We start from the raw sequence: 144,179 nt of genomic DNA on the forward strand, positions 1-144,179 counted from the left end.
AAGGCTCAGGAGGAACTCATTTGCATAATAGGCCACACCCTCTGACCACCATTGTTTTGCACAGGGCTTTTTTTGTTGAAAAATCCCAGCAGGAACTCATTTACCACACCCCCTGACTCCAGGCCAGTCGGAACTGTGTTCCTGCTCACAATGGCCCTGCTTATATCCAGAATGAAATTTTGTTGGTCTTAAACAGGGGTGGCCAAACTGTGGCTCAGGAGCCACATGTGGCTCTTTCACACGTATAATGTGGCTCTCGAAGCCCCCACTGCCCCATCAGCCAGCTTGGAGAGAAAGGCAGTTGTCTCTTTAAATCACTTCTCCAAGGCAAGCCAGATGGCAGCGGGGATAACGATCTTAAATTAAAGTTGTTTTCTTTCCACTTCTCCCTCCCCCATTTATTTTACTTCCTTCCTACCTACCTACACCTGACATTCATGTCTTATGGCTCTCAAACATCTGACGTTTATTCGATGTGGTTCTTATGTTAAGCAAGTTTGGCCACCCCTGGTCCTAAAGGAGCCGTCTGGACTCAAACTTTATTCTGTTGTAGGACAAAACAGGAGTCAAGTGGCACCTTTAAGACCAACTTAAAGGTGCCACTTGACTCCTATTTTGTTCTACTACTTCAGACCAACAGGGCTGACTATTTGGAGGGGGGTGGGATTATTCAAAAGCTCCAGGTCCCCAGTCCCCGAGCAACTGCGCCTGGATGAGCTCTCCCGCCCCGTTTGGGTCCCTCCCTGCGCCGCGTCCCGATCGACACAGGCCACGCCGACCCCAGCCCAGCGGCTCCTCCGGGTCCTTCCTTCCTCCGGCCGGCTTTCGCCTCCGCGCTCCGCTCCTCCAGCCTTCGCTCCGCCTCGGGGCGCGGCGCCGCTTCCCTCCGCCCCGGGGCCCGGCTCTTTCCCCGCCCCCGTTCCCAACCAGGACCCGTCCCGGGGAAGCGGAGAACAAAACAAAAAAGGAAGCGCACGGCTCGGCCGGGGAGCCTCGGGCCGAGGCGCAGCAAGCAGGCAGCGCCGTCTCCTTCCCCTCCTGCGCCGCAGCCCCAAGCCCCCGGGAGGAGAGCGCGGCAGGCATGGCTTTGGCGCGCTTGCTGGGCTGGTTGGTCTGCGTCGGCCGCCTCCTGCCGCCGGGCAGCGCCTTCAATCTGGACGCGGACGGCCCCACTGTTTACTCCGGCGCGCGGGGGAGTTACTTCGGCTTCGCCGTGGATTTCTTCGCCCCCGAGGCTTCCTCGTGAGTAACAGGCAGGGACGGGAGGGCGCCGCTGTTCCCCCCCCCCCCCCTCTTAAGGTTTCGCGCCGGTTGCGAAAAGTTCATTGTTCAGACTCTCTTAAGGGCGGCTGGAGAAAGTCCCAGGGAAGTCCTGGAAGAGAAACTGGGAAAACGCGCCTCCTGTTCTGATCTCCATTCTGAGCACGGCTCAGCTTGGGAAGCCAGTTCTCTTGAAATGAATGGAGGTCGACTTCCGAGCAGATATGTGGCTGGAATGGGGATGGAGGGAGGCCTTTTCTCCATCCACTCCCGTCTTAAAGCCAGGTCCGTACTTAACTCCGAAATCTCATTGATTGCACAGACTTCTGTCGTAGGGACACGGAGAATCTGATCTTGGGCACGTTTCGAAAGTAAGCTCAGCCGAGTTCACTGGGACTTGCTTCCAAGCGGAGGAGTTCAGGTTTTTGTTTAGGTTGGAAATCTCAGATCACTGGAAGAAAATTCACGGATCCTGTATTCAGGATTTGGCTAAAATTCTCCTCCTCCTAACTGGGTTGTGGATGGAAGCTTGACTAACACTCTTCTATGCTACCTGCTCCCATTGAAAGTTTTTATTTCTTAGCCTGACTGTACAGATGGGGTGGGGGGGGCAAACTTTCTTAACATAGGAGCCACATAGAATAAACTTCAGATGTCTGAGAGTCACAAGACATGAACATCAGATGTTTGAAGGAAGGAAGGAGAATAGATGGGAAGGAGAGGAAAGGTGGAGAGAGAAAGCAACTTTAAACACGTTCTCCAGGCTGCAGGCTGGCTTGGCTTGGAAAGTGATTTTAAGAGAGAAACGCCTTCTCCAAGTTGACTGATGGGGCATCGAGAGCCACACAATATGTGTGAAAGAGCCACATGTGGCTCCCGAGCCACAGTTCAGCCACCCCTGCTACACATCCGCAGGATCACTTTGTTGTCAGGGGAAGGTCGTCCTGATTTGCTTTTCCAAGGCTGTAAAATACAGCAGCAGAAGAGGGGCCAAACACGGATGGGTAGGCAGGATTGGTACAAGTCACTGGGGGTGCACTTTACCAATGGGCACGCTGCTTTGAAGCCGAGACTCTCCAATGCTACTCAGATACTCCAGCTGGTGTTTGTATTTGTGTCTCTCCTTTCAGAGAGAGCCCAGAGTTTATTATATAAGTAAAATATTTCTTTGCAAATGCAGTACAGAATAGAATCATCGAATAATAGATAAAACTGGGAAAGCTCCTGAATTTAAACATGATAGATATACTCCACCCTCAGTACTGAAATATTGATTTATTGACCAGAGTTATGTACCTTCTGTTCTCTTGTTGTGCAAAGTGTCCTGCAATAAAGAAGCTCAACAGCTTCCTGTTTCATTTTATAAGCACCTTCCAAAACTCTGGTTTCTGCCTCTGGCAGCAATATTCCCTGTTACTATATCAACCAGAGGTATCTGATGAAGTGTGCCTGCGTACAAACGTTTGTATCCAGAATTAAACTTTGTTGGTCTTAAAGGGGCCACTGGACCCAAACTTTGTGCTGTTGCTTCAGACCGACACGGCTACCCTTTTGAATCTTTATCAACCTGTGTTAAAAATCAGGCCTTCAGAGGTTAGATGAGAGTGTGTGGCTACGAAATGAAGGACCTTTCCTGTGTTGGCTCTCTGGATGTGGAACTCACTTCCCAGTCAGACATGCCTGGTGTCTACTTTTATCTTTTTAAGAGCTAGATATCATTGTGGTTTACTGGTTGGATTTGATAGATCTTTTATCCTTTTATCTTAGTCAGAAAGTGGGAGGGTTAATGTAAAGAATGCTTGTGAGGATGCAAAAGTGTACTGGTGTTCTTGATATTTAATTTAAGAAGAAGAAGATATTGGATTTATATCCCGCCCTTCACTCCGAAGAGTCTCAGAGCGGCTCACAATCTCCTTTACCTTCCTCCCCCACAACAGTCACCCTGTGAGGTGGGTGGGGCTGGAGAGGGCTCTCACAGCAGCTGCCCTTTCAAGGACAACCTCTGCCAGAGCTATGGCTGACCCAAGGCCATGCTAGCAGGTGCAAGTGCAGGAGTGGGGAATCAAACCTGGTTCTCCCAGATAAGAGCCCGCACACTTAACCACTACACCAAACCGGCTCCCCATGATTGCTTATTTTTTTAAAAAAAATGTGTATTATTTTATATTGGGGTTTTCCTATTTTAAATGTGATGTTCTTGTTTATGTTGGGTTTAGATGTAAAAGCCATCTGAGGAGCTTTTTCTAAAATCAGAAATACTCCTTCAAGTGGCAATTGACCTATGGTGACCCCAGCAGGGCGCTTTTTTTTGAAGAAAAAAGCTCTGCAGGAGCTCATTTGCATATTAGGCCACACCCCCGATGTCACCGTTGCTTTGCACAGGGCTTTTATGTAGAAAAGGACCAGCAGGAACTCATTTGCATATTAGGCTACACCACCTGACACCAAGCCAGCTGGAACTGCGTTCCTGTGCGTTCCTGCTCAAAATAAGCCCTGGACCCCAGTAAGGGGAAGGAGAAGTGGTTTGCCACTATCTGTCCTCTGCAGAGTCTTTCTTGGTGTTCTCCCTTCCAAGTCCTGACCCTGCTTAGCTTCTGAGATTGGACAAGGCTGGCCTATACTGTGCCACCTTCCTTCCCGTCAGAAAGACAGAAATGCTTAAAAAAAGGAAGAATCAAGAGTCTCGTAAACCACAAGTACATTCTGAAACAGAGCCCTGAGCTGAACTATCTGCTTAAACACCTGACTCTTTCTCAGAAGTGATATCAACTATGTCTGAGAATATTTTCCGCATATGTATGATTCAGGGGTTAGCAGCGGTCCGCTCTTGGTTTAAAAGTCCAGCTTGGCTCTGACGCATCTTTGTTTTCCCTATGGAGAAAATGATCAGGGTTGCACGATCTTGGAGTTAAGCATCACAGGGGGGTTGGTGGTTTCCTAAGTGATTGGGCTTATGACTTTGAAGGGCATCATGCTGATTTCATTGTTGCTAAGTGTTTTGAGATCAAGAGTGTGATATGGCTGGGGCTACATTTTAAACGAAATGTTTGCAGTGTGAGGCAGTGGCTGTGTAGGCTAATCGGGTCATAGCGAGGGTCGGAACGATATAATGAGCGGAATTTTGGGTTAAAGCCAGGATTCAAATCCCCGCTCGGTTGTGAAACTAACTAGGGGATGTTGAGCCAGATGCTTGTTCTCTCTACTTAGCCTGCCTTGGAGGTTGGTTGTGATAATGAAAGAGGTGAGAAACTCCAGTTGCTGTAGAGCGTGGATGGCTGTGGAGTGGAATGGCTGTAGCATTCATTCTCCTTCTGGGTTTCTTCTACTCTGATGTGCCATTGCTATCAACTGTAACAGTCTTGGGCAGGGGTGGCCAAACTTGCTTAACATATCAGCCACACAGAATAAACATCAGATGTTTGAGAGCTGGTAGGAGAGAAGGGAAGGAGAGAGAAAGGAAGGAAAACATATAGATGGGAGAGAGGTAGAAACAAAGCAACTTTAACTTTAAATGCATTCTCCAAGCTGCCAGCTGGCTTGGCTTGGAGAAGTGATTTAAAGAGAGAAATGCCTTCAAGTCAGCTGATGGGGCAGTGGGGGCTTCGAGAGCCACACAAATATGTGACAGAGCCACATGTGGGGAGAGCCAGTTTGGTGTAGTGGTTAAGTGGGCGGACTCTTATCTGGGAGAACTGGGTTTGATCCCCCACTCCTCCACTTACAGCTGCTGGAATGGCCTTGGGTTAGCCATAGCTCTTGCAGGAGTTGTCCTTGACAAGGCAGCTGCTGTGAGAGCCCTCTCCAGCCCCACCCACCTCACAGGGTGTCTGTTGTGGGGGGGAGAAGATATAGGCGATTGTAAGCCGCTTTGAGTCTCTGATTCAGAGAGAAGGGCAGGGTATAAATCTGCAGTCTTCTTCTTCCCAAGCCAGTTTGGCCACCCCTGGACTAGATGGCTTCTACCTCTCTGGATTGTCGCTTCATTAAACAGATTGTAGCTGATTAATCATATGGGCGTATCCCATTAATTAAAGTAGCACAGACATCTCACAGACAGGACAGCAGCATGATTTTCAGACCTTGTTTTCATACCCAGAATCGCGTTTGAAGCCCTGTCCCATCAATTGTTGGAAGTTCTTCACCACCTGAATATCTGCTGAATCCATTGGATACTGGAGTCAAGAAAATGATTGTTCTTTTGGTTAAACATAATCCGGGCAAACCCCCCCCCCCCCCCACCACCACCATTGTCCTATGATCTATTATCATTACCTTCAGATATTACCTCAGCAGCTACTGTGTGAAATGGCTGTGTGGTCAGAGGGACAGAGAACAAATTTCACTGCGGTTCAGTTAAAATGCATACGATCCCTGCTGGTTGCTGGGCTCTTTATACATGCCTCATTTCTCCCTTCCTTTCTTACAGGGAGCGTGATAAAGCAATCCTGGTTAAAAACTAACTCTGGTGATCAATGATGTATGAATGCAGGCATGCATAATAAGTATGTCTCTCCCCCCCCACTCCCCCCATCTGCAACACTTGGAATTCTAAACTAGAGTTTAGTCCGAACTGAGAATTCCAATATGTGTGTGTGTGTGTTGGGGGTGAAGCTAACTCCAGAAATAACGCTTTGGACCTGGGTGAAGGCCAAGCTTATGGATCTCTCTGCCCAAACACGGGCACAAGGGAATACTACCCTGCTTGGCACTGACTCTTTACTTTGTAGTCTGCAAAGGAAATCCTACATGGGAAATCATTATAGCGATTTGCACAAGCTTCGCCTTTTCTTCAGGTGTTTGATTCATTATGCGTGTTCATGCTAGGAAGGTCCCGGCTTCTCAGTATGATGCACGTATGGTGATGCAGGGTGCTTTGTGAGGTTCGGGATGTTAGGTGTAGGATGCTCTGTGAGATCAGTGCTGATTCCAATTAGAAGTGACTCCATGAACGAATTTCATCAGGCAGGGCCTTTTTTGTAGCAGGAACTCCTTTGCATTTTAGGCCACACACCCCTGATGTAGCCAATCCTCCAAGAGCTTACAGGGCTTTTAATACAGGGCCTACTGTAAGCTTGGTAGGGTTGCCAACAATGTTCCCTCTAAGCTGCAGAGTTTTGTGAGCAAAAATTCAACTTTGTGAACTACTGGTATCAAAGTTGTTGGCTACCGGCATTGAAGTTGTGAGCTACTACATAAATTATTGTTCTCTGGAGTGATCCTTCCTAAGCTAAGACAAAAATATGTGAGCTGGAGGCTAAAAATCTGTGAGCTAGCTCATGCTAACTCAGCTTAGAGGGAACCCTGGTTGCCAGATCCCCTCATTGCTCCAGCAGGGGGATTTGGGGGCATCCCAGGGGTGGGTGGGGCTCTTCATACAGGGCCTACTGTAAGCTCCAGGAGGATTGGCTACATCAGGGGTGTGTAGCTTAATTTGTAAAGGAGTTCCTGCTACAAAAAAAGCCCTGTAAGTATGACCTGGATGGCCCAGGCTAGCCCATTCTTGTCAGATCTCGGAAGCTAAGCAGGGTCAGTCCTGGTTGGTACTTGGATGGGAGACCATTGAGGAATACCAGGCAGGCAATGGCAACCCACCTGTGAATGTCTCTTGCCTTGAGAACTCTGTGGGGGTCACCATAAATCAGTTATGACTTAATTACACTTTCCACTGCCATACCAATGGACTAAAAGGTAAAGGTAGTAGTCCCCTGTGCAAGCACTGAGCCGTTACCGACCCATGGGGTGACATGACATCACAATATTTTCTTGGCAGACTTTTTATGGGGTGGTTTGTCTTCACCTGCCCCAGTCATCTACACTTTACCCCCCAGCAAGTTTACCGACGGAAGGATGGAAGGCTGAGTCTACCTTGAGCCTGCTACCTGAACCCAGCTTCTGCCAGGATTGAACTCAGGTCGTGAGCAGAGCTTGGAGTACAGTACTGCAGCTCACCACTCTGCACCATGGGTCTCCCTGCTAATGGTCTACCTAGATACAAGTGGTCTGTTCTTGTCAGGTGTTTTGGAATTGATTTTTTTTTCATTGGTGGAAAAACCTCATAAAACTCACGTACTGTATTTATTATAAGAGTTGCAATAGTATAGAACGCTGTGGTAGCATTCTATATAATTCCTAATGGAGTGCTGCAAATGTTGGCAAAAGACTACATTTTAGTTCTCACTCCCCCCTTTCCTCGACTGCCATGTTATGTCTAAATCCTGATAGAACAATAATGTATGTTTTTCTATCTCCGGAGTACCATCTGTATCCAAAACTCTACACAATTGGTTTCAGTAGCACTTTGGGTTATAGATGTTAAACAGCAAGCTTGTTGATGGCAAGCTTCTTTTGAAACTGAGGGGAATTCCTAAAGCACTTTCCAGACCTTGCTGGGCAGGTCTGTGCAGCTTACAACTCACTGACCGAGTCTTAACCCACTTGCCGTGTATCATTGAGGCCTTGTGTCATGAACCCAGTGGGGTGTTGCCTTACGCTGCCACCACTCTGGATTGATGGTCCCTTGGGAAGGCCCAGAGTACCCTCCCAAGCCCAACAAAAATGCCCCTTTAATAATAATAATAATAATAATAATATTTTATTTTTATATCCCGCCCTCCCCGCCGGGGCGGGCTCAGGGCGGCTGACAGACATGGGAATCCCATGAATCATAAAACAACATAAACAATTTTAAATATCAGTTACAGTAAAAATTATTTAAAAGTTAAATATATAATAAAATAGGTGCTAAATGCTGTAGTCGTGATATCCACAAGATGACTAGTTGTCCATTCATCAAATTAGTCGGGTTCCATCTCAAAGGCCAGCTGAAAGAGACATGTTTTGCAAGCCCTGCGGAATTGGTTCAAGTCCCGCAGGGCTCGCACCATCTCCGGAAGGTCGTTCCACCAGCGAGGGGCTATCACCGAGAAGGCCTGCTCCCTAGTGGCCCTCAGCCTGGCTGAGAAACCGAGAAACACAGGCGTGATGACCAGGCAGAAAACATTAGAAAGATAAAGGTTTATTAATACAGGGATGCGTATTCGAACAAGGCAAGGTGCTTAATAGATATAACAGTGGATAAAGGAAAATGAAAATAAGCCCTAACACGGCTACCTGTACTCCCCCTAGCTTGTTAGTCATCAGGGCCCACAGCCCTTTCCCCCAGGCCGACTGCCTGTGACTCACTCTGCCTTCTGAGTGAGGGATCCTTCTCTCAGCCACAGACCGTCCTCCCAGCCTGACTGCGAGAGAAAAGAACACAGTTCCACAGCCCACAAAGTTTATGTATCAATCTCCTCACACAATCCCTGGACACTGATGAAGCAGGCGCCAAGCATTGTGGGGATTGTAGACTGTGTCTGCTTTCTGCTCGCACTCTGGTCTCTAGGCCTAGGCCTCCCTAGGCTTTGTCTCCCAGTCCTGCACAGATCATGACACCTTGTGAAATGTATGACAGTCCCCTGTTCTGGCAATTCCAAGCAGGAACAAAAAACAGGTGGCTTATTGAGCCCCCCCCCCTCCAGTGAGTCGCCATATGTGGCGTGAAGGAAAGAGAGATGATGAGCTAGAGAAAAACCAAGTTGTAAGAACATAAGAGAAGCCATGTTGAATCAGGCCAATGGACTATACACACACACACACACACACACACTGTGACTAATAGCCACTGATGGACCTCTGCTCTATATTTTTATCCAATCCCCTCTTGAAGCTGGCTATGCTTGTAGTCGCCGCCACCTCCTGTGGCAGTGAATTCCACATGTTAATCACCCTTTGGGTGAAGAAAGACTTCCTTTTATCCATTTTAACCTGACTGCTCAGCAATTTCATTGAATGCCCACGAGTTCTTGTATTGTGAGAAAGGGAGAAAAGTACTTCTTTCTCTACTTTCTTCATCCCATGCATAATCTTGTAAACCTCTATCATGTCACCCTGCAGTCAACGTTTCTCCAAGCTAAAGAGCCTCAAGCGTTTTAACCTTTCTTCATAGGAAAAGTGTTCCAAACCTTTAATCATTCTAGTCGCCCCTTTCTGGACTTTTTCCAGTGCTATAATATCCTTTTTGAGGTGCAGTGACCAGAATTGTACACAGTATTCCAAATGAGACCGCATCATCGATTTATACAGGGGCATTATGATACTGGCTGATTTGTTTTCAATTCCCTTCCTAATAATTCCCAGCATGGCGTTGGCCTTTTTTATTGCAATCGCACACTGTCTTGACATTTTCAGTGAGTTATCTACCACAACCCCAAGATCTCTGGTCAGTCTCTGTCAGTTCACAACCCATCGACTTGTATTTGTAGCTGGGATTCTTGGCCCCAATGTGCATTACTTTGCACTTGTCCACATTGAATCTCATCTGCCACATTGACACCCACTCACCTAGCCTCAACAGATCCCTTTGGAGTGCCTCACAATCCTCTCTGGTTCTCACCACCCTGAACAATTTAGTGTCATCTGCAAACTTGGCCACTTCACTTCACTGCTTACTCCCAACTCCAAATCATTAATGAACAAGTTAAAGAGCATGGGGCCCAGTACTGAGCCCTGCGGCACCACATTGCTTACCATCCTCCAATGCAAAGACTGCCCATTTACACTCACTCTCTGCTTCCTGGTAAGGATGTTCTTTGTATAATGGAGCCAGTCAGAGCCAGTTTGGTGCAGTGGTTAAGTGCGTGGATACTTATCTGGGAGAACTGGATTTGATTCCCCGCTTCTCCACATGCACCTGCTGATGTGATCTTGAGTCAGTCACAAATTTTCACAGAGCTGTTCCTCTCAAGAGCAGTGGCTGTCAGAGCTCTCTCAGCGCCAGCTACCTCACAGGCAGTGTTCCCTCTAAGCTAAGTTAGTGTGAGCTAGCTCATAATTTTTTAGCCTCCAGCTCACACATTTTTGTCTCAGCTCAGGAAAAATAGCCCCAGAGCAAACCTTAAGTTATGCAGTAGCTCACAACTTTAATACCAGTAGCTCAAAAAGTAGAATTTTTGCTTACAAGACTCCACAGCTTAGAGGGAATATTGCACACAGGGTGTCTGTTGTGGGCAGGGGAAGGGAAAAGGAGATTGTAAGCCACTCTGAGACTTCTTTGGTAGTGGAGAACAGGGTATAAATCCATTCCTTTTTTTCTTCATTACATATAATACCTCTTTAGGATGATCTTTGGGTTTCCTCAGGCTGCTGTATAGGCAAGGTGGGTTCACTGCCCAAGTGACCAAAGTGGCTGTTTTGATTGCCAGTCTACAAAGAGTGGCAGTGTGTGAGAGGCAGTGGACATGGCTTTTGCCAGTTGCCACATCCCAGAAGCCATGCCACGGCAGCCTGATCTGGCTAGGGTACCACAGAAGCGGTGTGCTTCTGTGCCACCTGGGGGTGCTGCCTCTGTGCCTCTTATACAGGGTTGCCAAGTGGTCTTCAGGACCTACAACTGATCTCCACATTACAGAGATCAGTTCCCCTGGAGAAAATGACTACTTTGGAAGGTAGTAGCGTTGCTCCCTCATTGCTCCAGCAGGGAGATATGGGGGTGTTTTGGGGGCAAGCGGGGATATTGTGTGATGAGCTGACATCATGTAAGAATGACGTCACCATGTCAGTACCACTGGAGGTGACATTCTGGTTTTGGGGCAAAACTTTATGCTGAATTCGCCCTCAAATCATAGAGTTTTGCCCAAAAACCAATGTTCCCCGTACAGTGTCCTTGACATGATCTCACTTCTGGGTAATGTGTAATGTCCCTGTTTAGGGGCAGAGTTTCCCCCACTGGCTGGCTGGTCCATGGCGGTTAGAAGCCCTAAACCTGAAGAATCCCACTCTCGGAACTGGGGACTGGCACCATTAGAGAGTGGACTCGGTGGCTCAGTGGTAGAGCATCTGCTTGGGAAGCAGAAGGTCCCAGGTTCAATCCTTGTTATCTCCACTAAAAAAGGGCCCAGGCAAATAGGCGTGAAAAACCTTAGCTGGAGACCCTGGAGAGCCGCTGCCAGTCTGAGTAGACAATACTGTCTTTGATGGACCGAGGGTCTGATTCAGTATAAGGCAGCTTCATATGTTCATGTTCATATGTTCATTATTCATCCCTGAGGGCCCTCCCTCAGGTCTCCAGGAATTTCCCAACCTGGAGTTGGCAACCTTGTGACAGTGTCATGGAAAGAAGCGTGTAGCTTCTATCCTTGCCAATGTCATCATCGCCTGGATCCAATGTAGAACAAAAGGCGGGTGCTGCATAGAATTGCCAACTATCTGGAGGAGAAGTGCTCTGTGACTGTAGTCCAGGGGTGGCCAAACTGTGGCTTGGGAGCCATATGTGGCTCTTTCACAAATATTGTGTGGCTCTCAAAGCTCTTACTGCCCAGTTGGCTTGCTTGGAGAAAGCACTTCTCTCTTTAAATCTCTTTTCCAAGCCAAGCCAGCCATATGCTTGGATAATATATCTAAAGTTGCTTTCTTTCCACCTCTCTCCTCCCTCCTTGCAGCTCTCAAACATCTGACGGTTATTCTGTGTGACTCTTACATCAAGCACATTTGGCCACCCCTGCTCTAGTCCCTTTAAAGTAGGCTTAATTGTATATTTAACAGGTGATGTATATATCTTTATTTCAGTTGCCCATTTCCACCCATTAAGCCTCTGCTAAAGAGGTGGAATATTTTTTTCTAGTGCTCCTAGGTGTTAAATTCCTGCAAGATTCCTCAGAACGCATGAAGCTGCCTTGGTCCATCAAGATCAATATTATCTGCTCAAACTGGCCACAGCTCTCCAGGGTCTCAGGTAGATGTCTTTTGCATCATCTATTACTTGATCCTTTCCACTGGAGATGCCAGGGATGGAACCTGGGACCCTTGGCATGCCAAGCAGAGGGGCTCATAACCTTTCCCCAAACATGGCTGATACAAATTGTGGGGACTTGCTTCACCTGTGATCTCCACAACTCCCTTTTTGGTGCAGTAGCCTGCCTTACCTGCTGTCAAGCTAATTTTCAGGGTCTTATAAAACTTTGGGGATCATTCTACTTGGGCTTTGGAGGCCTGGCTTCCACATCCTATCAATCCTTTGGCCTCGCTTGTCAAATTTTCCACTGTTGTCCGTTTTGCTTCTGTAGCTAGCAGCTCCCTTTTAAGTTGCGGATGGTCTTCCAATTAATTATGCTCTAGGCAAAGTCAGATCAATGCTCTTAGAGCCGTTGAAGCCTCTTTTTATTTTTAGGCCGTGACTCATTTCATATACTGTTTCTCTTGATGCTCCAGTATTGATTCTGAAGCCAAGAAACTAAGTGTGTTCACTGTAAGCCAACAATTTTGTTCAGTGGGTTCTGTTGAAGTAAATGGGAGCCATTTTGAAGGAAATGTTCGTGGGATTGCAGTGCTTGTGGGTAGAATTTACATTAGCAGCTACAGGTAGAGGAAGGCATTACGGTGTCTGGACTTGAAATCCCAAATGCCTCTCTCCATGGCTTTTTTTGAGCAGGAACACAGTTCTGGCTGGCTTGGTAAGGGCTCTGGCTCAAAAAAGGTCTCTGGCAGACGGGAGGAACAAGGCAGCCACGTGCTCCCAGACGGCGCGCTCTGTCCTCTCTGCCATCTCCAGCCTCCAGTGGGCTTGTAAGGAGAGTGAGAGATGCAGAGCCACCCACAAACACCCCCTCCCAGGAGAAGCTGGATCTGCTTTCTGCTTCTGCCTGCTCCACCACACATGACTCTCTCTCTCTCTGGCCATGTTGGGGGGGGGGCGAAATAAGGTCTGTCATTGGGCTATGCGAGAACGCACATCCATGGATTGCAGCCAATGGCACTGTACTGTTCCGTGTCAATATGTGGAAAGTAACCTATTGAACGCATGGCATCACTTCCGGTGATGGCAGGGTGTGTGGCCTAATGTGCAGATGAGTTCCTGCTGGGCTTTTTTTGGTAGAAAACAGAATTTGAAAAAGCAAGAGAGAAGTCACTCTAGACTGTGCAACAATAAACAACCTAAAGTGACCAAAAATTACTAAGGAATACTGTACTACAATTCCCAGCTTTTATAGGTAAAACATAGTTCATAAATACACATACATATATGGAACAATCTCAGTACAAAATATATTCCCACAAGCGATTTACAATACGAAGTAGAGTTCCAAGGTACTGGAGGTCGACTTGATATCCTGCTTCGAAGTCTCTTCCAGCAAAGGTATACTCCACACTCCCCTCTTCAATGGAGACAACCCTGGTAAATTTAAGAACACTCCAAATGGAAGGCAACTCCAAATTCTTCCTCCTCCAACTATCTATAATAACATCTCATACAGTACATTCACAAGTGGACACAAAGCCTCAACTCTGTATTTGGAAACCTGCAAACTGGCAACAGCTTGAGCCGTTTTTTGAGCTGTTGCTGGTTTGCGAATATAGAGTTGAGACGGGTTGTCAACCCTTATGAGTGCCGTCCAAAGGAACGAGCGTGCTTATAGCTGAAATGCTGTTGGACAGAGGAGGAAGGAGGCTGTAGAATCTTCAGTTGCTAAAGAGACCACATTCTGTGAATTCTGAGGAGTAAATGTGTCTGCGTTGGAAGTGTGTGAATGTCATTGTTTGTTCTGGGACATTGTTTGTTCTGGGACATGCATTGTCCTAAGACACGCCTTTCTAGGTCTGTAAAGACAATGGGCTTTGAAGAGTGTAGCTCTTTTAGAATTGCACTGTGAGAAACAAAAGGAAATCTGACAGAGCCATTCATGCAGATGCTAGTTTCCAAGAGGTCTTTTTTTGCCATCCATCCCAGATTGTGTTGTTGGGGTTTTTTTTTTTTGGTTTTTTTTTAAAAGCTGTACTTATGGGAACCTCCAAAGCTTTCTGGGAAAGACAAAGGTCTTATTTCTTTTGGAATATGTTGGCACCCATCCTATTTTGTGGCTTACCAGTGCAGCAGTTTGTATCTGTAGGATCAGTGTGTAACACTTCGGGTCTAAATATTTGTGTTGGCCAGCATTCATGTCTTTGGCAAACAGGGTGTGAGACATCAGGTTAGTATAGCAGCTCATGGGCCGTATGTTTTGCATTTAGTCGCTGGCTTAGAAGGTATCAGAATCAAGATATTGCTGCAGGAATATGTTGACTGTCTCTCTTCCTTGCTATTAAAAGTTTCATTTAAATCCTCTGGGGATCAGGGTAGTCCTGATCAGTGTTCCCTCTAAGATGAGTCAGAGTAAGTTAGCTCACAGATTTTTAGCCTCCAGCTCACATATTTTTGTCTTAGCTCAGGAAGGTTGACTCCAGAGCACAATAATTTATGCAGCAGCTCACAAAATGAATGCTAGTAGCTAACAACTTTAATACCAATTGCTCACAAAGTAGAATTTTTGCTCACAATACTCTGCAGCTTAGAGGGAACATTCGTCCTGATGGCCTTGGCTAGCTTGACTTGTCAGATCTTGGAAGCTAAGTGCTGTGTATGCGTGACTCTGTGTCTCATGTGGATTGTTAGTTCCTGTGTGGCTCATTGGAACCTTTAGAATTGAGCTTGGGGACTTGGGAACAATGGGAAGCAGGATTCAAACCCCTGCTTCCCTGGTCCAATCACCAGCCCCCTGCTGGTTCAAATGACCCATTGATATTCTAGCGCAGGAACTTGGGAGTGTATATAGTTGGCCCCGTTTAGGAGTCTTAGTTAACCGTTGAAATGCTATAATCACAATAAAGAGCCTGATTCACCGCAACTAAGTCTCCTCATGCATCGAACCCACTATTTAACACTAAGAAAGGACAGTCCTTACTACCCCGTGGCGCAGAGTGGTAAAGTTGCAGTACTGCAGTCCTAAGCCCTGCTCATGTCATGACCTGAGTTCGTGAGTTCGATCCCGGCAGAAGCTGGGTTCAGGTAGCCAGCTCAAGGTTGACTCAGCCTTCCATCCTTCCGAGGTCGGTAAAATGAGCTTGCTGGGCGGAAAGTGTAGATGACTGGGGAAGGCAATGGCAAACCACCCCATAAAAAGTCTGCCGTGAAAACGTTGTGAAAGCAACATCACCCCAGAGTCGGAAACGACTGGTGCTTGCACAAGGGACTACCTTTACCTTTTTTTAAGGTTGGTCCTGGCTGGCATCTGGATGGGAGACCACCAAGGAAATTGTCATTTCTCCAAACTAAAGAGCCCCAACCTCTTTAACCTTTCTTCACGGGGATGTCAGATCAAAACTTTTTAGTGGGGCCAACAATAGACCCATTTCAGTCTGGAGAGCCAGTTTGGTGTAGTGGTTAAGTGTGTGGACTCTTATCTGGGAGAACCGGGTTTGATTCCGCACCTCCACTTGCACCTGCTAGCATGGCCTTGGGTCAGCCATAGCTCTGGCAGAGGTTGTCCTTGAAAGGGCAGCTGCTGTGAGAGCCCTCTCAGCCCCACCCACCTCACAGGGTGTCTGTTGTGGAGGAGGAAGATAAAAGAGATTGTGAGCCGCTCTGAGACTCTTCGGAGTGGAGGGCGGGATATAAATCCAATATCATCATCTTCTTCTTTTGCCCGGGACATGGGACGGAGACAGTTCTGGTCGCCCTCTTTGATGATCTCCTAAGACATCTGGACCAAGGCGGATTGGCAGTGTTGCTGTTATTAGATCTGTTGGCTGCCTTTGATACGGTCGACCACCAGCTGCTGTCGCACCGCCTTGCCAACACGGGGATTCAAGGGTCTGCCCTTTAATGGCTTATCTCCTTTCTCCAAGGTCGGGGACAGAGGATGCCAGTGGTGGAGGGGTTGTCTCAGAGACACCCACTAGTGTGTGGGGTGCCTCAGGGGGCGGTTCTCTCCCCAGCATTATTTAACATCTACATGCGCCCCCCCCTCCCCGCCCAGATTGTCCGGAGCTATGGGCTGGGATGTCACCAGTATGCAGATGACACCCAGCTCTACCTCCTGATGGGCGGCCAGGCCGACTACGCCTCAGAAAACCTGGAGCAGGCATTACAAGCCACTGTGAAATGACTCAGACAAAGTCGACTGAAATTGAATCCAGCAAAGATGGAGGTTCTGTGCCTAAGCCGGGGTGGCCTGGGAAGAGAGATCCCTTTGCCATTCTTCAATGGGACGCATTTAGCGCCAGCTTTGAGGATCAAGAGTTTAGGGGTTCTCCTGGAGCCTTCATTAACTCCTGGAGCCTTCACTGCCAGATCTGCATTTTATCATCTTAGGCAGATAAGGCAGTTGGCTCCATACCTGGAACGCAGCAGCTTGACTACAGTAATCCATGCAATGGTCACCTCGAGAATAGACTACTGTAACATCCTCTACATGGGGCTGCCCTTGACTTGGACCCGAAAACTGCAGCTGGTGCAGAATGCTGCAGCCAGGTTGGTATTGGAGCTGCCTTTATGGGTGCACATCCAACCAGCACTGGAGGCACTGCACTGGTTGCCTATAGCGTTCCGAGCCCAATTCAAAGTGCTGGTTATGACCTTTAAAACCCTATATGACTTGGGACCTGTCTACCTTTGAGACCGCCTTTCCCCACACGAGCCCCAGAGAGCACTATGATCAAGCTCGTTAAATCTGCTAAAGATCCCCGGGCTAAAGGAAGCCTGTTTGACCACTACAAGGGCAAGAGCCTTTTCCGTGACTGTGCCTGCCCTCTGCAATGCTCTCCCTGAGGAGACTAGGGCCCTGCGGGACTTGTCACAATTCCGCCTGAAAGGGCCTGTAAGACATATCTGTTCAGGCAGGCTTTTGAGACCTAAAAGAAGGTACTTTTAACATCTATGGGGATGTACCATCTGCCCCACAGTATCATGACAAATTGATTTGACATAGACAGAACGCCATCTGAGTTGAAATTGAGCTGTGTTTTAAATTGTTTTAATATTTTAATGTTTTATTGTCACAATGTGAATTTATCATCGAATTGTGACTGTTGTTAGCCGCCCTGAGCCCGTTTGGGGAGGGCGGGATATAAGTGCAATAAATAAATAGTCAGTTTTATAGAGCAGGGGTGGCCAACGGTAGCTCTCCAGATGTTTTTTTCCTACAACTCCCATCAGCCCCAGCCATTGGCCATGCTGGCTGGGGCTGTCGGGAGTTGTAGGCAAAAAAACATCTGGAAAGCTACCATTGGCCGCCCCTGTTATAGAGTTATTATGTGAACAATGGGAACTGTGTACAGTGTTGAGTGGATCTGAGGGAAGAGTTTGCCCCTTATGTAAGGATTGGCAGATGCTATTTTATTTTTGGAGTAGATTTGTTTTTTCCCCAGGCATTCGGGAGGTGAGACACTGAAGGTTGGAATTGGTTTATAGTATGTTGTATGAAACAGAATTTAAAGAATAATTTTCCACAAGGCTGGGGAATTACTAATTCTCACATGTTGCTTTAAAAATATATATATTGAACATTCTGCTGGTTACTCAAGCCCAGCTGATGGAAACATCTGAGTTTCCAGAAGACGCTGCTATCAGAGTTCATCTCTCTTTTTGGTTTTCAGCCTGGCTGCAGTTGAGGGGGGGGAGTTCAATGGGTTTTGCCATTCCAGCTGAATTAGATTCTTGGCTTGGCAAGAGAAAGAGAAGTGTTGGGAAGAGTCATGAAAGACAGCCAAACCTCAGTCATCCAGAGCCAGTTCTGCGGTGCTTCCCGGGCAGCTGCAGGGATGCGTTGGCTTCTGTACCTCTTATGCGACTAAAAAGGACCAAGCGACAGGACTGTGTCACTGTAGCCTTGTACTGTGGTCAAGCAGGAACTTGATACCCCTCCTTTCCACTTCCACAGTGTCTGGCGAGCATCAAAACCACAAGGCTTTTTGAAGCCTCTAGTGCAGGGGTGGCCAAACTGTGGCTCAGGAGCCACATGTGGCTCTTTCAAAGTTTTGGCTGGCTTGGAGAAGGTATTTCTCTCTTTAACTCACTTCTCTAAGCAAAGACAGCTTGGAGAATGCATTTAAAGTTGCTTTCTTCCCACCTCTCTCGTCTATTTGCCTTCCCTCCCCTCCTCCCTCCTTCCTTCCTTCCTTCCTTTTTGTCTTGCGGCTCTCAAACATCTGACGTTTATTCTATGTGGCTCTTAGGTTGAGCGAGTTTCGCCACACCTGCTCTCATGTCTGGTGGATTGGGAGGAAAGGCATCATGGTGCGACCCAGACTTGTCAGATCTCAGAAGCTAAGCAGGGTTGGTATTTGGGTGGGAGACCACTGAGAAAGGCTCTGCAGAGGAAGGCAATGGCAAACCAGCTCTGCTTCTTGCTTGCCTTGGAAGCCCCTTCATGGGAGGGCATAAGTTGGTTGCAGCTTGGGGGCTATTATGTATGTATTTGGTGGGTCATGTGTTGTGCAAGTCTTCAGGAGCAAGTCTTAACTGTAGGAAAGATAGCTCCTTCATGAATCCCACCTCCAGGAACCAAGTCTCATTTTCTTAGCCATTATGCAAGCACTCCTTCTGCTGTTCAATTTTTCTGTGCACCATTTTGACTTATACTCAGTTTTGTAGTTTGGGTGCTTTAGCAGTTGCCTTCTGTGAAACCACGAGCAGTCTTGAACTGTCTTTTTTTGCTTGTTTCTTTTCTTGCAGGACGTTTCTTCTTGTGGGTGCGCCGAAGGCAAATACAAGTCAGCCTGGAATCGTACAAGGAGGCCAAGTTCTCAAGTGCAGTTGGAATTCCAACAGAAACTGCATCCCTATTATATTTGATTCTACAGGTAATGGCCGATACTGTAGCAGCATTTGCTTTTCCATGGCACAGGAGCTGTAGAAGTGAAAACAAGTCAATACCTGTGAAAGATTTTAAATGGAGGACCATAACAAGCAAAGCACGTTGTGTTGTCATAAATGTTCATGATGGCCAAAGATGTGTTGGCCCTGTATTATAATATCTAGACCAGTACTCCCTCTAAGCTGTGGAGTCTTGTGAGCAAAAGTTCTACTTTGTTAGCTACTGGCATTAAAGTTGTGAGCTACTGCGTAAATTAGTTTGCTCTGGGGCTGTTTGTCCTGAACTAAGACAAAAATGTGTGAGCCAGGGGTTAAAAAGCTGTGAGCTAGCTCACACTAACTCAGCTTAGAGGGAACACTGAGACCAATTTCGCACGAGACCTTTAACCCTGGTTTAATTCTGCCCCCAAACTGACATTCTACACTAGAATCATAGAATCAGATAAACCAACTCTATGATTCTATGATTTTAGTGTAGAATGTCATCTTAGGGACAGGGCTAAACCAGGATTAAAGGTCTAGTGTGAAATTGGTCTGGTTGTGACACTTTATGTTGTGGGCCTGCAGATCTACAAGGAATCTAAGTGAGAAATTCTGAATGGTTCTGACATGTGAGTAGCGTCAGGCAGCTAACCAAAACACATGAAAGGTCAGTGACTGCCATGGCCAAATGGGGCGTGGTGTGACAGTCAGCAAAAAGCATAAGAATAGAAGCAGAGCTTCCTGGATCAGACCAGTGGTGCATCTAGTCCAGCATCCTGTTTCACACAATGGCCGGCCAGTTGCCTTGGAGGGCCAACAACAAGACGCAGAGACCTTCTCCTAGAATTGCTGGTTCTGTGTTGGGAAATACCTGGAGATTTTGAGGGTGGAGTGTGAGGAGGGTGGGGTTTGGGGAGGGGAGGGGGCTTCAATGGGGTATAAAGCCATAGAGTCCACTTTCCAAAGTGACTGTTTTCCTGGTCTATGTCACCTGGAGATCAGTTGTAATCAGGGGTGGAATTCTAGCAGGAGCTCCTTTGCATATTAGGCCATGCCCCCTGATGTAGCCAATCCTCCAAGAGTTTACAAAAAAGAGCCTTGTCAGCTCTTGGAGGATTGGTTACCTCAGGGGGGTGGCCTAATATGCAAAGGAGCTGCTAGAATTCCACTCCTGGTTGTAATAGCAAGAGAACTCTGGTGTTGCCTCCCATCACTGGTATTCAGAGTTTTGCAGCCTCTGTGCTTGGAGTTTATGCGTGTAGAAGTGGAATGGCATGGTTTTGATGTATAATGGTTGAAACCTGGCCTTGTTGTTACTATATCTTCTGATCCGGGGCTTTGTTTCTGGCAGCCCCTTGCAAAAACCTGTAATCTCATTAGATAAAGATGGAGAAATCACCCAGGGCTACATAAGGCAGGGCATCAGGCCTCCTGTGAGTGATTAGATAAGGTCTGGGAATGGCTCGTGCTTAACTCTTCCTAGGCCCCTTTGAACACTGTCACTACAGTTTCCTGCAGCAAATACAGATGATTGTCATCTACCCTTTTATATCTTTAAACCCCTGCATACCTGGATTTGGGAAGCCTGGTTGGTCAAAGTGGCCCAGTATGAATACCTGGACTTTAAAGAGGATGTACATAATCCACACTTTATGGTTGCTGTGGGAAACATTGGCCTTGCGCATGGTAACTGTGGCAGATGGGTAGCCTTGTTAGTCTGATGCAGTCAGACTAAACAGGAGTCTTGGGGCTCCTTAAGTATAAATGCGGTACATAAATACATTTATTTTTGCATAAGCTTTTGTGGACTAGAAGCTACTCTGTCAGATATGTGTGCACAACAACTAGGCTTGCCAGGCCTCCTGCTTGGTGGGAAGCCTTCCGCTGGCGAGCTTCATGGCCTGCTCCCATGCAATTCCAAAAAAGCTACATCATTGATTTTACCCAGTTTGGTGTAGTGCAGGGGTGGCCAATGGTAGCTCTTCAGATGTTTTGCCTACAACTCCCATCAGCCCCAGCCATTGGCCATGCTGGCTGGGGCTGATGGGAGTTGTAGGCAAAAAGATCTGGAGAGCTACCGTTGGCCACCCCTGGTGTAGTGGTTAAGTGCATGGACTCCGTGGACTCTTGTCTGATAGAGAACCAGGTTTGATTCCCCACTCCTCCACTTGCAGCTGCTGGAATGGCTTGGGTCAGCCATAGCTCTCGCAGGGATTGTCTTTGAAAGGGCAGCTGCTGTGAGAGCCCTCTCAGCCTCACCCACCTCACAGGGTGTCTGTTGTGCGGGGAGAAGATATAGGAGATAGTAAGCTGCTCTGAGTCTCTGATTCAGGGATAAGGGCGGGGTATAAATTTGCAATTCTTCTTCTCCTCCTATCAGAAACTCTGCAGTGGGGCCCAAAGCAATTTTTATGCTTGTCCTTTGTTTTATTCTCAGAACACCCCTGTAAGATAGGTTAGGCTTAGTGTCAGGGACGGCTCCGCCTCAGGCAAACTAGGTGATTGCCTAGGGCGCCATCCTCCTGGGGGCACCCAATTGGGTGCCCCCATGTAATTTGGTGATGTTATTCGTGTGTGTGTGAGGGGAGAAGTTAGCCTCACCTAAGGTGTGTGTGATGGACCACTGAGCCAGCTTCCATGGCAAAGTGAGGATTCGAACCTGGGACTTCCAGCTCATGTAGTTCCTTCTTCTCCAGGCCTCACAAGCCAGTGCAAGAGAGCCTGTGACCCATTTTTGAGTCCTGACCCACCAGTCGAAAACCACAGTCTTTAAAATAGCTGTGGCCCATCAGGCATAGCACTGCTAATAACAAACACAGAACATAAAAATCACGCATGTCAGTGTTTATGTACATATTCAATAGCATTGCTGCCCTTCATTCAAGCTCGGTTGGATTTAATTAGCATTCTTTAGCTTTACAAAGTACTGCGGTCGCTCGGCGTAACCTGCTGCATATGTCTCCACTCTGAGTTGCCATGATGGGGCTGAATTTTCTCCCCCCCCCCCCCAGCTTTTTATAAGTGAGCACGTGGTAAAGGCTTACGTGTCATGGGAGAGGATTATCGTAGCGAGGTCTTAGTGAGTTCAGCCTTTGGCAGCGGCTGGTTATGTGCGTGATTGTGTTGTGTGTGTATAAACATTAATATACTTTGATAAAATGTCGGTAAGATAATAGCAGCATTACAAGCTGTGCAAAATAATCCAAGCAGCTGACAAAGTTTGGGTTGAGTGTCCAGGATCCAAAATCTTCTGTGCTTCAAGTGTTTCCATATGTCTGCAGGAATTTGCTTAATGTTGTTTGTGTGGCTGAAGCCAGTAGAGCAGGGGTGTCAAACATGCAGCCTGGGGGCCGAATCAGGCCCCTGGAGGGCTCCTGTCAGGCCCCCAAGCAACTGGCTGTCATTTGCTTCCTTCTCCCTCTCTCTTCCTTCCTTCTGCATCACAGCTTGCTTTGCAAGGCTTGCTCAATCATACAGGAGTTACAGAGCTGAGGCTCCTCCCTTGGGGAGACAGAGCTTGCTTTGCCAGGCTCACTCAATCACACAGCAGAGTTACTGAGCCAAGCCTCTTTTCCTTCTATTGGCTGAAGCTTCTCCCCATCCTGGTCCCCTGGGGAAAGGAGGAAAGAGCCAGAGCTTCCTTTGCCCAGTTTCCTGTATCCCATACAAGGAATGTGCCTTTAAGACCAATGAGTGCAAATGTTTTAACTTAAATGTTTTAAGTTAAAAAAAACCCCTCCGTGTTTGTCTGTGTCCTTTATAAAGTTTATATTTCTGCTACCTAATCTAAAATAGGAACACGCATGGCCCGGCCTGACATGCCCAGTCCAACAAGGTCTCATTTCTGTCAGATCTGGCCCTCATAACAAATGGGTTCGACACCCCTGTTTTAATGTATTGCTAGACTTTGTAAAAGTCTCCAGAGAGGCTGACTATGCAGGGTAGCAAGACCTTTCACTGTAGCTCTAGTGCAGGGGTGCAGGAGATTAGTACTTCACCTGTGAGTTGGTTACCATTAGTAAGGAACTCAGCCTGCTTTGATCTGTGTTATTCGTGTGTGTGTGAGGGGAGAAGTTAGCCTCACCTAAGGTGTGTGTGATGGACCACTGAGCCAGCTTCCATGGCAAAGTGAGGAGAGCCAGTTTGGTGTAGTGGTTAAGTGTGCGGACTCTTATCTGGGAGAACCGGGTTTGATTCCCCACTCCTCCACTTGCACCTGCTGGAATGGCCTTGGGTCAGCCATAGCTCTGGCAGAAGTTGTCCTTGAAAGGGCAGCTGCTGTGAGAGCCCTCTCCAGCCCCACCCACCTCACAGGGTGTTTGTTGTGGGGGAGGAAGGTAAAAGAGATTGTGAGCCGCTCTGAGACTCTTCGGAGTGGAGGGCGGGATATAAATCCAATATCTTCTTCTTCTTCTTCTACCTGCTAGCTCTTGCGTTGGAGTCTAAATGGAGTCATGTGAGTGCTCAATTTGCAGGTGCCCTTTTATGTATCGAGAGTTTTGCAAAGTGTGTCGTTCTGGTTCCTTGTCAGTTGTTTAAGTTTTCTGACAAAAGGCAGAAGATTTTTAGTGTATCTTGAAAAGCAAAATATGCCTATAAAGCTAGGGTTGAATTCCTCTGCTGTGAGTTACAGTTTGCCCTAGCAAGGTTCCAGTCCAAAGCAATGTGCAGGGAACAGTCGTCTTCTGAGAAACTGCAAAATGTCTTCTGAAAAGCTGAGCAGATTTTTTTTATATATATACCACCATGGTGTTGTTGCAAGAATAACATGGAGGAAGGAAAACGATGATATAGCTGCTTTTAGTCCTCACTTAGGAGAAAAGTGGGGTACAGATACCTAATTAAACACACAAAAGTGAAGTTATCTTAGATTTAGTACCTAGCTGTAACAGGGAATGAACAATAAAATATTAAAGATATCCTGACAGCAAGAGATAATTTTTATTCATTTGAATTATCATTGTATCTAATTCTGTACTAGTGGATAAAAAAATCTGTACAATGTGGCCAGGATTGTGGGGGGGGGGCGGTGTCTACAAAGGTGAGGTAAGCTCAACTTTTACAGAAAAAAATTTGAAATCTTTAAAAAAAATACAATGTGGGGTTATGCTTCCCACCAAGTAATAGAAGCTATGTCTGTTGCTTTAAGAAGTGAATGCCCACTGACATCTCATGAGACCATGTTCAGAGACTTTGGTGGCCATTTTGGGGGTTGCTAGGACACCCACAAGTAAGTTACTGAAGTTTCCAAGCCTTGGTTTCTCTCAATCAAAGGTGGGGGGAGGAGAATCAAAATGCTGCAAGAGGGAGCAAGAAAAGATGGGAGGAGATGAAGACGCCGAAGGAAGAGGGAAAAGACAAATGGCTGCCAGGGGGAAGGGAAGGAGGGGAAACTGAAGACTGGGAGCAACACACAGCAGTAGATTGGGTGGGTGAGAAAGGGGGAGGCTGTGAGGAGCTGCCAGGGGAAGAAGATACAATGCAGGATGGGGGAATATAGGGGGCCAGTGAGAACCTCCCCGCCAGTCCTCGTGAATCTTTTGCTTGTAAAGCATCTATATCTGTAGAAATTATCTCAAAAATACATCTGTAGAGGTTTTAACAGTATATTTTACATGTATTTCTGTCCATTGTTTTAAATAACGATGGCTAATCAAATTAAGATTCTTCAAGTGGACGACAGATGTGTATGTGTATATGTGTGTGTGTGGTGAAGACAAACAGCTTCTTTAATTTAAGAGTGAGATGTGTTGGCCTTCTTTTCTTTGAATGGGAGAGACCCAACTGCTTCATAAACTGCCATTGAAATTCCTCACAGTTTCCCAAGAAGCTTCCTTTGTGGCCGCTGCTGTTGGAGAAGGATAAACCCAGGGTTCCCTTGGGAAAGCACCAGTAGTTGGGCCCTCTTAAGATGTTGTATCAACATGTAGTGAGTCAGCTCACATGTTTCTTTAGAGCTTGGGTTCAGGAATCTAGTCTTCATTCCTTATTAACTGTTAATAAGACTGTGGATGCCTGGTTCAGATATAGGGCTGCCAACCTCCAGACGAGGACTGGAGATCTCCTGGAATTATAACTGGCTTACACAGACCGGTTTCCCCTGAAGAAAATGGATGCTGTCAGGGTGAACTCTACGATATACCACCTCCCCTCCCCAAACCCTGCCTCACCCCCAAATCTCCACGAATTTCTCAACTGGGAGTTGGCAACTCTGTTCGAATCCTCCTTTTGACCTGAACTCACTGGGACATTTTTAACTTCAGATTATCACATCTCACAGGTTGTTGTGAAAATTAACAGGGAGTGGAAGGTATGTATGCCCTGAGCTCCTTCAGAAAATGGTGGTGGGGGGAATATGTGTGCAGGCCCGGCACTGAGGTTTCTAGCAGCCCAGGATGAGAGCATGCGCAGCCCGACAACATCATGATGATGTCCCCCCTGTTCTCAGCCCTCTCCCGCTTTGAAGCAAGAGAGATCCGGGCACCCCCCCCACACACACCTTGCTGAGGCTTGCAAAACCTCTGCAAGAGTGGGAAGACAGCGGGCGCCCTCAGAGCCATTCGCTCTCCACCTTCCCTATTTCTGAGGCTTGCAAAGCCTCCGTCGCCCACCCCCCCAGGCTGATCCTTACCCCCCTGCCAGGCCGCACCCACGTCGCTGCCCTCCTCCCTCCCTCCCTTGCCTCACCCCCGCCACCACCACTGAACCTAGGCTGGTCACATTGAAGCAGGTAAGGACCAGCCTAGGTTTGGTAGGAGTGGGAAGCGAGGCGAGCGGAGCACGGCGCTGGCTTCCAGTGCTACGAAGGGAGGGAAGGGAGGAGGGCGGTGGGGGGAGGCGCCCCAGTGGGAGCCGGCACCCTAGGCCGTTGCCTAGTTCACCAACTCCCATGTGCCGGCCCTGTATGTGTGTACCGGTATAATTATGTGCTTTTCTTTCAAATAAATATATAATTCTAAGTTTTAGCGTTTGATTTCATTCCAGTGGATAGCTGTGTTGGTCTGAAGTAACAGAACAATATTTGAGTCCAGTAGCACCTTTAAGACCAACAAGTTTAATTCTGGGTATAAGCTTTTGTGTAAATGCATGTGAAATCTTATACTCGTAATTAAACTTATTGGTCTTAAAGGTGCCACTAGTTTTGTTCACTTGATTTAATGTTAGGCTTCTGTGCCTTTTGCCTTTAAGGGAACAGTTCGTTCAGCCTTCCCCTGAAAATCGGGCAAAACAAGCAGAAAGGGATCAAAATTGAGATTCCCTCCCCCCTCCTGCTAGGGTGAGCTGTCTAAAACCATTATGTAGGCTTAGATTTACTGGATGCAGTGTGCCAGAAACCCAGTTAGTTCCACATCCCTTCATCTAAGCGCTGATATGCACAGAAATACACTTTTAACATTCGTTTATGACTTGGGTTCTGTTACTGTGTTAATAGGGGACCACAGCTTTAAAAATAATAAACATTTCTTCATCACCCGGCAGCATAGCCGCATTCCATGGTAAGAGAGTGACCACCATGCTCACAACAGAAAGCTTTGTTAAGAGCTGATGCCGTCACACTGGCATGGCCATTTCTGTGACCCATTTAGCGTACGATGATGTGGTTTAAGAGAACTGGGCCACTGCCTCCTTTCGACTTCCTCGGCAGAAAAAATGTATTTCAGGGGTCTAAAAAAGGGGGAATTTGTGAGGAGCCGTGCTCAGTCTTCCCTCCTCAAATAAGCTGGTGAAGTGAAATGGAGAAAATTCAAGTGTGTCAGTGTTGAAAGGCTGCGTTTGGAGGTCACGTGAAGGTCCTGTTCCTATTTGTAGTTTATTTTGATTTTTTAAAAACCTTGCCCACAGCCAGCTGTGACAGCCAACGGCAAATTTAAAATATCAAAACGCAGTACAAACATTGACAACACTGAAGCCAGCCTAACAAAATAGCAGCAGCGGCAGCAGTTGCTGAAACAATTCAACCCCTTTTTCTGCTTTAGAGGACCTTTTCTATATGTCTTTGTTCCTGAAGTGAAGTGGGTGGGTGGGTGGGTGGCCGGAAAAATTTGGCGTCAGTCAACAATTTGTAATGACTTATGAAATCTTTGGGGTTCTTTTTTGCTGTTCTTCACTGTGGGGTTTTTAAAAGTCTTTTTAGGATTTAACATTTTAACATGCTTGTCAGTGTTTGGTAATTGAAATGTTTATGGCTTTTGCACTATGGATGGATTGTTTTTGTCTCAAGAATTCTGTCCTGCCTGTTTTGTCATTGTGGCTTGCCTAGGGAATCTTGGTTGAGAGGTGTTCTGTAAATCAGATAAATAAACAAAATGCCTAAAAGCCTTGCTGAAGGGCTCCAAGGGAACTAGCCAGATGGGAATCCCTGAGTACAGAATTTCAAGTGAAGGGTGCTCAGAAGGAGTAGGACTTACTCCTCAGCAGGGCTTTTTTTGTAGCAGGAGCTCCTTTGCATATTAGGCCACACACCCCTGATGTAGCCAATCCTCCAAGAGCTTACAGTACGCCCTGTAAGAAGAGCCCTGTAAGTTCTTAGAGGAGTGGCGATATCAAAGGGGTGTAGCCTAATATGCAAAGGAGTTCCTGCTACAAAAAAAGCCGTGCTCCTCAGTGCAAAGTGGTCTAGATGGTAGCAGCACCCAGAGTGGAACTCACTCTGAAGATCAGAAAGCCTGAAGTTCAATTCTATGAGCCCTCAAAGAAGGTGCCCCCATCCTCCATTATTTCCAGTGAAGGGAAGGCATTTGAAAGGAGCGCGGTCCTTTTAAATGTGATGGCCAGAACTGCCTTTGGAGTTCAGTTGTGCTTGTCACAACATTACTCCTGGCTCCACCCCCAAAGTCCCCAGAAATTTCCTGAATCAGATCTGGCAGCCCTACTTAGATTTCTGTTTATGTAATGGAGACAGATGAAATGTGCAATTGGTGCAATGTTAATCAATAGTCTACGGTCAAATACTATCTAAAAGAATAATAAAAGAATGAATAATGAGAAGAACTGAGAGAGTAGATGGTGGACAAAAGACAATAATGGGAAGAACTGAGAGAAAAGATGGTGGACAAAATGTAGTGTGGTTAGGTACTGTGATGCACTTAAAGAGAAATATGACTATAGGGATGATTGTATCATTCCCACTCAGGAAATACTGCCTGTCTTCTTAGTAACAGGCCCTTAAATAGCCAAGCTTGAATGTAAAGCAAATGATTGATGATGTCAACTAGGGTTCCCAAATCCCCCGCTAGGCCTGGAGACTCCAGATTTGGAGCCTCCTCCCCCCGCTGGCCATAAAAGGGAAAGCGGGGGGAGGGGAGGGAGGAGAACGGCAGCCAGAGCTCTTCCGTTTTCTCAGGCTGCTTCCCGCCCCCAGTCAGCTGGCCGGTGAAGGGAGGGGAGCCCAGCCACGCCCCCAAAGGACCATGTGCCTTTGCACCTCCGGAGATGAGTGAGTTCTGTCCCCTGCATCAGATTTCCCAGAAACGGGGGGGGGGGGGGTGGTGGAGGGGGGGGGTGGAGAGGGAAACGTCTTCTCATAGGGTATAATGGGGAATTGATCTGCAGGTTTCGGGGGCTCTGGGGGAGCTGTTTTTTGAGGTAGAGGCACCAAATTTTCAATATAGTATCTAGTGCCTCTCCCCAAAGTATCCCCCAAATTTCAAAACGATTGGACCAGGGGGTCCAATTCTATGAGCCCCAAAAGAAGGTGCCCTTATCCTTCATTATTTCCTATGGAAGGAAGACATTTAAAAAGGTGTGCTGTCCCTTTAAATGTGATGGCCAGAACTCTCTTGGAGTTCAGTTATGCTTGTCACACTCTTGTTCCTGGCTCCGCCCCAATGTCTCCTGGTCCACCCCCAAAGTCTCCTGGCTCCACCCCCAAAGTCCCCAGATATTTCTTGAATTGGACTTGGCAACCCTAATGTCAACCATTTTAAATTAAATTGTTTTAAAATTCTAGCATATATTTATTATATATCCCTAGCTTTCCTTTAAATGATGCTTCCAGTGGTCTCCCATCCGGACACTGCTAGATGTTTAACTGCTCATGTTGCGATATCAGGTGCTCCCAGATTTTTCACTGTCTTTGCTTTGTTTTTTTGCCTGATGGTGATAAGAATATGAATAACTTCTCACTTTGGCTGGATCTGTCATTATTTCTGAATAAAAATGAAGGGTATTACCTATTCCATATAATGCTCTGAATGTTAGGTAGTAGATATTTGGGTTTGTTGAGAATAGTTTATTATGTCATTTGAAGTTGATGGATGAAGAATGGGATCTCATGGAATCATTCCACTAAAAATTGCACCTTCATCAGTGCAGAGAGCCTCCCCTTCTTACAAGAGGCTTTTCTGTAGAAGGAATAGCTTCTTGTGTTGGGAAAGGCTGCTCACCCTGGGACAAAATGCTGCTACTATATCAGGGGCGGCCACACTTGCTTAATGTAAGAGCCACATAGAATAAATGTTGTATCTTTGAGAACCACAATACATGAGCATCTGATGTTTGAGATCCAGAAGCAAATAGATGGGGGGAGAGAGGGAGGGGAGGGAGGGAGGTACAAATAAAGCAACTTTAAATGCATTATCCAAGCTACTGGCTAGCTTGGCTTGGAGAAGTGATTTAAAGAGAGAAATGCCTTCCCCAAGCCAACCAGCGGGACAGTGGGAGCTTCGAGAGCCACACAATATGTATGAAAGAGCCACACGTGGCTCCCGAACTGCAGTTTGGCCACCCCTGTACTATAGGAACAGGTCCACAGCACCCTCATCAAGTAAGGTTGCAGACTTCCAACTGGTGGCTGGAGATCTCCCTCTATTACACCTGATCCCCAGGTGACAGAGATCAGTTCACCTGGAGAAGCACGGCCACTTTGGAAGTCGGACTCTATGGCATTATGCTCTCATTTTTTCTGGCAGCCGTGTAGCAAGGGTGTTAGTTTTTAAAAAACCTCATTGTTTATTTTGGCTCAAAGAAGCTATGACTTATACTGATGCATTTAGAGTTTATGCTGACCAGCAGATCAGGCCCCGATTCAGTCCTGGATGCCAAAGGCACAGTTGGGAGGGTGGGCAGTCTGCCCCGTTGGCAGTATGCAGCTCTTGGCATGAATAACGATAGGCATTGTGCGTGTGGTAAAGTAGATTCCTGTCTGGATTTAACTGGATTTGTTTGGGCTGTAACTAGAAGAGGGGAATGCGCTGTGCTGCTCATGCTGTATTAATAAAATAAACTCCTTTTGCCTGATGAAGTTAGAGTTCTTTGCTCATCTGTGACAAACGGGCGCTTTCTGTATCTGAAAGAGAGCTGAGGGAATACACGGAAGCACTTTGTCAGCCGGGAGATATCTTCTGCATTTTTGTTTTAAAATTTTCTTTTAGTAGCATATTCTTTCACATATACTTGGTTACAATTTTTCAGAATATACAAACTGATCCCTCATCGGCAACCAATGTATCTTCTATACTTGGTTATGATTGTTTTTCAGAATTTACACAGGTGATATTTATTCCTTCCTTTACCCGCTGTGGTGACGAAGCTTCCTAAATAGTTTTTGTTACACCAGCACAACGCTCAGTCTCCATTCATTTTGGCTCAAGGCCTGGAGGTGGGCAACCCCTAACAGTTTTACAAATAATTGGATCAGTGTCAGGCATACCCATTCATTCCCTCTGAACAATCTTAAGGCCTATAAGACATATCCAAATGTTAATAAATTGTTCAGCCTTAAAAGTAATATTTACATACCAGTTAAAAAATAAATCCACATTTAGCCATATTCTATAACTCAGGCGTGGCCAAACTGTGGCTTGGGAGCCACAGGTGGCTCTTTCACACATATTGATGATATTGGATTGATATCCCACCCTCCACTCCGAATCTCAGAGTCTCAGAGTGGCTCAAAATCTCCTTTATCTTCCTCCCCCATAACAGACACCCTGTGAGGTGGGTGGGGCTGAGAGGGCTCTCACAGCAGCTGCCCTTTCAAGGACAACCTCTGCCAGAGCTATGGCTGACCCAAGGCCATTCGAGCAAGTGCAAGTGGAGGAGTGGGGAATCAAACCCGGTTCTCCCAGATAAGATTCCAGACACTTAACCACTACACCAAACTGGCATATTGTGTGGCTCTTGAAGCCCCCACTGCCCTGTTGGCCAGCTCGGAGAAGGCATTTCTCTCTTTAAACCACTTCTGTTTAAACCACCAAGGTAGCTGGTGACTTGGAGAATGCATCGAAAGTTGCTTTCTTTCCACCTTTCACTCCCTCCTCATCTCCCAGCTTCCTTCCTTGTGATTCTCAAACATCTGATGTTCATGTCTTGTGGCTCTCAAACATCTGACGTTTATTCTGTGTGGCTCTTACGTTAAGCAAGTTTGGCCACCCCTATTCTATAACTTATCTATAACTTATCAAAGAAGTGCCCTAGTAGTTTCATTCTAGAGACTTTATACAAAGAATAGCATCTGGCCTAATGTGCTGGATCTTCAGGTATCCCTCTGTCTCATGAGCGTGGAAGCAATATAGAATTTAAAGCCAGCTGTTCTTTATTTTGGCTTCCTGTAGAGACAGGAATATAGTTCTCCAGTAATTTCCAACAGGATGTCATAAAGTGCCTAAAGAGATAAAGATTTCCTTACAAATCTATAGCATACAAATATGTTGGGATGAGTCATATTCAGCTTCTGACTCACAAGAAAGCAAAAAATAGTCTGTTTGTGCTTGATGTTGGGGCATGTTTACCTCCATGCATCATATCATCTGGGGGGGGGGGGGATTGTAACCAGCTTGCACTTTTGAGGGGCAGAATGCACACAGAAGCAGCTGTTTGTAGCGTCATCAGCTACATTGACACCAGTGTATTTGTTTTAAAAAAATATACACCACCACAGTGTTTCTGTTTTGTTGTTGTTTTCCAAGCAACTGCAGCTTAAAACAATCAGAAAATCCAGCTGGAGTTGGGCTTGACTAGGGTTTGCCCCCAGGGCTTTTTTTGGTAGCAAGAATGCATTTGCATATTAAGCCACACACCCTGATGTAGCCAGTCCCTAAGTGTTTACAGGGCACTTATTGCAGGGCCTACTGTAAGTTCCAGGAGGATTGGCTACATTAGGGGTTGTGGCCTAATATGCAAAGGAGTCCCAGCTACAAAAAAAGCCCTGGTTTTCCCACATTCTCATTTTCCTTGCTTGTAAATTCCTCTTTCTTCGGGAGAGGCTGTTCCACACACAATTTCCCCCTATAGTGGTCAATTAGATATTACCCTGGTTTGTGTCCAGCATAAAAACTCGCTGTTTAAATCTGCAGGGAGATATTCTGGTAATAAACCGGAGTAATATCAAATAAATCACTAGAAGGAGCAAAACCCATGTGGAACAGACCCTCCCCTCCTGGAAAAACAGGAAGTTTTAAGCAAGAAAAATGACCGCAGAGACATTCGTAGTACATATGTGTAAGTTTTTTATGCTTCTGTCAGTATCTGTACTTTTATGCTCTGTAAATGTATCCTTAGTTCTTCCATGAAATGAAAAAGAATATTTGTGGATGTGTGTGTGTGTGAGGGAGAAATTTGCCAGGATGACTGGTGTAATGGTTAAGCAAGTGGACTCTTATCTGGGAGAACCGGGTTTGATTCCTCACAACCCCACCCCACGTACACCTGCTGATGTGACCTTGGATCAGCCACAACTTCTCTCAAGGCTGTTCTGCTCAAGCGCAGTTTTGGGAGAGCTCTTTCAGCCCCACCTACCCCACAAGGTGCTGTGGGAAGGGGAAGGAGATTTGTAAGCCGCTCTGAGACTCCTTTGGTCAGCGAAGGATGGGGTATAAATCAAATCTCTTCTCTCCTTATTATTTGTCTATTTCATTTATGGTCTGCTTTTCTCAAAGAGAATCAAGGCAGATTAAAAATAAACTATGTCATTTAAATGCACAGGAGGGATGTTGGGTAATTATGCCATGTGGCTTTCTCTCTCTAGAAACCTATCTTCTTTGAACTTGTCCCAGATCAAATATTAGAGAGAGAACCCTCATGCCATCTTATATCCCAGTGTTCTTTCTGTAGAATCAGCTTGTGGGTCATCAAACATGTAGTACATGTAGAGAGCCAGTTTGGTGTAGTGGTTAAGTGTGGACTCTTATCTGGGAGAACCGGGTTTGATTCCCCACTCCTTCACTTGCAGCTGCTGGAATGGCCTTGGGTCAGCCATAGCTCTCGCAGAGCTGTCCTTGAAAGGGCAGCTTCTGGGAGAGCTCTCTCAGCCCCACCTACCTCATAGGGTGTCTGTTGTGGGGGAAGAAGATAAAAGAGATTGTAAGCTGCTCTGAGACTCTGATTCAGAGAGAAGGGTGGGGTATAAATCCAATATCATCATCATCTTCTACTCAAGTAAAAGGAAAACAGAATGACCCATGCATGACTCATAAAGCAGCCCTAGGTCTTTTTCTTTGGAGAGATCATCACTCATTGAGTTGTTCAGATATGGCAGCATTTCAGGATCACTTCTCACCCCCCCACACTTTTTTTAACCAGTCCCCTGACTGAATTGTTTTGTGTTCTGCAGGCAACAGAAATTTTGCTGTGAACGATCCATTGGAATTCAAGTCAAATCAATGGTTTGGAGCATCGGTGAGATCTAAAAATGATAAAATTCTGGTAAGGCTTCATGCTTAAGACTTTTCATGTGTTGCTGTGTTTAGATCCCATGGGGATTCTGACTGTAAAAGTGGGGGGGGCCCTCTTGTGGGTAAGAACATAAAAGAAGCCATGTTGGATCAGGCCAGTGGCCCATCCAGTCCAACACTCTGTGTCACATAAGAAAATAAGAGAAGCCATGATGGATCAGGCCAGTGGCCCATCCAGTCCAACGCTCTGTGTCACATAAGAACATAAGAGAAGCCATGATGGATCAGGCCAGTGGCCCATCCAGTCAACACTCTGTGTCACATAAGAACATAAGAGAAGCCATGATGGATCAGGTCAATGGCCCATCCAGTCAAACCCTCTGTGTCACGTAAGAACATAAGAGAAGCCATGTTGGATCAGGCCAGTGGCCCATGCAGTCCAACACTCTGTGTCACACAGTGGCCAAAAAAATCTAAATGCCATCAGGAGGTCCATCACTGGGGCAGTATTGCTTCTTTCCCTAGTCCTCCTTCAAATATATACCTACATCAGTTTTTGCCATGCTGTCATGAACTGGCAAACTGTTCTCATGCTATTGCAAAACTCTTTTCTCTAGAATTCTTTTGCCACAGCAAAATGTTAGAGAAAGTCAAGCGGAAGTGCAAAGTCTGTGGAGAGCTTATATTATTCAGAAGATAAGAGAGTAGGAATCAGCACAATCCCAAATCCAAGTAGTTGAGGGAGTACCATTTGTTGCTCTCCTTCAGTCTGCTAGAGAAGTGTGTGAAGGCAATTGTGGCTGATAGAACCAGGCCTTCTTTTGTAGCAGAAGCTCCTTTGTATATTAGGCCACACAGCCCTAATGTAGCTAATCCTCCAAGAGCTTACAGGGCACTTATTACAGGACCTACTGTAAGTTCCAGGAGGATTGGCTACATCAGGGGTGTGTGGCCTAATATGCAAAGGAGCTCCTGCTACAAAAAAAGCCCTGGATAGAAATATGTTGGGCCTTGCCCCACTAACCTGTCTCCCTAGAGCTTTGAGGCCCAACTGGGCAACCAATGGAAGACCGGATCTCACATACTTAGAAGACTTGATGCAAATCGATATTTTGTAGGCCCAGATGTAATCGAGGCTTTTATTTTAAAAAAGAAAGAAAAAGCCCAGCAGGAACTCATTTGCATATTAGGCCACACCCCCTATGCCACGCCAGCCAGAACTACAGAGAGCTTGGAACTTTCCAGTGCTGAGATGCAGCAGATGTCCAGTAAACTGCCAAGCAAAATAGATGCTGATTCTGCCTCCTGGTTAGGCGGCGCCGGCAAATTAATGTCTACGGCTCGCTGAAAGTCAGCAGACGTTATTTCATTTGGGCCTCCCAACCTGTTTCCAAGCAGATAATTCACAGGTGCTTTCAAGTGCGGTAACATTTCTCAGATTGCAAACGAGGCAGAGCTTGTCTTCTGACACCCTGCGTTGCTGCCCAATACATGGGTGAGGGGGAGCCGAAGTGGCCTTGTTAAATGCTGTCAGGTCTTCCTGGCCGAGTTTTCTGTGGCTGACAACACTTGCCCTCCCCTCTTCACACCTTCAGCGGCTATTTCTAAACAGCTGTCATTTTTGCTTCGTCCACAGGCATGCGCACCGCTGTATCACTGGAGGACGGAGCAGAAAGCAGAGCGGGAACCTGTGGGAACTTGTTATCTTCACGACGGGTCTAAAATCGTTGAATATGCTCCCTGCAGGTCATGTATGTGGAGAATGTCTTGCTGTTGTAGTTACCGCCCTGAGCCTCTTCTTTTCTGTGCTGTCACATTTAATGTACAAGAAGGAGGGATATATCATTTTCTCTCTGGCTGCTTTCATCATTGGATAAATGTACTCTCAGTGCGCTTAAGCAGTCATTTGTAAAGGAGCTGCAACTATGTGAATCGTGGTGAAACATAGGGGAGGGACGGTGGCTCAGTGATAGAGCACCTGCGTGGTATGCAGAAGGTCCCAGGTTCAATCTCCGGCATCTCCAACTAAAAAGGGCCCAGGCAAATAGGCGTGGAAAACCTCAGCTTGAGACCCTGGAGAGCCGCTGCCAGTCTGAGCAGACAATACTGACTTGGATGGACCCAGGGTCTGATTCAGTATAAGGCAGCTTCAGATGTTCATAAGGTTGCCAGGTTCAAACAATGAGTAGACAGGGGGATTTACTGGGATGCTCCAGGAGAGGGAAGGGAAGAAGCACGTTGGTGATGTTGGGGGTGATGCTCTGGTTTTTGGGCAAAACTCTATGGTTTGAAGCTAATTCTACCATATAATTTTGCCCCAAAGCCAGTGTGTCGCCTCCTGATGTCACTGATGTGCTATGTCACTTCCAAGTAGCATAGGCAGGCCTTTTGTTGAGCAGGAACGCACAGGAATGCAGTTCTGGCTGGCGTGGTGTCAGAGGGTGTGGCCTAATATGCAAATGAGTTCCTGCTGTAGAAAAAGCCCTGTGTGAAACAATGTAGCTGTCAGTGATAACGATCAAGGTGTATTAGCATTTCTGTCCTAAAGCGCTGTCTTCAGAGGGCTAGCCGTATTATTCAGAGTCTTCTTGGTCTTGCTTCTGGCATGTGAGACATCAGCTCTGGAATGCTCTCTTTTCCTGTTGCAAGACAAGCGCTATCTTAAAAAGCTTTCTGTGGCTTACTGATCTGTAAATAGAGGCAAAATGGAAAGGAACATTTTAGCTTTTCTACTAAGCCTCAATACTGGTAGTACCGGCACCAGTTCTTACAGGACTGCCTGACATAATTGACAAATGCAAACAAAGCCCACTGGCTTTGCAGGTCAGTTCCCCACCTCCAGGTCCTGTTGCCCAGGAGAAAAATTAAAGGGTAACTCTAGGAATTATTGGAACTTCTATTTCAGGGGTGGCCAAACTGCAGCTTGGGAGCTACATGTGGCCTTTTCAGACATATTGTGTGGCTCTTGAAGCCCCCACAGCCCCATCAACTGGCTTGGAGAAGGTATTTCTCTCTTTAAATCACTTCTCCGAGCCAAGCCAGCCAGCATCTTTGAGAATGCAATAAAGTTGCTTACTTTCCCTCTCCTGTCCCCTCCATTCCTTCCTTCCTTCCTTCCTTCCTTCCTTCCTTCCTTCCTTCCTTCCTTCCTTCCTTCCTTCCTTCCTTCCTTCCTTCCTTCCTTCCTTCCTTCCTACCTACCTACCTACCTACCTACATCTGACATTCATGTCTTGTAGCTCTCAAACATCTGATGTTTATTCTGTGTGGCTCTTTTGTTAAGCAAGTTTGACTCCCCCTGTTCTATTTAAGAATTTCTGCTTTTAATATAGAATTTCCAGTGATTCCTGGAGCTACCCTTTTGCAATTCTGGGTAATGGGGAAGGATTTATTTCCCCATTTTTGCTGCTCCAAATGCACAGCAAAATCAGAAAAAATCACTCCTCAGACCTTTTCTGGCATGGGAAAACAATTGGGGTGGCGGGAGTTCTTCTTTTTCCAGTAGCAATATTTCAAGCTCAAACAGGGCTCTGCTTTATTTTTAATAGCCATCGCTCCACAGCCACTGTTTGGCTGCAGGGAACCTGGGCCCAGCTCTTTAAAAAACCTGAACATCTGGTTTGGCCCATAGCTCCTACAAAAGAAGAGGCAGAGCTCTGCACCTCTTCAAATTAGGTTAAGTGTGAGGGACAGTTGAATGCCTGAAGTCACTGCCCTGTGGGGTGAGCAAGGGCTGAGGAATTTGTCGGCTGTTTTCCTTGGAAGACACTGTTCTGACATGAAGCGGTTTCAGGTCCTGGGGGTGGGAACACAACCAGCCTTGCTCTCTGACTCCTGCTTGTATCAACAATCATCTCTTCATACTGAGAATGTTGAGGTTCTGGGGTGAAGGTACCAGACTCAGCTGGCAACATTAGCTGGGCTCAAAGGCGTCCATAATCATTTTTCTCACATTGACCCCAGGGAACTGGACACAGCCAAGAAGAATCCTAAAGGGTTGCCAGCTCTGGGTTGGGAAGCGCCCAGAGATTTTGGGGAGGGCAGGGGCCTCACCAGGGTATATTGCCATAGACTCCCTCTTCCAAATCAACCATTTTCTCCAGGGAAACTGATCTTGGTCATATGAAGATAGTTGTAATAGTGGGAGATCTCCAGGTGCCAGTTGGAGGTTGGTAACCACCAGGGGTGGAATTCTAGCAGCAGCTCCTTTGCATATTAGGCCACACACCCCTGATGATGTAGCCAATCCTCCAAGAGCTTACAAAAAAGAGCCTTGTGAGCTCTTGGAGGATTGGCTGTATCAGGGGTGTGTGGCCTAATATGCAAAGGAGCTCCTGCTAGAATTCCACCCCTGGTAACCACTCTTTCTAGCCTAGAAGCAGCACATGCCGAAATGTGTCCTTCTAAATTATTTTTCTCTTGTTTTGTAGCAAACATAGATGCCGAAGGACAAGGCTTTTGTCAAGGGGGATTCAGCATTGACTTTACGCAGGTACAAAAGTCTGTTATAGTGTCTCTTTCTTCCATTCATGTCCTTTAACAAAAAAGGAGAGAGCTAGCAATTCATTTGAGGAACGCCTCTTTGTCACCGTACCTTTGCCAGGGACTTCTTACCACTTCATTTCTGTTGTCTAATATTTACATTTCTGGATGTAGCTGCTAGACTGGATGCTCGGAATTTAATAGGCTTTGTAAGGAAACGTTAGGAAGAAAAGAAATTAATGAAAAGGAGATAGCTTGCCTGTTTTGTTAATCTCACTATAGCAGATAAAAACCCTGCTTAAGAATTTCCTTTTTTCTTTTTGTCTCATAACAACCCTGCTTAATCTAAACTTGTAGTTTTAAAATACAGCCAGGAAATGTATGGGTCATGGTAATTCAACTGTGGCAACAAGATTAAAAAAAAGAGAAAGAGGTAAAGGTAGTCCCCTGTGCAAGCACCAGTCGTTTTTGACTCTGGGGTGACGCTGCTTTCACAACGTTTTCATGGCAGACTTTTTACGGGGTGGTTTGTCATTGCCTTCCCCAGTCATCTACGCTTTCCCCCCAGCAAGCTGGGTACTCATTTTACCGACCTTGGAAGGATGGAAGGCTGAGTCAACTTCGAGCCGGCTACCTGAACCCAGCTTCCGCCGGGATCGAACTCAGGTCGTGAGCAGAGCTTTGAACTGCAGTACTGCAGCTTTAACACTTTGCGCCACAGGGCTCTTAAGAGGTGTGCAACAAGATAGGCAGGTGAAAATAGAACCTCCATGTTCAGAGGTAACATGCCTCTGATCATGTGAGGGGAATTTTTAGTGCAACCCTAGTAACACTTTCCTGGGGTTATAGAGTTGCCAGACTTCCTACTATTCCAAAAAAGAAATGCTGGGAAATACTGTTTAGCCTGAAAATTTATCACAAAAGGTTATTAAAAAGTCAACAGTTCATTACAAACATCCACAGTAAATCACAAAGTGCCCGCAGGCACAATAAACATACAAGGGTGTCCACAGAATGACTCTTACAAAACTTGCTCACACTGGCATTTCTTAAAGGTGCCACAAAGAACTTTACAGAATCCTTAAAGCAAATATTTAACAAGTCAGTCCTCCAATGTGGCATTGATGTGTGAGAAGAAAAGTCTATTCATATAAATCCAGTTCATATAAAAGCAGTGTGATACGTTTTGTTGCCTTGGTCAAGACCTGTGGCTTAAAGTGGAACCAATCCTTCCTGTCAGTTTCACACAAGGCACAAGCTCATACTTCGTGTAAACAAGAAGAGGTTCTGCAGCGTTTCTTTTTTGGAATTCTACTTCTACGCAGGGAATTCCCCTTTTTCTCATATTGTATATATAGACTTCCTACTATAGCATCTAGGAATTGTCAGAAACTCATTCCTCAGAGAATAAGTGAAAAACATACAGGGATGCTTTGGTACTGAAAGATCTGCCCTGGCTGTGCAACTGTTTCTGGACACAACTCAAAGTGCTGGATCTTATCTCTAAGGTTCAAAATGTCTTGGGGCCGTGGTAACTGAAAGAGCTCCTCTTCTCATACTGTCCTGCTCCCGGATAAAATCTTTTTCACAAGCCCTGCTCTGTGTATCCCTGCCTTCAGAGGCAAGACAGGAAGCAACTGGCAACAGGGCCTTTTCAGTGGTGGCACCTTGCCTGTGGAGTGCCCTTCCCTTTATGGTTGCCCGGTAACTGGCAGCGATAGGTTGGGAACTTACCAGCAGCAAACTGAGGCCTAGGCCTCTGTTGTGGCAACATGTCAGCATAATCTCTGGCGTGCAGTGCTCTGATATTTGGGCAAAAACTCTATGGTAGAAGCTGGTTTTGCTGTAGAGTTTTTGCCCAAATACCAGAGCATCCATGTGCCACCAGCACTGATGATATCACTTTAGGGTTGCAAGGTCTGACTCAAGAAATATTTGGGGACTTTGGGGGTGGAGCAAGGATGTGACAAACATGATTGACCTCTGAAGGGAGTTCTGGCTACTACGTGCCTTTTCAATGTCTTCCCTCCATTTGAAAATAAAGAAGGATAGGGGCACCTTCTTTTGGGGCTCATAGAATTGAACTTCCAGGTCCAATCTTTTTGAAACTTGGGGGGTGTTTTGAGGAGAGGTACTGTATGCTATGCTGAAAATTTGGTACCTCTACCTCAAAAAAAACAAACATCCCCCCAGGGCCCAAGATACGCCTAGATCAATTCTCCATTATACCCTATTGGAATCAATCTACGAAGGGTATAATGGAGTGTCCAGCAGACATAAAAAAAAATAAAAATAAATATTATTATTATTATTTCCCTCCCCCCCCCCCCGCTTTCTGATAATCCTGAAGCGGGGGGAGGACCTGCCAACCAGGGGATCCCTTGCCCCCAACTGAGGATTGGCAACCCTATATCACTTCCAGTGCAGACAGAGGCCTAGGCCTCAGTTTGCTGCTAGTGGGCCCCCCTCCCCCGCCAGCTGAATGGTGCGGGGGAGGGGCTCTAAAGCGAGAGATCCTCCACATCTAGTGGGGGTTTGGGAATCCTACTTCCATCTGAGGCTCATCTTGTGGCTATGTCACTCTCTTCTCAGAGAGCCAGTTTGGTGTGGTTAAGTGTGCAGACTCTTATCTGGGAGAACCAGGTTTGATTCCCCACTCCTCCACTTGCACCTGCTGGAATGGCCTTGGGTCAGCCATAGCTCTCGCAGAGTTGTCCTTGAAAGGGCAGCTTCTGGGAGAGCTCTCTCAGCCCCAGCTACATCACAGGGTTTGATTCCCCACTCCTCCACTTGCAGCTGCTAGAATGGCCTTGGGTCAGTCATAGCTCTCGCAGAGTTGTTCTTGAAAAGGCAGCTTCTGGGAGAGCTCTCTCAGCCCCATCTACCTCACAGGGCGTCTGTTGGGGGGGGGGGAGGTAAAGGAGATTGTGAGCCGCTCTGAGATTGAGTATAGGGTGGGATATAAATCCAATATCTTCTTCTTCTTCTCCTTCTTCTCATCCTTTTCCTCCTCCGCCTTCTTCTGGATGCTAGCCCCCCCCCAATGTTTTTTTAAAGGTTTTTAAACTTTGAAAAATGTTATAGTCTGTTTTTAGGCTGAGGAATGTTTAAGATTCATTTCAGGCTTTTATGTTGTGCTGTGGCTGGGCTTTTAATGCCAGGGTTTTATGATGTAAAAGACAGGCTGCTTGGAGTGGCAGCTTAGAAATGTTCAAAATAAATAAAAGTTGCTCATTGAAGTACATTTATTTATATATCACTTTTATGCCATCGTTGCACTCAAGGCAGCGTACACAGGATTATCAGGGAACCTTCCCCTCAGGCACCAACCAAACACTGACCTGCTCTGGCCTTCCATTCATACCTCGGAGCTAATAACAACAGTACATTTATATAGCACTTTAGGTAATTCAAGGGGCTACTCCTCAGACATTTTTGCTCCAACTCTTGAAGATAGTGTGCCCCTATTGCAGATGTTACAGCGCAGGGCTTTTTTTGTAGCAGGAACTCCTTTGCATATTAGGCTACACCCCACTGATCTAGCCAATTCTCCAAGAGCTTATAGTAGGCCCTGCAAGAAGAATTCTATAAGCTCTTGAAGAAGAAGATGAAGATATTGGATTTATATCCCGCCCTCCACTCCTAAGAGTCTCAGAGAGGCTCATGGAGGATTGGCCACATCATGGGGGTGTAGCCTAATATGCAAAGGAGTGCCTGCTACAAAAAAAGCCCTGGGGATGAGAACTGAGGCTGGTAGGGCATTTTCTGCTTTGCAGTGTAGTCTCTTTGTTCGACACTATGCCACCCATGCCAAAGTTGTGTTTTTTAAAAAATCAGGGTTTTCCTAAAATCAGAATCATGATAACTTCCAGATCAAATAACACAAAAATGTAGCAAAAAATCTCTGGCAAACACAATTGAAACAGGAATACAATACAATCTGGTTTAGCTGACTTTGAAAAAAATTGCTAGTTGTTTAGACTGGAGAAATTCTGTGTTAGAGAGAATTCTGCCAAGCTGCAGTAAGTTACTGTGCCATAGCAGTGCTACTACAGCAAAGGTGCTTACCTGATTTCCTTTTTCATGGCAGGAAGACAGAGTACTTCTTGGAGGACCTGGAAGCTTTTACTGGCAAGGTGAGACAAGGCCCTTTAGCTGCCAAAACGATGGTCTTTAAAACCACCTACGTACACATAGCCCTGACCTGGGTGGCCCAGGCTAACCAGATCCAAGGCTTCTTTAGCACGAACGCACAGGAACGCAGTTCTGGCTGGCTCAGCACCAGGGGGCGTGGCTTAATATGCAAATTCATTCCTGCTGGACTTTTTCTACAAAAAGCCCTGTGTGAAACAATGGTGATGTCAGGGGTGTGGCCTATTATGCAAATGAGTTCCTGCTGGCTTCTTTAGGCTTCCAAGGCTTCTTTAGCACGAACGCACAGGAACGCAGTTCTGGCTGGCTCAGCACCAGGGGGCGTGGCTTAATATGCAAATTCATTCCTGCTGGACTTTTTCTACAAAAAGCCCTGTGCAAATTCATTTGCAGTTCTTTTTCTACAAAAGAAAAGGCACAGGCCAATCTTGTTAAATGTTGGATGCTAAGCAGAGTCCATCCTGGTTCGTACTTGGACGAGAGACCACCAGGGAATACCAGGGTCACTACACAAAGGCAGGCAACTGCAAACCATCTCTTGAACATCTCTTGCCTTGAGAACCCTGCAGGATTGCTGTAAGTCGGCTGTGACTTGACTTTCCACCAGCGTGTCTGCCTGATGAAGAAATGTGTATAAACAGATCTCAGTGGCCTCTTTATCCTGGAAAGCTGTTTTGGGAGGGGAAGATTTAGACTGAAGAATTGGCAGAGCGGCTCGTTTTCCTATGCATGGGTTTCTTTGTTTTTATGAAGCTTTGCTTTCATTGTAGCCCGAGTAATCTAAATCAATTTAAAATTTGGGATAATAAGAAGCTAAATCCGATAGTTTGGTTTTTTTCCCCCACATGGTTTTCTCCTACTTTTTGATGAATGGAGACTAAAAACATTCCTTCAGAACCGTGTCTGTGTTATTCTCTCTGCCCTCTATTTTCATCCTTCCTTCCTCTCCCTTTCCTCCAGGCCAACTCATCTCCGATCAGGTGACTGAGATTGTGTCAAAATACAACGCCAACGTCTACACCACCAAGTATGACAACCAGCTAGCCACCCGGGCGGCAAGCGCTACTTTCGACGACAGCTATTTGGGTGGGTCGCTCAGAAGTAAAACAATAGGTGCTTGTATTGATGATGGGACCAAGTTTGGGGCTGTTCCTCCGTTTTGCATGGACATTGATGGAGGCATGATTGTTTTCAGTGGTTTCAGTTAGAAGACAGAACCTTCACTGACACATTCATACCAGTACCCAGAGCAGCTCTCCGGCCAGCCAGAACAGAAAGGATAGAAGTTATTCTTTAAGAGAGGATGATGTAGTGCAGGCTGGATTTCCTGAGCTGATGGGCCCTTTGGTTTGCAAGTGAAATTGATTTATTTCCTTACGTTTATTCACAGCCTGCCTTTCTCACTGAGATTCAAAGCGGATTGTGCAGGGTAAAACAATGCTGTCAAATAACACAAGCAGGGCTCTTTTTCTAGCTCCTCTGCATATTAGGCTATGCCCCCTGATGTAGCCAATCCTCCTGGAGCATCCAGTTGGCCCTGTACTAAGAGCCCTCTAAGCTTTTGGAGGATTGGCTACATCAGGAGGGTGTGGCCTAATATGTAGAGGAGCTCCTGCTAGAAAAAGAGCCCTGAACACAAGTAATCTAATAAACAGTGGATATGACTTATATCCTTGTGAAGTTGTTCTCCCCCAGTTGAATTCTAACAGGTGATAGCCATATAACTAAGCTTATTCTTCATTTAATCTGTTAAAAATGTCTTCATTATTCTGTGTGCTGATTTACTATCCACCCACTATATGTAAGATATGCCATTGGGCTCTCTAACTTTGTTTTGTTGCTTCAGACCAACATGACTACCCACCTGAATTGGTCAAGGGTGGGCGTTGTAGAGAATGCTGGTAAAAGGGTGCAAAGGTGCCACGCATATTCTTCCCCAAACATTTCCCCTTTGCTCTAATCAAGGCGGAAAACTCTTGTTGGGCTCTAAGCTTCTGCTAGACTCGAATCTAAATACTCCTAAAGCAGTTCTCCTTTAGTACTGCGTGTCCGACTGTGCTATATATTTTATATTGGACATTCTGCTTAACTTGCGATCCCCTTCTAGATGGACAATGGGGCATGAAAAGTATTGAGATAACTGGATATTTTTGTCAGCCCCTCTTTCTTGCTTTTCTGCCCACGATGTGTGGGAGAGAAAAGTCTAAGCTCATTACCACGCATTCCAGTTGATTTCCCACTGCTAGGGAGAGACCGAACCCCCTGCTGGTCGGGAACAGACTGTGCAACCCCCCCCCACCCCTCCTTCCCCCATCAGTGGAGAAAATGAGGTGATTAGTTAATTAGAACAGCCTAAATAGCCACCTCCAGAAGAACAAACCCAAACAGATGTTGAAGCATTCCAGCAGATTAAGGTTATATTAGTAGTCACGCAACAATGGAGAAAAAGAAATATTTTAATCATGATTTTTTTCCACCCCCATGTTTGACTGACAGGTTATTCAGTGGCTGTGGGAGATTTCAATGGTGACGGCATAGACGGTAGGCTCATTAGTATTTGTGTGGAATGTGCAGAGACGGCAAATTCTCGTTCTCAGGGAGTAGACTGTAAAGACTTGTATAATCAGGAATGCCGAAGGTAGAATCCAATATGCAGTGTTATATATGTCCCCCCCCCTCCCGCTGATTTCAAGAGAGCTGAGTGTTTCATGCGGATGAAGGATTGCTGTCTTAGTGTGAAGCCATACAATTTAAATTGTTCTGACGGTACAATTGTACACCCTGTCAGGGTTATTAAAGAGTGCTTTGGTTTTTGTTTTGTTAGTTTTTATGCTTGTGGGGGAAGATTAAAATTATAAACTAAAAAACAAAAGAGTAATAGGTAAAAAATTTCTCCATCAGATGAATTTGTTTCAAAGAAAAAATGTTTGCATAGAAGCAAAGCCGCGCTGAGTTTCATGACATGTATTCCCCGGTAGATACAGTTTGGATCTCAGGATTAGGTTATCTTCTTCTGTAATGGGTATCGTGGCAACATTAATTCCTGATACTGTCATTTTGACACAGCTTTAAATACATAAGCTACATTTTTATGAGACTCCAGTGATATGTTGCTTCCTGTGATAGCACGTTCATCTCCCTTCCAATAAAAGAGTGAGTGTGGAGTGTGGCCTAATGTGCCAATGAGTTCCTGCTGGGCTTTTTCTACAAAAAAAGCCCAGTGTGAAACAATGGTGATATCAGGGGGTGTGGCCTAATATGCAAATGAGTTTCTGCTGGGCTTTTTCAACAACAAAGCCCTGCCTAAAACTCCCTGAGGCACCAAGATTTGCCTTATTTTTCTTGCTTGCTTGTTCCCCTGCTGACAAAATTCCCCCTTATATATTTTGACAGTTGATTGGCAATATCTCACCTCTTCCATCAATCTTGTGTTCTGTGTGTGTCTTGCAAATAATGAAGCCTGGTTGGGAAGGTGGGGCTCTTGTAGGGCATCTGTCTGTCTGTCTGTCTCAGTTTTTAGCCCGCCCTTCCCATAAGACAGGCTCAGGGCAGATTACATCATAAAAACAGTCAACAATAAAAACAATAAAAGACCAATTTAAAATACCGTATTTTTGGACCATAAGACGCACTCCCCCCCCCCCCCAAAAAAAAGTGGGGGGGAAAGTGTGTGCGTCTTATGGTCCGAAGGTACGTACCTTCGGGGGGCGAGGGGGCGATCTGCTGCCTCTTCCTCCGATCCGGCGCTTCCCCGGCGCCTGCTTGCCTGGCTCCATCTTCAGGCAAGCATGGGATCGCTCCACGTGGCCCCAGCGCTTCGCAAGCGCGGGCCGCGGAGGGGGCAGCGTGCTTCCTACTTCCCTGTGTTCCTGCCTTCAGCTGTGACGTTTAAAGCAAGCGCTGGGATCGGAGGGGGGAGGGAGCGATCTTATCCTCCGGTGGGAAGGTGCGACTTATCCTCCGGTGCATTTAATCGTCCGAAAAATACGGGTATATAAAATCTAAAACTGCAAAGTGACAGTAGAGACTAAAATGGCGGTTCTGCCTCACAGACATGGCCTATTGTCCAGGTCCAGCACTGGGATGGAATGAAGCGGGGGGGGCCAGTAACAAGCAACGTCCAGTGCCTCAGCTGAAAGCCTGGCGAAAGAGCTCTGTTTTACAGGCCCTGCAGAATCGGAGTAGATCCCACAGGTGCCAGATCTCCAGGGGGAGCTCATTCCACCAGGCAGGGGCCAGGGCTGAAAAGGTCCTGACCCTCGTCAAGGTCAGACGGACGTCTCGGGCTGGGTATTACCAAAAGTTGTTGGGTTGTTGATCGTAAAGACCCACGGGGCTCATACAGGGAGAGGCGGTTCCGAAGGTATGCTGGCCCCTGGCCATATACTGTTACAGTTAGGTCAGGGTTTCAGTCTTTCTGGCTGATTAGTGGGGTAAATCCCACCAAAAGCCAATGGAATACAAGCCATGAGTAACAAATGGCAATATTGCTCCCTAAATTGTCAAGCTATTTGAAGGGCCTTTGTTTCTCCCGCACAGATCGCAGAAGAACGTATCTTCTCTTTTATTTTCAGACTTTGTCTCTGGTGTCCCGAGAGCAGCAAGAACATTGGGCTTGGTAGGAAATTTAAATAAGTCATACAAAGCAATACATTTTCACCAGCAGCCACTAGCATAGTGTAATTCTGGATTTTTGTCTTGTGTATAGGTGTCCATTTATGATGGAAGAACCATGGCATCTTTGTATAATTTTACCGGAGAACAGGTATGGTTTTTGTCTATATCAAAGGACAGTGTTGTGATGTGCACTTCTGTCTTTGACCGGTGGTGGTGGTGGTGGGGGGAATACAAGATTTATAATTTCAAAAAAAAAAATCTGGAACAGATTGGGAGAGGTGGATTTAGGTTTTTCAGGATCAGAACCTCACTGATTTGGACTAGAGAGGTGCGTTATTGTTATTTGGCCAAATATATTTAGCGTCGGCAGCTCCCATGGAGCCTATAGGTCTACCATTAGAGAGATTTTCTTTTCTGTGGATTATAAACAGCAGTGCTCAAACCTCTTAGAACAGGACTTGGGAAAAAAAAATTGACTCTAGGAGCCAGCCCCCAAATTTAGGAGTCAGTCTTCATTTTTCTTTTAAAAAGAATAATTTCTATGACTATTTTCTAATGTTAGGTGCCACAATGAAATGTCTGTGTGCTGTGGCAGGCTGGTATTGTCGAGTGAGTTCAGTCAGGTCTTAACTAAGCAGCAAAAGTTTATTCAAGAAGAAACGGTCACAAACAACACAGGCAACTCAACTCAACTCACTGTGGCTGAGTAAAACACGCCCCTTTTAGTTGGCAGCAATCCTTCCTATTGGTCTCTCCAGGATCCTTCATTTGCATTTCCTGGAAGAAATGCCTCAAGTCCCAATTGGCCGGTTTAAGAGAACAGCCAATCGGAATGCAGGCATCAGGATCCTGGAGAGTTATGGAAGCATGCTTCCAGCTCAAGCCTACACAGAGTAACACACATAATACATAACAGCCAGCATCTGAGGGTTTGTCAAGCCTTGTCTTAAAGCTGTCTTTTGTCATCTGAATGCCGCTGGAAATGATATCCTTGCAATGAACTTTAAACACAGATATCAGAAGTGATGTGAAACAGTACTCATTGTGTAAATCGGAGCTTTCCCACAGTGAGTTTTGGTACTCCCGCTCCATGAAGGGGAAGGGCCAGAGGACTCGGTGGTAAAGCATCTGCTTGGCATGCAGAAGGTCCCAATTTCAATCCCCAGCATCTCCAGTTAAAAGGATCAGTTAAAAGGTGATATGAAAGACCACAACCGGAGGAGAGCCACTTCCCATGAGAGCAGGCAATGCGGACCTCAGTCTGGCTTATAATAAGAAAAACCAACAACCTGGTTCATATCACAGTTTATATTACAGGCAATACAATAAAACAGACACTGTGTTGTACTGGCTAACAGCATTCAGTAAAATCTTTTTAGGAGTCTTGTAATTTTTTTGTACATTACAATATTACAAGAAAGGCCCATCCTATGAGCACCCAGATATAGGCTCATTTCATAAAAAAAAACCTTCCTCAGGAGTATTCATTCCTATTTCCTTCAGGGTTGTCAGCCTCTTGTTACAATTCAATGTTAGTGCTCTCTGCAACATCTTTATTTTCTTCAAGATCTCTCATCCTGGAATAAACCATGACAATTACAATGAGATACAACCCAAAACTGAATGGAAGTGGATAATTCTTAAAATTTTAAATGAATAATTTTAAAGATATTGTTAATTGTTATTGAGAACTCAGTACCACTTTTCTTGTAATATTGTAATGTAAAAAAAGATTATAAGACTCTTTAAAAAGTTTTACTGTACATTGTTAGCCAGTACATCACAATGTTTTTTTGTTTTTGTATTGTCTCTGGCTTATAATAAGGCATCTTCATGAGTACGTGTTCTTGGCAGCTGCTAGTTGGAGCAAGGAATCTCACTGTGACCTCAGTTCATATTATAGGGCAGGGGTGGCCAAACTGTGGCTCAGGAGCCTCATGTGTCTCTTTCACATGTATTGTGTGGCTCTCGAAACCCCCACTGCCCCATCAGTCAGCTTGTAGCTGGCATTTCTCTCTTTAAAGCACTTCTCCAAGACAGGCCAGCAGGTGGCTTGGAGAATGCATTTAAAGTTAAAGTTGCTTTCTTTCCACCTCTCCTTCCCCATCTATTTTCCTTCCCTTCCCTTCCTCCTTTCTTCCAGTCTCGTGGCTCTCAAACATCTGATGTTCATGTCTTGCAGCTCTCAAGCATCTGGCGTTTATTTTATGTGGCTCTTCCGTTAAGCAAGTTTGGCCACCCCTGTTATAGGGTGTACTGTTCATTGGCTTCAGCACGCCGAGATTTTACAGATCTAAGAAGTCTGAGAGCAACAGCCTATAATCCATAATGCAGAAAGGCCTTTCTCCATATTTCATGATGAGCTTTTGTAGACCCAGAAAAGATATAGCTCAGCCTCTCCTCCTCTCTCCACTGCAGTTCAGGAACCATCCTGACTGTCTTGGCCATGTATCTTTAGTTGGCTCTTTTCTGCATTTATAAAGTGTAGCAGGAAAACTCCTGATGACTAGTTAGAAAGGTCATTAGCCTGGGATCGAGCCTTTTATTTCAACAAACGGAGCAAAATGCATTTCTCTGCGTCACTCTTTGTGCAAAGGGGAGGAAACATTCTGGGGGTTTGTTTTTGTTTTTTGGCTGTTCTGGAAAATGATGGGTTTTGCAGAGGAAGGAGAGGAGTGAACAGGAAAGGAACTGCCTGAGCAGAGAAATTTTTGAAGTATGGCTAGCACATGTAAGGGAATTTTTACTGGGCAAAAGCAGAACTAATATTGGGAAACCCATGCTTGCATTGCTAGCATGTTAAAAACGCTACCACTGTTGTGTGGCCTTCTGATGCAGATTGGGTTGTGAGCAGTGCTCCTTCTAAGTTGTGGAGTCTTATGAGCAAGAATTCCACTTTGTGAGCTGCTGGCGTTAAAGTTGTGAGCTGCTGCATAAATTAGTTCACTTTGGGGCCATTTTTCCTGTACTCGGTAAAAAAAAAAGTGTGAAGCAGAGGCCAAAAATCTGTGAGCTAGCTCACACTAACTCAGCTTAGAGGGGAACACTGGTTGTGAAATGGAAAGAAGGGGGGAAGAATGAAGTTTGAACTCCCACCTCCTTTGGTTTTGTTAATCAAAGCCAACCCTTTCTCGGTTCTGTTTATAGCCCTTGAAAGGAAAAAAGACCAGCCACCTTCTCTTTACCTGTCTTTTTCCCTCTCTCACACTGAAAAGTGTGGTTGAGAGCAATGTTCCCGCTGAGCTGCAGAGTCTTCTGAGCAAAAATTCTACTGTGTGAGCTGCTGGCATTAAAGTGGTGAGCTCCTGCATCAATTAGTGTGCTCTGGGGTCCTCCTTCCTGAGCTAAGACAAAAATGTGTGAGCTGAAGGCTAAAAATCTGTGAGCTAGCTCACACTAACTCAGCTTAGAGGGAACACTGATCAGTGTCCTTTGTTAAACCCTTCTTCCTCTCAGTAGCAAAGCCATGCACGGCAGCATTTTTTTCAACACGGGAAGCAATTTTAAAAGTGTTTCAAAATATCACATCTGTTTCATCCGCAATGTCCTTACTTCAGTATTTGGATCCAATGCAACAATTATCTGTTTCATCTTGTCTCCCAGATGGCTGCATATTTTGGATATTCTGTAGCGGCCACAGATGTCAATGGAGATTAGTAAGTTATGCTTTTTATTTTTCCGGAAAGAGCTATCTGTCTTTGTAAGAAAAAAAAATAGAGTCCTGAATTAACAAAGAACAACAGGAAAGCTCAATGAAAAGCAGCGACATGCATTTTTTAAAATGTTTTGTTGTCCTGTTCTGTTAGATCCCTTGCATAATATCTTATCCAAAAATGCTTGGTGTGACCTTTTGAATGGTTCATGCATTACTTCATTATACTAGAAAGACATCATATGCAGCAGAATGTGAGATTGGGGACTGTTGTTTAGTTTGTAAATCTAGAAAATTTCAAGCACAGACCGCCCATTATCACCCAAGTCTCCCTTTTAGACAATTTTCTCTTTTATCATCCCATAGTTTTCTTCCCCCTCCCTCACAGTTCCCATTCTCTGAATAAGGTACATCTATCCAGGACTTTTTTTGTACCAGGAACTGCTTTGCATAATAGGCCACACACACCCTCATGTAGCCAGTCCTCCAAGAGTTTACAGTAGGCTCTGTAAGAAGAGGCCTGTAAGCTCTTGGAGGACTGGCTACATCAGGAGGGTGTGGCCTAATATGCAAAAGAGTTCCTGTTACAAAAAATCTCCCTGCATCTATCGATGTTTTGAATCGATGATAGCTTGCTTTATAGGAGGTTTTAGCTGATTTTTTTTTATCATACTGCAACTGAATTGTTTTTATGGCTTTTGTGATCGCTGTACGTTGCTTGGGGATACGGTTGGTCAGAGAATGGGAATGTGACTTGTTGGCTGAGGAGCTATTCACAGTGTGCTGTGAGAGCACAGAGCCCTTTCTGACTCCTTCTCCTGGCAGAAAGCCTTCAGGCCTTCAAAAGACACCCAGGAGTCCTCCCATACTATCAAGCCCTCCAATCAACATCTGCCTCTGAAGCCCTGCTTTGTGTGCCCCCACCTTTAGAGGTGAGGCAGTTGGTGATTAGAGACTGGGCCTTTTCAGTGGTGGCACCTCGCCTTTGAAACGCCCAGGGCTTTTTTTTAGGTGGGACCGCACAGGAGCGGAGCTCCACCTGGGCTGGCCAGGGCTCCAGTTGGCATAGTGGGGAAGGCATGTGGAGGCATCTTTAAATGCCTCCCAATGGCTTCAGCCTTCCCTAGTGTGCCCACTGCAGAGCATAGGGGAAGGCACGGAGGAGCTCCTGCTGGGCTTCTTCTACAAAAAAGTCCCGGGAATGCCCTTCCCCTTCAGGCTTGCCTGGCACTTCCTTTCCTTTCATTTAGGCACCAGGCTACAACGCATCATTTTTAGTCAGGCTTTTAATTAGGTGTTTAAAAAAAAACTTAGCTTTTTAATGATTTGTCTCTATTTTATGGGTAGCTTTTATGCTGCTTGCGTATTGCGTTGTAAGCTGCCTCAAGCAGGATTCTGAAGAGGCAGCATAGAAATATTCTAAATAAATAAAAGGCTGGTTGGCCCCTCTGGGTGGCATTTCCGAATTCCTGCATTAGGTACTGTGTCTAGAAGGGAAAACTGGCATTAAGTATCATTGGTATCAGCAGGGCTTTTTTTTGTATCAGGAACTGCTTTGCATATTAGGCCTCCCTGATATAGCCAATCCTCCAAGAGCTTACAGGGCTCTTAGTACAGGGCCTACTGCCAGCTCCAGGAGGATTGGCTACATCAGGGGGTGTGGCCTAATATTCAAAGGAGCTTCTGCTAGAATTCCAACCCTGGGCCATACCTCCCTGATGTAGTCAATCCTCCAAGAGCTTAGAGGGCTCTTAGTACAGGGCCTACTGTAAGCTCTTGGAGGATTGGCTGCATTAGGGGTGTGTGGCCTAATATTTCCTGCTACAAAAAAGCCCTAGGTATCAGCATCATCGGTGAAACTCTTTTTCCTGTGCATTAAAACCTTCCGCAGACTCCCCCATCCTATAAGTGGGCAGAACCACTTGGCATACGTGCAGAGAGCTTTCTTTGCAGTCCCAGTTCTTATTTATTTAGTTTATTTATATCTCACCTATCTCCCTAGTCGGAACCCACAGTGACTTAAATCATTCTCCTCTTTTCCATTTTTATCCTCACAACCCACCCTGTGAGGCAGGTTGGGCTGAGAGTGTGTGACTGGTCCAGGGTCACCCAGCGAGCTGCCGTGGTCCAAGTGGTGATTTGAACCAGGGTCTCCCAGATCCCAGTCTGATGCTTTAACCACTACACCATGCTGTTATAAGGGGACGGGTGTTACTACTTACCTGCTCTGACATTTTAAAAGTTAACGGCTCTGACGTTTTAATATGATTATACTAATACATGTATAGCCTGTTCTTGAACCAAAAGCATGGAACCACAAATGTACTTAGAATGAATGGTTACAATCCATTTGAGACTCAGTGCCTCTCAGCCTCTCAGATTTCAAAGGATAAGAAGCTAAGCACACACTTAATTCTCACATAGAGAATTAATTCTCACAGTGAGGTCAGGAAATAGCTTGTTCCAGGTCAATTTGGCCATGATCCTGGAGGTCCCCCTCCATCTTCTGGGCATGGAGCAGAGGGTCACTGGGGGAAGGAAGGCCCTTGTGAACTCCTTGCATGGTGCAGGGGGTAGGACTAGATGAACCTGGAGGTCCCTTCCAGTTCTATGATTCTGTGATTCTAATAGGCCTGAATTGTGGCTGTCAGCAATGCAGGCCTGTGATTCTGAAAGCAGGCAGGGGATTTTTGTTTTTGCAGTGGTTGAAAGACTTTTTTTTACAGCTACACAGATTTGCTTATAGGAGCCCCACTCTTTATGGACCGTGGTTCCGACGGCAAACTTCTAGAGGTGGGCCAGGTGACGGTGTATCTGCAGCTAGCTGCTGGGGGCTTCCTGCCCATGAAGCTGAATGGCTTTGAGGTCTTTGCGAGATTCAGCAGCTCCATTGCCCCTCTGGGAGACCTTGACCAAGATGGCTTCAACGGTAAGGCAGAATTAAAACACAACTTGGTTCATTTTGTTGCACAGCTGTACTCAGGGCTTTTTTGTAGCAGGAACTGCTTTGCATATGAGGCTACACGCCCCTGATGTAGCCAGTCCTCCAAGAGTTTACAGTAGGCCCTATAAGAAGAGCCATGTAAGCTCTTGGAGGATTGGCTACATCATAGAATCATAGAGTTGGAGGGGTCCTCTAGGGACATCTAGTCCAACCCCCTGCACAATGCAGGAAACACCTCCCCCAAAATTCACAGGATCTTCATTGCTGTCAGATGGCCGTCTAGCCTCTGTTTAAAAACCTCCGAGGAAGGAGAGCCCACCACCTCCTGAGGAGGCCTGTTCCACTGAGGAACCGGTCTAACGGTCAGGAAGTTCTTTCTAATGTTGAGCCGGAAACTCTTTTGATTTAATTTCAACCCATTGGTTCTGGTCCTACCTTCCGGGGCCACAGAAAACAATTCCACACCATCCTCTATATGACAGCCCTTCAAGTACTTGAACATGGTGATCCTGTCACCTCTCAGCCGCCTCCTCTCCAGGCTAAACATCCCCAGCTCCTTCAACCTTTCCTCATAGGACTTGGTCTCCAGACCCCTCACCATCTTCGTCACCCTCTTCTGGACCCGTTCCAGCTTGTCTATATCCTTCTTAAAATGTGGTGCCCAAAGCTGAACACAATACATCCGGGGAGAGGTGTAGCCTAATATGCAAAGCAGTTCCTGCTACAAAAAAGTCCTAGTTGTACTTAAGTGGCGTACAGCAGAGGTCACTTCAAGCTGGTCAAGGACTCTGCTTAAGAACAAAAGAAGGAAGGGGATCAAAAAACTTAGCCCAAGAAATATGAGTTAAGAACTTAAAAGATTAAATACATACAAATAGGGGGGCCCAATATTAAAATCAGCATTTCTGATTTTTAAACACTGAATAAGTAGGGTTGCCAAACTCCAGGTGGTACCTGGATATCTCCCACTATTACAATTGATCTTCCAACGACCAAGATCAGTTCCCCTGGAGAGAATGGCTGTTCTGGTGGACCCTATGCCCTGCTGAGATCCCTCCTCTCCCCAGGCTTGAACCCCCCCCCCCCCCGAAATCTCCAGGTATTTCCCAACCCATGGCAATCCTGTCAATATTTTAAGCAAAGGACTCCCTGTACTATGTAGACACCTTTTTAGAGCCAGTTTGGTGTAGTTGTTAAGTGCACGGACTCTTATCTGGGAGAACCAGATTTGATTCCCCACTTCTCCACTTGCACCTGCTGTAATGGCCTTGGGTCAGCCATAACTTACTCAGTTCCGCAGGGCCTGTAAGACGACCCTCTTCCGGTTAGCCTACGCCTGACTGGACAAATGTAGCTTTTTAGATTTTTGTGATTATACTGTATAGCTTCAATGTAAAAATTTTAAGGTTTTTAGGTTTTTAAATGCTTGATTTTAAATGTAATAACTTTGTTCCGATTTTATTGTTTTATTGTTTGTTGTAAGCCGCCCTGAGCCACTTGTGGGAAGGGCGGGATATAAGTTACAGAATAAATAAATAAATAAATAACTCTCGTAGGAGTTGTCCTTGAAATGGCAGCTTCTGGGAGGGCTCTCTCAGCCCCACCCACCTCACAGGGTGTCTGTTGTGGGGGAAGGAGATAAAGGAGATTGTGAGCGGCTGTGAGACTAATTCAGAGAGAAGGGCAGGGTATAAACCTGCAATCTTCTTATCATTATTATTTGCAGTGAACACTTTGCTTTAGCTGACAGAGCTATGCTTGAAACCCTTTACACTTCTAAATATACTTTACACCACATTTTGTTTTCATGAGAAGACCCAGGCTAGCTGAGTCATACTGAAAAAGTCTGAACCCTAATTTGTTTATTTGAATATTTTTTGTCATATCTCTAAGTCCATGGCTTAGTCAATTGACACATCTGCACATAGATGATAGTTTGATGATAGTTTTTCTTTTGATATAAAAGCCCTTTCATCTTGGCAAAACAGAGCTCTTCTGTTGGTTGGGGATGCGCTCCATCAACCTTTGACCCATCAAAAAGTGCCAAATGACTTAGTTGGACTCTGCCACAGAATCTCTTTAAGCATACATTTTGGTAAATATAGTATTTTGCACATATATTTTTTCATATTTGGAGATCCCAAGAATTCCTCTTTTTTTTTCTAATAGACATTGCAGTGTCTGCTCCTTATGGTGGAGAGGACAGGAAAGGGATGGTTTACATCTACAATGGAAGAGCCACAGGTCTGAATGGAATGCCATCTCAAATCCTTGAAGGACAGTGGGCCTCTCAGACAATGCCACCAAGCTTTGGATACTCACTGAAAGGAGCTACAGATGTGGACAAAAATGGCTACCCAGGTGACGTTTTGATAATGATAAGGTGGTTTCAGATGATACTGGCCCCACTGGTGGATCTCCTGATGGCACCTGGGTTTTGGCCACTGTGTGACACGGAGTGTTGGACTGGATGGGTCATTGGCCTGATCCAACATTGGCCTGATCCAACACTGGCTGCCGATTGTATACCAGGTCCAGTACAAAGTGCTGGTCATTACCTTTAAAGCCCTATATGGCCGAGGACCGACCTACCTGAGGGACCATCTCTCCCCGTACAAGCCCCAGAGAGCACTGAGGACAGTAGGGAAAAACAGACTGACCATCCCTTGGCCAAAAGAAGTTAAACTTCGAAATACCCGCACACGGGCCTTTTCTGCCGCGGCCCCATACCTTTAGAATCAGCTCCCAGAGGAGGTGCGGGCCCTGCGGAGCCTTGATCAGTTCCACAGGGCCTGCAAGACTACCCTCTTTAAGTTAGCGTTTATGAACAGCTGAACTATAAGTGTACAACATGCTAAAATGGTCCGGCTCAGGGATCTGCTATTGATATGCCAACCGACAGAGATAGCGTCAAACAATAAGGTTACCGCCAGATGTACTGTTAGATTTAGAATTGTTCTAATTAAGTATTGATTGGTTTAATGTTTTAATGTTAATTCAAGGTTTTATTACTGTACTATTTATTTTTGAATGCTGTTAGCCGCCCTGAGCCTGCTGTGGTGGGGGAGGGCGGGATACAAATAAAATTTTACTTACTTACTTACTCTTATGTTTTTATGTACCAGAGTGCCTGATTCAAAGTCACATGATAACAGAAAGCACTTAGAACTATAGGATCTTCATCCTTTTGTATCCCAGTTTAAATCTGATCCCATTGTTTTGGAGCAAAGATTTTCTGTCAGTGTTGTACACTGGAGGCATACTGATGATTGAAATAAGACACTTAGAAGAAATGAATAAATTTCCAAATCTGTATTAACATATTCTATTTTCAGACTTGATCATAGGAGCTTTTGGCGTTGACAGAGTTGCCTTATATAGGTAAGAGAGCTCCAAAAAAGCAAAAGAAAGTTTGGTGTGATATATTACAGTAATAAACATAGTGAAGTTCACCTCCCTTTATCAGACTGTATTAGGGCAAGCTAGTAGGCAAGGAGAGCTTTGATATTCCAGAATGTTTTCTTTATTCTAGGAGTGTGCAAAAAAATAATCACTTGTTCTCCAGTTCAGGTTTATTGGCCCTGAAAAATATTGGGGTTTTTTTAATATTCCTGAATCCCAGTATTGGTATTATATCGGGATTCAGAAAAATATTTGGGAAACTTGAATTTATTTGGCTCCATTATACCTTGTGGGGACTGTCCCTATAGGGTATAACGAAGTTCATAAAGCATTTAAACTTTAATTGCCTTCTGAATTTACTTGCCAAGTCATGCCACTCTCACAGCACAACTTCGGGAGATCAGGAGGCATTTAAGGTGAGTTCTCTTGCCACACCCGAATAAAAATTGAATAATATTAGCTTTTATTCGGGTTCGGTTATTTTGGTAGCCAAATCAGATTCTCTAATCCAATTGGGCTGAATAAATACCTGAAAAATACCAATAAGGTATTTCGGGAAGCGGGATTTGTTTGGCTTGATAACAAGAACACACCCCTAATTTACTCCTTGCCCATCAGAGGAAGGTTAAGGTGGGGGGAGATCTCTGCTTCATGGCAGAATGACCACAAAATTCTCACAAGGATATTTTTGTGAGGTTTTGGGTGCACGTATACATAAAACTATCTTATGTGAGACCATTGGTCTATCAAGGTCAGCATTGTTTACTCAGCTGGCAGCCGGTCTCCAGAGCCTAAGGCAGAGACCTTTCATGCCACCTACCCCCTGATCCTTTTAAATGGAGATGATGGGGATTATACCTGGAACGTTTGCAATTCCATGCAGATGGTCTACCACTGAGCCCAAATAAGCAGACTACATCTGTTATGCATCAAGATGGATAGCAGTCTTAGTCTTTTTGTAGCAGTAGAAAAGAGCAAGAGTCCAGCAGCACCTTAAAGACTAACAAAAAATGTTTGGCAGGGGATGAACTTTTGTGAGTCACTGCTCAGTTCAGTCTGTAAGGTGCTACTGGATTCTGGACTCTTGCTCTTTTCTAATGCATCTGTTATGATACTTCTTGTCAGGGGTGGAATTCTAGCAGGAGCTCCTTTGCATATTAGGCCACACACCTCTGATGTAGCCAGTCCTCCAAGAGCTTACAAAAAAGAGCCTTGTAAGCTCTTGGTGGATTGGCTACATCAGGGGTCTGTGGCCTAATATGGAAAGGAGCTCCTGCTAGAATTTCACCCCTGCTTCTTGTTACTCTGTCACCCTGCTTTAAGTGCATGAAATATTTTGAGATATACTATACAGGGAAAGTTACAGATTTTGTATGTCTCTTTGTTTACTGTTTGGTTCTTTTAAAAGGGCCCGGCCAGTCATTACTGTAAATGCAGTACTGGAAGTTACCCCGTCCATTCTCAATCCAGAGAGCAAAACCTGCAACCTGCCTGAAAGTAGCCAGAAAGTTTCCTGGTAAGCAAGCTTACTTTCGCTTTTGGGTATCTTAAATTAACGTTTCAAGGGTGGTTAATGGACCAAGGGGCCTTGTCAGAAAAGAAATCAGTACAGAAATTTTGAATGGAATGTGATTGCTTTCCCAGGCTGTGTACATTTTCAAAGTGGAAAGACGCATTTACCGTCAAAGGGTTTGGGAATAGGTTTTCTTTTGGATTTTCCACTTTCTAAATCTCCCCCGGGGTTTAAAGTGCTCCAGATGTTGGGAGAAGTGGCTTGGTTAAGTGGCTTAATTAATTAATTTGGTTCAATTAAGTCCCACTTAATGCTTTCTGTGCTCATCTAATTCAACATCCTAAATTCTCTCTGGATAGCTAGTGAAACAGGGCAGGGGGCCGTTCCAACAGAGGAACTGTGAAATTGGACAGGGGAAAATTCATACACACACCTTGATTAGGTAAACATGAAACTCCCTATGAGAGAAATGCTCATCTTCCCTGCTTTGTACTGCAGCTGGAAGCGACATGGAGAGGAAACATAAGACTCTTACGCATTCTCTCTTGCCACTTATTTTGAATATCCAAAAGAACCCTTGTTCTTTCAACAGATATGCCCTTTAGAAAAAGCTACAAAATACATAAGAACATAAGAGAAGCCATGTTAGATCAGGTCAATGGCCCATCCAGTCCAACACTCTGTGTCACACAGTGGCAAAAATTTATACACACACACTGTGGCTAATAGCCACTGATGGACCTCTGCTCCATATTTTTTATCTAAACCCCTCTTGAAGGTGGCCATGCTTGTGGCCGCCACCACCTCCTGTGGCAGTGAATTCCACATGTTAATCATCCTTTGGATGAAGAAGTACTTCCTTTTATCCGTTTTAATCTGTCTGCTCAGCAATTTCATCGAATGCCCACGAGTTCTTGTATTGTGAGAAAGGGAGAAAGGTACTTCTTTCTCTACTTTCTCCATCCCATGCATTATCTTGTAAACCTCTATCATGTCACCCCGCAATCGACGTTTCTCCAAGCTAAAGAGCCCCAAGCGTTTCAACCTTTCTTCATAGGGAAAGTGTTCCAGCCCTTTAATCATTCTAGTTGCCCTTTTCTGGACTTTCTCCAGTGCTATAATATCCTTTTTGAGGTGCGGCGACCAGAACTGCACACAGTACTCCAAATGAGACCGCACCATCGATTTATACAGGGGCATTATGATACTGGCTGATTTGTTTTCAATACCCCTTCCTAATAATTCCCAGCATGGCTTTGGCCTTTTTTATTGCAAAAGCACACTGTCTGGACATTTTCAGTGAGTTCTCTACCACGACCCCAAGATCTCTCTCTTGGTCAGTCTCTGCCAGTTCACACCCCATCAACTTGTATTTGTAGCTGGGATTCTTGGCCCCAATGTGCATTACTTTGCACTTGGCCACATTGAACCGCATCTGCCACGTTGACGCCCACTCACCCAGCCTCAACAGATCCCTTTGGAGTTCCTCACAATCCTCTCTGGTTCTTACCACCCTGAACAATTTAGTGTCATCTGCAAACTTGGCCACTTCACTGCTCACTCCCAACTCTAAATCATTTATGATTTATTATACAGTATTTATTATACAGTAGGTTGATTTAGGTTAAACAGTTTACATGGGCAGATAGCTATCTTATGAAAGTGGAAATGGGGAGAGAGGGCGGAATATTTTTCAGGTGTCTTTAAATGCAATGCCGTTGCCAAAACCAGCACTGTGTGCTGTCGATAACTCCGGTGGGCAAGATCCAGGATACAACCCGTTCTGTCTCCTAGACTGACAAAGTCCCTGCTGTAGCTCAGTGGTTGCATCTTGGTCTGTCTTCAACTAAATGATAGGGCGAGGGTGTCGAATATGCAGCCCGGGGACAGAATCAGTCCCCTGGAGGGCCCCCGAGCAACTGGCTCTTGTCTGCTTCCTTCTCTCTCTCTTGCTTCCTTCTGCAACTCCACTTGCTTTGCAAGACTTGCTCAATCGCACAGGAGCTACAGAGCAAAACCTGTTTTCTCCACTGGTTGAGGCTTCTCCCGCTCCTGGTCCCCTGGGGTGGGAGGGAAAGAGTCAGAGCTTCCTTTGCCCAGTTCCCCAGATCCCATGGGAGAAATACAAAGAAAGCGTCTTTAAGACCAACGAGTGCTAATGCTTTAAGCATGTTTTATTTTTTTTAATCTTTGTGTTTGTCTGTATCCACTATAAAGTTTATAACTCTGCTACCTAATCTTGAATAGGTGCACACATTGCCCAGCCCGACAAGGTCTCATTTATGTCAAATTCGCCCCTCATAACAAATGAGTTCGACACCCCTGTGATAGGGTGTTCTTTAAAACTGTTCTTAAATTCTTCCCAACAGCTTTAATGTGAGATTCTGCTTAAATGCTGATGGCAAAGGAAGCCTTCCCCGAGAGCTCAGTACGTACAGTTTGTTTGTTTGTTTGTTTATTGTTTGAAGCATTTTGTACTGCCTTTCCACTCATTTGGTATTATTAGTAGTAGTAGTAATAGCAGTATGCTACCTTTCCACCCGTTTATTTATTATATACTTCTTATGCTTTAAGTGACAACTAATGGCGGCCATTGAGATGGCTAACTTTTCTGGCTTACTGCCCTGTGCTTATCTGTGTATGTGCTCTGCTATGTCACCAATATCGGATATATACAGAACCTGTGAATTTTTGAAAAAGTTCTGTGTCTTTCCATCTCAAATGAGGGCTGCCTTCAAAGTATTGGAGAAAGATTTGCAGTCCAACGCTAAGCAGAGAGCATCAAGCTACAGGTTATGTTCCGCAACGAGTCAGGTCCAGGTTTTCTGGACTAAATTGCTTTCCCCGCAACCCCACAGCTTCCTGGATTAAATTGCTTTCCCCGCAACCGCACAGAAGGTTTGCAGGAACCTAATTCAGCTCAGGAGTTTTGGGGTGGGGGCATGGCCAGGGCTTCCATTAGGCAGCTGCCTGGACCATGGCCCGAGGAAGAGGGCGTCAGTTTCGGCTCTCACCCCAGCGAGGAAAATTTACAAGCTCAGATTCACAGTGTGCCCAGCTGCTGACTGCCATAGCTCTGCCTCCTGTGCCACGTCTGTGCGGACACAGCACGGGAGGCGGAGCTATGGCAGCCGGCAGCGGGGCGTGCTGTGCAAATTGCGCCGCTGCCAGCTGAGCTCACCTACACTGGGGGGGCGAGGGGAGGAGGAGTGCGCTGGGCTGCGGGGGGCACTGTGCCCAGGGCTGGTGCTAGGCTTTCTGGCGTCCTAGGCAAATCACCCACTAGTGCCCCTCCATTAGGGAAAAATATAGGGGGAAATGAAGAGCCCCAAACTTGAAACTTTTCATGTTTTTGATTTACTGATTTTTAATTTTAATATTTCAAAAAAATGTGACAAGTCATTTAAAAATTGTGAGAATAAGTGCTTGCCGGTCACACCAGGAAGGAGGGTGGCGGGATTGGATGAGGTGGGAGGCCAAGTCACACATCGGGGAGAGGGGTGTGGTTTGGCTTTGTTGAAGGCAGCTTGGTGATGGGAGAGGACAAGGTGACAGTGGTCAGGAGCCAGAGTCTTGTGTTGGGAGGGGGCACCCAGTGGTGCCCCCTAGGCCAAGTGGCACCCTAGGCGACTGCCTACTTTGCCTACTCCCACGCACCAGCCCTGACTGTGCCTGGGGTGCCGGCCTTGTGCCAGCACTCTAGCACCAGCGCTGGTGGTGGGAGGAGGGGCTCCTGCCTTCCCCCACTGCCCCATGCTGTTTCCCTGAGCTGAAATGGCCCAGGAGTGGGGGGGAGTTATTTGCCCCATTTTAGAGCTGCGGGGTGCAACTCTGCTTAGGATTGTGGGGTTCCCTTACTCCTCTGGCTAAAGAGGTTAGGCAGAGGATGCTAGAAAGCAGCATCTGTGTGAAAGGTTTAGGAAACGAATTATCTTTGCTATGCAGCAGGGGTGGCCAAACTGAGGCTCGGGAGCCACACGTGGCTCTTTCACACATATTGTGTGGCTCTTGAAACCCCCACTGCCCCATTAGCCAACTTGGAGAAGGCATTTCTCTCTTGAAATCACTTCTCCAAGCCAGATGGTGGCTTGATGGATGCATTTGAAGTGAAAGTTGCTTTATTTCCCCCTCTCCCTCCCCCACATCTAATTGACTGCCTTCCCTCCTTCCTTCCTTGCGGCTCTCAAACATCTGACATTCATATATTGTGGCTCTCAGACATCTGATGTTTATTCTATGTGGCTCTTGCATTAAGCAAGTTGGGCCGCCCCTGCTATACAGTGTTTTATTATTTCATGATGTCATGATGTATTTGCCGTTGTAATATATATCATCATGAAAGCTCCATTTTTCCTATTGATATGAAGAGAAATGGAGTTACGCACATCTGCAACCAGGAGTACCCCAGTAACAATAAAGTATAAAGGGACCTGATTTATGCTTCCAACCTAACATTTTCTGGCTGTGCAAAACTTGATACAAGTGAATGCTAGCCAGAGCATGTGACTCAGCTTGCAACATATATAATTGTTTTTGTATTACCGGTTTTTGTTATTATTTTGTATGTTGTGAGCCACCCTGAGCCCAATCATGGGGTAGGGCGGGATATAAGTTTAATAAATAAACACATTTGAATATGTTGGTGAAGGATTTTCTGATTCACATAAAGGAGCTGGGAAATGTCAGAGAATCCACCAGTAAGTGACTAATTGACAAAGTTGTGGGAGCTGGAGGGGGGGGGAGATGGGGGGGGGAACAGATGGTGCTAAAGAAGGCTAAGCAGGAAAGTAAGTCGCTGCTGGGCCCAGCTACTACAAATTTTACCTCAATGCTCTGAAATGCTTAAAGGTTTTCTTGTCATAAGCTGCCGATGAGGTGGCAAAACCTATTTCTGCTCTGGAGTACTTCAACCAGGAGTTTGCAATGCTTCTTCATCCAGAAAGTTTCCCACATTCTAGAAAATTTAAGTTGTTGGAGAAGGCTAAACGAGGAGCCTTCTTCCTGACAGCCTTGCTGTCGAGGTAGCACTTTATCACTTTGTCCACCCTGCCATTTGTGAGTGCTAGGCTGAAGAATAGCCACTGAGAGGACAAAAGCAACGTTACGCTTCACTGAGTCTGTTGAGGTCATTGGGCTTAAGGGCAGAGCTCTGCTTCGACTTGTACAGAACGTCTAAATTTTATTGTGCTTTTTCTTTCTTAACCCTTTCCCCCCCCCAAAAAAATACTTGCTTCTGGGCTCCATTGTTTAACCTCCTGTGAGAATTTTGCTCAACTTTAAGATTTGACAAACATTTTCCCCCCATAAAAAATGGGAAAATAACCAAAACATATAAAGCAGACAGATGGAAATCTTCCTTGTGCCACTATGGCCACATAGGAGAAAGTAATTTAAAAAGTAGGATGGGTGGGAGTAAGGTTTTATGATGACAATGATAATTTGAGAAGCATTTGAAGGGAAATGCTGACCTGATATAATTTAGTATACCTTCTGGTAAAGTCAGGGGTGTATGGCATATGCAAATGAGTTGTGCTAATGAGCTCCAGCACCTCTTTTTCTACAAAATGACCTCTGACTATTAAGATTCCTAAGAAATGGAGCAGTGTGAGAGGTTAAGAGGCAGGGTGAGCTGGCTGCCTCTGAGTGGAAACAGAAGGGACCTTGGAGGCTAGGGATGGGCACAGAACGTGAAAATGGTGGTTCGTTTTGTTTTATGGTTTGTTGATTTGTGTGAATCGGTGGTTCGGTTCATGCATTTTTGATTTTTCTGAACGAATTGTGATTTGTTGGTTCGTTCGGTTTGGGAAGGCGTGGGACCTCCCCTCAGAAGGCTAGAATGTACAGGCGCACCACAATGTGCTGGCATAATGATATCACCCGGAAGTGACGTTATTGCGCTGGGCACGTTGCCATAGAGTTTTTTCCCCAAGTGATAGAACATTCCTCCCCTCCCCCCCCCCAGCAATATGCCTGGCATGATAACATCACTTCCGGGTGATGTTATCTAGCCAGGCATGTTGCGGTGCACGAGGAGTATCCCCTGCACATAATGACACAGACAAACCACCCCCAAAAGAAGCCACTTCATTTTGCGCAAGTACCTAAAGTGATTCGGAATGACCCACGGATTGGCTATTTTAGGCACGAATTTCAACTTCTACCCATCTCTGCTGGAGACTTTATGACCTTATTGGCCAGGAGTGCAAGACAACAACAAAGTAGGAAGCACCTGGAATCAGAATACAAAAGGTGTTTGACTGCTGATTGGATAGGAACAGCCATCTCAAGGGCAAACCCTCTTAACTTGCACTGGGAGCTCCTAACCAATCACTTCTCAGTCTCCTGAACCTTTAACTTGTTTCACCTGGATTTAAGGAAACTGGGTCCCTTCCCTTCTTGGACTCCACATTACTTCACTGGGTACCACAAACTTAGCCGTTCCTTAACCAAACCAAACTTTTTGCATCTGTTGCTAGCTTTCCATGTGGAGCTGCTGTTGGACAAACTCAAGCAAAAAGGTGCCATCAGGAGAGCCCTTTTTCTCCACAACAAGCAGTCTGGTCACTCGAAGAACATGACTGTGGTCAAAGGAGGCCGAAAGCACTGTGAAGAACTTCTTGCTTTTTTAAGGGCAAGTGAACATGAATCTCATTCCTTCTGTATGTTTACATTTGTGAGGTCCACAGTCAGAGACATGCAGTCTAATGTTTACGGTTTGGTTTTTGCTCGCAAAGACTTTCTGTCTTGGAAAAAGGTTTTCTATGTAAATGGGGGGAAATGGCCCATTTGGTTGGGGAATTTAAGAGTCGCCGGATGCCGTTCTGACTTCATTCGAAATTGAAGGCTATAAAAACATGTTTGTTTCTTAACTGGGTGGCTTGAGGCTGAATTTTAACTTTGGGCTAGCCATCGTGGACTTACAGTTGGATTTGTAAACACTGCAAACGGTGCTTGATATAAGTATTAGCGCTTGTTAGTTTTGGCACTTTGCAAAGCATGTTTTTGCTTCCAAATTGCCTGTAAAGTGCTATGTTCTGTGTGCTGTGTTACCATCGTCTGGATGCAGTCCAGAGGAATTGAAGTTCTGTTGAAAAGCAGGGTCTTCAACACGCAGCAATTGCCCGATTCATTGGGACTTGAACTTATTGAGGGTTGTGATTCCCAGAGCTTTTTTTGAGCAGGAACGCAGTTCCGACTGGCTTGGCATCAGGGGGTGTGGCCTAATATGCAAATGAGTTCCTGCTGGGCTTTTTCTTCAAACAAAGCCCTGTGTGAAACAATGGTGATGTCAGGGTGTGTGGCCTAATATGCAAATGATCTCCTGCTGGGCTTTTTCTACAAAGCCCTGTGTGAAACAATGGTGATGTCAGGGGGTGTGGCCTAATATGCAAATGAGCTTCTGCTGGGCTTTTTCTACAATAAAGAGCCCTGGTGATTCCTGTTGTTTTCTTTTGGGAAGGCTTCATGCTTTTTTAAAAAAAAAATACCTCTCTCTCTCTCTCTCTCTCTCTCTCTCTCTCTCTCACACACTCACACACACACACACACACACACGAATAGCTGGCTGACTTTAAAAAAAATCTGTTTTAAAAATCCAATTAAAGTGCTGTTTCTATTAAAACTGTGGATAGCTTTAAGGAATGAACTTACTCCCAAAGCACCAGTATACTAGTTTGATAAGATGTCTAACAGTGCTATCTTAGACAATCCTTCCAAATGGATTGGCTTCAGTGAACTTAGAAGGTTGTAATTATGTTCAGGATTGAAATGTAAATGATGTTGTTGTTGTTGTTAGTAACACTGACTTCATTTCTGTTTCATTTTAGGATGAATCTGAATTCAGAGACAAACTTACTCCCATCACTATATTCATGGAATATCAACTGGATTATAAAACAGCTACAGATTCGACTGGTTTACAGCCCATCCTCAACCAGTTTACTCCTGCGAACATTAGTAAACAGGTACAAAATCAGTTTATTCATGAAATGTCTGGTGTACATTTCCTAATTATCCTAAAGTTAATTATTGCAACGATTCTTAGAAATAGGCCTATTTAGCCTGAAAGATTTCACAAAGTCTGATTGCGTAGGGGTAGAAGCCCTTTAGTCTGTATGTCTCAGAATAAGTTGGTTCTTAACAAATTAGAATAGATTTCCCCCCACATCATTGGACAGATGTGAGGACAGATCACCTTGTAAAATCCTTTGAAGGAAGGCTAGGAGAAAAATGTGATGAATTCTCCATTGTCTTCTCAATTCAGATTTTAAAGAAAAAACAGTTCTTCATTGTACACTTTCCGATTTCAGTGCTGTGGGAGGGAAGGGAAGGGCCAGCTTTCTGTCATGAAAAGACCTTCTCCCTCCCACCACCACAAGAGCCACTCCATCCCTTGGAGAGAAGGTTTCATGTTCCTAACTCTCAGGGGTGGGATTCTAGCAGGAGCTCCTTTGCATATTAGGCCACACTCCCTCGATGTAGCCAATCCTCCAAGAGCTTACAAGGCTTTTCTTACTGTAAGCTCTTGGAGGATTGGCTACATCAGGGGTGTGTGGCCTAATATGCAAAGGAGCTCCTGCTAGAATCCCATCCCTGCTAACTTGTTAGGGCTAATTGGTGGCGGAGCCTGAGGTGGATGGGGTTTGAGGAAGCAAGGGACCCAGCAGTGCATAATGCCATAGAGTCCACCTTCCACAGCAGCCATTTGGGGAACCTATCTCAGTCATCTAAAAATCAGTTGGGATTCCGGGAAGTCGCCAGGCCATCCCTGGAGGTGGAGGTGGGCAAGCCTACGGCAAGGGGTTTTAATCATTTGTAAAAATCCTTATGGAGACTGAACAATTGCAGCCTAAATCAACTTCTTCTTTTTTTTTCATTTAGGCTCATATTCTTCTGGATTGCGGTGAAGACAATATATGTCGTCCAGATCTACAGGTGGCGGTCAACAGGTAGAGTTTAAATGCTTTTGCAAACAGCAGAGGATTGAGTTTGAACTCAATCGTTGAATGGATTTCATCTTGTGTACAAATGTTACTAGGTTAGCTAAACTTGCCGTTTATCTGAAATGTGGGGTATTAAACTCTCTCGCCACGGACTTACATGCAAGCACGTTTAACAGCGCCCCAACACCTCTCTTTGAACCAAGTAAACTATTCTCAGAAAGATAGAATTTAGAGCAGGAAAATGGCAGAGGCAGAAGGCTGTCACCTTTTAATCATTGTGATTTCCACCCCCCAAGTGCTTTTCTCCTTTACAAGATTTTAAGGATATGTTCACCCTCCCAAATACCTGTTTGGACAGGCTGTGGTGCAGTGGAAAAGCCTCTGCTTTGCATGCAGAAGGTCCCAGGTTCAATCCCCAGCATCTCCAGTTGAAAGGACAAGGCAGGAGGTGATGGGAATGACCTCTGCCTGAGACCCTGGAGAGCCGCTGCTGGTCTGAGTGGACAATACTGATCTTGATGGACCAAGGGTCTGATTGAGTATCAGGCAGCTAAGCTTCATGTGTGTGTTTTAAGCCTCATTGGATGAGGAGTAATGATGAGGTCAGGGATGGAGGAGAGTTTGGAATCAGAGAAGGGCGGGATGCTAAGCAGCGAAGCACCTTCTCTTTTTTTCAGCTTCTGTGCTCTAGAAGCCCTGCCTCTAAAAGGAGAGGGGGCGCTGTCAAGACATTGTTGCATACATTTGCACAGAATGCATAATTAGCCCCTGTCCCATGTTTGTCTTGGCTGTGATGAAGCACAGGGATGGGTCTGTGTGGTTTCATCCAGCAGAGGGCAGTGCTGGTCGTGCCTAGATGAGTTGTGAGGCCTGGCTCATTGAGAAATCATTTCCATTTAGGATGACCAGATTCCCCTGGCCCTTTGACAAGCTTAGAAACGCCTGGATGGCTTCTTTGACACATCACAGACCAGCATCCCTCTCCCCTGCTCAGAGGCATCTGGTTGAAAAAGAAAGCGAGATTAGACAGGCTTTGATCTGATTCGGCCCTGCGTTTTTAGGTGGTTCTTGACTGTAGGAAAGCTCATTCCTTTCTTGCATTTGGTCACTGCACTAGATCAGGGGTGTCGAACTCATTTGTTATGTGGGCCAGATCTGACATAAATGAGGTCTTGCTGGGCCGGGCCATGTCAGGTTGGGCCAGGCCATGTGTATACCTATTTAAGATTAGGTAACAGAGATATAAACTTTATAAAGGACACAAACACAATTAAAGATTTAAAAAAAACACTTAAAACATTAGCACTCATTGTTTTGGGTTTTTTTGTAGTTCTCCCATGGGATCCAGGAAACAGAGCAAAGGAAGCTCTGGCTCTTTCCTTCTCTCCCCAGGAGTCCAGGAGGGGGAAGAGCCTCAGTCAATAGAAGGAAGAGAGACTTGGCTCAATAGCTCTGCTGTGCGATTGAGAGAGCCTGGAGATAGGGAGAAGGAAGCAGATGACAGCCAGTTACTTGGGGGCCTGATTTGGCCCCCGGGCCACATGTTTGACACCCCTTTACTAGATGTAGTAATTTATCAGGGATGGACCTTTAAAGACTATTTTTCAGCATATAGCTTATGATTGTTATATATTTTTGCATGGCTTTTTTCCTGGGGGAATGCAGTGGGATGGAGTTCCAGAACCTTTTTGTGGAAATAAAATTCTACAAAAATGTTTAAAAGTACACAAGGTGCACCCGTGTGCTTCTCCTTCAGTTCCCTCTAGAGAGTTTCAGCACCTCTTTTTCTGGGGGTGGGGAGCCCTGTATTTTTGTAATAGCGTAGATGAACATCCATCCCTCTCTTCAGGGGCATTCTGCTGATCTAGCACAATACTAGGGTGGCACTAGGCCATGTGTTTAATATAGCCCATGAGCATACTGTGATTTAGAGAGCTCTCTTTTCTTCCATGTTGGCCTTGCACAGCGATCAGAAGCAGATCTATATCGGTGATGACAATCCTTTAACGCTGATCGTAAATGCCCAGAATCAAGGGGAAGGAGCCTACGAAGCAGAACTCTTTGTTACCGTCCCTCCTCAAGCTGACTTTATTGGCATCGTTCGGAACAATGAGGTAGGTCCATGAATATTGTAGTCATTTGGTGTAACTGTTGTGATGCTAGGCCAGGGGTCACCAGTGTGATGCCAGTGGGCACCATGGTGCCTTCTGGCACCTTTTCTGGTCCCTGCCAAGTGTTTTTAGGAGGTGGATGTTTTAGGAGGATAGAGAAGGTAGAGAGAGAAGTACGTTTTTCCCTTTCTCGCAATACGAGAGCTTGTGGACACTCAGTGAAATTGCTGAGCAGTCAGGTTAGAACTAATAAAAGGAAGTTCTTCACCCAAAGAGTGATTTTAACACATGTAATTCACTGCTACAGGAGGTGGTGGTGGCTGCAAGCATAGACAACTTCAAGAGGGGATTGATAAACAAATGGAGCAGATGTCCATCAGTGACTGTTAGCCACAGCATATTGTTGGAACTCTCTGTCTGGGGCAGTGATGCTCTGTATTCTTGGTGCTTGGTGGGGGAGCACAGTGGGAGGGCTTCTAGTGTCCTGGCCCCACTGGTGGACCTCCTGATGGCACTTGGGTTTTTTTGGCTACCGTGTGACATAGAGTGTTGGACTGGATGGGCCACTGGCCTGATTCAGCATGGCTTCTCTTACGTTCTTATGGGCAGAGCCAGGTAGGGCTTTTGCCCAGCCAGGCCTCTGATTGACTATTAGAGATTTGATTGGCTGTGCAGATTTTCTTTAAATGTTGCTTTTTGCCACCGTGTGACACAGAATGTTGGACTGGATGGACCATTGGCCTGATCCATTATGGCTTCTTTTATGTTCTTATGGCTAGGACCAGGTAGGGCCTTTGGCTCCGCAGGGCTTCTGATTGACTATCGGTTTGATTGGTGGTCTGGATCTTTTAAAAAATGTTGCTTTGGCAACTGCTGCCACCACAGCACAAAGCTCTACACCATGTCACTGAAGTTAAGCTGTGGCAGTCATTTTGTGGCTGGCTCCGCCTTCTTTTGTTGCTGTGCACACTATGCCATGTCAGAATTCCAAAGCTTCCCACAGGCTCAAAAAGGTTGGAGACCCCATGCTAGGCCTTTATTTATCTCAGGATTGCCAACTCTTGGGAAATTCTGGGAGATGTGGGCATGGAACCTGGGGGAATGCAGGGTCTGGGAAGGGATCTGGGTACAGTACAATGCCATACAGTCCGCCTTCCAAAGCAGCCATTTTCTCCAGGGGAGCCGATCTGTGTAGTCTGGAGACACATTGTAATTCCTAGGGATCTCCAGGCCCCACCTGTTAGCATCCTCTTTAAAGTTCATCTCTGTTTTGGAACTTTTGGGTTGCCTGGCTGAGGGCAAAAAAAGTATGCCTGGAAAAATGACCATTATGGCTTTGAGTTATGGCCTGGGCTATGGTAAGCAATCTGGCCCAATAGGCAAGCATTATTGTATTTTGTCTGGAGGAATGCCATTGCGTTCAGAGGGTAGGTGGGCTGGGTAGTTCTCTGAGGAACACACAAGAAAAGGCCTTGGTTCAGATATGTGATCAAGCAAATGTGTGCAGTCCTCTGACCCCTTTGTGTATGTAATAGTGTGCATCTAATAGCGGTAACTGTATTGGGTACCACAAACAGCTTGCCATGGGTTTAGGGAAGGGAAAAAGCCCAGCAGGAACTTGTTTGCATATTAGGCCACACTCCCTGACACCAAGCCAGCTGGAGCTGCGTTCCTGTGTGTTCCTGCTCAAAAGCTCCAGGTTTGCAGAAATCCTAAGGAAAAAATATGCAAGATCTAGGGTTTCGTAAAAGATTTTAGAACAAAGTTTGTGTCCAGTGGCACACTTAAAACCAACAAAGTTTTATTCAAAGTATAAGCTTGCTTGTGCACACATACTTTTTCAGATACAATGAATGGAAATTACCAGTCCATATGTGTAGGTGGAAGGTGAAAGCAGTAAATTTTAGCATGCAGCATAATGAAGATTAAGGAATAACAGGAATAAGAAGCTTAGTTTATACGGTTACCATTTGTTTGGGTTTAATTCTGGGGATGGGGGGGCATAATTAAGGAAATAAATATGTCAGAATTGGAGATGGATGGATATCCTTAATTGTGGAATGCTGAGAGTAATTAACTGAGACCTGTCATTACTCTCCAACTGTCTCCTCTCAAGCATGGATTGCCTTTACTTCAATAAAGGGCTCTTACAGTTCTGAATGTGCAGTGTTGTTGTATAGTTTAGCCACCTTGGATCTAAGAAAATAAGGAGGAATATGAATATTTTAATACAGTAATAATAAACTTCATGCTCTTGAGTTGGGGTTTGCATCTGTGCCTCCTGGACTCTGTCCTTTATGCCACGTATCCACGTTGTTAGTGTTGTGGTTTCCCAAGCTTTTGGACAAGGATACCAAAATGGTAGCTTTTGTGTTTGCTGGAGGACTCCTTCATGGCTCTCCCCACCCTCAGAGCCCTGACTCTCCATTATAATCACAGTCATCACAAAGATACACAGGGGTGGAATTCTAGCAGAAGCTCCTTTGCATATTAGGCCACACACCCCTGATGTAGCCAATCCCCCAAGAGCTTACAAAAAAAGAGCCTTGTAAGCTCTTGGAGGATTGGCTATATCAGGGGTGTGTGGCCTAATATGCAAAGGAACCCCTGCTAGAATTCCATCCCTGAAGGTACACATACGGTTTGTATGTTTAAAACATACACATGCAATTTCCCCCTTTCAGTATTTGCTTATGTGGTATTTGAAGAATGAAGGATGTTAGAAAAAGTGAGCCAACACTCTTCCTTTGAAGCTTCCTTGGGCCCTGACCCGGATAGCCCCAGGCAAGCCCAATCTCATCGGGTCTCGGAAACTAAGCAGGTTGACTCAGACAAGTACTCAGATGGGAGACTCCCTTAAAATATCCAGTCAAGAGGACAGGGGCAGGCTGTATTCAGTAGGGGTCCCTAGTAGGGGTCAGTCTCCAGAAGTCAACATGACTTCCTGGTTCAAAGATATACACATACCTAAAATATACAAAACACACACACAAAGCTTCCTTGGTTTTGCCTTGACCCGCTGGAACTATTTTAATTTCATCTATTTAGATGGTCATACAGACCAGCATGACCTAGCCAGCTGGATCTATAAAAAGGGATGGCCTCACCTTAAACTAGAAAGGGGTGGTGGTATCTGCCTGGTATAAATGCCCAGTCTGCTTGCAACACATCAGGCCAGCTGCTAAGACAAAGCTATTTCTGTTGAGGCGCTTCGAGCCACACATTTGGTAATTAAATTAATTCAGGCTTATCCTCGTTCAGCTTGGAGAAACTAACAGAGCAGTCCCAGGAGAATAGCCTCAGTGTCTAGCACCCGCTGTTCTCTCCCCAACACGGCAATAATTAACAATGTTTTTTAAAACTCAATTAATTCCTCGGTAATTTCTGCCACTGCAAATATTCCTTCTCGTGAAGCATACAGGATTACCTTTACGAGGCAGTAATGATTGTCGGTATTGCTATCACAGACACACGATCTGAAACAAAACAGTTTTGTAGGTTAACTGAGCAAAATATTGTTTTGTTGATGACCCAGGCTGTATCACTGCCAAATTCACAGCTACTCCTTAATGGAAACCTACAAAACTTTGGCTAGTTTATGGCACGGAAAAGACGTCTGTGCCATGTGTTTATCCAGTCCCCTCTTGAAGCTGTCTATGCTTGCAGCTGCCACCAGTTCCTGCAGCAGTGAATTCCACTTGTTAATTACTCTTTGGGTGAAGAAGGACTTCTTTTTATCTGTTTCAAACTTACTACTCGTTAATTTCATTGAGTGCTCACAAGTTCTTGTATTGTGGGAAAAGGAGAAAAGTACTTCTTTCTGTAGCCATGAAATTCAATTAAAAGACATTTGCTCCTTGGGAAGACAGCTTTGGCAAACCAAGGCAGTATAATAAAAAGTAGAGATATCACCCTGTCGACAAAAGTTCGTATAGTCAAAGCGGTGGTATTCCCAGTAGTAATGTATGGCTGAGAGTTGGACCATAAGGAATGCCGAACACAGAAGAATAGATGCTTTCAAGTTGTGGTGCTGGAGAAGAATCTTGAGAGTCCCTTGGACTGCAAGAAGATCAAATCAGTCAGTCCTAAGGGAAATCAACCCAGACTGTTCCCTGGAAGGTCAGATGCTGAAGTTGAAGCTCAAATACTTTGGCCACCAAATGAGAAGGGAGCACTCCCTGGAGAAGACCCTGATACTGGGAAAGACAAAAGAAGAAGGGGATGGCAAAAGATGAGATGGCTGGACAGCATTACTAATGTGAATTTGAGCAGACTTCGAAGGATGGTGGAAGACAGGAGGGCCTGGCATGACTTTGTCCATGGGGTTGCAAAGACTGTGCAACTGAACAACAACAGAAACTTATTTCTGTATCTTCTCTGTCCCATGTGTAATTTTGTAAACCTCTATCATGTCACCCCTCAATTATTGTTTCTCCAAGCTAAAGAGCCCTAACCTCTTTAGCCTTTCTTCATAGGGAAGGTGTTCCACCTCCTTAATCGTTTTAGTCCTCATCCCATATGGTTTTTCCCTATCAGTAGTCGCCATGAGGAGCCCCGTGGCGCAGAGTGGTAAGCGGCAGTACTGCAGTCCAAGCTCTGCTCACGACCTAAGTTTGATCCCAGCAGAATCTGGGTTCAGGTAGTCGGTTCAAGGTTGACTCAGCCTTCCATCCTTCCGAGGTCGGTAAAATGAGTACCCAGCTTGCTGGAGGTAAAGTGTAAATGACTGAGGAAGGCAATGGCAAACCACTCCATAAAAAGCGTGCCATAAAAATGTTCCGAAAACAACCTCAGAGTTGGAAACAACTGGTGCTTGATTACCTTTATCTTATTAGTTACCATCTGCTTTTATAATAGAATGTTCATTGTTTTTATCTGCTGAATGTTTTAATGTTACTGTACATCGCTCGGAGGCCTGCAGCAGCAGGGACTGGGCAGTTCACAAATCAAATTGACGCTGCTGCTGATGGCGATGGTGATGTTGGTGGTGATGTTGATGTTGATGGTGATGGTGGTGATGGTGATGGTGGTGATGTTGGTGGTGATGGTGGTGGTGATGGTGGTGGTGATGGTGGTGGTGGTGGTGGTGGTGATGGTGGTGGTGATGTTGATGTTGATGGTGTTGATGTTGATGGTGTTGATGTTGATGGTGGTGGTGATGGTGGTGGTGATGGTGGTGATGTTGATGCTGATGGTGATGGTGATGGTGGTGGTGATGGTGGTGGTGATGGTGGTGGTGATGGTGGTGGTGATGTTGGTGGTGATGGTGGTGGTGATGGTGGTGGTGATGTTGATGGTGGTGATGGTGATGGTGGTGGTGATGGTGATGGTGGTGGTGATGGTGGTGATGTTGATGTTGATGGTGGTGATGTTGATGGTGGTGGTGATGTTGGTAGTGATGGTGGTGGTGATGGTGGTGATGGTGGTGATGTTGGTGGTGATGTTGATGTTGATGGTGATGTTGGTGGTGATGTTGGTGGTGATGCTGGTGGTGATGTTGGTGGTGATGTTGGTGGTGATGGTGGTGATGTTGGTGGTGGTGATGGTGGTGGTGATGGTGGTGATGTTGATGTTGATGGTGATGATGGCGATGATGGCAATGACCATTACTTCCCCCAAGACTTTCGGTGACCAAAGGGAAATTGCTCCTTCCTTTGTCACCCGTGGGAAAAGCTGCTTATATCCAACCCCTGATAGACGAACAGTAGAAGACAGCTTCATGTGTTCAACTAATAATATTTAGAAACTTTTGTGTGCATTGGAGGAAGTATATTTGGAGCTTTCTGTTACTTTCTTAGAGATGTGCAGAATGTGCTGTGCTGTTCTTGTTGTTTTTTTAAGAAAATCAACTTTTGTTCCCTTGCAGGCACTAGCCAGGCTGTCCTGTGCGTTTAAGACAGAGAATCAGACACGGCTGGTTGTGTGCGACCTTGGAAATCCTATGAAAGCCGGGACAAAAGTAAGAACGAGTGGCCTACTTACTAGTCTAGTCTTATTAGTGCCAGTTTGGTGTAGTGGTTAAGTGTGTGGACTCTTATCTGGGAGAACTGGGTTTGATTCCCCACTCCTCCACTTTCAGCTGCTGGAATGGCCTTGGGTCAGCCATAGCTATAGCAGGAGTTGTCCTTGAAAGAGCAGCTTCTGGGGAGAGCTCTCTCAGCCCGACGAACCTCACAGGGTGTCTGTTCCGGGGGAGAAGATATAGGAGATTGTGAGCCACTCTGATTCAGAGAGAAGGGTGGGATTTAAATCTGTAGTTGTTGTTGTCAGTCATCTATGTACAAAGTGAAAGGAAAGCTACATTGTGAATGCATCAAGCCTGTGTTTGCAGAGCAACCCGTATCTAAAGAGGGGCAGCAACACACACTGGGGCTTCTCCAGTTGGCAGAGTTGGTATCAGCCCACTGCTGTTTGCCTGTCACCTCCCTGACCTTCTGTTTGTTCTTTCGTGTTCAAGCTTTCGGCAGGTCTTCATTTCAACGTGCATCAAGAGTCCGAGATGGATACTTTTGTGAAGTTTGATCTTCAGATAAGTAGGTAAGGAGCGCTTACGCTGCATGCGATCTCAGAAGGTTGACCCAGAACCAACAGGCTGAAATTCAAAAGGGTTTTCAGCTAAATTAGGAAGAACTTCCTGAAAGAATGGTTCCTCAGTGGAATAGGCTTCCTCAGGAGGTGGTGGGCTGTCCTTCCTTGGAGGTTTAAAGCAGAGGCTAGATCTGGGGTGTCGAACTCATTTGTTATGAGGGCCAGATCTGACATAAATGAGACTGTGTCGGGCCAGGCCATGTGTGTCATAAAATGTAATGCTAGGTAGTGGAGATATAAACTTTAGGAAGGACAAATACAAAGATTTCTTAAAAACTTTAAATAAAACATGCTTAAAACATTAGCACTTGTTGGTCTTAAAGGTGCTTTCATTGTAGCTCGTTTGTGCAATCCAGGGAACTAGGCAAAGGAAGCTCTGGCTCTTTCCTTCCTTCCCCAGGGGACCAAGAGGGGGAGGAGCTTCAGCCCACAGAAGAAAGCAAGGCTTGGCTCAGTAGCTCTGCTGTGTGATTGAGAGAGCCTGGCAAAGCAAGCTATTCCTCCTCCCTTCCTCCCCAAGGGAGGAGCCTCAGCCAGTGGAGAAAGTAGAGGCTTTGCTCTGTAGCTCCTGTACTATTGAGCAAGCTTGCAAAGCAAGCTGATATGGAGAAGGAAGCAGATGACAGCCTGATAGGAGGGCCTCATTCAGCCCCCAGGCCACATGGTTGACACCCCTGGCCCTGGGCTAGATGGCCATTTGACAGCAGTGTTGATTCTATGACTCACTAAGAATCTAGACAGATTGTGAAATGGAGGGCAGGGAGGGATGAATCTGTGCTCATTTCTCATGGCCATTTCTTATATGCCCAGGGTAATTTTGGTTGCCACTTGGGGTCAGGAAGGAATTTTCCTCCAGACCGAATTGGCCCAGGAATCCTAGAGGGTTTTCTGCCTTCCTCTGGTCATAGAGCCAGGGGTTCATTGGGAGAGTAGCTGTGAATTTCCTTCATTGTGTATGGGATTGGACTGGACAGTACCTTCTAGCTCTACATTTTTTTTAAAAAGGTAAAGTTAGTCCCCTGTGCAAGCACCAGTCATTTCCAGCTCTGGGGTGATGTCGCATCATGTTGTTTTCATGGCAGACTTTTTACGAGGTGGTTTGCCATTGCCTTCCCCAGTCATCTACACTTTCCCTCCAGCAAGCTGGGTACTCATTTTACCGACCTCGGAAGGATGGAAGGCTGAGTCAACCTCGAGCCAGCTACCTGAATCAAGCTTCTGCTGATACCAAACTCAGGTTGGGGAGGAAGGGAGGAGGAATAGCTTACTTTGCCAGACTCTCTCAATCGCACAGCAAAGCTACTGAACCAAGCCTCTCTTCCTTCTATTGGCTGAATCTCCTCCCCCTCTTGGTCCCATGGGGAAGGAAGGAAAGAGCCAGAGCTTCCTTTGCCCAGTTCCCTGGATCACATAGGAGAGATACAAAGCAAGCACCTTAAAAACCAACGAGTGCTAATGTTTTAAGCATGTTTTAAGTTTTTTTAAAAGAAAATCTTCAATTGTGTTTGTGTCCTTTATGAAGTTTATCTCTCTGCTACCTAATCTTAAATAGGTACACACATGGCCCAGCCTGACATGGCCCGGCCCGACAAGGTCTCATTTATGTCAGATCAGTCCCTCATAACAAATGAGTTTGACACCCCTGGTATAGCCCAATCTCATCAGATCTTAGAAGCTAAGCAGGGACAGTACTTGGAAAGAGGGGCCACCAAGGAAGACTCTGCAGAGGAAGGCAATGGCAAACTACGGTACCTCTGCTTCTCACTTCCCTTGAAAGCCCCATGCTGGGGTTGCCATAAGTCAGGTGTGAATTGACAGCATTTTACACACAGACATTAGATTCCCAGAATGCTGTTGGAACATAACTTTCTCGTGATGGTGCAATGCTGTTGGAACATAGCCTTCTCTTCCTGACTTGAATCTAAATGTTCTCTCTATGCCACTGTATTATTTTTGCAGCTCAAACTTATTTGACAACCTAAGTCCAGTGATATCTTACCAGGCGGACCTGGCTATCTTAGCAGCTGTTGAAATCAGAGGGTGAGTCCTGGGTTTCCTGACATTTTACTCAGGGGCTTATTTTTCAAATTGTGTGACAACTAACACAGATTGTTCAGTTTCTGACTGTGACCGTGTGTTCCTTGACCAATGCAGTGTCTCCTCTCCCGATCACATCTTTCTCCCAATACCCAACTGGCAACCCAAGGAGAATCCAGAAACAGAAGATGATATCGGGCCTCTGGTTCAGCACATCTATGAGGTAAATCTTGTAACATTCACAGGGGTGGAATTCTAGGAGGAACTCCTTTGCATATTAGGCCACATCCCCCTGATGTAGCCAATCCTCCAAGAGCTTACAAGACTCTTTTTTTGTAAACTCTTGGAGGATTGGCTACATCAGGGGTGTTTGGCCTAATATGCAAAGGAGCTCCTGCTAGAATTCCACCCCTGGACATTAATATAAATCCAGCCCTCCCTTTCTTGATGCAGAATGTACATAAAGTTTCACCACGAAATGTCTTCATTTTTCTTTTTTTAAAAAAGAGACTCTCTTACTTTTCAGCAGCCTGAATAGCCCAGCTTAGCCCAGGTTCATCGGAGATTAGGAGCTAAACAGGGTCAATCACAGTCAGTACTTGGATGTGAGACCACTGAGAAAGACCAGAGTTGCTATGGAGAGGAAAGCAATGGCAAACCACTTCTGCTTGTCTCTTGTCTGGTGGATGGGGTTGCTCTGAGTTAATTTTAACTCAATAGCATCTCCTAGAAGAACTACTGGTTTTTATTTTATCCTACTGCACAGAATGATTTACATTTCCATGATGCTAAAACCGGTTGAACTCTGTATTCCCCCTAAGCTGAGTTAGTGTGAGCTAGTTCACAGCTTTTTAGCCTCCGGCTCACACATTTTCGTCTTAGCTCAGGAAAAATGGCCCCACAGAAAACTAATTTATGCAGCAGCTCACAACTTTAATGCCTGTCGCTCACAAATATCCCCCAGAGAGCACTGCGATCAGGGACAAAAAATCTGTTGTCTGCCCCTGGCCCAAAAGAAGCCAGGCTATGTATAACGAGATCCAGGGCTTTTTCGGTGGCAGCACCAGAACTTTGGAACACCCTCCCAGAAGCTAGAAGGGCCCTGCGGGATTTGTCTGCGTTCCGCAGGGCCTGTAAGACCGAATTGTTTAAACAGGCTTTTGCAGTTTGATTGAGAAAGGGCTGCCACCGGACATCCTACAGAATGCTGGCGATCATAGTCGAGAAGTCAATACCGCCTATACTGGACTGAAATAGCGCTATAGAATGGTTTTAAAGTGAATATATGTAAATTATGGTTTTATATGTTTTATTGGATTGATTGTTTTTATAATGTTGTGAGCCGCCCTGAGTCCGCTTGCGGAGAGGGCGGGATATAAATGGGAAGTAATAAATAAATAAATAAAGTAGAACTTTTGCTCACAAGACTCCACAACTTAGAGGGAGCCTTGCTGACAATGGAAAAATATTTTTGTCATTTATATTTGTATCACATCACTCAAGTTCCTCACATCTTAGGCCTTAGACAGCCATAATTCCACCCCTCCCAGCCCTCCAGGCTCCTGGTATCTACTATTGCCTCAGCTGAGTTGCTTAAGGAGCGATTCATTGTGTGCCTCAGGTTTTTTTAGAGGCCAGAGAGGGAAGAGAGATTTTCCACAGAAAGGCCTACAAAGGGGATGGGACAGACAGATCCTATGAGCTATGGCAAGGGGGCGTCCCTTGATCAGCAAAAGAGACAGGCCAACTTCTGGGGCCACAGCAACCAGATGCCATTGGAGGATGTGGCAAAAGCCAAAAGAAAATAGTCCCTCGTGGCCCATTTGCATTTCCATTTTTTCCTCTCTAGCTCAGAAATAATGGCCCAAGTGCCTTCAGCAAAGTGATGCTCAATCTTCAGTGGCCGTACAAGTACAACAATAATACCTTGCTGTATATCGTCCAGTATGAAATTGAAGGACCCATGAACTGCACTTCAGATATGGAGATCAACCCACTAAAAATCAAGGTAAAAGGAAGCTTAAAAAAAAAAAAACAGTGTTCCCTCTCTGCTGTTCTGGTGGGTAGATTCCAAGAAGTATCCTATTTGGGTGTGACCTTAGGGCAACTGAAACTTTATCCCCTGTTTTCTTTGATTGTATGTTGACTGTCCCTTTGAGAGATCTGTGGATATAGCTGGTGATAGCTTCTTAGGTTCCCCTTGTTTCTGTGCCTTTCCTGCTGGCTAATACTGATCCTGGTATTACTTTGGGTGTGGCTAAATTTCAGACAGCAGTGCTTTCTAGGAGAAGATGGAAACAGAAGATGGTATTGGTAAGACCGGCTCTGTGCTACACCACTGGAGTCACTGGATTGGACATATGACATATGAAGCTGCCTTATACTGAATCAGACCCTTGGTCCATCAAAATCAGTATTGTCTACTCAGACTGGCAGCGGCTCTCCAGGGTCTCAAGCTGTTTGCCTGCACCCTTTTTTTGGAGATGCCAGGGATTGAACCTGAGACCTTCTGCTTACCAAACAGATGCTCTACCACTGAGCCACCGTCCCTCCCCTTTATTTATTGTTAAATAAAGAATACCAGTGTCATGAAGCCACATCAGGGGAAGCCCTTGACCTCTGTGCACTGTTGTTGGCCCTCCAGAGGAACTGGTTGGCCACTGTGTGAGACAGGGTGCTAGACTAGATGGACCACTGGTCTGATCCAGCAGTTCTCTTCTGATGTTCTTAGAAAGGCCTCGGCCTCTCTGCTCTGTTGTTGGCTCTCCAGAGGAACTGGTTGGCCACTGTGTGAGACAGGATGCTGGATGAGATGGACCACTGGTCTGATCCAGCAGGGCTCTTCTTACGTTCTTAAGAACATAAGAACATAAGAGAAGCCATGTTGGATCAGGCCAACGGCCCATCAAGTCCAACACTCTGTGTCACACAGTGGCAAAAAATTTTATATACACACATACAATGTGGCTAATAGCCACTGATGGACCTGTGCTCCATATTTTTATCTAAACCCCTCTTGAAGGTGGCTATACTTGTGGCCGCCACCACCTCCTGTGGCAGTGAATTCCACATGTTAATCACCCTTTGGGTGAAGAAGTACTTCCTTTTATCCGTTTTAACCTTTCTGCTCAGCAATTTCATCGAATGCCCACGGGTTCTTGTATTGTGAGAAAGGGAGAAAAGTACTTCTTTCTCTACTTTCTCCATCCCATGCATTATCTTGTAAACCTCTATCATGTCACCCCGCAGTCGACGTTTCTCCAAGCTAAAGAGTCCCAAGCGTTTCAACCTTTCTTCATAGGGAAAGTGCTCCAGCCCTTTAATCATTCTAGTTGCCCTTCTCTGGACTTTCTCCAAGTCTTAGGCAAGCCTTGGCCTCTGTGCACTGTTGTTGGCCCTCCGGAGGAACTGGTTGGCCACTGTGTGAGACAGGATGCTAGACTAGATGGACCACTGGTCTGATCTAGCAGGACTCTTCTGATCTTAGGAAGGCCTCGGCCTCTATGCCCTGTCATTGGCCCTCCAAAGGAACTTGCTGGCCACTGTGTGAGACAGGATAGACTAGATGGACCATTGGTTTGATCCAGCGGGTCTTGTCTTATGTTCTTAGGAAGGCCTCAGTCCCTATGCCCTGTTGTTGGCCCTCCAGAGGAACTGGACTAGGTGAACCACTGGTATGTTCCAGCAGGGCTCTTATGTTCTTTATGTTCAGGGCATAAGATCTTATGGTTGCAGTTTTTTTAAAAAAATCATGAGTTCTGCCCCATTCCTCTGCTTTTCTCTTAATCCTTGGGCTATATATGATGTACTAAAGGGTGGAATGGAAAGAAAAGAGGGGAAAGCTCAAAAGGAATAATGATCGGAAATATATATAGTGTTTTAATGAATTAATGGTTTTTAATTGTAAGCTGCCTTGAGCAGGACTCTGAAGAAGTCCTGCACAGAAATACCCTAGCTAAATAAATTCTGTACAGCAACATTATACCCTGGTGAATGATTTCAAAACGGTATTGCATGCAGTTCTACAGATGATTCCCTGACGGACACATCTCTGTAGAGTAGATCGCATTTCTTTTTACAATTCTTTGTCAGATTTTTTGTTGTGATGCTGAAGAATTTCAAAAGATAGCTTTCATGTGTGCAATAAGCATACCTGAATTACAAGAAAAATGCCTTGTTTTGATTTGATCGGTCTAAGAGCGTCTTCAGTAGATCGAATGAGAGCCTTGGCCTTCTCTTTAATCGTGGCCAAATGCACTTGGTGGAGAATGCAAATGTGTTTTATTCCATTCCAGGAATAATGACATTTTTTAAGGGAAGCAGTGAAGTAATTCACTATATTTAGCAGAAGCCGTGAGTTATGAACACCTTGAGGATAAGAGTTGTATATCCGCTTCATGCATTTCAGATGCCATTAACACCTGCCTCCATCACACTGTTGAACAAAGATCGCTAGGGCACTGTGCCCAGAACTTCTGGTCTTGTGATCACACTGCCTGTGTTTTGTGCAGTCCCTTTGCTCTTGTTGGCAAAGTATGACAGGGCCTGTCTCTGTCACCCCATACTTTGGGAGTGTTTCCTTTTTCCATGACCAGAAGTTCCTTTCTAAAGAAAGGTAAGATTAGCACTAAAGTATGTTAGGGGAGAAGAGCCCCATGGCGCAGAGTGGTAAAGCTGCAGTACTGCAGTCAGAGCCCTCTGCTCACAACATGAGTTCAATCCCAGCGGAAGCTGGTTTAGGTAGCCGGCCCTAGGTTGACTCAGCCTTCCATCCTGCCGAGGTTGGTAAATTGAGTACTCAGCTTGCTGGGGGGAAAGTGTAGATGACTGAGGAGGCAATGGCAAACCACCTCGTAAAGGCTGCAGTGAAAAGGTTGTGAAAGCAACGTCACCCTTGAGTTAAAAATGACTGGTGCTTGCACAGGGGACTACCTTTACCTTTTTTATGTTAGGGGAGTGAGGGGGCTGAAGGACTGAACATAAGAGCAGTCATGCTGGATCAGACCAGCTGCCTCTAATCTGGAGAACTGGGTTTTGATTCCCCACTCCTCCTTCACATGAAGCCAGCTGGGTGACCCTGGGCCAGTCACGGTTCTCTCAGAACTCTCTCAGCCCCACCTACCTCACAAGGTGCCTGTTGTGGGGAGAAGAAGGGAAGGCGATTGTAAGCTGGAAACTCACAAATACCTCCCCCCTACACACCCAGTGACCCCTGCTCCATGCCCAGAGGATGGCAAAGAAAAACCTCTAGGACCCCTGGCCAAACTGGCCTGGTAAAAATTGCTTCCTGACCCCAAAGTGGCAATTAGCATTTCTCTGGACATGTAAGAAAGGGCAGTGAGAACTGAGCCCTTCCTACCCTCCCTCTCATGATCTGCCTAAGTTATTTTTTAAAAAGTTATATGTAAGTATGTACGTAAGTTAAACCATCAAACTTTTTCTTGATGCTGCCTTTCTAGATGTCAGCTACCGGACAGGATGAAAAAAACGAAACGTCAAATGGAGAAGACAACCGCGATCACCATGTCAACCGGAGGGATTTGAGCGCTGCCGAGGGAGATGTACAGACTTTGGTAAATGTCTTTGCGTTGCTTGCTTTGCCAGGAACCGTTTGCCATTATTCTAATTGTGGGGTGAGAATTTTTGTAACGCTTACTTTAGGAGCGTTCATAGGGCTGGTGGAAGGCACTGTCAAGTCACAAACAACTTGGTGAGCGTCACTTTGGGGTAGTGGTTAAGAGCGGCAGTCTCTAATCTGGGGAACTGGGTTTGATTCCCCACTCCTCCGCTTCAAGCCAGCTGGGTGACCTTGGGCCAGCTGTTCTCTCAGAACTCTCTCAGCCCTACCCAGCTCACAGGCAATGCTCCCTCTAAGCTGTGGAGTCTTGTGAGCAAAAATTCTACTTTGTGAGCTCCAGAAGAAGAACGCAGATTTATACCCCGCCCTTCTCTCTGAATCCGAGTCTCAGACTGGCTTACAATCTCCTTTATCTCCTTCCCCCACATCAGACACCCTGTGAGGTGGGTGGGGCTGAGAGAGCTCTCCCAGCAGCTGCCCTTTCAAGGACAACCTCTGCCAGAGCTGTGGCTGACCCAAGGCCATTCCAGCAGGTGCAAGTTAAAGTTGTGAACCACTGGGATTAAAAGTTGTGAACCACTGCATAAATCCGTTTGCTCTGGGGCCATCCTTCCTGAGCTGAGACAAATAAGTGTAAGCTAGCTCACACTAATTCATCTTAGAGGGAACACTGCTCACAGGGTGTCTGTCGCGGGGAGAGGAAGGGAAGGTGATTATAAACCACTCTGAGACGCCTTTGGGTAGTGAAGAGCAAGATATAAAAACAGACTTTCCTCTTCTTCTGCAACCCCATAGAGCTTTCAAGGTAAAATATGAACAGAGGTGGTTTGCCATTGCCTGCCTCTGTGTAATTTTAATCGTCATTAGAAAACCTTACTCCTCTCATCAGACTTTTTAAATGACTTTCTCCTATGTGGCCACAGTGGCATGAGGAAGATTTCCGTCTGTCTGCGTGATATGTTTTGGCCAGGGCTTTTTTTGTAGCAGGAATTCATTTGCATATTAGGCCACACACACACACACCCCGATGTAGCCAATCCTCCAAGAGCTTACAGGGCTCTTAGTACCGGGCCTACTGTTAGCTCCGGGAGGATTGGCTGCATCAGGGGCGTGGCCTAATATGCAAAGGAGTTCCTGCTACAAAAAAAAGCCCTGATTTTCCCTTTTTTATGGGGGGAAATATTAGAAAGTTTGTCCAATCTTAGAGTTCAGCAACATTTTAGAGTTCAGCAAAACAGGGAGTTTGAACAATGGAGCCCAGAAGCAAACATTTGTGGGGGTTTTTTGTGGGGGGGGATTAAGAAAGAAAGAGCACAATACAATTTAGAGGTTCTGGAGCTCCCCTCCTGTGAGCTCCTGCCCCAAATGAGGCCTGCACTGCAGATCTTTCACTGTACGCTTGGCACACACCAATGACACACTTCTCTCATCCACCTCTACAGCACACTCTGCCCCAGCACCGTCCTTCTCTGCCTCCGAATTCTGGAAGGCCATTTGAAATGCAACATACATTCCTGTCTGACAACAGCTCCTACCAGCATTTTTTTCTCTCCCCTGATTAGGAGGGAGGGCTGGCATTACCTCAGCTGCCGCAGTGCAGCCCGCAGTGGGTGTTAATGGCCCTCGCTCACAATGATTTAATGCCCTGTGTTTATTGGGCTTCGGATGCACAGGACGGGGCTGGCTGATTCACTGCCTGATTCACCGGGCTTGACAAATAACTCCTTGTCCCCAGCTTTTCCAGGGATGGGAAATGTCAAGGACACTGGGGGGTTCTAAAAGAGTGTGCTGACAACTTATCTTTTGATCTCGGCTCCCTCAGTTCAAGGGCGAAGCCTCCTGTGGTCCAAAAGTGTTTTATGAGTGTCAGGGAAGAGACATCATGGGTGAAAAAGAGAGGACCTTTCATCCTCTCTCTTATATTCCGCTTGACATTTTTAGTGCATCGTTGAAGATGAGGGTCTAGCAACACCAATCTGTGTTCAGAATTCAGGGCTCATTTTGTAGCAGGAGCTCCTTTGCGTATTAGGCCACACCTCCCCGATGTAGCCAATCATACAAGAGCTTACATTAGACCCTGTACTAAGCTTTTGGAGGACTGGCTATGTCAGGGAGGTGTGGCCTAATATGCAAAGGAGCTCCTGTACAAAATGAGCCCTCTGTGTTCTGAACATTGTCATTGTTACTTACAAACCTGAGTGGCTTTGGACATCCCCAAGGAACATACAAAGTTCCCTTATATTGAATCAGACCTTTGGTCCATCAAAGTCAGTAGTGTCTATTCTAGGGGTGGCCAAACCTGCTTAGCATAAGAGCTACATAGAATAAATGTCAGATGTTTGAGAGCCGCAAGACATGAACGTCAGACGTTGGAGGGAAGGAAGGAAGGAAAATAGATGAGAGGGAGGGAGAGGTGGAAAGAAAGCAACTTTAACTATAAATGCCTCCTCCAAGCTGGCTGGTGGGGTGGTGGGAGCTTTGAGAGTAACACAATATGTGTGAAAGAGCCACAGACTGGCAGCAGCTCTCCAGGGTCTCAAGCAGACGTCTTTCACATTACCTGTGACCTGGTCCTTTTCGCTGGAGATGCCAGGGATTGAACTTGGGACTCTCTGCCAAGCAGTTGCTCTACCACTTGGCCACAGCCCCTCCTCAAGGAACGGCTAAGGAAGTGATTTGTTCTTCCCCTCCTCTAGATTCAAGTCCAGTAGCTGCTTAAAGACCAATGAGATTTTCAAATTTTAGGCTGTCAGGAGGAGTCAAAGCTCCCTTTGTGAGATACCTTTGACTCTTGAAAGCTTCCGCCTGAAGAAATCTTGTTGATCTCGAAGGTGCTCCTGGCAAAACTCACTAAGCAGATCTTACGTTTTACACTGGGCTGCTTGTTCTAGAAAAAGAGGAAGGAAAGATTGGATTTATATGGTACCTCAGCCTTCACGCGGAGTCTCAGAGCAACTTATGATCTCCTTTCCTCTCCCCTTCCCACAACAGACACCCTATATGAGGTAGGTGGGGCTGAGAGAGCTCTGACTGAGAACTGGACCGATTCCTCACTAGCCTTGTGCCGCTCTCTCTCCTCTTCTCTGTGGGGCTTCTGTTGGATTTCACACTGTCTGCCCTGGGGCAGAGGACCTCTAAAGCCCAGTTTCTGTTAGCCATGTGAAAAAGGCAAAGTGAGTTGCAGTCCTGGGGCAGATAGTGTGAAATCCGACGGAAACCCCGCAGAGAAGAGAAGCATGAGAGCAGCATAAGGCTAGTGCGAAATCGGTGCTGCTCTCTCTATGTTTTTGTCCCCACTATCTGGTCTCAGTCCTGAATTATTGCAACTCCTTCCAATTCGCACTTGAATGTCCATTCTGGCCATGACATTTAATATGAATGTGGATCCCAGCACTTGGTTTGGTGCTTCTTCAACTAGGTAGGATATACCAACATCTGCACTAGTGGTGTAGCGGTTAAGAGACATGGACCTTAACCTGGAGAACTGGGTTTGATTCCCCTCTCTTCACATGGAGCCTCCTGAGTGACCTTGGGACAATCACAGTTCTCTCAAAACTCTCTCATCCCCACCTACTTCACAAGTTGTGGTGAGGGGACAGGAAGGTGATTAGAAACCACTGAGTCTCTTTAAGATAGAGGAAAGGAAAGGTCCCCTGTGCAAGCACCAGTCGTTTCCGACCCTGGGGTGACGTTGCTTTCACAACGTTTTCACGGCAGACTTTTTATGGGGTGGTTTGCCATTGCCTTCCCCAGTCTTTTACACTTTCCCCCCAGCAAGCTGGGTACTCATTTTACCAACCTCAGAAGGATGGAAGGCTGAGTCAACCTTGGGCCGACTACCTGAATCCAGCTTCCGCCGGAATCGAACTCAGGTCATGAGCAGAGAGTTCAGATCACAGTACTGTAGTACTGCTTCTTTACCAGTCTGCGCCACAGGGCTGCTGTAAGATAGAGAGAAATGGGATATTAATAACCTACTCTTCTTCTTCTTCTAAAATACCATCAGCATTTTACATTGAAGAAGTGTAGGTTTTATACCCCATTTTTCTCTACCCTGGGGAGTCTCAAGGCAGTTACAATCCCTTTCCCTTCTCCTCACACTTTGTGAGGTAAGTGGGGCTGAGAGAATTCTGAGAGAGCTGTAGCTGGCCCAAGGCCACGTACCTGGCGGCATGTGGAAGAGTGGGGATTCAAACCCCATTCTTCAGATTAGAGTCCACTGTTCTTAACCACTACACCAATCTGACTCTACCACGTTGCCATTGCTAGCAGCTGTCAAGAATCTTAGGTGTGCCTTTTGTGTGGCGGCTAAAACTGAGAACCATGAAATTCTCGGCTTACATTTCAACTCAGTCATGTGGTCCTTTGGCCACCTCGGACGAGCTTTTATTCTCTCACTTTTATCGTCAGTGTGTGGTACTAAATGATAATTTGACGCTGATGATTATTTCATTAATTACCCTTTGCCCTTCTCCAGAGTGGTGTGCATATTTTTCCTCAGAAAGCCTCCCACCCAAGTAGCTGACTGAGCTGCATTTCCTAAGCTATAAACTATAGAACTGAATCATGTGGCCTTTAGGCTGGTCTTTTGACCTGACCTGCTAACCCCAGTACTGACCTATTGGTAAGTATTGATGGGATGACGCTAAAATAGAATGCCATCAACGTTACTTTTTATTTTCGGTTATTGCTTGGCCAGAGAGCACCCAGGGGTCATCACGAACATTGTTTGTAATGAGAGCTATTTGTGAGTAATGGAAAATGTCCCAGGCTCCTCCGCTTCACCCTAGAGACAGAACCTGGGCTAGGAAGAGTGCCAGAAAGAAATGGAAGAGCATATTCTGTTGAATTATTGGGAAGACATTTTTCAATCTAAGTCTAGGGCTGAGTTAGCTGCTTTACTTTAAACAGCAGCAAAAATCTTGATTGCACAATTTTGGAAAAAAAAACAATTCCAACAACAAGATTGTGTTTTTTTTTTAAAGTTTGGGACATAGTTGTAAATGATAAAATTACTTCTCAAATCGAAGAAGATGAGGATGATGATATAGGTTATATCCTGCCCTATACTCTGAATCTCAGAGTCTTAGAGCTGTCACAATCTCCTTTACCTCCCTCCCCACCCCACAACAGACACCCTGTGAGGTGGGTGGGGCTGAGAGAGCTTTTTACAGCAGCTGCCCTTTCAAGGACAACTCCTGTGAAAGCTATGGCTGACCCAAGGCCATTTCAGCAGGTGCAAGTGGAGTAGTGGGGAATCAAACCCAGTTCTCCCAGATAAGAGTCTGCGTACTTAACCACTACACCAAACTGGCTCTCAAACTTAGCTGCAGAAAACCCACAGAAATCATCTAAATTAGTTGGGGAAAGGTTTACCTTTTTTCGGTATGTAACAAATGAGGAAAAACAAATACTGTGTGTTGCCTACAAAATATATCGATTTTTTAAATTGAAGCATGTAGCTACATCATTAAATAGTATTTCTTCTATGCAAGGATCGTTTTTTTGTTCAAGAGATGATAACAGATGCTTTGACTCGTATTTGGGAGAACTGGGTTGGATTCCCCCGCTCCTCCACATGCACCTGCTGATGTGACCTTGAGTCAATCAGGTGCTGCTGGTCTCAGGTCTTGTTCTTGTACTGCAGACCAATACTGTCATCCTGATCAAACTACCTTGAAACAGGCCGGACTGATTTACAAAGATTAATTGTGGATTTGAACCTTGGAGAAACATCGACTGAGGGCTGACATGATAAAGGTTTACAAGATTATGCATGGGATAGAGAAGGTAGAGAAAGAAGTCCTTTTCTCCCTTTCTCACAATACGAGAATTCGTGGGCACTCAATGAAATTGCTGAGCAGTCGGGTTAGGATGGATAAAAGGAAGTCTTTCTTCACCCAAAGGGTGATTAACACGTGGAATTCATTGCCACAGGAGGTGGTGGCAGCTACAAGCACAGACAGCTTCAAGAGGGGATTGGATAAACATATGGAGCAGAGGTCCATCGGTGGCTGTAAGCCACAGTGTATTGTTGGAACTCTGTGTCTGGGGCAGTGATGCTTTGTATTCTTGGTGCTTGGTGGGGGGGACAACAGTGGGAGGGCTTCTAGTTTCCTGGCTCCACTGATGGACCTCCTTATGGTACCTTTTTTTTTTTTTAGCCACTAGGTGACACAGAGTGTTGGACTAGATGGGCCACTGGTCTGATCCAACATGGCTTCTCTTATGTTCTTCTGTGACACAGAGTGTTGGACTGGAGGGGCCACTGGCCTGATCTAACAGGGCTTCTCTTATGTTCTTATGTGACGCAGAGTGTTGGACTGGAGGGGCCACTGGCCTGATCCAACAGGGCTTCTCTTATGTTCTTATGTGGCACAGAGTGTTGGACTGGATGGACCACTGGCCTGATCCAACATGGCTTCTCTTATGTTCTTATGTGACACAGAGTGTTGGACTGGAGGGGCCACTGGCCTGATCCAACATGGCTTCTCTTATGTTCTTATGTGACACAGAGTGTTGGACTGGATGGGCCACTGGCCTGATCCAACAGGGCTTCTCTTATGTTCTTATGTGACGCAGAGTGTTGGACTGGAGGGGCCACTGGCCTGATCTAACAGGGCTTCTCTTATGTTCTTATGTGACACAGAGTGTTGGACTGGATGGGCCACTGGCCTGATCCATCATGGCTTCTCTTATGTTCTTATGGGACACAGAGTGTTGGACTGGAGGGGCCACTGGCCTGATCCACCATGGCTTCTCTTATGTTCATATGTTCATAACTGTAGCCCAGCACCTGGCAGCAAACTGTCAAGTATCGATATTTCTCAATAACCAGTCTTTTGTTGTTGAATCAAAAGTTGCTTTATTGTAGAAACTCAGAAGCTTTACCAAGGACAGAATCCTTGGAAGTAATGAGCTATACCTGGTTACATAGTTACTATATAGGATTACTTCAAAGGATAGTATACCGATGCAATTTGAGTTAGGGGTTCCAAGGTTACGACATAGTATCTCTTTTATTACTAAAGAATTTAGGCTATTAAAAACATCTCCCTTTCTCACACTTCTCCGAGACCTGATAAGAACTGTCTGTGAATCTGGGGGAGAGGCACCTCACAGCTTTACCAGCCAGGCTGTAGCATAAGCATCCTTGGGCTAGATAGATTTACTGCTTGCCCAAACGTTGTAAAGAGGAGGGGGGCGGGGGATACTAGTGGCCTGCTCTCTGTCTAAGAAACCATCACGGCACTTAGAAATATGCATTCTTGACACACTAACTGTGTCATGAGCAACTGGTTTTTGTGGGGTTTTTTTAAAATTGCACCATGACTTCTGAAAGCTTTCTAAGCCCCTACAGATCACTGGACAAGGTGTACAAATCCAGAAGCCATGAAAGTTGTGAAGGATTCTGTGCCACCCGACTTGTCAGAAAACAAAACGGGACGTGAAAACCATTGTAAATTGTTTGTCTCTTGTTTTAACTTCAGGGCTGTGGAACTGCAGAATGCTTGAGGATATTTTGCCAAGTTGGCCGCTTGGAAAGGGGAAAGAGTGCAATTCTGTATTTAAAATCCCGCCTCTGGACTCAGACCTTCATCAATGTGAGCATCTGTTGCTGTTTTACTACTCCTACCATCTCCTGGAACATCTGGATTGGGGTTCCCAGCGTGGTGCCTGTGGACACCATTCTTGATGCCTGCCAAGTGTTTTTATAAAGTGGGTAGGGCTCTTGCCCAGCAGGGCTTCTGATTTGGTAATGCAGATCCGATTGGCTATACAGATTGTTTTGTTGTCATCTGCTACCACAGCGTTTGCTTTATTCTTTCTCGCCCCTCTTTCCCAGTGAATTTTTAAATTACCTCTCTTCTCCCCTGTGCTTGGGCTTCCTTTGTGTGTGTGGCTCCACCTCCTGTGGAAGCCATTTTGTGGATTGTTCCGCCTCTTGCAGCAGCCATTTTTAAAAAAATTCAGAATCAAACAAATACAAACCGGGTTTATGTAACAACATAAAACACGTTGACGACAACAACAATAGAGGAACAGGCAAAAAATACAGTACAGATCTTAGTAAAAGGCTGAGCAAGTGTAATTCTTCGGAAGTGAATTTTTAGCCATTGCATGGTTTTCAACATAATGAAAAAAAGGAAACTATTTTTTAAAAAATTCAAATGAAGGATTATCAGCAGTAGAGATCTGAATGGAGCTCTTTTCCATGGCCTGGTAGTCCCATATCTGCTGCAGCCATTTCATGGTTGCTCCTCCTACCCTGTGTCAGAATTCTAAAAGTGCCCCACAGGCTGAAAAAGTTTGGAGACCCCTGAAGTAGATCATGCTCTGATATTCCTTTCATGTCCTTCCCTTTGCAGAAAGAGAACCAGAACCATTCGTACTCGCTCAAGTCGTCGGCATCCTTCAGCGTGATCGAGTTCCCATACAAGAATCTCCCCTTTCCTGAAGATGTTCACAATTCTACAATAGTGAGCTGTTTGATATTTGGAATGGGTTAGACCCACAGCGGCATAATTAAGCTGAAAAGAATAGGCAGAATGACGAGTTTCCACCATGTTTTAATAGCTGATATTAAACGGCGCAGCGTTGAATGAGTTTGATTTCATGCTGCTTAAGCTTTTAATTAAATTTTAGCCTTCAATTAAAAGCTTTAGATGAATAGCTTGATCTTTGCATTGTTGTTTTAGTAGGGCTGGCTCCGGAGCCCCCGTTAGCATTTTGGCACGGCAGCCTGATAGCCAGACAGAGCGAGCCACAAATCATAGGCACCATAATCCTCGGCGCATTGGCTTGAAAGAAGGCCCCCCCTGGGTTCAGTTCCTGAGATGGTGCGAGCCCTGCGGGACCTGAACCAGTTCCGCAGGGCTTGCAAAACATTTCTTTTCCAGCTGGCTTTTGAGATAGAACTTGATTAATCCAACGAATGGACATCTAGCCATCTTGCGTACACTATGATACAGTATTTTAGCACCATTTTATATATTTTAACTATTTTAAATAATTTATTTGTGACTGATATATTTAAAACTGTTTATCTTGTTTTATGTGAATCATGGGATCCCCATGTCTGTTAGCCGCCCTGAGCCCGCCTGGCGGGGAGGGCGGGATATAAAAATAAAATATTATTATTATTATTATTAGTACGGCTTTCCTCCCAGGCCTGTGTGCACATAGGATACCAGTTGATCTAGCTTCTTAAAGATCACTAAAGCAATTTGCAACATATAACGATTAAAAGGCGCCAGATCACGGAATAAGGACTGAAAGATGTTAAAAGCAAAAATCATTCCAAAAAGTGCTCTTAAAAAATACATTTTTTGGAGTGTGAAATGTGCCTGTTGTCTTCTAAAGATTTCAGATCTGGGCACAATGCATTTTTTTTTTTTGCTTGATTCCATGGCTGTGTTTGCTGGCGTTAAGTGTATGTCCAGGGAGTGAAAAGGGGCCGTGCCAGCACATGATGCAGTGTTGGCTTTGTGTTCGGAGCACAAAGGGATGCACCAGGAAAATGTTTACAGTTGGGGTGGCAGAGGAGACGCTGGGGGTCACTCTGGGCTCGGAGGGGTGCCCAGGCATTGCCACCACCAGGTAGGTGTCGGGGCCTGGAGCCACACTGGACTCGGCAATGTGGGGAGAAGTGGGGCTCCCCCTGCAAGTCTCACAGAAGAAAAAGAAGATAGTGGATTTATATCCCGCCCTCCACTCCTAAGAGTCTCAGAGCGGCTCACAATCTCCTTTACCTTCCTCCCCGACAACAGACACCCTGTGAGGTGGGTGGGGCTGAGAGAGCTCTCCCAGAAGCTGCCCTTTCAAGGACAACTCCTACAAGAGCTATGCCTAATCCAAGGCCATTCCAGCAGCTGCAAGTGAAGGAGTGGGGAATCAAACCCGGTTCTCCCAGATAAGAGACTGCACGCTTAACCACTACGCCAAACTGGCTCTCCAGGCCCCCACTTGTAATAGGAAAATAGTTGCATGAAAGTTTATGGGATCTGTAAGTTCTGTGTTTTTTAAAAATGAAATTTTGCACCAAAGCAATCCTACTCCCGTATGGTCAAGTCTGTAATATGTTTGTTCAGTCGTGTATTGATAAAATGGAAGAGAGGAGAACACTGTAAGCTGCTTTAAGTCCCCCAGTGGCGAGAAGTAAATAAGTAAGATTGAATAAATTAATAAAATAAATAAAATAAATAAAAATAAAATTATTGGATTTTGCTTGGAGAGGGGCAAGCTAGGCAGAACACCAAAGCTCCATCACTCTCCCCCTATTATCTTGCTCAGCGAAATCTCAGGCTTCTGAAAGATTAACAAACATTACTGGTGTAGACTTTCAGACAAGCGTTCCAAAACATGGAAACATGGGGAATAGGAATTATAAAATTTTCAGGGGATTTAATTGTGTAATCAAAACAAGATTCTGGGGGAAATTCTGCATTCTCACAGAATCATGATGTACACAAAAGTCTTCCTTATCAGTTAGGAAAACCAACCTTCCTTCCTTCCTTCCTTCCTTCCTTCCTTCCTTCCTTCCTTCCTTCCTTCCTTCCTTCCTTCCTTCCTTCCTTCCTTCCTTCCTTCCTTCCTTCCTTCCTTCCTTCCTTCCTTCCTCCCTCCCTCCCTCCCTCCCTCCCTCCCTTCCTTCCTTCCTTCTTTCCTTCCTTCCTATCTACACATATTTATTTCACTTCATTTATGCTCCATCTTTCTCCCCTATGGGGAAACAAAACGGCTTACATCTGTTCCTCATTTTATCTTAACAATAACCCTGCAGAGTAGGTTAGAGCTGAGAGAGTGTGACTGGCACAAGAATACTTTCATGGTAGAATGGGGATATGAATCCAGATCTCCCAGATTCTAGCCCAAAACTCTAACCACTGTACCAGACTGGCTGTCATGCAGTTGTGGATGTGATTGTGATAAATGTTCAAAGCTTGTCATTGACTCCATGATACCCTGACCAATTTCACACCAAAGCTTCTTCCGGTTGGAGAGCCCTTTTGTCCCCTGCACTTCTCTCCATTTTCACACAAGCTGCCGTGGAGCTGCGAGTTGGTACACCGCTTTCTTGCAGCAAGCAGAAACTGCTTGTAAGAGGATCTTGCTTGCCATAGGAAAGCGGCGTGCCAACTCACAGCTCCGTGGCAGCTTGTGCAAAAATGAAGAGAAGCACCGGGGGCAAAAGGGCTCTCTACCTGGAACAAGCCCAGTGCAAAATCGGTCACCCTCATGTTGTTTCTTTCTAAAAAATGTTTTCTTTTTGCTTTAGGTTACCACAAATATCTTGTGGGGTATCCAGCCAGCTCCCATGACAGTGCAAATATGGGTAATCATATTGGCTGTTCTAGCTGGACTACTACTTTTGGCTCTCCTGATCTTTGTAATGCACAGGGTAAGTGGTGTAGCTCATTAATTTTATTTTTGTTTTCCTTTTTTTAATTCAGTGCTGATGTCAGGCCCTGGCCTTGATGGTTCAGGCTAGCTTGATATCACTGGAACTCAGAAGATAAGCAAGATCTGCTCTAGTTAGCATTTGGATGAGAGATTAACTAAGGAAGCCCTGGGTTGTTATGCTGAGGCAGGCAATGGCAAACCACCTCCGTTCATCCCCTATCTTGAATAATTGAATCAGAGTTGGAAAGGACCTCCAGGGCCATCTAGTCCATCCCCCTGAACAATTCAGGGAATCCCTGAGAAGGAGTGTTATGCCATCATAGAATCATAGAGTTGGAAGGGACTTCCAGGGTCATCTAATCCAACCCCCTGCACAATGCAGGAAACTCACAAAGACCTCCCCCTAAATTCACAGGATCTTCATCGCTGTCAGATGGCCACCTAGCCTCTGTTTAAAAACCTCCATGGAAGGTTTTTAAACCTTCATATAGGCTTTGGGAAAGTTCAAACTGTATCTTGGGGCAGGCACTTCCTGCTAAGAACTGATCACTCTCCTCTGCAGTGGCTTCAGACCACCAAACTGACAGATCTGGCCATACAGGATTTTGACTTCAGGGTGGAATACATTGCTGGGTCTGAGAACAAGGTGGCAGGTGCCCTGTCTAGAAGGACCTGCCATGATGAGTGAAGTTGATGACTTGTTTGTTGACCACTGTTGTGTATATGTTAAGGTTACATTTAAGAATGGCCATGCACAGCCCACCTCTGGTGTGCAGACTGCATCATTGGGGATTGTGATGGCTGGACCCCATGATTTGGTCTGGTGAGGGGAGGAGTGTCATGATCTGGGCTGTGCCTTAGAAGACTCCCCCCACACACCCCCAGTGACACCTGCTCCACACCCAGAAGATGGCAGGCAGGAAGGAAGGAGGGCAGGAAGGAAGGAAGGCAGACAGGAAGGAAGGAAGGCAGGCAGGCAGGAAGGAAGGCAGGAAGGAAGGTTGTTGCCTGACCCCAAAGTGATGAACAGCATTTCCCTGGGCGTGTAAGAAAGGGCCATGAGAACTAAGCCCTGATGCACTGTACTTAGGATTGCATTGGCCTTTATGTTTATAGAGGAATGAGGTATGCTGTGATTTTGATGTCCCAAGCTAGCCCAGTCTCATCAGGGTTGGGCCTGGTTAGTATTTGGATGGGAGACCATCAAGGGTTGCCACACAGATGAAGGCAATGGCAAACCACCTCTGAATATCCAAAAACCCCACAGGGTTGCAATTAGTTGGCTGCAACTTGACTGCAAAAAGAAAAAGAGAGAGAGAGAGATGTATCAAATTAAAGCACTAGTGTTTGGCTCATAAGAGTTGGAAGGGACGTCCATGGTCATCTAGTCCGACCCCCTGCACAATGCAGAAAATTCACAAATACCTCCCTCCCTCCCACACACAGTGACCCCTGCTCCATGTCCAGAGGGCAAAAAACCCTACAAGATCCCTGGTGAAACTGGCCTGGAGAAAATTGCTTCCTGACCCCAGAGTGGCAGTCGGCATTTCCCTGGCACGTAAGAAATTGGCTTGGATCCAGTAATGTGCAAGCAGAAGGGAAAATGTACTTAGTGCAGTTCCAGCTGCCCAACTAAGTAGCGTGACAACTGCAGCAACATGTAGCGCTTTGACATATTTTTGAACAAAACCACTGCACGCATATGACTCAACAGAATAGACAACAGGCGGCTCACCTGATTTCATTTCATTTCCCTTTGAAATGGTGTCAGAAGAAACACCCTGTGCTTGCACACACAGAAAAGACAGCGGGGGTAGGACTGCTTTCGCTTAATGCAAGCAGACCGGCGATGAGGAATAATTTTAGCACTTCCATCTGTGTGCACATGGAAATCTGCCACACCTGTGGGTTTTGCTGATTTGTTCCCATCCTGGTGTTTTCTCTTTCTCTCTTCAATACAGATGGGATTTTTCAAAAGGGTGCGACCACCCCAAGAGGAACAAGAGAGGGAGCAGCTACAGCCCCACGAAAATGGAGAAGGGACATCAGAGGCCTAAGCAGTGTTTTAGCTGTGCCATTTACTGAAACCCTTAAAAAATTGCCAACGTCTTCCTTTTCCCTGTCAATGGACAGAGAAATCCAGAACTGCACTGCAAAGCGTCCCTTGAAGATTGGGAGTGGTCTTGTCTTAACTGCAGAATCCAAGCGATGCATTTTAATTTCCCTGATCATTAATTATGTTCACGCGTATGACTAATACTTGAGCACCGATGAGCGTATTTTAGTGCCACGATTTTTCTTACCCAGCCTCAGAAGGCAATTTTTTTAAAAAAACGTCATGAATTGATAGAACTTCAGCGGTTACAGAGATGGCATTTAAAGTGTGCCCACCTGCAGTTACTACTACACCGGTTTAATGAGCTCTGTGGACATTAACCGTCGACTTGCACTCTTGAATGTTCCCAACTGGACTTTCCCAAGGTACTTACAAGTTCTTCAACGTACTCACTTGCCGTTACATTTTGCTTCTAAGCCAGCAATATCTAACTATCCAAAAGATAACATTGACTTCAGTGATCTTCAGTGCTGATGGTTTTATCGTAGATGAGGACTGTGCTATCTCTGTTTTATGGTACCCACTTAAGGAGCAGCTGACCGGTTCACAGAACAATTAATGTGGAAGATGCGCTTTAGTTTCCTGGTTTGTTACGGGAGATCAGCAGACTTTTTAAAAGAAATTCAAAATCTCCATGGTCCATGGCAACACAGGTTGATTCAAGTTGAGAGCCAGTTGGTGTGGTGGTTAAGTGTGCAGACTCTTACCTGGGAGAACTGGGTTTGATTCCCCCACTCCTCCACTTGCAGCTGCTGGAATGGCCTTGGGTCAGCCATAGCTCTGGCAGGAGTTGTCCTTGAAAGGGCAGCTGATGTAAAAAGCTCTCTCGGCCCCACCCAACTCATGGGGTGTCTGTTATGGGGGGAGAAGATCGAGGAGATTGTGACCACTCTGAGATTCAGAGTGTAGGGCGGGATGTAAATCCAATATACATTCTTGGAACCATGTTTTAAAAACAACTTTCCCAAAGTACACGGGACACATGAAATATGCTTCCACATGCAACAAATGGCAGCTTCGAGTTTTCTGCATTTAAGGAAATCCAGATTCTATGCGTGAAATTCCAAATTCTGCATCCAGAATAAATCATGCAGATTAAATATAATTTCCTGCATAGTTTAATTGTGTTTTCAGAGAGGTTCAAACAGAACAGGACACTTTTTAGCAAAAAGTGGTTATCGGAGAACCATCAAGACAGGAACCAGAGAGAATAGGGTTGCCAATCCCCAGGTGGGGGCAAGGGATCCCCCGGTTTGGAGGCCCTCCCCCCGCTTCAGGGTCATCAGAAAGAGGGGGAGGGAAATGTCTGCTGGGAACTCCATTATTCCCTATGGAGATCGATTCCCATAGGGTATAATGGTGAATTCATCTGCGGGTATCTGGGGCTCTGTGGGAGTTGTTTTTAGAGGTAGAGACACCAAATTTGCAGCACAGCATCCGGTGCCACTCCTCAAAACACCCTCTAAGTTTCAAAAAGATTGGACCAGGGGGTCCAGTTCTATGAGCCCCAAAAGAAGGTGCCAGGGCTCTTTTTCTAGCAGGAGCTCCTCTGCATATTACGCCACACACCCCTGATGTAGCCAATCCTCCTGGAGCTTACAGTAGGCCCTGTACTAAGAGCCCTCTAACTTCATGGAGGATTGGCTGCATCAGGGGGCATGGCCTAATATGCAGAGGAGCTCCTGCTAGAAAAAGAGCCCTAGAAGGTGCCCATATCCAGTGGAGGGAAGACATTTAAAAGGTGTGCAGTCCCTTTAAATGTGAGGGCCAGAACTCCCTTTGGAGTTCAGTTATGCTTGTCACAGCTTTGCTCCTGGCTCCACCCCCAGATATTTCTTGAATTGGACTTGGCGACCCTAAGAGAGAGGGATGGGTGTGATCTTGACAGCCTGTCCTATTCGAGGCAAGGAAACATAAGGATGGGAAGTATTAAGAAGCTGGTTGGAGCAGAAGCCTCTGCCATTTGCAGACCAACCCTATCCTGTTTCCACAGGCCTTTCCCAGACACTCCACACACGGTTTCAAGCTCTTCTCCACAACTGTGAGATGTAAAAACTTCCTTCTTAAACTTCCTTCTTTTAAAATCCATGTAGATAGATCCAAGTGGGCAACTGTGTTGGTCTGAAGCAGTAGAGCAAAGCAGGAATCAAGTTGCACCTTTAAGACCAACAAATTTTTATTCAGAACCTAAGCTTTCATGCGCATACCTGATCCCCTCGTCTGATGAAGTGTGCTTAAGAGAGCGCACGAAAGCTTACATTCTGAATAAAAATTGGTTGGTCTTCAAGGTGCAACTTGATTCCTGCTTTATTTTAAAATCCAGTATGAGATAGTGTATTTCTGATTCACAGAGGCATCCTACGGTTATGCAAAAATCTGCACATCCCAGTGCGTGGAACAAAGGAAAGCGCTGGTGATCACCAGGTTGTCCCCATCGTGTTCTGTCCTTAGTCACCTGATTTCACCCTCATGCCCCGTGGCACAGAGCGTTAAAGCTGCAGTACCGCAGTCCTAAGCTCTGCTCACGACCCGGTGGAAGCTGGATTTTCAGATAGCCGGCTCAAGGTTGACTCAGCCTTCCATCCTTCCGAGGTCGGTAAAAGGAGTACCCAGCTTGCTGGGGGGAAAGTGTAGATGACTGGGGAAGGAAATGGCAAACCATCCTGTAAAAAGTCTGCCGTGAAAACATTGTGAAAGCAACGTCACCCCAGAGTCGGAAACGACTGGTGCTTGCACAGGGGACCTTTCCTTTTCCTTCACCCTCACACACTGTATCCTCCTATGCTGGCCAATGACACTATTAACTCTATGTAAAATAGGACTCTGGTTTATCCAAACTTCTTTTTACTGGCTGTCCCCCAGGCTAACCGGATGAATGAGCTTGTACTGTATGTAAATATTTTTAAAAAACTGTCACAGAAAGTAGGCACAATAAAATTTATTACATCTTTTCTACTTAATATGTTGTTATAAAGAATTTATATTTCATGCACAACAGGAGCAAAAACACAACCCTTTTTTATTTTTATTTTTTTTAAAAATGATCAGACTCTATCCCTAAATCTGCTTATGTGGAAGTAAACTATAAGTAAAAATACCCAAGATTAGGCCTTTTCCATTTAACACTGTTAGGTGCTTTTCTAACCCATTCCCCCCCCCCCCTTGAATTCATGTACTCCACAAAGGGGGTGTAGTTGCCCATGTATTTAGTGGTCCTAAAAATAATTCACTATCTTTGTGACTGCTCCCTCCAAAAAACAGATTCTGTTTTATGTTGTTAAGGATGTAGTATGCATAATTTTAATTGCACTTTAATATTATGTAATAATGCATAATGACCTCTGGGAATATCACAGAGAGTATTAGAGGAAGTGCATAATCGACTGGGAACATCTACTCTTCAAACCTTCAGATCCTGAAATGTGAATTTCTTCAGTGCCATTTAGAAGGGGATTAGATGAGTTAATGAGGTTCTTTTATAACTACTGGCCTTAGTGACTAAAGGGAACTTCCTTACTTATAGGCAGTAAGCCTCTGAATGCCAGTGCAGGAAGGCAAAATCAGTATGCGTTGGCCTCTGTGCCCTGTTTGATAGCCCTGTTTGTCCATGCCCTGCTAGCTGAAATGCTAGACTTGTAGTATACAGCAGGGGTGGCCAACGGTAGCTCTCCAGATGTTTTTTGCCTACAACTCCCATCAGCCCCAGCCATTGGCCATGCTGACTGGGGCTGATGGGAGTTGTAGGCAAAAACATCTGGAGAGCTACTGTTGGCCACCCCTGGTATACAGGACTGTTATTTTTCTTCTGCTGTTGTCTCTGTCTAAGCACATTGCAGTGGGTTTTGAACCACTGGCATAACCTGCAAAAAATGTTTGACCAGAGATTGTAACAGCTCTATCAGTGGCTGGTAGCCACAAGGCCACAGTGGCGCAGAGTGGTAAAGCTGCAGTATTGCAGTCCAAGCTCTCTGTTCACAGCCTGAGTTCAATCCCGGTGAAAGCTGGGTTCAGGTAGCCGGCTCAAGGTTTACTCAGCCTTCCATCCTTCCAAGGTTGGCAAAATGAGTACCCAGCTTGATGGGGGGAAAGTGTAGATGACTGGGAAAGGCAATAGCAAACCACCCCATAAAAAGTCTGCCGTGAAAATGTCATGATGCGATGTCACCCCAGAGTCAGAAATGACTGGCACTTGCACAGGAGACCACCTTTACCTTTTTATAGATGGAACTCTCTGTCTGGAGCAGTGATGCTCTGTATTTTTGGTGCTTGGGGTGGGGCAACAGTGAGAGGACTTCTGGAGTTCTGGCCCTGCTGGTGGACCTCCTGATGGCGCCTGGGGTTTGGCCACTGTGTGGCACAGACTGTTGGACTGGATGGGCCATTGGCTTGATCCAAAATGGCTTCTCTTGTGTTCTTAGGTCAGAAAGAAAAAAACCCAAAGTGTGTGTTGTACATGATTATTTTCACCTGCAGATCTCTGACAAACCATTTCTTGTGCACACTAGAGCAAATGTGGAATTGCTCCATGAAAACCCTAACATTAATCCATGGGCCGGTCTGAGAAAGGTTTTGTGTTGGAGACAGGGATGTTATCTGTCTGTTGGTTAGAAGTTTATACTTTTAGTATTGGTACACCATTGCTTAATATTCTTATCTATCTCTTAAAAGGTACTGAATTGATTTAGTTTCTAATGACATCAACATAATTTAATGTAATGCTTGAGATTGGGAACTGAATTGGTGATTGGTACAGACAGCATGAAAATTTATGTGTTTGGGTTTTTTTTAAAGTCTCTGAGTGCAATACAATTTTCTAAATCAGTTCTGATTATTACGTACCAAATTATCATTAGCAACCTAAGGATTTGTTTGATACACAATTCTTTTGAGAAGGGGTGGAATTCTAGCAGGAGCTTCTTTGCATATTAGGCCGCCGCCCCCCCCGATGTAGCCAATCCTGCAAGAGCTTATAAAAAAGAGCCTTGTGAGCTCTTGGAGGATTGGCTACATCAGGGGTGTGTGGCCTAATATGCAAAGGAGCTCCTGCTGGAATTCCACCTGTTTGGGGGGCAGTTTCTCCCATGAAAACAGATCGAGATAGATATCCACGCTAGTCTGACTGTAGCAGTAGAGAAGAGCGAGAGTCCAGGAGCTTCTTAAAGGCTACCAACATTTGTGGCAGGGGAGGAGCTTTCGTGAGACACCACCTCCATCCACTTTAAAGTTAGTTCAGTTATGCACGTTCATTGTTCAGTGTCATTAAAAAAAAAAAAAAAGCATCGCGTTTGATGTGATACAAAAACTTTTCTTGTTGCTCACGATCCATGGCAGCCATTTCGAAAGTCATTTACACGTGCATGATTGATACTGCTTGTCTGGATACACACTCATGCGTGGATACACACTCCGCATACAGGTATGAATTGGTTCAACTGGAAATCAAAGATTACGAGAAGATGCTGTTTGTGTTGTTTGATTTGTGATGTCTGTTTTGGTCAGGTGCGAAATGACTAGCATTTTAACGTGCAAGAACTCATCCTATCTAGGGGGTTTGCATGAACATAAAAAGTTCCAGGATCCTAGGGAAGAGGCTGCTGTATTTTAGCATTCCTTCTGGGCTCCTTGAAAACATCATGCTTATTTAATATACACAGGGCTTTTTTTGTAGCAGGAGCTCCTTTGCATATTAGGCCACACACCCCTGATGTAGCCCATCCTCCAAGAGCTTACAGGGCTCTCAGTACAGGGCCTACTGTAAGTTCCAAGAGGATTGGCTACATCAGGGGTGCGTGGCCTAATATGCAAAGGAGCTCCTGCTGCAAACAAAAAAAAAGCCCTGAATATACATGAATGCTTTCCTTTTCTCCTTCCGGTACAACTCCCTGTCAAAGATTACTGTGTGCAATCTGTTGAAGTCTCAGATTCTGAATCAGTAATGGAGTGACGTAGGATTGCACAGGCAAGGCCAGGAGAAACACAAAATGCGATACAACCTGCTCAAGTTGTCCTGAATCAAATATGTCATATTATCTCCCAGAGATCTATGACTGTAAGAACGGAGGACAAAAATACTAAACTGAGTAATCATTGAAGAAAGTGTGCTGATTGCCCACATTGGGTGTAATGCAACATAGGAGATTTGCAAATTTGATGTACACTGTATTCCTATGTCAAGAATTGCCCTGTCTGTTGGAGAAGTTTTGCAGCTAGACTACGAACTGTATGGCAATTGATTTGATACTAAAATGCTTCTATGTCTGTATTCTCCTCATGTCTTTACCTGGTAATGACTGCATTCCATATTATTTCAGTATGTATTGGAACATAATCCATCATTAAGAGCAATACAAATTTTACTTAACATTTGCAGTATCTGTACAGGATACAGTGCCCAGGATCATAAGATCCCCTGAACTAAATTATGTGCCCAAGAATGCTCTACTTGGTAAATATCAGGACTCTTTTTCTAGCAGGAGCTCCTCTGCATATTAGGCCACACCCCCTGATGTAGCCAATCCTCCAAGAGCTTACAGGGCTATTAGTACAGGGCCTACTGTAAGCTCCAGGAGGATTGGCTGCATCAGGGGGTGTGGCCTAATATGCAGAGGAGCTCCTGCTAGAAAAAAAAGCCGTGGTAAATATGCTACTTGGTAAACCCCACCCCGCAAAAAGCATACATCCAGGTGGGCAACTGTGTTGGTCTGACACAGTAGAGCAAAGTTAGAATCCATGGTACCTTTAAGACCAACAAAGACCACTAAAACTGTGACACTTTTTTTGCCCTCGCTTTGTAATATCTAGAAATTGTCTGCGCCCACAAGTAATTCACAAAGCAGCTGCTCTGTATTTAAGGAGCTGTCTTCCACAGTGACCATTGGATTAGCCCATTTCCTCTTGTTTCAAGAATGTATCATGCTAAGTAATCTGTACTCTGGATAGATCCTTTCTGAATATCTCACCTGTTGCCATAGGTTGGGAAACATCTGATGTGTTTAAGATGTTTGGATAAACAGAGACTGTAACACTTTTTGTAACAGTTTAACTGTCACGTGCCTCTAACAAATATTGCAAACTATAGTTTGTCCAGGAACGGTCTAGCACCCCCCACAACCACTGTAGAGTTCTCTGGGGAGAGGGAATGCTTAACCATTTCAAGTCCACTGTGGACACTGATCCCAAAATACTTCTTGCTCTGTTATTATGTTATTCGTTTTAGCTGCAGATGTCAGTGCACTTCCGTCATAGGAAATCGCATTGAAATTAGGAATATTTTATTGATCCAGTGAAACAACAGATATGCCATTGGGTTGAATTTTGTACCAACAAGATGGACAGTACTTGTAACACAATGGAATATGTTGGTTTATTTTGATTGGTAGATGTTGGCTTATTTTGATTGTTGCTTTCCCTGAAAGGCATTTACAATTTAAGCCTTCTTTCTATAAAGCTGCATCACTTGCCTGTCTTTGAAGCGGTGACAGCCAATCACACAAATCTGTGTGGTAACACAGAGCAACAGTTGAGGTGGTCTTTGGGAGTGGAATAAACATTATTAGCTGCCCCTAAACTGATCATTTTTTAATCCCGGAAATTCAATGATATTCTTTTTAATTTTGATGGGAAATCAGCTATATTTTCAACTATTCATATAAATCAATTTAGATTTCACTGTAAATAATAGAATAACTAATGCTGAAATTTTTGGAATAAAATCCTCTCACGTCTTATAAATGTATTTATTGGACATATTTCACAAAGCATAAAGTTTCAAGATAGATGTGACTTCATGTTCATAAGATTCATACTCTCATCCAGCCTAAAACTGGTTTGTTTGGGGTTTTTTTTGCTGTCAAATATACAATTGTCTAGGACTAAATTACTTGACTAAATCAAATTCAACCCAGAGACTGCTTGGTATGAATAAAACAACAACCAGTCTATGATATAAGCATCCATTACAAATGCCCAATTTTGCCATGTTCTTCTCCATGCCTCACCAGGAAATCCATGTCAAGAATATGTGGAAACACTAGCTGAATACACTAGTTGAATTTGCACACAAGAAAACAAGAGGCGCAATATCGAACAAAGACATACCCCCACTAAGAGTTTCTGACAAAGACATAATTTTTTCAAAACTTGCCCCACATCTGTACTAAAGGAAAGGAAAGATTTTAACTTCCTCAAGAATATGTGGGAATCTGGAGATTAGATGAAGTAACCACACCCCATTGTTGGCAAAATCCTTTGAACTAGAGTTGTTCAATTATGAAGGTGAGGCAGCTGAATACCACCATTTGTGGAGTTGTCACCTACCACACAATAACCTTTTGGCAAGTGTTTGTATCACAGGGAGAAATAAGGACAAATTTCCTGTCAGGCTGGTACAGATGTGCAACTATCTATTCTACCATTTGTCTGAATGCTGGGGTTCTAAAACCCAGACTTGATTTTCTGTTTGCTTTTCTGCTGACTTTCATCTATACCTACTTTAAGTAGCATCAAAATTCCCCCTGGAACTTCTGGACTTCCAAGAAGCTTTAAACTGAGTTTGGAACAAGCATGACTTAGGCTTGGATCCAGCCAGCTTTTTCATTCAATCTTTGACAATTGCCCTCCTTTCCAGAGCCCCCATCCCACAAAGCTTTAGTCTATGCAGGTTCAGTGATCCCCAACATAAGATTTGGTGGTTAGGGGACACTTCTCCCCCCCCCCCGCAATGTTCCCTCTAAGCTGCAGTCTTGTGAGCAAAAATTCTACTTTGGGAGCTACTGGCAGTTCTTGAATTCAGCAGGCGCTCACAGGAGCACAGCTCCTGAACCTTTCTGATGGTTCCCCCTCTTCCTCTCCGCCTTCTTTGTCCACTGAATAGTAGGTGCAGCTGCATAACAATCCCTGGATTAGGAGAGCAGCCAGCCAGTCAGCCACCAGGAGCTTTGCCACACCCCCAGTAGCCCTCATTAACCCCTGGAGAAGCCCACACCACCCTTTGTCCATTTCTTATGTGATTTTGGACCGTGAGTGGCTTGCTGGCCTTTTGACTGTGTGTGTGTGTGGGGGGGGGTTGCTAAGGAGAACCCCAGGTGAATGAGGCCTGCTTGGGTTGCCTGGATCTCTAGCCAGCCCAAGCAGGCCTCCCTCACCCAGGGCTCTCCTTTCTTGGGTTGCTTTTGGCTGGGGGGGGCAGCATATGCTAATGAGTTATGCTAATGAGTTCCACCCTCTATTTTTCTACAAAATTACCCCTGGCTACTGGTATTAAAGTTGTGAGCTACTGGCATTAAAGTTGTGGGCTGCTGCATAAATTATTGTGCTCTGGGGTCATCCTTCCTGAGCTAAGACAAAAGCTGGAGACTAAAAATCTGTGAGCTAGCTCACACTAACTCAGCTTAGAGGGACACTGCTCCCCCCACCAGTACAAACATTGTTGGATCAAACACATTAGAATAAATGGTTAAATGTCTGGGTTATGGGGCCTTTAATGGCTGATAACCAAAGGGTAAGAATATAGCTGCCTGCTCAGGGAATCCTAAATTTTTTAACTGCCAAACGAAAGAACCAAACAACATAAACAGATTCTGGTGCAATCCAGCTGGGAAAATCTAATACTGAACACAACTAGGGGAATAGCCTTTATTGTTTAAAATGATCTGTGCAGAATTTTGTGTTGCTGAATCCACGTACAGGATGGGGGGGGGCAGGGGGGCGGCTGCATCCTACTGTTGCATGTTCTTCCCTAAGGAATGAAGAGCTCCAGTGTGAGAGCTATTAGGATATTTGGTCAATATAGCAGAGTGCCCAGTCCTGGAAGCAGAATATTGCATGCAGTAAGTAAAACCCCAAAGAAGCCTATTGCAAAAGCAAAGCTCACATTTATTCAAGTACACTAAGTTCACGTTCAGGCTGCATTGGAAAGAGGGACGCAACCTAATCTAAAGAATCCTTTCCCCGTCACAAGTGGCCAGATAACCCAACATCATGGGTATGTAAGTATGAGGGTTCTGTTTCTACAGGAGAGACCTGTAGAGAGGTGTGACTCTGTGCAAAGCCATGAGGACTGGGGAGAACAAAGATCACAGGGAAGAGGGAGAAAGGGGAAAGAGGGCAGCTTCCACCTTAAGACAAAGAGACATCTCATTCAATGAAATGGCACACATGCAGAGTAATGTAGCGCCATCCAATGTCCAGCCATGTTGAGTTGCTCACTCCAATAAGAATTACCCAGTTTACCTAGAACAGGAATCTTGGGACACCCTAAAGCCTAACAAGAATTTCTTGCAGCATAACCTTTCATGTACTAAAGCCCGCTGGGGCAGATACTTATAGAGAGGTTCCTGCTATGCGAACCTAAATGAGGTTATGAAGAAGGGTCAAAAGGTCATGAAAGGCAGGACAGGGAATGAGGTAATCATGTAAAAATTCATATATGCCCAAGAAGAGTACAGAGGCCTTTCATAATAACAGTCATCAGCAGTTTCCCCGATTTTGCTGAGCTAGATAACACTGGTCTATTCAGCTTTTTACTTCTGTTTGGCGCTGAGATAAACACATCAAAGGAACGTCTCTGTTCACAATAGGAGCACTTAAAAGAAATATCTGCTTTCAAAGAAGCATTAGCCTATTTTCCCCCATGACACAGATCCCTACAGTTGATGTACTAATAAGGTAATCTTTCTGACCTACCTATAGGTGCCCCAGCAGAGGGAACCCACTTTCCTAGAGGTGTGATTTCAACCAGTGGAAGATAACCTGTAAACAGCTAGGCCAGGTGGGCAGGACAAATGGCACACACAACACACGGGGCCTTCCTAAACAGCTCTAATCACAAGTAAGTCCCATCTTTTTTGGTGGACCATGCTCCCAGGAAATTTGTGCTTAGGTAACACACAGGGGCAGCAGCCCCGTGGCGCAGAGTGGTAAAGCTGCAGTACTGCAGTCCGAGCTCTCTGCTCACGACCTGAGTTCGACCCTGGCAGAAGGTCGACTCAACCTTCCATCCTTCGGAGGTTGGTAAAATGAGTATCCGGTTTACTGGGAGTAAAGTGTAGATCAGGGGTGGGGGACCTTTTTTCTGTCAAGGGCCATATAGATATTTATAACATCATTCGCGGGCTATAAAAAATTATTAACTTAAAAAATAGTGTTCCGCCAAGGGAGAATGATTCAGGCCAGCAAAATTAATGCAAATAATTGTTTTTCTATTTGAAATTATGTGGGGAGAGTCTAATCTGGCACACACACCCGGCACACCACCCTAGGCAAATGCATAGGTTCAGGGCTTTTTTTGTAGAAAAAGCCCAGCAGAAACTCAGAAGCATATTAGACCACACCCCCTAATATTAGCATATTAGGCCACACCCTCTGGGATAATCAAATACAAACTGAACTGTGACAGTAACTTTTCCAGGCCCCGCAGCGATTCTGGCCGGCCAGCCAGGCCCCAGGGTGGCTGCCGCACAGTACATCTGGGCCCTGTGATCCCTGCCTGCCTTAGAAGGCTGCTGAACAGCACAGCTGGGCCCCATGATCCTCACTGGCTGGCCAGGCCCCAGGAAGGCTGCCACATGGCTCAGTTCAGTCCAGCAATCCCCGAGGGCCACACCCTGGGCCACGTATACGGCCCTCGGGATGCAGGTTCCCCACCCCTGGTGTAGATGACTGGGGAAGGCAATGGCAAACCATGCCGTAAAAAGTCTGCTGTGAAAACGTGATGCGATGTCACCCCAGAGTTGGAAACGACTGGTGCTTGCACAGGGGGACTACCTTTACCTTTTTAACAGAGGGGCAAGGAAGCACAATCCCATTTGCTGCTGCCACCTACTCCTACCTTTAGCTTTTCCACATAGCCTATGAGACCCAGCACTACATAATGGTTAGAGTGCTGGATTCAGATCTGGAAGATCCAGAGTGAATCCCCACTCTGCCGTGGATGCTTGCTGGAGGACTGTGGGCCAGTCTCATATTCTTAGCCTACCCTACCTCACGGGGTTGTCATGAGGATAAACTGGATCAGTTGGAGAATACTGTAAGCTGCATTGAATCCCCACCAGCAGGGCTTTTTTTTTAGCAGGAGCTCCTTTGCATATTAAGCCCCACAGCCCTGAGGTAGCCAGTCCTCCAAGAGCTTATAGTAGGCCCTGTGAGAAGAGCCCTGTAAACTCTTGGGGGGTTGGCTACAAAGACAGGTGTGGCTTAATATGCAAAGGAGTTCCTGCTGCAAAAAAAGCCCTGCCCACCAGAGAGAAGAGTGGTATATAAATCCATAAATCACAGCACACGGCTTGACCCGGATAGCCCAGGCAAGCCTGATCTCAGAAACTAAGCAAGTACTCAGATGGGAGACCTTCTTGGAATACCAGTACGGGAGGCAGCGGCAAGCTGTATCAGGCCGTTTCTCTAAACATCCTCCATGCTCCAGGTGAGATCACCAGAAGTCACCATGACTTCCAGGAATGAATGCATATGCGAGCGCTCGTGCACACACATAGAGAGTACAAAAAAAATGAAATAGATCATAGCACATGCACAAACTGCATGTTTTATCTCTACAACTGGGAATACTGCTTATATTGAAATACCAAGTCAATGTGGTGTACTGGTGAAGAGTGGTGCACTCTAATCTGGAAAGCCATGTTTGATTCCATCATGTTTGATGCTCTACCACTGAGCCACCGTCCCTCCCCTAATGAGTTGTCATATAGACTGAGGATGGAGCCGAGTTGTTTTCTGTTGCCCCAGAAGGTCAGACCAGAACAATGAGCTGGGAGCCGTGGGCTAGTCACAGTCCTCACAAAACTTTCTCAGCCCCACCTGCCTGTTGTGAGGAAAGGAAGGAAAGGCGATTGTAAGCCCCTTTGAGGTAGAGAAAAGCAGGAGTATGAAAACCTTTTGCTGCTGCTGCTTTTTAAGGACAACAGATGCATATACAGTTAGAAGACACACAAACCCAGTAGTGACAATGAGCTTAATACACTTAGATGCTGGTGGAGGGCTGCTGGTTGTAATTCTTCTACTGCTTCTATGAACTTATATGAGCATATGAAGCTGCCTTCTACTGAATCAGACTCTTGGTCTATCAAAGTCAGTATTATCTACTCAGTCTGGCAGCAGCTCTCCAGGCCTGGACTCTTTTTAGTTGGAGATGCCAGGGATTGAACCTGGGACCTTCTGCTTACCAAGCAGATGCTCTACCACTGAGCCACTGTCCCTCCCCTAATGAGTTGTCATCTAGACTGAGGATGGAGCGGAGTCGTTTTCTGTTGCCCCAGAAGGTCAGACCAGAACCAGTGGGTTGAATTTAAAAGAGTTTTTGGCTAAACATTAGAAGAACTTCCTGGCAGGGCGGTTCTCCAGTGGAATAGGCTTCCTTGGAGGGTGGTGGGCTCTCCTATGGATGTTTTTAAGCAGTGGCTTCATGGCCATTTGACAGCAATGCTGATTGGATTAATTTAGATGGATTGAAAGGAGAGAGGGAGGGCAGTAAAGGATGAGCCAGTGCTTGGCTCTCGTGGCCTGGATACACCCACTTTGGGATCAGGAAGGATTTTTTTCTCCAGGCCAAATTGGCCCTGGATCACACAGGAGCAACAGAGCAAAACCTCAATTTTCTCCATTGGTTGAGGCTCCACCCCCTTCTGGTCCCTCTGGGCATAGAGCAGGGGTCACTGGGGGCATGGGGGATAGCTGTGAATCTCCTGCATTGTGCATGGGGTTGGACTAGATGACTCTTGAGGTTCCTTCAAGCTCTATCCCATCTTTCCAACAAAGTACTGACTTTTTCCAGTGCCAGATGGGAGGAATAAAGGGGAATTTAGGTCTTCTGAAAGGTGTAAAGAGGAGCTGGAATCATCAAACACCGCCATTTGGCAACTGTGAATTTTCTCACCCTATCTACAAATGTTGACTTCCAAATTTAGCCCTTGTGGGGAAACTCCTCCAAAGGACACACAGCTTTGTCCCATTTTGGCCATTCCAAATACCCACACTCCTGAGAAATACACCATTTGCCCAAATTTACCTCCTGACTGGATATTCAGATTTCCCACTACTCTTCGATTTTTTTCTCCCCTGGCATGTTGGACATGGAAGAGCAGAAAATCTAAGCAAAGAACCTCATCCTATCACTCCATCTCCATCTCAAGGGAGTGAGTCACATATTGGGTTTTCTGCAGGTAACTGAACTCTGCCAGGTGGAGGTGGCAATGCTGAATTCACCAAATTTGCAGGACATTGGGGAGGGCTGTATACCAGGGGTGGCCAACGGTAGCTCTCCAGATGTTTTTGCCTACAACTCCCATCAGCCCCAACCATTGGCCATGCTGGCTGGGGCTGATGGGAGTTGTAGGCAAAAACATCTGGAGAGCTACTGTTGGCCACCCCTGCTGTATACAATAAGAACCCTGCTGGATCAGACTAGTGGTCCAGCATCCAGTCTCACACAGTGGCCAACCAGTTCCTCTGAAGGGTAAGGTTGCCAGATCTGGGTGGGGAGATACCTGAAGATTTTGGGGACAGAGCCTGAAGAGAGTGAGGTTTGGGCCATGCCATAGAATACAGTGACTGTTTTCTCCAGATGAACGGATCTGTCACCTGGAGATCAACTGTAATAGCAGATCTCCAGCCACCACCTCTCTTTGCCAGATCCAGGTTGGGAAGAAACAGAACTACTGGCGATTTAGGGATGTAGGTAGCCTGGAATAGACAGGGACTTAGGTGGAGTACAAGGCCATAAAGTCCACCCTCCAAAACATCCATTCTCTCCTGAGCAGGCCTCAGATTCAGCCTTTCTGACAGTTCCCCTTCCTCCTCTTCAGCTACCTTTTCCATTGAATAGTAGGTGCAGCTGCATAACAATCCTTGGATTACGAGAGTGGGCAGCCAGCCAGCCCCCAAGGGCTTTGCCACAACTCTAGCTGCCATCCTTAACCCATGGAGAAGCCCGCACCACCCTTTCTCCACTTCTTATGTGATTTCGGGCAATGGGTGGCTTGCTGGCCTTTTGACTGTGGAGGGGAGTGGCCCAGGACAGCCTCAGACAAGCAAAGCCTGCTTGGGCTGGCTGGATCACTAGCCAGCCAAAGCAGGCCTCGCTCGCCCGGGGCTCTCTTTTCTTACCTCAGGTTGCTTTTGGCTGGTGGGGGGGAGGGGCGGCATATGCTAATGAGCTCCACCGCCTATTTTTTTTACCAAACGACCCCTGCTCCTGAGGAACTGGTATCTGTGGTTTGGAGATGAGCTGAAATTCCAGGGGATCCCCAGGTCCCACCTGGAGGCTGGCATCCCTACACAGAGAGCCGACAACAGGACACAGAGGCCGAGGTCTTCCCCTAGTGTTACCCCCTGGCATTGGGACTGCCAGAAGTTCCCTCCTGGAGTCCCCATGGCTAGCAGCCACTGAGAGACCTCTCTCCTCCGTGAATCCGTCTCTCCCCTTTTGGAATTGCCTTCGCAGAAGCCTGGCCGAGGCGGGAAACGGGCCCTTTGGTTTGCTCCTTCCAGCGGGGGAAGCCTGATGCCTCTTGGAGAGCCCCGCCAGGCGCAGCGTTACGCACAGTCGCCACCTCCTCGCCCGGGCAGGAAAAGCCGAGGGGCGGGCGGGCTGGCGCCTCCCGTTCCCGCCTCCCCCATGATCACGTGGGCGCGCGGGGGCCGCCTCCTGCCCCACGGTGGGCTGCAGCGCGCCAGCCTCTCTCCTTCGCCCTCTCTCGCCGCGGCGGCTCAGCTGCCGCCGGGAGCCGCTGCTCCGCGCTCCCTCCGCTCCGCCTGGCCCGCAATATGCCTCCGCTGCCCTCTGGCTGGCCGCCATGCCGGGGACGTCGCGCTCGGGACTGGCCGCCGCGCTCTGCCTGCTGCTGCTGCTCGTGAAGAGCCCCCCGGGCTCCCCTGCCTCCGCCGGCGCCCTGCGCCTCGCCAGCCGCTACCCGCAACCGCCGCCGCGAAGCGCCCTACCCGGGGCAGCCTCCGCCTCTGCTCCAGGTAGGGGCTTCCCTCGGCTTTGCAAAGCGCAGCTGCTGCTGGACCCCGCCAGCTTTGCGCGCCGCAGGGCTCCCCGCGCCCCGCCCCCTTGGAGACTTGCGCCTTGGGGTCATGCCCTCGCTTTTGGGCCCCTTCCCAAGCCCTTCCTTCATTCTTAGGGGAACCTTTCTCCCCCCCCCCAGACTCGAGTCGTGGCAGTGCGTTTGCAGCCGCCAACTCGCGGTGCAGCGCCTTCCTCCGGTTGCAGCCTTGGAGCTCCGGGGAAGGAAAGGGAGGGGGAGGTTTGGCGCATCGGAGCGCTTGCCGTTTGCGACTTGCGCGTCGCTCTTAAGCTGACCGGTTGCACCCACGGGCGTCCCCCGCTTGCACGCGGCTGCCCGGCTTCTCTCGAGTTTTGCAGCGAAGCCCCGCGGGCTGTTCCTTCCTTCCCACCCGAGCTTGCAGCCAGGTTCTCTCCTTGGCACGCTTTGCGCGCAGTTCTCTTCTCTTGGGGGGCGACGGATGGGAGGCTTAAAAAACGTGCTTACATAAACGCACGCAGATCTCTGCAGGTGGAGGGAGGCTGGAGCGATGCGCCCTCTCCCTTCCTAACGCTGCGTCGTGCTCTCTTCTTCTCCCTCCTGTGTTGTTTTCCCCTTTGCTTTGCCTTATTGGTTTCCTCGCATTTGAAGCCTGGCCTTGTTTGCAGATCTCGCCCCCCTTCCCGCCGCACCTGTACCCTCCTCCCCCCCCCCTTCACCCCCTTTGATCTCTGGCGGTTCTGCCTTTCCAAACCTGCAGTCTCTCCTGTTCCCAGTAGGCCGCCCCTGGACATGCGTGCGCCGTTTGTTATTTATGGCGAGTTGTTGCTGGGGAAAGGGTCTGGGCCCCGCGCTCGCTCTCTGTCTGTGTGTGTAATGAACCGGGTCGGGCGCCTCTTGGGGATGCGCCTTGGCTCTCTCGGGTTGCTCCTCTGGGATTGAAGAGCTCTCTCGGAGCAGCAGCTGCTGGATCTTGCAGAGGATGTGAATGCAATTCAGTAGGTAGACTGAGGATTGGAGCTTTCTTTCCCCGTTCTCCTCGCACCCAGAGAGAGACGTGCCTTGTTTTGGTCCTTGAGAAGGGAGATTTTGGTTTGGTTCCAAGAACACGGAAATGTGTTGGTGAAACAGGGAAGAAAACGTGTCTTAGATCAGTGGCTCCCAACCTTTTTGGCACCAGGGACCGGTTTCATGGAAGACAATGTTCCCATGGAGGGGGGGAGGGGGCTGAGGTTTTTGCTGCCCCAGGCTGCCACCCTGTCTGCACCCCATCTCTGCCCCCATGGGGTCTTTAGATTGGGGGGGGGGGGGCGAGACTGGGGCTGTTTCTGCCGCCTCCCCACTAGATGGCCAGGCAGCAGAAGGGCAGTCTGCTCCCCCTCCCATTTAAAGCCCCCTGCCTGAGGCTGTGCAGCTTCTTTCCTCTGCCTGAGCCCCAGGTGAGTGGGGGTGGTGCGGCGCCTCTGTCTTGTTCCGCGGCCCAGTTGCTAGCAGGCCACAGACCCGTACTGGTCCACAGACTGGTGGTTGGGGACTCCTGTCTTAGATTTTTGGGAAGCTCTGAATGCATGATTTTAACTTTATTTTTCTCACTTGGACATTTTTAGGATTATAGGTTGGGATAAAGCCCTGGACTGGATAGGCCAGGCTAGCCCGTCTGGTCAGATCTTGGAAGCTAAGCAAGGTGAGCCCTGGTTGGTATTTGGATGAGAGACTTCCGAGGAATACCAGGGCCACTGTGCAGAGGTAGGCAGTGCCGAACCGCCTCTGTTTGTCTCTTGCTCTGGAAATCCTACCAGGTTGCATAAATCAGCTGTGACTTGACAGCAATAAAAAGGCTGGGTGAAATGGGAGCTGTGAATTTGAATTTATTTAGAGCAGATCTTGTGTTCAGGTTTCTCGTGTATTCCAATACGCGACAGCTCAGATGAGGAACGTATGCATTCTGTGACGCATCACGCTGCTGACCTGATTTGCAGAAACAAAGTTCTAGTAGATGTCTGTGTTTCCGAAAGCCAGAAATATTTTCTGTTTGAAATTTATAAGTAGAACATGGTGAGGATTGGAGGGGGGTGTCTCTTCTTTTTTGACGCTGCAGCATTTGCATACTGGGGAAGTGGGTAGTAGCAGACTGGGTCTAAAAATATTGGTTGCCAGGAGATAAATAACTTCTATTATATTGGAACCAGTGTTCCTTCTAAGCTGAGTTAGCATGAGCTAACGCTCAGATTTTTCGCCTCCAGCTCACACATTTTTGTCTTAGCTCAGGAAAAATGGCCCCAGAGTGCAATAATTGATGCAGCAGCTCACTGTCTTTAATGCCAGTAGCTCACAAAATAGAGTTTTTGCTCACAAGACTCTGCAGCTAAGAGGGAGCATTGATTGGAACTTAGATTTTCAAGCTACTTAAAAGGTCATTCACATTTTAAACATATTCTCTAATGTTTAAGGGGAGCTACTTCATCAGGGGCCCATTGGGCCCACTTGTTATTGGGGCAAGCTGACACCCTGGTGAGTCCACCACTGGAAGTGGGTCAGGATGGGGGGAAGGCTGTAGATGCGTTGGAAGGTGATCTTCAGTTCCCAGATAATGTCCTCTGGTAAGCATGGCTCAGCAAATCGGTGCTGCTAGAAGCATAATCACCAGATGGATGTAATAGCCAGCGAACATCTTAAATTCCCTCAGCTACTGGCAGAAATCTGTGACTTCACTTGTTTTTTTCTGGGTGCTTTGCAGAAGAAAATGTGTCATTTACAGAAATGGTGGTGCTGTTTCACATTTAGAGTCTGCCTTGCATCGCATTACTGAAACTGGTGCGTAAAAATTGGTCTAGGATGCTTTTATTCCTAATGAAACTTTGTTGTCTGTATTGGCGTACTTTCTCATGGATTTGGAGCTCTTTCACACACATTACGCATAAGACTTGAAGGGCTACTGCTCTAATTCAGTCTAGCAGGTAAACAGAGCCTTAATTCCATTTGAGTCTCAAAGATGGGGCTGACTCATGAAGTAGGTGCTTAAGGAGGATGACATCTGTATGCTAATTTGCTGTTCAGCCTCAACCTATAAGGACTGGTAACTTCCATTTCAGTGTATCGAAGAACATGAAAACATATACCTTGAATAAAACTTCGTTGGTCTCAAACTTTAATCAGACCACTGGACACACATGTAGGCTGTGGCTTTTTAGTGTTCTAGCCAGGGGTCGTTCTGTAGAAAAATAGGTGGTGGAGCTCATCCAGGGATTGTTATGCAGCTGCACCTACTATTCAATGGACAAGGTGGGAGGGAGGAGGTGGAACTCTCAGAAAAGTTCAGGAGCTGCACTCCTGTGAGCTCCTGCTGAATCCGAGGCCTGGTTCTTGCCATAAATAAATTCTAGTCCCTGCATAAACTCTGGTTTGTTTGCTTCTTGCCTCTCAGCAGGGAGGGCAGCGCTCTGTTCCAAATGTACAAACTGGGTCAAAGTAACCAAAAGGCAAATGTGCTTTGATGTAAGTGTGAAGTAATGCACCTTGGAGCAAAACAGCTAAAATAATGTATACGGTGATAGAGACTGAACAGTCGGTGACAAATCTCAGGATGCTGGTTCATAGATGGTTGAACACATTGTGTGCCCCACACTGCAAAATCAATTCCATGGATTATTAGGAAAGGAACGGAAAATAAAACTGTCAGTTCTGTAATGCTTTTGTGTAAATCTGTGGTGCAGCCTTGTTTGAACTATTCTGGTGCAGTCACTGGTTACCCAGTCTGCCCAAGGATATTTTCACCCACTGCATAATTAACTAATAGAATTTGCTGCCACGAAATTTGCTGTTGGCTACTGGCTTCAATGACTTTAGATGAAGATATTGGATTTATATCCCGCCCTCCACTCCAAAGAGTCTCAGAGCTGCTCACAATCTCCTTTACCTTCCCCCCCCCCCCTCACAACAGACACCCTGGGAGGTGAGTGGGGCTGGAGAGGGCTCTCACAGCAGCTGCCCTTTCAAGGACAACCTCTGCCAGAGCTATGGCTGACCCAAGGCCATTCCAGCAGGTGCAAGTGGAGGAGTGGGGAATCAAACCCGGTTCTCCCAGATAAGAGTCCGCACACTTAACCACTACACCAAACTGGCTCTCCACTTTAGAAGATTAGACAAATTCACAGAGGCTCTGTTGTTGACCCTTGATAGCTTGATAGAACATGATAATAGATGGTGTACTGATAATTCTAAAGTGAACTCAGTCAGCTCTTAAGTAAGTAGCAACAGTTTATTCAGGAAGAAACAGTCACAAACAACACAGGTATCTCAACTCAATATATACACTGTGTCTGAGTAAAACACGCCCCCTTTAGTTGGTGGCAATCCCTCTTATTGGTCTCTCCAGGATCCTTCATTTGCATTTCCTGGAAGAAATACCTCGCATCCTGATTGGTCAGTTCTAAGAGAATGGAGAGTAATGGAAGCAGGCTTCAGGCTCAGGCCTACACACAGTAACAGACGTAATACATAACATGGATCTCGGAATTTGGAGAGCCAGTGTGTTGTAGTTGTTAAGAGCGTTGGGAGACCCAAGTTCTAATTCCCATTCATGCCATAGAAGCTCCCCGGGTGACCCTGGACCAGTCACTTTCTCTCAGCCTAACCTACTTCACAGGGTTGTTGTGTGGTTAAGATGGAGCAGAGAAGAATGATGTATGTTGCTTGGGATCTGCATTGGAGAGAAGGATGGAGCATAAATGGAGTAAATAGATATCTGAAACTGGAGACAAACCAGGCATGGGAGTAGTCTCACTCTTTGAAGGCTGGGGTCAGTTTCTTGGGCTGCTTAGTATGCTGTTAAAAGAGTTTATGAAATATCCATGTTTCATATGTAATAGCTAACTGTGGTTTGGTGTTCTTACAAGAACATAGTGAATGATAAGAGGTGGGAGAACTGCACTTTTGCGAAGAGGGGCGGGGAAAATAATATGCAGCAGTTTGCCTGCTTATATTATTACTGAGGCGAGGTGCTGTGCTGGGTATAACTAATGGGAGGGGTGTGTTGACAGTTGGTAAGACATTTGTCAAGTTGTCATGTCCCCAGTAGGATTGCCAATCCCCAGATGGGGGCAGGGGATCCCCCGGTTTGGAGGCCTTCCCCCACTTCAGGGTCATCAGAAAGCGGGGGGGGGGGGGGGAATGTCTGCTGAGAACTCCATTCTCCATATGGAGAACAAGTCCCATAGGGTATAATGGAGAATTGATCCATGGGGATCTGGGGGGTTGTTTTTTTTAGTAGAGGCACCAAATTTGCAGCATAACATCCAATGCTTCTCCTCAAAACACCCTCCCAAGTTTCAAAATGATTAGGCCAGGGGGTCCCATTCTGTAAGCCCCCAAAGAAGGTGCCCCTATCCATTATTTCCAGTGGAGGAAAGGCATTTTAAAAGGTGTCTCTAAATGTGATGGCTAGAATTCCCTTTGGAGTTCAGATATGCTTGTCACAACCTTGCTACTGGCTCTACCCCCAAAGTCCTCAGATATTTCTTGGATTCGACTTGGCAGCCCTATGTCTCCATTTTGTTCTCATTTCACCTTCTAAGGGAGGAGTTTCAGGTCTACTGGAAGAGGAAGGGATCAGGAGAGGCCAGCCTTGCTTCTACAGAAGACAATCTGTTACAGGCATGCCCACTAGAGGACAGGAGGACATACTGCACAGAGAGCCCAGTGTGACCAAAGTGTAGAAACCATGAACTAACTTGTATATATAAACATGGATTGAGTCACAATCCTTCATTCTCTGCTTCCAAACTTAAAACAGGAGGGTCAAGGCTTCTTCCATTCTACTTAGCAAAGTTTGAAGCCTTCCTCTGATGGACGTGGAACCCACAGAGAGAATTTTGAACATTATAAAGTCACATATTTTTAATATATTCAATACAGAGGATTAGTGGTCATGATATAACCAGCTTTTGTTCTGACTTGGCTTTAAGAATTCAGTAGAAATGGTCAGACAAGTTTAAATCTTTGAAGCACAGACTGAGGTGGTAAGGTCTGTAGGCATCTAAAACACATACGTTTTAGGGTTCCCATCCTCCAGGTGGTGGCTGGAGATCACTTGGGATTACAGTTTGTCTCTAGGCAACACAGATCAGTTCACATGGAGAAAATGGCGATGGAGGATGGAATTATACCCCACCCTTCACTCTGAATCTCAGAGTGGCTCACAATCTCCTTTACCTTCCTCCCCCACAACAGACACCCTGTGAGGTGGGTGGGGCTGAGAGAGCTCTCAGAGAAGCTGCCCTTTCAAGGCAACCTCTGCCAGAGCTATGGCTGACCCAAAGCCATTCCAGCAGCAACACGTGGAGAAGTGGGGAATCAAACCCAGTTCTCCCAGATAAAGAGTCCGCACACTTAACCACTACACCAGACTGGCTCTTTTGAAGGTGAACTGCATGACATTATATTCTACTGAAGTCCTGCCCATCCTCAGGTTCTACCTCAAAATCTCCAGGTATTTCCCAACCTGGCGCTGGCAACCCTGTGTGTCCCCAAAATTTGATTTTTCTTTAGGGACATTGTCTTAAGACCAGGGGTTTTTTTTAGCAGGAATGCACAGGAATGCAGTTCCGGCTGGCTTGGCATGAGGGGGTGTGGCCTAATATGCAAATGAGTCCTTGCTGGGCCTTTTCTGCAAAAAGCCCCATATGAAGCAATGGTGATGTCAGGGTGTGTGGCCTAATATGCAAATGAGTTCCTGTTGAGCTTTTTTCGACAAGAAAAGCCCTGCTTAAGACTATGTTGTTCCAAACTAATTGGGCTAGAAAGAGACACAGCAGCAAGTAGAACTGAAATGGTGTGAGTGTGTGTTGTGATGCTTGACTCCTTTGTTTAAAAAATAACCATATGCTTTTCAACTGTTTGACTTCCTGTGTATCTGCAGTGGAGATTTTTCTGGTAGTTTCAATGTTGCCTTAATGGTAATTTAAACCCATCTGAGAAATACTTCAATGTAAAAAAGAGAAGATAATGTCAGTGTTTACAAAAGACCAATGTTGTGTGGTAAACTAATAGGAAGGAACACTACAGTTTGGGAGGATAGGAGACCTGTACCATGCATTATAGAAATAAGATGAGGTATTGTGAAACTCAGGTAAATTGTCAGGGGTGTACCATAAACTATAGAGCTCTGAGTATAAGTCATATATATTTTTCTTGAGAAATGAGCATTCCACAGTTGTATTGACTGACGCCAAGAACCTTAGACTATATAATTCCATGGTAGAAAAGAAAGCTTTAACAAGCTTCGGGAGATTTGCAAGCAAATATACCATGCAGGGTTCTGTTCCACGACAGAACAGCTAGAAAGGGTACTCCTTTTTTAAAAGAATTGAATAGATTTTTATTAAATTTCCTTTCCTCCTTTCCATTAACACCCTAAAGGCAACTAACAAATAAAAATGGCACCAGTACAACGTACAAACTCGTGAGCAATTAACCCTGAAGTGATTGCTGTAAGGATGACAGAGAGGATTATCTGTGGGGCCTACTCTATGCTGAGGCTCTTGGGGACTTCTTTGCATTTGGGATGGGGGGAGGGTCCTAAGTCTTTTAGCAAACTTGGGTGCTCAGAGCCATGCGCACCAGTACTGGACTGTTCATCTTCACAATAGCGATGCCATTATTCATGCTGTTGTTAGGTTTGTCACAGACTTAACATGGATAGAACTTGTTAAAAAACCCTCATCATCTAATGATATGATTTGGAGTGGGAAAAGGGAAGGTTCTTTAGAGATGACAAATGTGAAACACGATGAGCGCTTAAAATGTGCGACATAAATGCTAAATGGCACGCACTCATGAAGGACGGCTAAAAGGGGGTCTGTGTAAAAGCACCGGTGAACCTTCCTCTCCTCCCCACCCCCGTAACAATTTATGACCTGTTCATAATCTTGGCAACAACTCTGTGGCTAGACAGAGTTTTTGTGGAGACGCTGTATATGTGAAACCCAAGTGTCCATATGTTGTACTTGTTTACAGTGCAGTTCTGGCAGGTTGGGTTTCCCAGATCCTGATAGCCACATCCCCTTGGCAGTAAGTCCTGTTTCATTAAATGACTCTTATCCACAGGGAATCATGAACAGGAAATAAAAATTAACGCCAAGAAAGTAAGTAGGGCAGGATGCAAAGACCTGGTAGAATCCCATAATTTTAGAGTGCATCCTCAACGGAGTTTTGGATTGTGTTCTTTGTATAGTAAACTTCCATATCATAAAGCAATCTGCTTCAGAAAGCCTCAGTGGTGGAGTTTCAAAAAAGGGTTTGCTGTTTGAGAGACACAATCTCTAAGCCTCATTTGGCTTATTTTCCTAGTTGTGTGGTTTTCTTTCAGGGTGTAAACTGTTTAAAAGTGTTGCAGCACTAATGGTAGAGTTTAAAAACCTTGCAGCGTTTGGAAGGAATGGTCCTGACGCAGTCTTTCTTGGACTTGTCTCAAAACAATTAAATATCTTTTGTAGTGTGTCTGTCCTATTTATCGGTAGCTAATTTTGTAGGTAATTGCTTCAAATATTAAGAAGCACATGCTTCAACTAGCAGCTGTTTAAAACCTCCAATGTTTGCAATTAACATTCAAATAAATTTACTTTCAACATCTTTCCCAGACTCTAATACTAAACCTCGCTCATTAAATAATCTCATTCACCCAACTATGAAATTAGCTTGTCTCGCACCCAGCTATTCTGTTTTCATGAATGTTAACAGAACATTTACATTGCTTGCTTCAGAAATGTCAAGCCAGGGTAAGGTAACCAAAAGTAGTCTTCGTTGCTGGAGAAATTAATCTTGCCGTAGATCTAAAGGTGCCCTGGAGTGAGAAAATTTCTGCTGCAATAACCAAAATTGTTGATCATTTATCTGGTTAGCTGTTGCATTTTAAGGATTACATCGAAAGTTGCTATAGCAACTAGGATAATTGTTATTGCTCAGATACCTAACATTTAACAAGATCCCTGCGCCCAATGCAAAAAAAAAAAAAAGTGTGTGTGTGTATTGAGTTAACTGTGGTTTGTATTATTTGTACTGTGCCATTAGTATAGACGTGTTTTACAGAATTTATGAACAAAAGATAGATGATTAGGGTTTGTAGAATCTTTCGGGCTCAAGTGCCGTGTTCTACTGGAGAAAGTTTTCCTTCCAGACGTTTCGTTCTCAGCTGCGGAGAACATCCTCAGTGGCGTTGCAGCCGGAGCAGGCAACGCCACTGAGGATGTTCTCCGCAGCTGAGAACAAAACGTCTGGAAGGGAAACTTTTTCCAGTAGAACACGGCACTTGAGCCCGAAAGATTCTACAAACCCTAATGATGTTACCAGCTGTGAAAACCTGAAATCTTTAATAAAAGATAGATGGGTTTTGGGGGCAGCGTTTTATCTTAGAGACAATAAGGAAGAGTGGGTGGAGCCTTGTTAGAGAGGTTCTGGGAAGTTGGAAGATCAAAGGTTGTGGCCAAGGATGCAATGGCTGAAGGGTAGACTGGAAAGTTTTTAAAGCAGGGGCAATGAAGTTTGTGCTGGATAGGGTGGGGATGGGAAACCAAGTGCAGGAATTTGAATAGGAGCATCATGTAATGCAGGGGTGGCTAACGGCAGCTCTCCAGATGTTTTTTGCCTACAACTCCCATCAGCCGCAGCCATCAGCCATGCTGGTTGGGGCTGATGAGAGTTGTAGGCAAAAAACATCTGGAGAGCTACCGTTGGCCACCCCTGATGGATAGTGGAAGGGAGGACCATTTTGATATTTTACTTTATTTACGTTATTTCTATAGGTCCAAACAGGCAGCCGTGTTGGTCTGAAGCAGTTGAACAAAGCAGGAGTCAAGTTTCACCTTTTAAGAAAAACCAATTTTTATTTAGAACTTAAGCTTTCGTTATTTATAGTCTGCTTTTCTCACAGGGACTTGAGATGGATCACACGTAGTGAGTCAGTACAGTCAGCAAAATGGGACATTCAGTAACCAGTGCATTAGGGTATTAGCAGGGGTTGTTTTGTAGAAAAAAAGGTAGTGGAGCTCATCCAGGGATTGTTATGCAGCTGCACCTTCTATTCAGTGGACAGGGTGAGAAGGAGGAGGTGGAACTCTCAGAAAGGTTCAGGAGCTGCGCTCCTGGGAGCTCCTGCTGAATTCGAGGCTTGGGTATTAGAAGTATGGAACTACCAGAAAGCAACAGAAGCATAGTTTTAAGTATTAACAGGTCACTTTAAGCTGTACAGAAATTATGTAATAGGATCCTTTGTACTAGACCACAAGTCCCAATCATTTATCCAAGTAAACTTGTGAACCATTTTGTACAGCATAGTGGCATTCAGAATAAAACTAAGCACGCTGAGACATGGCAGGGACAGGCCAGGGAGAAGAAGGTTGCAGTAATCAAGGTGAAAGATAACCAAGAGCAGGAACCAAAGTTTTAGCCCAGGGATGTCAAACATGCGGCCCAGGAGCTAGATCAGGCCCCCAGTGGCTTCCTGTCAGGCCCATGAGCAAGTCTGCTTTCCTCTCCCTCTCTCTTGCTTCCTTCTGCATCACAGCATGCTTTGCCAGGCTTGTTCAATTGCACAGGAGCTACGGAGCAAAGCTTCTATTTTCTCCATTGGCTGAGGCTCCTCCCTTGGGGAGGAAGCGGAAGAGGCAGAGCTTGCTTTGCCAGGCTCTCTCAGTCGTACAGCTGAACTACTGAGCCAAGCCCTTTTTTCTTCTTCTGTCTGAGGCTCTGTCCCGTCTTTGTCCCCCTAGTGAGGGAGGAAAAGAGTCAGAGCTTCCTTTGCCCAGTTCCCTCGATCACGTGGGAGAGATACGAAATCTTTGTGTTTGTCTGTGTCCTTTATAAAGTTTATCTCTCTTCTACCTGGCATTACATTGGATGACACACATGGCCTGGCTCGACAAGGTCGCATTTGTGTCACATCTGGCCCTCATAACAAATGAGTTCGACACCTTTGTTTCAGTTAGTGGTCGGGACCTGGGTGGGACTTTGCAATGCAGGAGGGAGAAGCAACATGAAAGCAAGCTGACTATGGAGAGGAATAGTACAGTCTAATAAAAAATGAGTGAAGTCCATCCAGTTTCTTCCTTCCAGATCTAGATCCTCAGTGAATTCAAGGGAGAGGGATGAAGCCTCCTGGGCATCAGGCTTGCTCATCACCACTGCTGTTGCTAAGAAGAGTCTTCTGGTCACCACTAGCAACTGGCAGCTGCATTTATGGAGTCGTGCCAATGTCCTTGGGTGTTCTCTTAGTCTGTGCTGCAGCACAAATTATAGATAAGATTGGATTTTTTTTAAAAAAAACAACCCAATGGCAATTCCATTCTATGCTGCTGTAGAAATAACAGTATTTCTGTTGTGTGCAGGGAAAGTTTTATGATTATTTGCATCTTGCCCGTTTTTTTAAAGGAAAAAACTACAACCAAAAAACCCTAGAAAATAACAAAAAAACGACAGAACAAACTTACAGTATATCCAAAAAACTCTCAATATCCTTTCTCAATATCAAAAATACATTTCATAAACAAGAAACAGTCACATCCATACAAAATTTACACTTATTAAGGAAGAGGAATGGAAAAATTCACATGTCCTTTAAGAGAGAAAGGATATGTTGAGAAAGGATATTTAGAGTTTTTTGGATATACTGTAAGTTTGTTCTGTCGTTTTTTCGTTACTTTTCCAGAGTTTTTTGTTGTAGTTTCTCATTACTGTCGTTTTTTTAAAGGCGCCTACCACCCAGGTACATGGTGGCCAAGTGGTATTTTCTGAGAACCTTAACAGCAAACCTTTGATCGTAAAGTGAATTTGGTGACTGAAAAGCAGATCATTTTATAGAAAAAGAGATGCCGGAGCTCATTAGCACAGCTCATTTGCATATGCCACATACCCCTGATATCACTAGAAGGCATACTAAATTATATCAGCTCAGCATCTACCTTAAAATGCTTCTTGTATTATAATTGTCATAATAAAACCTTACTCCCTCACATCATACTTTTAAATTACTTTCTCCTATGTGGCTGCAGAGACATGATGAAGATTTCTGTCTGTCTGCTTTATATGTTTTGGTTATTTCCCCCTTTTTTGGGGGGGGGGAAATATCTGCAAGTTTGTCAAATCTTAAGAGTTCAGCAAAATTCTCACAGGGGGTTTGAACAATGGTGCCCAGAAGCAAGTATTGGAGGGGAGGGAGAGAAAGAAAGAGCACAATAATATTTAGATGTTCTGGAGCCCTACACCTGTGAGCTCCTGCCCAAGTGAGGCATGCAAAGGAACATCTGGATCTCCCCTGTGCTATCCATAACAGCACACTAATATTCACACTTGGCAGGTACAGAATTTAATGGGTGGTAAAAAGTACCATTAAGTCACAGCTGACTTCTGGCAACCCCATAGGGCGGGGTGTCAAACATGTGGCCCGGGGACCAAATCAGGCCCCTGGAGGGCTCATATCAGGCCCCCGAGCAACTGGCTCTTGTCTGCTTCCTTCTCCCTCTTTCTTGCTTCCTTCTGCATCACAGCTTGCTTTGCAAGGCCTGCTCAGTCGCACAGCTACAGAGCAAAACCTCGCTTTTCTCCATTGATTGAGGTTCCTCTGCCTTCTGGTACCCTGAGGAGGGAGGGAAAGAGCCAGAGCTTCCTTTGTCCAGCTCCCATGGGAGAAATACAAAGAAAACACCTTTAAGACCAACAAGTGCTAAGATTTTAAGCATGTTTTATTTTTAAGATTTTTTTAAAAAAAATCTTTAGTCATGTTTGTCGGTGTCCTTTAAAAAGTTTATATCTCTGCTACCTAATCTTAAAAAGGTACACCCATGGCCCAGCTAGGTCTCATTTATGTCAGATCTGGCCCTCATAATAAATGAGTTTCAACACCCCTGCGTAGGGTTTTCAAAATAAGAGTCAAACGGAAGTGGTTTGCCATTGCCTGCCTCTGTGTAATGACCTTGGACTTCCTTTGTGGTCTCCCATCCAAGTTCTAACCAGGGCTGCTTTCACTTAGCTTCTGAGATCTGACAACATTGGGCTTGCCTGGACCAGCCAAGTCAAGGCATGTAGTCTGTGCTGTATGCTCAAAACATGTGTGTTTCTTCAGAGTTCTAGTGTTATATGGGAAGATGCTGAGAGCCATTGTAATTGCTTAACAACCCGTGTGTCTTTGCGTGGGGAAAAAATTGCAGGGAAACAGTTGGTTTCCTGGTAGGTTTAGCTAATTGAGTTTCTACTAAGGATTTTTAAAAATAATATGACTTTGTTCTGATGGTATTTAACCCTTCTCAACATTTAAAGCAACTTCCACAAAATTAGAAGCAGCACAATTCATAATTCCCCTTGAATTTCTCTCTCTCTCTCTCTTTTTGAGGACGTCCATTTCCCAGGCACTTTAAATAAGAAGTAAAGCCAATTATTTTTTTTTGCCCTTTTAAGAAACCTGTTGGTCACCTGCCCTTTTCTCCACTTTTTGCCATTGACATGAAAAATTTAGTGAAACAATGTTGAAAGAAAACGCTGTTTGCCCAGATCATCCTGCTTCCATGTAAATACCAGCGCGGGCTTCTAAATATTTTATGGGGCATGTATTATTTATCACAGTGGATGCAGCTTTTAAGTTTCATGTGTAGCGCCTGAATTAATTTGACAGTGGGCATCTCATAAATAAATGTCTAACACAGAAGAAGAGATTTCAGGGAACGGCAGACATTTTGGGGATTAATGCTTGTGATTACTGCAGTGCCCCTCAATATACGGTACAGTGTTAGGTGATATTTGAATTCAAGTCAGTTTGAATTCAAGGTGATATTTGAATTCAAGTCAATGTCAGTTGATGAGAACACTGAGTTTTCATTGCAAGCCAAGCCTGCGGAAATGTTGCGGTACAGGTATTCGGGGCACCAAGATTAGATCTTCTGCAGTATTTTTTTTTAAAGGTGCTTCATTTATTCCCCATTCAGACCCAAAGTGGATTTTACATCATTCTTCCCACCTCGATTTATTCTCACAACAACTCTGAGGTAATCTGAGAGTCTGTGAGGTAGTCTGTGAGGACACGGTGAGGTAGTCTTAGGCTGAGAGTCTGTGGCTGCCTCAAGGTCGCCCAGCAATCTTACACTGCAATGTGGGAAATCAAACTTGGGTCTTCCAGTTCCTACACTGCCTGTCTCTCAGTATGATCTTTTACTGAAAATGAAGTGCAGAGCAAGGATTCTTTGCACACCTCATTCTGTGCTTCGTCACTAATAATCTTTGACTGCTTTTGGTTTCTTTCCAGTGGAAGTTACGCCTGCTTCACGCAAGCTCCTTGCCATGTGGAGAGCTGGTTGTTGGCATGGTTGAGCCATATACTATGGTGAACATTACTACATACTTCTCATGTCATCAAATGACCAGTTCTCCATTTTGGACATTTTCAAGAAGCAACTCCTTTTGCACTAACATTTTAAATATCCTAAAATAAAAAGAAATCTACCAATGGATGTTCTTCTCCAGTATGAGAGTGCCAGACTACTCAATGTACTGTTGCTGCCTCAACCATATCCCTGGTGGAACATCTCTGCCTTACACGCCCTGTGGAAAGGAAGTGAATCCTGAAGGGCAGAGATACATATATACACATACACTCTAGCCTTCTAACTCCAATCCCGCTCTCTCCCCACCAGGGGTGGAATGCTAGTAGGCCAAACACCCCTGACGTAGCCAATCCTCCAAGAGCTTACAAGGCTCTTTTTTGTAAGCTCTTGGAGGATTGGCTACATCAAGGGTGTGTGGCCTAATATACAAAGGAGCTCCTGCTAGAATTCCACCCCTGCTCCCCATTCATATCACAGCTTTGCTTGTATCCTTATTGCTATCAGTATAATATTAACATATATGAAGTCATAATAGATCATACCATTGGTCCATCTATCCCAATGGTCACTTGTGGTAACCAATGTTCCCTCTAAGCTGTGGAGTCTTGTGAGCAAAAATTCTACTTTATGAGCTACTGGCATTAAAGTTGTGAGCTACTGCATAAATTATTGTGCTCTGGGGTCATCCTTTCTGAGCTGAGACAAAAATGTGTGAGCTAGAGACTAAAAAATTGTGAGCTAGCTCACACTAACTCAGCTTAGTGTGAGAATTTACACATGTGAAAGACTGAGCTGTCGACCTTCCCCGTCTACTAACTTCATCAAACAGTGCTGTCCTAAGCAGGGTCATAGCCTGGTACACCTGGCTTCAGCAACTTAGAAAGGTGGCACACTTCTTGGGATAGCAATATAACAATAAGAAGAAGAATTGCAGATTTATACCCCGCCCTTCTCCCTGAATCAGGACTCAGAGCAGCGTACAATCTCCTATGTCTTCTGCCCCCACAACAGACACCCTGTGAGGTGGGTGGGGCTGAGAGGGCTCTTACAGCAGCTGCCCTTTCAAGGACAAGTTCTGCGAGAGCTATGGCTAACCCAAGGCCATTCCAGCAGGTGCAAGTGGAGGTGTGGGGAATCAAACCCGGTTCTCCCAGATAAGAGTCCGCACAATTAACCACTACACCAAACTGACTTACACCAAGAGACTTAGCTTCCTGTCAAAAACACAGTCATATTAAAAAAATGCCAGTGGAGCTCTATTGTAAAGTGAGTTCAGTCAACTCTTATGTAAGCAGCAACAGCTTATTCAAGACAGCTGCACAAGAACAGGCAACAGTGAACTATATACATTTTAATTGAGTAGACTACACCCACTTTAGTTGGTGGCAATCCCTCCTATTAGTCTCTCTAGGATCCTTCATCTGCATTTCCTGGAGGAAATGCCTAGCGTCCCAATTGGCCGGTTCTAAGAGAACGGCCAATCAGAATGCAGGCATCAGGATTCTGGCGAGTAATGGAAGCATGCTTCAAGCTCAAGCCTTCAACAGTACAATACAACAGCAAATACATAACAAGTATTTCCTAAGAAAAGACATGGGGTTTTTTGTAGCTGGAACTCCTTTGCATATTTGGCCACACCCCCTAATGTAGCCTCCTGGAGCTTACAGTAGGCCCTGTACTAAGACCCTGTAGGCCAGGGGTTGTCATACTCATTTGTTATGAGGGCCGAATCTGACATAAATGAGACCTTGTCGGGCCGGGTCATATTAGGCCAGGCCATATGTTACCTATTTAAGATTAGGTTGCAGAGACATAAATTTCAAAAAGGACACAGACAACTACAATTAAAGTTTAAAAAAAAACCCAAAACCAAACCTTAAAACATGCTTAAAACATTAGTAGCACTCATTGGTTTTAAAGGTGCTTTCTTTGTAGCTCTCCCATGGGATCCAGGGAACTGGGCAAAGAAGCTCTGGCTCTTCTTCCTTCCCCAGGGGTTAAGGAGGGAGAGGAGCCTCAGCCAACAGAAGGAAGAGGAGCTTGGCTCAGTAGCTCTGCTGTACGATTGAGAGAGCCTAGCAAAGCAACCTGATTCAGCCCCCAGGCCACATGTTTGACATCCTTGAGTAAGCTCTTGGAGGACTGGCTACATCAGGGGTGTGTGACCAAATATGCAAAGGAGTTCTTGCTATGAAAAAAAGCCCTGAGAAAAGGATTGACCCATCTCCTCCCCTTCAAATCACCCTACTCTGAAGCTCATTTTTTTAAAAGGGAAAAGCCAGCATTAGACTGTCTTTACATTTGTGTGCATGTAATATTTAGTTCTGCTCAAACCATAATAATAATACATAAACAATGTCCATTTTTTTCCTGTGTTGATGAAAACAGGTAAGATGTTTTTTATTTCTGAAACACTTCGGTTATTAGGCTCTGCTGTTCAGTGAATATGCCTGGCACAGACATGGCCAGATGGTGATTCTTTGCAGTGCGGTAGGCAGTTTCTGGTAAATTGCTTGAGGCCTGTGGATAGCTGGGAATGGTTCTTGGAAATGATGGGTTGGATCCCGCCAGCTTTTTCACTCTGTCTCACCTCATTCCTCTCCTTACTATAGCTCCCATCCCTTGCCTTTTGTCCATGCCAATCCCCAGCATAGCCTTTTTGGTGGTCATAACACGACACACACCCATCTTGCTTTCTTCCATAGAAAAGCTAGAAGAAGACTGCAGATTTATACCCCGCCCTTCTCTCTGAATCAGAGACTCAGAGCGGATTACAATCTCCTATATCTTCTCCCCCCCACACACACAACAGACACCCTGTGAGGTGGATGGGGCTGAGAGGGTTCTCACAGCAGCTGCCCTTTCAAGGACAACTCCTGTAATAACTGTGACTGACCCAAGGCCATTCCAGCACCTGCAAGTGGAGGAGTGGGGAATCAAACCTGGTTCTCCCGGATAATCACTACACCAAACTGGCTCTCAGAAAAAGCTAGTTGGATCCAGACCTTTTCTGATAGAAAAAGCCCAGCAGGAACTTATTTGCATATTAGGCCACATCCCTGGCATCACCATTGTTTCGCACAGGGACTTATTTGCATATTAAGCCACACTCCTGACACCAAGCCAGCCAGAAGTGCATTCCTGTGCATTTCTGCTCAAAAAGACCCCTGATCGGATCCAACCCTGTGCTAGATTATGTTTCACACTCAGCTCATCCCGCAAGACACTTCCTGTGTTTGTAGATAAGTGCACAGCCAAGATCACTCATTGCTAATTACTTGACAAGAACCCATGTGATATAGTGCTTAAGAGTGGTGGACTCTAATCTGGAGAACAGGGTTTGATTCCCCACTCTTCCACCTGAAGCCTGCTGGGTGACCTTGGACCAGTCTCAGAACTCTCTCAGCCCTACCTGCCTCACTAGGTGTCTTTTGTGGGGAGGGAAAGGGAATGTGATTGTATGCAGCTTTGAGACTCCTTAGAGTAGAGAAAGGAAAGGAAAGGTCCCCTGTTTAAGCACCGGTCGTTTCCGACTCTGGGGTGACGTTGCTTTCACAACGTTTTCATGGCAGACTTTTTACGGGGTGGTTTGCCATTGCCTTCCCCAGTCATCTACGCTTTCCCCCCCAGCAAGCTGGGTACTCATTTTACTGACCTCGGAAGGATGGAAGGCTGAGTCAACCATGAGCAAGGTATAAAAACCAAATGTTCTTCTTGACTGTTAAGAGATCATGAGCATGTGCACTTGCTTTATGAATTTCAGATATATTTTGGCAGGGACTATAAACATTCTACTTTTTTCAAAGTAGACTCTGGTCTGATATATCACATTTTATTTGTTGTAAAGAGTTGTTGCTTTTGATTATCTAAGAACATGGGCCATTATCTTTATGCTGTAAGGGTTTTTTGTTCTGTGCTTGCTGTAAAAACTTATATTGATGTCTTAGAAAACAAAAAAACTCATCAGCTTTTTAGGTCGTTAACTTAATGCTAAGACTTCCAGACATTTAAATTCCTCTGAATAATTATTTCAGACTGCATATTATGCAAACACATTAGTTATTGTAAAAGCTGTGATTAGGATAGTGAATGTGGATTGTTTTAGTCTGACATTATTAGACTATTCCATTATGGCAATAGTGGTCACCGCACATAAATTGAGTGCCTTCTCATGAGATGTAGAAATGGTTAGTAATGACAGCACTACACTTCTGGGTCGATGTGGAGAGAAAGTGCATATATATCTCACAGTGAAATGCGCATTTTGCCCACACCATAAATTATGTGTCTCTTGCTGTAAGAAATGCATAGAGCTTTTTTCAGCCTTTTTATCTCCTAATGGATTGCTCTATTCAAAACTTTGCATTTGTGGAATTGTCTCCAGAGAAGAATGTAATTGGATGCCATACAGCAGATGGCTTTAAAGATTAGCAGTGCCCAAAGTGAAGTGGAAATTGGGCCAAATAGGAATGGTGAAGTGATATTTTAGACATAGCTTTTGAGAAGGCATATGACTAATTTAAAATTCTCAATTGTTTTCCCATTTAGGGTGTGACTGTTCAAGAAGAGATGTTCTGTAATTAAGTTTCACTTCTGTGCAGTGTTCCCTCTAAGCTACAGAGTCTTGTGAACAAAAATTCTATTTTGTGGACTACTGGCATTAAAGTTGTGAGCTTCTGCATCAATTAGTGTGCTCTGGGGTCATCCTTCCTGAGCTAAGACAAAAAAGTATGAGCTGGAGGCTACAAATCTGTGAGCTAGCTCACGCTAACTCAGCTTAGAGGGAACACTGTTCTGTGGTCATTTTTCTTCAATTTGTGGACTTAGGCATGTCCTTGGAAATTTATACAACAGGGAAACTACACACATTCAGCCCAATTTTATGCTTGTGCTGTCAGAAGTGACTTTCTGTTGGTTTTCTCTCAGATATTCAGATAAGTATATGAGGGAACCACAAGGGCTTGCAGGGAGCATCTCATTTTCCCCTCTGCTACTATTTCCTCTTTCCATTCCCTGAAAGCCCCCATAGCCTCTTCCCTTTTCCTGCTCCCCTTTCCCATATAGCCATCTTTCCACACTATTTCCTGTTTCCTTCCTCATGCAGGGCTTTTTTTGTATCAGCAACTGCTTTGCATATTAGGCCACACACCCCTGATATAGCCAATCCTCCAAGAGCTTACATGGCTCTTAGTACAGGGCCTGTTGTAAGCTCTTGGAGGATTGGCTACATCAGGGGGTGTGGCCTAATATGCAAAGGGAGCTCCTGCTACAAAGAAAGCCCTGCTCCTGATGACTTCCATATCCTCACTTTTCAGTGTTTCCTTCTCTCCCTCATACCCATCAACCACCCTGCCTTTTATCTGCCCCTCCAGGTTGAGGTTGACTCAGCTTTCCATCCTTCTGAGGTCGGTAAAATGAGTACCCAGCTTGCTGAGGGGAATGTGTAGATGATTGGCAAAGGCAATGGCAAACCACCCCATAAAAAAAAGTCTGCCATGAAAATATTGTGAAAGCAACGTCACCCCAGAGTCAGATACAACTGGTGCTTGCACAGGGGTCTACCTTTACCTTTTTTACAACTTCAGCTATAGTCAGGGTTTTTGTGTAGAAAAAGCCCAGCTGGAACTCATTTGCCTATTAGGCCACACACCCCTGATATCACCGTTGTTTCACACAGGGCTTTTCTGTAGAAAAAACCCGGCAAGAACTCATTTTCATATTAGGCCACACACCCTGACACCAAGCCATCCGGAACTGCGTTTCTGTGCATTCAAAACAGCATTGTAAAAGGCCCTGCTCCCCCTCCCTGCCTTTTACTGACAGAAAACAGGGCTTCAGCTGGTAATACTGTTGTGGTTGCCTAGCAACTCCAAAATGGTCACTGCAGAGGGCATCCATTCCTTAAAGATACAAGCACTGCTTGTGTCATTTGGGTTTTTTTAAAATACCCCACAGTTTTGTGTTGTGTTTCTGTTTTTCCAGATTTCAGGGGGGTTTTCCTGCAAACCTGGGGCTTTTCTCAGTTTTGTAGAAAGAAGACTAACCTTGTCTGTTAATGGCTCCAATCTCTGGGTTTAAAATTGCCCACCGATCTGGCCACATTGAGAATTACATATTGATGCGTAAGACTGTAGCCTGGGACACAGTTTTTTAGTCATAGTGCAGAGCTAGATCAGTGGTCTGTTGCTGACATAACTGCGGTATTCAGAGCTGAAATCAGTAGGAATGCCAAGAAAAGGACTGGCAAAATTAGATTTTTGGCAGTAGCTTTAAAATAAACTAGAGCTTTAAACACACACAAGATTTTGTTGTACCTATCCAAATGAAAAATACAGATTCTCTGTGTTTCTAGTTAAGCTGTGTTGTGAAATTTGTCTCCATGTTGTCTGTTGCATTGTCATATCTTCCTCAGAGCCAAAGGACAGTTGAACATTTTTTTTTCTTTCATATGGTATTAAACAAACCAGTTCATGAGAGGGTTGCCTCCCTCACCCCAGCCAAACCCCCACACCATAGCAGTAAAAAGTTACATTTTTCTCTCAGTCTTGAGTGAGATTTGTGAGAGAAAATGAAACAGTCTTAAACCTGAACCTCCTGTTGATGCACCCTTCTCCTGGTGTGTGTGGTATGGGTGCATGATGTAGCATTCAAAAACTTTAAGTGCCCTACTGAAAACCGTGGGTTGGATCCAGGGATTCCCTTCAGGGAAGCCTTATGCTGACAGAACCAGATGCTTGATTTAGCAAAACGCAGTCATCTCTATAATTAATTACATTTGCTGGAGGATGTAATTTAATGGTCATGGTTGCATTTGAAAAAAAAAATCTTCATATGCTGATCCATTTCTGTCACGTGAACTCCTGTCTGACTTTTCTTTTTTACCTTCTACTCTATTAAGTCTGATATGGTTTTACCCATGTTCCCCTTTTTAACAGTTTCTGACTTCTCTTTTTTACTTTCTGCTCTATTAACATCCGATTAGGTTTTAACCTTGTTTCCCTTTTAACAGTTTCCCTCTGGCAGCTCTTTAGTGTAGTGGTTAAGAGCCAGTTTGATGTAGTGGTTAAGTGTGCGGACTCTTATTTTGGAGAACTGGGTTTGATTCCCCACTCCTCCACTTGCAGCTGCTGGAATGGCCTTGGGTTAGCCATAGCTACCGCAGGGGTTGTCCTTAAAAGGGCAGCTGCTGGGAGAGCCCTCTCAGCCCCACCCACCTCACAGGGTGTCTGTCGTGGGGGGAGAAGACATAGGAGATTGTAAGCCGCTCTGAGTCTCTGATTCAGGGAGAAGGGCAGGGTATAAATCTGCAATTCTTCTTCTTCTTGAGCTCATACAAACGTAAGAGAAGCCATGTTGGATCAGAGCAGTGCTTCATCCAGTCCAACACTCTGTACCACACAGTGGCCGCTAGGGTTGCCAGCCTCCAGGTGAGGCCTGAAGACCTCCCGCGTTTACAGCTGATCTCCAGCTGGCAGAGATCAGCTCCCCTGGAGAAAATGGCTGCTTTGGAGGGTGAACTCTGTGGCATTGTACTATGCTGAAGCCCCTCCCATCCCCAAAGCCCGCCTTCTCCCAGCTCCATTCCCAAAGTCTGCACATATGTTCCAACACAGACCTGGCAACCCTAGCCAAAACCCAGATGCCATTAGGAGGTCTACCAGCAGGGCCATACACCCTCGCCTGCAGTTGCCTAAAATTTTCTGCTCTCCTTGGTTTCTTGCACAGTGGTATCCTGTTAGTTGGCAATAATTTTAACCCAGCAGCCTTGTGTGAAAGTCATGGTTTCTAATTGTTTGACTGGGTATTTCTCAAGGAGTCATTTTTGCTCAGAAGCTCCTGCCTGCCATAATGCCCAAATTGTGCCTGTAACAATAGTTAAAGGCTGCAAATGACAGCTAGAGTATATCAACCAAAAGACATGTTCAGAGTGACTTCAAACAGATCAGATACATTTGTTGTCACTTCTGCTGGAATTGGTGCTGAAGTGTAGCAGTTTCTTTTGGTCGTGAATCTTTTGAACAGCTTTATTTTTGGAATTCCCATATGGTATCTTTTTGGGGGGGAGTTAAAATGGAAGAAAAACTGTTTTCTTTGCATCTTTCTCTCGCACTACTCTCCCTATGAAAGGAAGAATTTTGTTTATACACAAAACTGGCTCAGGTTCATGCAGGGTGCAGTCACACTACAGGCTTGGCCTCGCCTCTGATTTCTCCGGAACTATTTGTAGGCATGTCGGTGACATCAGGGGGCGACGCTCTGGTTTTTGGGCAAAACTCTATGGTAGAATTAACTTCAAATTATAAAGTTTTGACCCTAAACCCATCATCACTGACATGCCTATGCCACTTCTGGATGATGTAGGCACTGCATGCTTTTCCCCTCCCTTTTCCCAGAGCATTCTGGTAAGTACCGTGCTGGCTTGCCGTTCGGGACCTGGCAACCCTAACTGACTGTCGGTTAATATTTAATATTATTATTTAATATTGTTTAATATTGTTATTAAATATTATTAAATATTAAATAAGACAGCCTTGGTATATCTGGTAGGATAAATTCCTTAATGCTGAAGGGTATACTCTTGATGGGGAAAATTTTTGGATGTTTTTCCATTCTCCATTATACCCTATGAGATTCATTATTGTGAATGGGATTTTAGGGTTAGGGTTAGGGTTAGGGTTCGAGTTCAGGACACACTTACGTTCAAGTTAAAATTGGGGTTTGGTTTAGGGTTGGATAAGATGAATTTTGCATATCACACTAAACGGTATACTCTTGATTTGGAAAAATTTTGGATTTTTTTCCATTCTCCATTATAGCCTATGAGATTCATTAGAGTGAATGGGCCCATAAAGTTAGTGTTAGGGTTAGGGTTAGAGTTCAGGACACACTTATCTTCAAGTTAAAATTGGGGATTGGCTTAGGGTTGGATAAGATGAAATTTTCATATCACACTGAAAGGTATACTCTTGATTTGGAAAAATTTTGGATGTTTTCCCATTCTCCATTATAGCCTATGAGACTAATTAGAGTGAATGGGCCAATAGGGTTAGGGTTAGAGTTCAGGACAAACTTATGTTCAAGTTAAAATTGGGGTTTGATTTAGGGTTGGATAAGATAAAAAATTTTCATATCACACTGAAGGGTATACATTTGATTTGGAAAATTTTTGGATGTTTTCCCATTCTCCATTATAGCCTATGAGACTCATTAGAATGAATGGGCCAATAGGGTTAGGGTTAGGGTTAGAGTTCAGGACACACTTATGTTCAAGTTAAAATTGGGGTTTGGTTTAGGGTTGGATAAGATGAATTTTGCATATCACACTAAAGGGTATACTCTTGATTTGGAAAAATTTTGGATGTTTTCCCATTCTCCATTATAGCATATGAGACTCATTAGAGTGAATGGGCCACTAGGGTTAGGGTTAGAGTTCAGGACACACTTATGTTCAAGTTAAAATTGGGGTTTGGTTTAGGGTTGGATAAGATGAAATTTTCATATCACACTGAAGGGTATACTCTTGATTTGGAAAAATTTTGGATGTTTTCCCATTCTCCATTATAGCCTATGAGATTCATTAGAGTGAATGGGCCCATAGGATTAGGGTTAGAGTTCAGGACACACTTACGTTCAAGTTAAAATTGGGGTTTGGTTTAGGGTTGGATAAGATGAATTTTGCATATCACACTAAAGGGTATACTCTTGATTTGGAAAAATTTTGGATGTTTTCCCATTCTCCATTATAGCCGATGAGACTCATTAGAGTGAATGGGCCGCTAGGGTTAGGGTTAGGGTTAGAGTTCAGGACACACTTATGTTCAAGTTAAAATTGGGGTTTGGTTTAGGGTTGGATAAGATGAATTTTTCATATCACACTGAAGGGTATACTCTTGATTTAGAAAAATTTTGGATGTTTTCCCATTCTCCATTATAGCCTATGAGACTCATTAGAGTGAATGGGCCACTAGGGTTAGGGTTAGAGTTCAGGACACACTTATGTTCAAGTTAAAATTGGGGTTTGGTTTAGGGTTGGATAAGATGACTTTTGCATATCACACTGAAGGGTATACTCTTGATTTGGAAAAATTTTGGATGTTTTCCCATTCTCCATTATAGCCTATGAGATTCATTAGAGTGAATGGGCCCATAGGGTTAGGGTTAGGGTTAGAGTTCAGGACACACTTGTGTTCAAGTTAAAATTGGGGTTTGGTTTAGGGTTGGATAAGTTGAAATTTTCATATCACACTGAAGGGTATACTCTTGATTTGGAAAAATTTTGGATGTTTTCCCATTCTCCATTATAGCCTATGAGATTCATTAGAGTGAATGGGCCCATAGGGTTAGGGTTAGGGTTAGAGTTCAGGACACACTTATGTTCCAGTTAAAATTGGGGTTTGGTTTAGGGTTGGATAAGATGAAATTTTCATATCACACAGAAGGGTATACTCTTGATTTGGAAAAATTTTCGATGTTTTCCCATTCTCCATTATAGCCTATGAGATTCATTAGAGTGAATGGGCCCATAGGGTTAGGGTTAGAGTTCAGGACACACTTATGTTCAAGTTAAAATTGGGGTTTGGTTTAGGGTTGGATAAGATGTAATTTTCATATCACACTGAAGGGTATACTCTTGATTTGGAAAAATTTTGGATGTTTTCCCATTCTCCATTATAGCCTATGAGATTCATTAGAGTGAATGGGCCCATAGGGTTGGGGTTAAGCTTAGGGTTAGAGTTCAGGACACACTTACGTTCAAGTTAAAATTGGGGATTGGTTTAGGGTTGGATAAGATGAATTTTGCATATCACACTAAAGGGTATACTCTTGATTTGGAAAAATTTTGGATGTTTTCCCATTCTCCATTATAGCCTATGAGACTCATTAGAGTGAATGGGCCCATAGGGTTAGGGTTAGGGTTAGGGTTAGAGTTCAGGACACACTTATGTTCAAGTTAAAATTGGGGTTTGGTTTAGGGTTGGATAAGATGAAATTTTCATATCACACTGAAGGGTATACTCTTGATTTGGAAAAATTTTGGATGTTTTCCCATTCTCCATTATAGCCTATGAGATTCATTAGAGTGAATGGGCCCATAGGGTTAGGGTTAGGGTTAGGGTTAGAGTTCAGGACACACTTACGTTCAAGTTAAAATTGGGGTTTGGTTTAGGGTTGGATAAGATGAATTTTGCATATCACACTAAAGGGTATACTCTTGATTTGGAAAAATTTTGGATGTTTTCCCATTCTCCATTATAGCCTATGAGATTCATTAGAGTGAATGGGCCCATAGGGTTAGGGTTAGGGTTAGACTTCAGGACACACTTATGTTCAAGTTAAAATTGGGGTTTGGTTTAGGGTTGGATAAGATTAAATTTTCATATCACACTGAAGGGTATACTCTTAATTTGGAAGAATTTTGCATGTTTTTCCATTCTCCATTATAGCCTATGAGATTGATTAGAGTGAATGGGCCCATAGGGTTAGGGTTAGACTTCAGGACACACTTATGTTCAAGTTAAAATTGGGGTTTGGTTTAGGGTTGGATAAGATTAAATTTTCATATCACACTGAAGGGTATACTCTTAATTTGGAAAAATTTTGCATGTTTTTCCATTCTCCATTATAGCCTATGAGATTGATTAGAGTGAATGGGCCCATAGGGTTAGGGTTTGGGTTAGAGTTCAGGACACAGTTAAGTTCAGGTTAAAATTGGGGTTTGGTTTAGGCTTGGCTAATATCTATTTTTCATATGACACTGAATGGAACACGCTTGATGGGGAAAAATTTTGGATGTTTTCCCATTCTCCATTATAGTCAATGAGACTCATTAGAGTGAATGGGCCCATAGGGTTAGGGTTAGGGTTAGAGTTCAGGACACACTTACGTTCAAGTTAAAATTGGGGTTTGGTTTAGGGTTGGATAAGATGTAGCTGCTGATGTAGCAACCTTTGTGTTTAGATTTCTAACCATTCCCTTGGAAAGAATGTAGAACCATAAAAAATAATACAGCGCTAACCTCTCACTAGACCTCATATATAATAAAGCTCCATTGTATGCGCTTGTAAACTCACTCAGCTAGGTGAAATGTTTTTTGTATGGCACTTGGCATAGTTTGTGCTCATTAAGTATTGAACGGTATCAATAATTCAATAACAAGATGTACCGATTGGGTGACTGTTACTCTTTATTTTCAGTAATTGTCATCACATGTTCGATAAAAACTTCAGATCCGTTTAATCATTTAAATCCAGGGCTGCTTTGCAGGCCATAGAGGCCTTTGATTTTTTTCCACTCTGTGGAGAATTCGCCTTCCTGCTGGCTCTATGGAGAGAGGATGCCTTGACAGTACAGATGCATCTTTTTTCTAAATTTAAAATCGGCTATGTGCCCAGTCCAGAACGAAATGCTTGTGGCCTTACTACAGCCCGCATTCACACAGCACTCTCAAACCAGTCAGTTATTTATAAGTGCACTTTCCACACATGCTAAAAATGCAGTTCCAAATCCAGTGGCCATTGGCAAGTGGATTTTGCCATTTCACACAATAAAATCCAGTTGTAAAGTGGATTGAAAGTGTGTCATTAGTGTGTGTGAAAGCGCCTTATACTTTAGTTCTATGTCTTAAATTAGTTCTTGAATAGGGTTGCTAGGTCTCAGTCAGCAATCTGTGGGAGGAAAAGGGCCTGCCATGCCAGCATCACACTGACATCACTTCCTGTAAGACGTGGATGTGACTTGAGGGACGCTCTAGCACGGAGGTGTCAAATGTGTGGACTGAGGGATGGATCAGGTCCCTCTCTCTCTTCCTTCCGAGTGGTAGCTTGCTTTGCCAAGCTTGCTCAGTTGCACAGTAACTATAGAGCAAAGCTTCTATTTTCTCCATTGACTGACCAGCACATGAAGCAGCATGTACAAAAGCTCATAATGCCCAGCCATTCCATGTGTTCCCCTGTGTCTTAGGCTCAGAGCATTGACCGTGAGAAGTCGGTTTGCGACTTACAGGCACACACCTGAACAGCATTCTCAAGATTGCTACAGCACAGACATTGTCCCTAGATTTTAATGCAATAATTCAGAGTAATAGGTATCAGTTATCAGTTAAATAAAGTATTGCAAGAGTGCTAATCTTTTAAGCATATTTTAAGTTTTAAAATTATTTGTATATATCTGTATCCTTTTAGTTTATATTTTCGCTACCCAGCATTACATTTTATGATACATGTGGCCAAGCCCAACAAGATCTTATTTATGTCAGATCCGGCCCTCATAACAACTGAGTTTGATACCCCTGCATAGCCTTTTGTAAATGTTCTATCTTCACCCACCCCACTGCCTCATTACAGGCAACAAGCTCAGGTGCCAGGAGGCTTGTTGTAATAGCAGGAGGCCTGCCATCTCTGTGGCCACCTTTCAGGAAATTTCAGTGTTGTCTTCTTTTTTTGGAGACATAAACCATCAGTTAACATACAGTGGTATGTGTTGACTTTCTTGGATTACCTTGCCTTTAACTCTACGTGGTACTTTTTGCCAGGGGTGGAATTCTAGGAACTCCTTTGCATATTAGGCCACACACCCCTGATGTAGCCAACCCTCCAAGAGCTTACAAGCAGTGTTCCCTCTAAGCTGAGATAGCGTGAGCTAGCTCACACATTTTTGTCTTAGCTCAGGAAAAATAGCCCTAGAGAGCAATAATTTATGCAGTAGCTCACAATTTTAATGCCAGTAGCTCACAAAGCAGAATTTTTGCTCACAAGACTCTGCAGCTTAGAGGGAACATTGCTTACAAGGCTCTTTTTTGTAAGCTCTTGGAGGATTGGCTACATCAGGGGAAATGTGGCCTAATATGCAAAGGAGCTCCTGCTAGAATTCCACCCCTGCAGTTTTTTGCGCTGGGCTAGTGCATGGGAAGGCCAGATATCCTCGGAACATCTTATGTCCTCTTTATAGGTCACTGCACCATTCTTGTCTCTAATAAGGCAGAGCAAGGAATAGCATGTTCTGCACAGGCAAGAGCAAAATGTGGAGAACGAGGGTTGTTCATTCAGCTAAGACCAAACAAATCACCCAGCATGGGAGCTCGCAGCTGCTTAGCATGTGAGATGGAAAGATATGTTTGAGACTGCCTCTGGAAAATAAATCTTAAACATATGCCTGGCATTTTCAAATTAGGGCAGACTTTTTTTAAAAAAAAGGAAAAAAAATTCCACACTGGCATAAATCAGTCTCAAACGCAGGGATGGGGAAGAGGGAGCCAAGGAAAGCGCTGCATGCAAATAAGGTGTCTGTGGAAACTGCAGTGACGGTTGCATTCAAATAAATGTCATTTCAGGGAAAGAGGTTTACAGCTACAGTTGCCAGCAGACCTGGAGGAAAATGGGCTGTCCTTTGGTGGTGGAGAATGCCATCAAGTCACTACTGACTTATAGCAACCCTGTAGGGCAGGGGTGGCCAAACTTGCATAATGTAAGAGCCACACAGAATAAATGTCAGATGTTTGAGAGCCACAAGACATGAATGGCAGATGTTTGAGAGCTGAAAGACAGGGAGGGAGGAAGGAAGGAAGGAAGGAAGGAAGGAAGGAAGGAAGGAAGGAAGGAAGGTAGGTAGGTATAATATAGTGGGTTCTTAGGCACTGAAGAAACGAGGTGGTAGTGATAACAGGCTGTTTATTGAGTACAGCATGGTGGTGGCTGCACTAACTGAACTGGCAAATGGGGTCCACTGGGCAAACTATATGCAACAATGGGTTCCTGCGCTAGCACGTTATTGGGTCATTCAAACCAGCAGGGGGCTGTGATTGGAGCAGGGCAGTTGGAATTTGAATCCTACTGCTCCAATGAGCCAGGCAGGAGCACCATTTGGTACATACAGATTCATATACATAACAGAAGGAAAATAGATGGGTGAGGGAGAGGTGGAAGGAAAGCAACTTTAACTTTAAATACATTATCCAAGCTGCTGGCTGGCTTGACTTGGAGAAGTGATTGCAAGAAACAGATGCCTTCCCCAAGCTGGCCAACAGGGCAGTGGGGGCTTTGAGAGCCACACAATGTGTGTGAAAGAGCTGTGTGTGGCTTCTGAGCAACAGTATGGCCACCTCTGCTGTAGGGTTTTGGGGGCAAGAGACTTCAGAGGTGGTTTGTCTCTTTGTCATAACCCTGGTGTTCCTTGGAAGTTTCCCTTTCATATACTAGGCAGGGTTGACCCTGCTTAGCTTCCAAGATCCAATAAGATTGGGCTAAGCCTGGGCTATTTCGTGGAGGTTTGATGTCTGGAAATGGACCGCTGAAACCTCTGAAGGGCATGCAAGGTAAATAATATCCCATTAAACTTCTGTTAAAAAGACAGGACTTTTTAAAATTTAGGCAGTTGGCAGTTAGAGAAGGGATGAGTGTATAATCCTTCTCTTTTTCGCCTCTTTCTCACTACGTATCCGCTTGCAAGCCACCTGCCCCCAGTTGCTGGCCTAAGGTGGGGTAGGGCGGGATATAAATCGAATAAAGTAAAGTAAAGTAAAGTAAGAAACATGTGCCTGAGATTCAGATGTCTTGTTAGTTCCAGAAACACATGTTTGAACTTTCTGTGGAAAGGAAAATATTGTCTAGTAATTGTTTGGCCCCAAATACTTACAGTATTTGCTGGCGTATAAGACTACTTTTTTGCCCTGAAAAACATGCCTCCAAGTGGGGGGGGGTCATCTTATACGCCGGGTGCACTTCAGTTGGGATAGACATAGCTGCCCATAGTGACCTTCCAATGCTCGCCCGGTGCCCATAGTGGCCTCCCGATGCCCGCCCACCTCATTCTACATACCGTCCAGTATCGCGTGGTATCCAGCGCGGCCACGGCGGGTCATCAGCGTGGCTGTGGCGAGCATCAGCAGCGAGACAGGGGTGCCAGCCTTTTCGGCGTGACCGGCCCGTTCTGCTTGGCGGGAAGCAGCAGCGCTCCGGCCCGCCCCTTGTCTACACAGAGCTCACACTTGTGCACTAGTGCCGGTCACAGGGAGATGCAGGGGCGGGCTGGAGGTGCTGCGGTCGCGCTGCGGTCATACAATGGTGACAATGACAGGTACTGTAATGGCACTAATGTGTGGAAGGTGTGCGGAAGAGGGGGTAGTCTTATACGGCGAATATATAACAAACTCTATATTTTGAGTGGAAATGTTGGGGGGTCGTCTTATACGCCCAGTTGTCTTATACGCCGGCAAAGGTACAGTAGGTCTTTGGATATTCTGTGAAGATTTTAAATGCTAGTTGCTGAATATTTTAAGGGAGGGTTGTTGCTGCCCCAAGTAATACTAGAAAATATTGAAAATGGGGTTCCATGGATCCTGAATGGCTTTCCCAGCTAGATTTCAATCCCTTTCTTTGCTAGTGGCAATTTGTTAAATTTCCTAAAATCCATAGTACTGAAGCAAAGTACAAATGTTACTGGAATTGAACCTTTAAGTATATTACAGCCTGATCCTTTGTACGCTTTACTTTGGAACTCCCATTTAAATCAAGTTGGCTTATTCTGGAAACTCATTAGCATGGTACTACATATTTAAGTAGTTACTGTAGGTGTTAACTGCCTTTTACATTACAGTTTGTAATCAAACTGTAGGTGTTAACATCCCGTAAAAAGTCTGCTGTGAAAACATTGTGAAAGCAACGTCACCCCAGTCGGAAACAACTGGTGCTTGCACAGGGGACCTTTCCTTTCCTTTCTAACTTCCTTACTAAAACCTTGAATTCGCCACCCATTACACATGTTAACTAGC

The 144,179-nt window shown here is 45.3% G+C and overlaps 1 protein-coding gene across 1 annotated transcript; it reads left to right on the forward strand.

The window, feature by feature from the left end:
* Positions 1 to 712: 712 nt before the first annotated feature.
* ITGAV (integrin subunit alpha V) lies at positions 713 to 97,519 on the forward strand. The gene is made up of 30 exons (XM_060257027.1): positions 713 to 1,242; positions 18,785 to 18,912; positions 33,459 to 33,550; positions 35,156 to 35,270; positions 37,950 to 38,011; positions 42,092 to 42,137; positions 43,114 to 43,239; positions 44,650 to 44,694; positions 46,728 to 46,771; positions 46,862 to 46,918; positions 50,374 to 50,426; positions 53,149 to 53,351; positions 55,536 to 55,727; positions 56,702 to 56,747; positions 58,177 to 58,284; positions 60,651 to 60,709; positions 64,758 to 64,912; positions 66,108 to 66,245; positions 67,162 to 67,229; positions 69,190 to 69,337; positions 75,201 to 75,293; positions 75,792 to 75,871; positions 77,882 to 77,962; positions 78,077 to 78,182; positions 79,809 to 79,967; positions 83,419 to 83,532; positions 91,028 to 91,141; positions 91,907 to 92,017; positions 94,816 to 94,938; positions 96,902 to 97,519. The coding sequence occupies exons 1-30, from the start codon at positions 713 to 715 to the stop codon at positions 96,995 to 96,997; spliced, it is 3,492 nt and encodes a 1,163-aa protein (XP_060113010.1). The 3' UTR covers positions 96,998 to 97,519.
* Positions 97,520 to 144,179: the final 46,660 nt, after the last annotated feature.

The sequence above is a fragment of the Heteronotia binoei genome, chromosome 16 (genome assembly GCF_032191835.1).
Source record: "Heteronotia binoei isolate CCM8104 ecotype False Entrance Well chromosome 16, APGP_CSIRO_Hbin_v1, whole genome shotgun sequence".
NCBI lineage: Eukaryota > Metazoa > Chordata > Lepidosauria > Squamata > Gekkonidae > Heteronotia > Heteronotia binoei.

Coding starts and splice junctions, on each gene's coding strand:
- ITGAV (XM_060257027.1), top strand. CDS start 713: ATGAGCTCTCCCGCCCCGTTTGGGTCCCTCCCTGCGCCGCGTCCCGAT. Junction 53,352..55,535: donor TGACCAAGATGGCTTCAACG/GTAAGGCAGAAT, acceptor TTTTTCTAATAG/ACATTGCAGTGTCTGCTCCT. Junction 67,230..69,189: donor CTACAGGTGGCGGTCAACAG/GTAGAGTTTAAA, acceptor GGCCTTGCACAG/CGATCAGAAGCAGATCTATA.